Genomic DNA, 144,179 nt, shown 5'->3' with positions numbered 1-144,179 from the left:
GTAAATTTATTTATATAGCACATTTCACACACAGGGTACCATGATTATGCGAGTATCGTGCGTAATGAAGTATAATGCGCACCCCCAAAGTTGACCTAAAAAATCAGGAAAACCATTCTACCAATGTACAATGTGCACCACAAATTTGCTCCTAGCCATTTGCTCAAAATATTAGGAATGAGCTGTATTTCTATTTTGCTAGTTTTTTTATTTTATTGTTTGTACTTGTATTATTTTTCCAAAAATTGTCTGTACAACAATCATTAATAATCTTTGTGCATGTGCTGATGTAGTGGTAATATATATCTCGGAACAGGCCACAGGACACGCTTGTCCTGGTCCCTGTAATGGACGTTTCTGACCTGTCAATCACTCGCACAATGATAGCCAATCAGCTGGTTGCATTGTCTTAACCCCTGGCATGACACACCCCTCCCGCCGTATTATCCCACAGGAAATGCTGGTTGTTATTATCCCACAGGAAATGCTGGTTGTCAGTAGCATACGCTTGGAAAAGTAAATGTTACGAAGAAAATTGTCCTCAGATGGGCTTTGGGAACGTGCAATTCTGATGAAAGATATCCTGCAAGGTTACAAGGGGGCCGGTAAATTCATTTTCCAAAGCCTGAAAGCACAGTTGACGAAGTGTCTACGATGGATTAAGGCTCTCGGAAGAGCGTGCGTACAAAATAGTGTGGACAATAACAAACACAAGGCTGTATGTTTGAAGGTACTGTAAGTGAGTGAGAAGTATCTCCTCTGAGTTTGATTTCATTATTATCAGTGCTTTATACATTACAGGAGAGTAACTTACACTTTGTTAGTGTATCACTGACCTGCTGAATGAAGTGTGTAATGTTTTATGCCTAAGACTCAGGTTACTGATACGTAAATGCGCCATGTCATGCAAGAGAAATGTCTATTTGCCAATTTGTATCACCTCAGACTTTTAAGACAGAGCACTGGGTTTGATTATGAGCCAAGTCAAATGAATACACCCACTCACTTATAAAGACTGCAATATTACTCGGGATATTTCCAACTAAAAAGTATACACCCTGCTTTACATGTGCAGTACGATTCCACTATTTTATCCTGTTGGTTTTTAATATGAAGTTTGTGATGCTTCAAACTTTTTTTGCATTGATTGCCAACATTTCGCTGTAACTCTGACATTGCGTCCTGCTCTGTGCAAAATCTTAATTCTGTGTACATATCCTTGCGTCAAATAGTTGAGACCTCTCTGTAGAAGTCTCTTGGACAAGTCTGACGCATTTGGCAAAAAACATACCCCAATATTATCTGGAATACGCGGCATTCAATCGCCATTTTGTAAACTTGTAAGACATGGCTAACGGGGGCGGAGCTTAACATCGCCATTGGAAAGGTCAATTGTCAGAACAGAATCCCTCAACCAACTAAAATAAATGCTCAACGATGGCATAATATTTTATTAATACAGTTGATAACACATATTATAGTCTTAAATCAACAATTTAACACTGTTTGTCATAAACGTTTTTTTTTTTTTCATTTAATATTTTTGTATAAAACGTTTGTGCAATGTGCAGTTTATCCACTACGTTACACGTCCTTGGCCAAGACTTCAAAAGAAGCATCTGACTCATGTCCAATCTGAAAAATATCCATCATAGCTACCTTTGGTCAAACTCATCATTGATGACTTGGTACAGTTTCGGTGCCTCCTCCATGACAACGTGAACATCCCATCTTGCTCCCATAGTATGTCATCCTGTGCCATCCATGAGGTTTGTGAGGAAGGATTTTTTTTTTTTAATCCTATGAGTCTTGGTTCCCTTTATTCCTCATTATTGTCAGTGCTTTGAGGGGAAGGTCCACCGTGCTAATAACGCAGTCTCTTGCCCCTGTTTGGCTACAATTTGTCTTCATTGCGTCAGGTCGCTATCAAAACGAGTGCTCAAACTACGTAGAAATGAGCGTAATGAGCTCTTTTTAAAAACAAGATCATTTCAATTGTGTGTGCTATCCCTTTTTTTTTTTTTTTAAATGTCCCCATTACGATCATACTATGTAGTTTCAGCTCGTTTCTGATGTTTGGTGCACTAGCGACAAATATGTTTCACTAATGATCGTAAAATGCAAAGCTCCCCCCGAGGAGGTCAGAGTTCAGGCTGGTGGCGCACATTACCATAATTCATATAAAAGTGTAACATAAGACATCGAGGCCGTACGGTGGATCCGTTGGTAAAGCCTTAGCCTCCCTGTTCTGAGGTCCCGGGTTCAATCCTGGACCCAACTGTGTGGAATTTGCATGTTCTCCCCGTGCCTGAGTGGGTTATCTCCGGGAACTACGGTTTCCTTCCACATCCCAAAAACATGCAACATTAATTGGACACTCTAAATTACCCCTAGGTGTGATTGAGAGTGCGACTGTTTGTCTTGATGTGCCCTGCAATTGGCTGGCAACCAGTTCAGGGTGTAACCCGCCTCCTGCCCGTTGACAGCTGGGATAGGCTGCAGCACTCCCTGTGACCCTTGTGAGGATAAGCAGCTAAGAAAATGGATGGAAAAGACATCGACTATCATATCAAAATGTATATCTGTATATTTTTTACCACTCTATATACCTGTATATATACAATGTGATTGTATTTTTATTTTTCATCCATACCTAAATATAATGGACTGTATTGACTTTTTGAAAACATTTTTGGAAAAAAATTGCACATTATTTTCAAGAAATTACGGTAACTCAATGTTTTACATTATTCAAAGCATTTTTACACGAACAAAAACACAGCTTATAAACATTTAAAACATGTTTTTAAAGGATCAATTAAAACACTGTGAGGTGTAAGAAATATCACTTAAAAAGCATGAGAAATAAGAGGACCTTTTTTTTTAATGCTGGATTCATAAACATTTCCACTTGGGGCTGATAGCAATTCTGTTGACAACTTATTACAATTGTGAGCATATCTAAATGGTACTTCAAAATGTTTTCTTTAGATTCTGCGTTCCACAATTTGACCTGTATCTGTACTGGGTTTATATTCTACTAGCATTCTTTCATATATCCCGGACCTACACGGTTTAGTGATTTATAGACCAGTAACAGAACTTTAAAATCTATTCTAAAGCCGACTGGAAGTCAGTATTGGACTTTAGAATTGTGCGGATACGCTCTGACCTCTTAGTTCTGGCCAGAACCTCATTCAATAAACTGTAGCTGTTTGATGTTCTTTTTGGGGAGTCCAGTCAGAACACCATTACAATAGTCAAGTTTACTTCAGATAAAAGCATGGATGAGCTCCTCCTGGTCTGCTTGACACATGAAAGCCTTCACTCTACATATTTTCTTTCGATGGAAAAAGGCATTTTTTAAAAAATTGATTGACGTGACTCGAAATCCATCTTGAATCTATCAGAACACCAATGTTTCCGACTTAGTCTCTGTTTTTGTAAAATAATGAATGTATGTACTAACAGCAATCCCCTTTTCTTTATTGGCAAAAACAATAAGTATCTCAGTTTTGATGTGCTTTAATTGAAGAAAATGTTGGCTCACCGAGTTATTTATCTATTTTAGACAGTGACACAAGACCTCAATTGAAACTGTAGTCATCTTGTCAACCACAGCAAACAGTGTGAGGATTGTTGAAGTTCTTAATGATGATTTTAGAAAGTTGTTGCTGTCTAGCTCTGACTAACTCCTGGTTAAAGTTACAAAGGCTCTTGTCTGTAGAGGTCATAGTAAATTTCAAGATTAATTTTTCTCCACTTGTGTTCTGCTTTCCTACACTTTGATTTAGAAGTCTTGAACATCCTTGTGCACCTTCATGGTGTTTTGGGTCGCATCAAGATTGTCTTAGTTTGAATAGGACCGGCAGCATTCATGACATTTGACATTTATTACTCAGTCACCTGATATTGAAAAGTGTTCGTCTTGCAGCGATAAGTGGAGACAATAGTTGGATTTAGATGAAGAGAAAAAGTGCAAGGTGTTCTAGGTCCAAAAGCGGGGGACTAACACCAGACCCTATTCTTATCTTCTAGTATTTGGTTTTCCCAGGTATATTTTATAGTGGATATAATTACACACACGCACACACACCCACACAAACACGCACACATCGAAAAAAAAAAAAAGATAATGAACAAAGCTGTTAGAGTAAACAAAGGGATTATATATTCCAGACAATATAAATGAAATCCGCTGTTGGTATTTTAAGATTTGAAAACACACCCACAAAAAGAGCACCCAAAATCCTCACCTGACACTTAATTGCTGATCAACGCTTTTAATCATCCACCTACAGTGGGAGAGACAGACAAGAGACAAGGCTCCTTTTTCCTGTTTTGTATTCTGAATGTGTGTATGTGAGTACAGTACAAGTATTTTGTCATGTGCTGCATTCAACACTGCTGGGAAGTAGAAACTATTCAACTTGGAGCCAACAAAGTCTGACCACAAACTGTTCCAGAGGACAGCAGAAAGCAAATTTAAAAAAATAAATAAATGCAATCTGGCTTACGACCATGATGAGCTTTTGTTTTGTTTGTGAATAGAAACTTTCACTGTAATCAGTCCTCAAAATAGTTCTATTCTAATTCCTTTTTTTTTGCACCGTTGGTGATCAGAATTTGGAAAAACAGACAGACAGAAAATGGACATGCTCTAAAATATTAAGAATTTCCCGTATTAAAATAATCCTTAATGTGTTACAGAATATTGTAAGATACCAAAATACTGTATGTACTCTATTGTTACAGAAGTACCCTTTAAAATACTGTAAATGGTTTGTAGATGATTTTGAAAAAAATGCACCACAAGTGCAAGGATGTTGGATAAACCCATACAATATTGATTACTAATTTTGTCTTGTGCGTATATCACAAATGATTTTCCTCACAATTGGGTCAGCACTTGTGTAGAGTCACTTTGGTCTTTCCCTGCTTTGTGTCCTGACTCTCCAAATAACATCTGGCTCATTGAGCTAAGGAACAACAGCAATTCCTGTAACTTAAGTTGAGCAATACTGATTCAGACCTTTCTCTCCATCATCATGAGAGGTTTACCACCTGGCTTTCTCTGCCATAAACTGAAAAAAGGAACCTTGCTTACCTTTTGGAACGCTACTGGAATCTTCTGTCACACCGATGTGTGAACGCTAGCTCCTCTTCTGGCTAACATTGCGCCTTAGAACGAGCAGGGTGTTCTGGTGGCATCTTGGCACATCATAGAAAGTTTTTTCCGAATAGTTGTGAGGTTCGACAGAAAATAAAACACAACATGTGAACAGTGAATTGGAAATAGATGTCATTTCACTGTACAGTAAGTATAGGGATTCCAAGAACGAGTGACCTATAAGTCAGTCTTTTCAAAACTTTATTGCACCAATGCACTCATTTTACACTATAAAATTAGCACAGCACACCACCTAGCAAAAATTGAAAAACTTTGAATACCTGCACTGGAAAAGATGATCTCAACTCTATGGAATCACACATTGGCTTACCGTACTCTGTATGAAATCTAGTCATGTTTCATCGAACACAAATCTGACTCTCTTTCAGTCCACGTATTCCGTTGTTATGTCAACAAGTAGCGTCATAAGTCTTTTGTATGTTCTGTTAATTAAAGAAAGAACCGTTTATTGTCCTCCCTGTCATGTCACCATACATTGCTGGCATATACTTGTGCATTTGTAATTTGAACTGTCACTTTTGTGTTACAGTGGGTGTGGGATTTTTCATTATTCAAGTGGCCATTGCACAAAATAACAAATTAAGGCACACGTCAAATGGAGCACAGGCAACTAATATTTGAGGATATGTTATGTCACCCATGTAGTATTTGGTGAGCACTTGAAGTCCCCACAAGCCAATTTCCTTGCCTTTCTTTTTTATTTCCTACTCTTCACTTTGCTTCTCTGGCTCTGGCTCTGGCCTCTCTTTTATGAAAATTTATGCTGCTGAGGCTGCACAGGACATTTGCCAGGAGAAAGGACACTTTTGCAAGCTGTCCTATAACACGCCACCCACACAGTCCTAAAACCGGGTGTCATCCCCACTCATGAATCAATGGGGTCATTAAATCAAACGGCAGACATCCCATCTGCCCTTTTTCATCACAGCGGTTTGTCTTCATCTTTATTCAGTTAGAGGGCCTTATTGGCCCAGCATACAGCACAACACGTTGATATGCCTGAATGAAAAGTCAGCATGTGACCAAGACAGCATGATCAGGGGGATGCTGTTCACAATGACCACATGCTGCTGAGGGACTTTTTTGTGCTTGTTTATGGACTCACCTGTCATCGTGGGTTGATAGCGCTTATGAATGGAGGGTTAGCTAGCCGCAATTGCTTCTTTATTTTCTTCTAAAATGGTGTAATCCTTTTTCTACCGCTCTGCTTCAACAGTACTGGTGGAAATTTTAATGTCACTTTGGTCAACTCCTATTTCTTTGTCTGAAATGAGAGCTGGTGTGGAACTTTCTTTTTGTGCCAGAAAGAAAAGCATTGTTTTTTTGCCCATGATTATTAGGAAAATTGATTTTTGGAAATCGCTATCGTCCCAAAGCAAACTATATATTAGGGTATCGGTGATTATTTTAAGTCACCCCCAAAATCCCGAGTTAATAAAAAATTGTCTGGGTTGGGCCAAAACTACAATTAAAAAAAAAAAAAACTGCAATGGAAAACAAGTTGAAAGTGTGAAAGAAGAGCAATTCTCTATTATCCTATCATTATTTATCCATTTCATCACCTTACAGATGAAAAACAGAGGGCTCGATTTTTGGCTTGACTCCACCAAAAATGGCAACGAGCCAAAAAGAACTGTTCAAGACATTTCTGGGACAAGTCAGGACCCCTGAAGCCAGATTCAACCTTTTCATTCTTTTACAAATCAGTGCTACTTTGCCAGATGAAAAATTATCAAGATTGCCATGGCCTCCTATTGAATTAGCTTTTAAACTAATTTCTGTCATGAAATGCATGATTTTTAGTATGTTATTGTTGAAAAAACGACAGCCGAAATGGACCCATGCATTTTTTCACTGCAAAACATGATTTTGATGTATACAGCTTTTTGTAACTCCCCCCATAAAAATTCTCTCTAGGGATTTGTTTTTGAGAAGAAGCAGGAAGTTACGAACATGGCAGAACCTCAAGTGGATTTGTTTGTTTCTATTAGTTTCCCCTCCGGGAAGGTAGCTCGCTGTTCGTTCGTGTTAGCCAAAATGCCGGCTTGTTGCAATGGTGGACATTGTTTGAACACTCGGGAGGATGGATTTACCCTTCATAAGTTTGCAAGAGACCCGGTTTGTCGTGAAAAATTGATTGCACGGATGCAATGGACGAGAGCTTCGTGGGTTCCAAATGACAGGTAGGTGTGTATAGTTTGGGGCAGACCACGTAATCAGTCTCTCATAACGTAACAAAAGATCCCTGTACGTATGACAGGTGTGCTAAATGTGTCGATGTGCACGTCGGATGGCGTCAACACGCGACGCAGCTGCCTTCGGGCTCGCGGACGGCAGCGGCTCTGAAGAACGCTGCCAACAATGCTGCACGAAGCCGCGTGCGACGACAACACCGTAGGGTGCCCCAGCTCAACGGTGTTGTTCATCACGGACGGTGGCGGCTATGAACAACGCCGTGAAGCAGCCTGGGTCTGCTTCGTGATAAGCCACCTCCGTCCCGAAAATGAGCCATCCCGGCCGAGGCGCCGTGCATTCACGGCTTCAGTGAAGGCTGTGCATTGGGCTCGTGGACGGCGGCAACTCCAAAGAACACCGCCAACAATGCCGCACTAAGCCGTATGTGACGAAAACGCGGCAAAGCACCCCGGCTCGACGATGTTGTTTATTGTGGACGGTGGGGGCTATGAAGGCCGGCTCGTCTGTGTGATAAGCCACCTTGGTGCCGAAAATGAGCCACCCAGGCCGAGGTGCCGCGGACGCCGTTCATGGCCTCGGAGAAGGCTGCACGTCGGGCTCACGGACGGCAGCGGCTCTGAACAACACTGCCGACAATGCCGCACTCGTGTGACTACAACACCATAAAGTGCCCCGGCTTGACGGAGTTGTTCATCGCGGACGGCGGCTATAGCTCATCTCCGCCATGTAAGTAGATCGGACGGGGATCTGACATATCAACTGAATATGGCTCGAAACAATCGTATAATATTGCCCCGGTAACTTCACTCGGTTTTGTGATGTTCTCTTTTTCGAAAGAAGCTTCTGTCTCAGAAGGGGTGTGTTTGTTTACCATAGTAGGGTCCACCGCGTGTTTCCAATGGCGAATGTCCGGGTGATGTCATGGACAGGGGATGCAGCCAATATGGCGACCACTTGGATGTTGTCGAATGACATTTCCGCAACTTTGAGCATTACGCGCTCTCCGCTCATATTTATTTTTTCGTATAGACATTGAAGTGAGTAATGTTATAGGTATTTTTCATTACCTATTATCTACCAATATCTATTTTAGAATGTTTATAGGGATGACACTTGACCTTTAATAGACATATTGATCATTTTGTATCAGTTTATATATTAGGATAATGTGTTTGATCGTTGACCCTGGTCAAGAGACTTTATCCCCAAACAGATTGCATTTTCCCTCTAATTATTTGGCATAACTTGTTATAAAATCTGTTGAATGTGAATTAGTGAATTTGAGTCTTTTATAAATTAAGGCCTGAAAAATATGCTATCGTGGCGATAAAGAGGATTATGGTACAAACAAGGAACTTACCCTGCACATGCATTTTTATGCTTGTTATTTGGGTCTTGAACATGCCAATTGCAAGGATTTAAGCCTGGACTTGATGCAATTAAACCACTGAACAAACAAAATGAAAAAAAAAAACAGTCTTCTGCTTTTGGTAATGAAGATTAACAATGGCAAACAAAGAAAACACTTCAAATTGGGGTGCCCTAAAATATAAGAACTGTTAGTGACCAAAGTAATTTGTCGATTTAATACTATTATTGACGTGATTGAGTGCTTGGAAAAGCCAGATTTTTTTTTTCGTGTGTCACTGTTCTGTATAAACAGCACAGACACAGAATGGGTTGTGTGGATTTGCACCGGAGATTTTACGAGATAGGAGGATAGTATCAGGCGGAAAAGAGGTGGGGTTTTCTGTATTGCTACAATTAAAGTCGGGTCTTTTGTCATGGTTCTAATGCGCCAAATTAGAGTGAAAAAAAAATGTGTGAATGGCTCCTATGGCCCCATAATTCATGCACAGAGAGATTTAGTTCAAGGGTTCGTTACCATCTCTTCATTATGTTGATTTTATTGGCTGACTATTAATTAATCATCAGTTTGGGAGATAAAAATAGTCATCCTTACTTCTTGATAGACAAACTTCCAAGAATAAACATGGTACCCTATTTGTTTTCACATTGTGGGTACTGTTATGTCAATTATACGATAATTACAGGCTTCATAAAGAGAAAAATACTGTTGATTGGATTAGCTGTCAGGTTGCAGACGTTTGGTCTGCTCTGAAACAAAGACGGCTGTTACTGCGCTCTATCTGTGAATGACAAGAAAATGGCTTCAATCCAGCCGTTCAGACAAGGCAAATAGTCCTTAAAGCTAAATGGAAAACGTTTAATGTGTACCTTCAAGCCAAGATAATTCTTCATATAGACAAGTTCTCAAAAAAAAAAAAAAAAAAGCCATTGCATCTGTGAGGGGTATGAAGTACAGTCAAGATGTTCGCCACAAACAACTTTCATATCACTATAATGTACAATAACTAGGCAATAGTTGGCATAATAAATGAAAAACATCGATGATACATATGTTATGAATATAAAAAAGAAGTACTGAGCTAAAGGGAAAACTATAAAGTCTGGAAAAATATAGGATTATGATATAAGCCAAAAAAGTATTTTATTGACGCTGAAGACAAGGGAGGTTTTACTGACATTTAATGTTTTCAATTTTTAAGAAGACTTGGCCTTAAAACTAAATGTTTGGTTGCAAAACTTTTGCTGTAGACAATACTTATACAGCACTGTGTACATACAGTGTCACATGATGCCCTACTTGGTGCTCATCTACAACAATGCAGTCTTAGTCTATGCTATAATTTGAAAAATATAAATAGTTTTACCGAGAATGTATATGTCAATCATACTTTGTCGGTAAACAATACACTTTATGCCAAGACACCAGTTAAGAACATTGCATTCAAGATTTCTCCACTTGGATTCTTAAAATAAAATAATGACAATTAGCAAAATAATAAGAATGATTGTGACTCTTTACTTTTCTCCAAATTAAATGCACACAGCCATGAAAAGCAGTACAATATTGCAATACTGACTACGAAAGAATACTATGCAGATTCACATCCAATTGATAATGACAAAAACTCAAATTGGAGATTTTCCTTGGGCAAAATGAAAAATATGCATACAGTCTTTGGTGTGCATTAACTTTATTCATTGGCTTCTCGCCCAAAGTCAGCTGGGATTGGCCCTGGCACGATCGGAACCCAAGTGGAGATAGGCAGTAGAGAAACGGGAGGGATGAATGGATATTCATGCTGCGAAGGAAATAATTTTTGATTGCTCTGTTGGAGCGTTGGACTTATTTCTTCCAGTTGCATCTGCTTTGGGCTGCCTCTTTAAGTAGGGTGACGGACAACAGTGCTGAATGTCTACGTTGACGCTTCTCTTCACTCTGAGAAGAAGGAGGCAGCCCCCAATTTTGGTGGGCTGCTAATAGAATAACTGCATCATAAATTGAAAGCGATTGGTGGCCGGTCCTAGTTAAGAGAAAGGCTCCACATGCGGAGCTTTGTAATGAGTGTCTGCTTCCTCATTAGCGCAAGATCCCTGCAGGCCTCCTTTTCTCAATACAGCGGGGTCCGATGCCTGTGAATGACAAATCTATGGTGTTTGGTGGAGTGGAGGCATTCAGGTGAAACTTATTACACTTTTCTTCCCACAGTCGGCTGCATTATTCAGCTTTAGTGCACCCACCCACGGGGACACTCCAATGTCGATTGTGGCTCTGCGAGCAAAGCAGTTAGCAAACTCGTGTTTGAAGAAGCATTCCCAAACTGCTCTATGCTCCGATAATGAGGACCCTCTCACGGCAATCCTGCCTGGCACCGCTCTGAGACAAGAACGGGAGAAGGCCATGTGAAGTGGATGAATGAGTGTGTAATTACGAGTGTGAGGTTGGTCTTCAATTGGCAAAGGAATGACAAGTGTGAAAAGTGTTTTTAGTTCAATACAGAAAGAAACCCAGCGAGTGGGCAGAGTATACTTTTCAACAGGCATGATTAAAGAAATAGAAACGAAATTTGTTGCATTCATAATGTTACAACCTTTTTAAAAAATTTTTAATCTTATTCAAATTGAAAGCACAAAAGGAGCTGAATAAAAATTCATTCATTGTTTTACTATCTTGTTGAGAGTCACGTATGGATGGCAGTTGTCCCTCTGGTTTCACACAGTTTAGTACAATAATAGGAGGTAATTCTTTTCGAGATTACTGTATCTTTTAACTTATCTAGAAAAGGTAAGTATTCATTTAAATACCCCTGGGAAATCCTGGACTGAGGAAAAAAAACAATGAGACCACCCCATCACAATTAGAGCACAGACACCTGGTAATTTATGTATCCCAAAAGAAACGTGTTACTATTGAATTGCTGTTACTAATTTTGGGGAGTATACAGAGTTCATTTATTCAACACTGTCATGGTCTTGCCGGTCCAGCCCTGGCTGTGCGGGTTCCCGCGCGGCTGCTCTGATTGGGAGGGACATACCTGCGCCTCATGCTGGCTGATTGGCCTCGGTGTATATAGGACCTAGGGGACGACTAGTCGGCGCCAGATCGTTGCGGCTCATGCCCCATTCCTGCACTCCCGTACCTCTGATGGTGAACCCGTGCGTACCGACCTCCGGCTGTTCTACGACAGACCCCGTAAGCCTGATTCCTTTGACACTCTTGCCTTCTTTGATCGATCTCCCTCGTACCGACTCCTGCCTGCCCGCGGAACTGCTCTCTACACCCGACGTCCTGACTACCGCTGCTGCACCTGACTGTCTGCCTGATCCCTGACCTTGGAACAATAAACTTTTTTACTGAATTACCTCTGTGTCTCCGGAGTCCTTAATTTGGGACATCCCTCCGTATCGATTTGTCGTGACAAACACAGCTCACGTGAACACACACACACAGGCAGGCTTTTTAACACGTCATCCCTACGCAAGTCTTTCCAGGCAGAACCAATCAATCTACATTTAATCCAGCAGTTACACTTTCATTGACACCCAGCATAGAATCACAGTCTCCAAGAATCCTCATTTCATATGTCAAAAATTAATGAGCATTGTGAATATGAATTTTTCCCCCCTCGTTCCCCTTCCATTTTTTTCAGTGTAACGTCTTTCACATATGTGTCTCAGAGAGGGACGGGTAGAGACCCCGAGCAACTTGTAAGCTTTTTGAAGGCCTCTGTCTTTGCAAAAATATTATTAAAACTAAAAACACAAGATTGTTTCCTGATTTAATTTCCCAAACAAGTGCAAGACTGAACAGAGTTAAAAAGGAGAAAATGTTTGAAATATGTTAACATTGAAGCTGCTTTATTATATTTCGTCTATTTTCCTGCAATTTTTGGACTTCAAACCTGCAACAACAATTTACCAATCCCTTGGCAGAGCAAATATCTGAAAATGATACCAAGATTGTAATGTTTGGCTAAAACACCACTTGTAACATATGGCCAATTGTTCAAATAAACAAAATGGTCTTATGAGGCACAGAAGAAGTAAAATCATGCACTTTGCTTGGCTCTGAGATGGTAATAAAGTCTTCTGCGAAGTATCAAACAATGACATGCTAGACGTATAATGCCTTGATAATGACCGACTCCCACATGGGAATACGCATGGAAAAGCAAAGGCAGTCGTCTAAAAGCTTTGGGTGCTTGTGTTGGATTTGGTGATGAATGGTAAAAAAAAAAAAAAAAAGGTTAGCTCAACAACTTTTAACAAGGTGTGGAGGAAAGTAATAGCACTATTGAAAACCGCACAACATAGTTTATTATTTTTTAAAAACTATTTGGTGACATATGGTATTCTGACTCTCTGCAAGGTTGTAATGGCTGAAACAAAGATGACACATGACATTTTTTAACCTAGGCAAATGATCTTTATTACATTTTAGCCTTTTCTTTCCCAATGTGGAGTTTTGAACGGTGTTCAAACACACACAAACAACTCAGGAGAGGAAAAAAAGACAAGAAAGAAAAATACAATGTGGCCACGGAATAAGCAAAGAAACTGGCACAAGGGCCTTTGAGCAACAACGAAACCCAGACTCTTACTGCATTAAGAATAGTTGCTATTATTATTGAATTAATATTGGTTGACAAGATGACAAAGAAACTAGCTACTGCGTCCCTGGCTAGCGCATCGGTGGTTCGACAAAGTGAAGACAACGATTTCTTGGAATCTTGCATGTTGCGTATTGCAACATCCATAACCTGCATGACTCAATATGAAAACCCGCCATCAGTTTAAGGTGGCTATTGGAATTTGTGAGTGCTGTATTTTCCGGACTGTAATCTCCTACTTTTTTCCCCGGGTGCTGAACCCTGTGGCCTATGTAATGATGCGAGTAAAATATAGCAACTATCATATTAAACGTACAACAAGACCTTGTTGAATGTAATGTTTAAAACATGGCAGTTCTATTAAATGCACTCGGGTTTGAGCATGCCCGGATGCCACCAGGACACATAGCGGAAGACGAAGCTACCTTGAGCATGTCGAAGTAAACGGCTCAACTTTTTTGTGCGCTTGAAGCAAAAATGCAGCATGACACGCATGAACGCAAAATATATATTTTAATTGTAGTAATTTAATGATCTTTTTTAACACGGAAAGAATTTTTTGAAATATTGAAGTATTTGTGGACATTGCATTCCATAGTGACAAGCAATAACGAACAAGGTGCGACAACATTTGTGGCTACATTATAGTTAAAAGCAGTACACAACAAGGGGGGCACGGTGGATCAGCTGGAAAGCGTTGGCCTCACACATCCCAAAAATATGCAACATTAATTGGACACTCTAAATTGCCCCTAGGTGTGATTGTGAGTGCGACTGTTGTCTGTCTCCATGTGCACTGCAATTGGCTGGCAACCAGTTCAGGGTGTACCCTGCCTCCTGCCCGTTGACAGCTGGGATAGGCTCCAGCACTCCCTGCGACCCTTGTGAGGATAAACGGTTAAGAAAATGGATGGATGGAAAATCTTTCACAAAAACTGACCGGATGCAAAGGCCATCCTTACCCGAGGTCTACCAGTGGACCTTAAAAGCGTGGCGCAGTGTGAAGGAATCAACCAACAACAAAAGATTTCGAAGGGCTGGACTGCTACGTAAGGAGAACGGCACAACTTCAGCGGTAACTTGAGATGGAAATGACATTGAGAGAGGCTCGAATTGTGCGCGATGGAAACTTTCTGAGGCTCTTCAACGCCGATACTGAAGACAATGACTGTGGTTTTAGTTAACAGGCAAATGACTCCAAACAATAAGTGTTCTGTTACGTTTGAGCCCTTTTACTGCATTGTTACAGTCACTATTTGGAAACAAGTTATCTTGCTAATTATTTACAAAGTCTTTTTGTGAATGTCTAATTTCACAATCAATGTAGTGTATATATCTGTGGTGTATAATCTGGTGCAGCTAATGTATATAAAAGCCTCTACACAGAGTGGAAGCGGCTTCTCGCCCGGTTCTCTCTATAGTCCGTAAAATATGTCATATTTTAAACAAAATCATTATTATTTTAGTGTTCATGCATTTTGTGCAATTTTTGATTGTCGGTGTGCTGTGACACTTCTTGAACCCTTGTCATCACTGAGGTTGGGGGTGCGGAGGCTACATCATCTGATTTTGGGCATGAGATGAGAAACACCATGGGCAGGTCAGCAGTCACTTACAGGGCACATACTGTATAGACAAAGAACCATTCACACTTGCATTCACACCTATGGGCGATAAAGAGTCTTTAATTCTATTCTTACAAGCATGATTTGGGAGAAAGAACCCACAGAAAACTCATACAAAATCTACACAGAGGAGCCCAAACAGCGACTGAAAATGAGACGAAGATTAACCAGTAGGACTCAGGGGAGGGAAAAAAAAACAGGCATGACACGAAGATTAACCAGTAGGACTCAGGGGAGGGGAAAAAATGACATTGTCCATCGATAGTATTCCTCCTGTCTTTTTCGATTTCATGAGCTCAGTCACTAAATGAATAACTAATGAACATAAAGTGTTTTATTCTCTTTACACGGTTGAAGCATGCATCCGAACTGGGCCACTTGGGATTAAAAAAAAAAATATATATATATATTTTAGCCTCAACATGAGGACACCAGCGTCAGCATATTCCAAAAATGTCATGTAGTTCCACACATGTACCACACACTGGGGGTTAATGTCCTGTGAAATAATATTAGCACACCACAGTCAGGCTTGTCATTACGCTGTATTTTTATAACAGCAAAAACATGATGCAAATGCTCTGCAACTCATTCATTTTACGTTTGAAGCATCAGTAGTACTGACATGTTTGGATAACTTTGTCCATGGCACAAGAGTTACAGTACGAGCCAGACACACCCATTCTTAACTACATGTTGCAGTAGTTTCTCACTCATGTATCCTCGACATACCACATGCTAAACGGTGATGCATCTTTGACTGATGAATCTGAAAGATCGACGACATCAGCCTCAAATACTCCTTTATGGTATGATAAAAATTAGCTCTGGCTCAGAAAATCAGCTCCACTCGTTTCACGCATATAACAAATGAAGCAGTCTGCCCACTGGGAGCCTTTTTGAGCTCAGATGTGGTGCATTTATTTCCCCAATACTGTCCTTGCTTGGTGAGACGCCATCGACATCTGTTCGACCTGATTATTAAACCAGACCTTTTTCATGTGTTCGCAGTTCGTTCCACTCGTGCGGACCTTTTGGAATTGTTTATCAAAAAGTGCGCACGCTGTGAAAGAAGCTATTCATAGGGTGGATGCTCGTGATGGGATGCAGATGGTAGCGTGTCATATTCTTGATGATGTCAGGTAGCAGAGCGGAGGCAGGTGCCGAATAAGAGCTATGCTGAAAGATAGAACAGCCGACAGAACTTTCTTTTGGGTCACATCGGCTGTAGCTAGAACCATCTGGAAAATATGTATTATGTAAGCACAGCATTTTTAAACCATCACAGTACTTGTGTGCTTCTAAATATTGTCAAAGGTTTAGTGTCCTTGTTTATCTCTGACCCCAAGTGACTTTAAAACAAGGTTCCTCTGGTGGTCGCTCAACCAACAGTATTGAAACAACATTCTTTCTCGATACTTACAGTCTCCACTCAGAGAGGTTTTACGTCTGGCAGTATGTTAAGATGCCTCATAAACAAATGCTAAGCTCACATATCTTATGCGTAAACCAACTCAAAGTAATTCAACATGAGAACATAAAGTTATGCATGAAGGTAAATCAAAACTTATTTTGACTTGGCGAGGCAAATGGTGACAATGTATAATCATGTAGGATAAACTTCAAATGCTGGCAGCAACTCAATATTTTGTCAAACAAAACAAATCCCTTCAAGTCTTGATTCAGGAATCATAATAATGTATTGCGGCCCGTAATCATCACTCCAGTGTGGTTACGGACCACAATACAATAATTTGTCAAATATACTTCAAACAGTCCCTTAATTGACCTCAAAGCACATAAGTTGATATAATGACAATGACAAACCAACTCAAAGAAGGAAAGCATTGATTGATGGCACTGCTATTCTGTTTAAGATTTGCCAATCGTTGTTACCACTGAATGCCGCATAATACACAGGAATAGACGTTGATTACGATACATTTACACATAGTGCCATGGAATTTATTTATTTTTCTGCACATCTCACACAAAGTTTTCAAATAATCAAAACCAGTTCTAATATCACTCAGGCAGGTGTTCAAATGTTTGCAGCAGCAATATACAAATCCTCTTTTTCTTTCGGCTTGTCCCGTCAGGGGTCGCCACAGCATGCCATCTTTTTCCATCTAAGTCTATCTTGTGCATCCTCCTCTCTAACACCCACTGTCCTCATGTCCTCCCTCGCAACATCCATCGACCTTTGCTTTGGTCTTCCTCTCGCTCTTTTGCCTGGCAGCTCCATCCTCAGCACCCTTCTACCAACATACTCACTTTCTCCCCTCTGATGTCTAAACCATCCAAGTCTGCTCTCTCTAACCTTGTCTCCAAAACATCCAACTTTGGCTGTCCCTCTAATGAGCTCATTTCTAATCCTACCCAACCTGCTCACTCCGAGCGAGATCCTCAACATTTTCATTTCTGCTACCTCAAGTTCTGCTTCCTGTTGTTTCTTCAGAGCCACCGTCTCTAATCTGTAGATCACGGCTGGCCTCACCATTGTTTTATAAACTTTGCCCTTCATCCGAGCAGAGACTCTTCTGTCATATAGAAAACCAGAAAACCTTCCGCCAACTGTTCCATCTCGCTAGTACGCATTTCTTCACTTCCTTACCCTACTCACCATTGCTCTGCATTGTTGACCCCAAGGATTTGAAGTCATCCACCCTTGCTATCTCTTCTCCCTGGAGCTTTACTCTTCCTCATTCGCCCCTCTCATTCACGCACATATATTCTGTTTTACTTTGGCGAATCTTCATTCCTCTCCTTTCCAGTGCATGGCTCCATCTTTCTAATTGTTCCTCCAGCTGCTCCCCGCTTTCACTGCATATCCAGATATCATCTGCGAACATAATGGTCCAAGGCGATTCCAGTCTAACCTCGTCTATCAGGCTATCCATTACTACCGCAAACAAGAAGGGGCTCAACGCGGATCCCTGATGCAGTCCCACCTCGACGTTGAATTCTTCTGACACCTACGGCACATCTCACCGCTGTTCTCCTGCCTTCATATATGTCCTCTACTATTCTAACATACAGTATTTGTCCGTCACACCAGACTTGCACATGCAGTGCCACAGTTCCTCTCTTGGTACTCTGTCATAGGCTTTCTCTAGGTCTACAAAAACACAATGTAGCTCCTTCTGACCTTCTCTGTACTTTTCTGTGAGCATCCTCAAGGCAAATAATGCATCTGTGGTGCTCTTTCTCAGCAGCAGTAATATACTAATAAAGTATATATAAAAAAAAACCCTACATTGTAATAACAGTTTTTTTTTTAAGTGTACATGCCCTTTTCATGATTTTAAAGTGGGAGAACTTGCAAAATCGCAGGGTGTTCAAATACTTAGTTTCCTCCCTCTCTCTCTTTTCAATTCATAGAGTGGGCCACTGCAGCTGACCCAAAATAGGGCCGGCCTCGCTACTGCTTCGCTTTCCCTGAAAATACTGAATCACAAACATTTTGCAGTTAATAAAATAAAAAATAAAAAAAGAGAAGTCTTACAAGAATGCCTGCCCAAACAAATGGGTTTAACTCCTGTTTTAAAACCTAATACAGACGGGCAACTGCTTAGCTCAAATGGGGAAGTTCCACAATTGACTGCAATGATCTGCTAGCTTCAGTTTTTACTTTCCTTTGAAGTAAAAGGCAGCCAGTCGGACACAAGGATCTAACAGGAAAATATAACGTCAGATCCACCAACTATGGAGAAACCCCATAACTGAGAACGCTGTATGTAAGTGTGCCCGTTTGTAGTATTGGTCTGGCTTTCTGCTTATTGGGATGCCCCCCTCCACTCCAGGCAGTCACTGGTCATTTTAAATGTTAGCCACAACACACAATCTCTGATTGATTAGCGTGTCACTCTGGCAGAAATAAGTAGTCTACCATTTTACAGTAAGACTTAATACCTTAGAAGTAAATGTTATTTGTTATTGTTTTCATTTTTAGGATGAACCATTGCAGATGATTAGGAGTTTTGAAAAAGTTCAATGTAGCAAACACATCATGTCACTAAAGGTAAATGATGTTTTTATGCAAAAAGTTGATCATTTGTGACTCACTATGACAGTTTTCCCCCCTTTTTCTTGTCATTTCATGTTTTCTTCTTACTGTTTGCCTGCTAAAAGTCCCACTTCCAGCACATTTGCATTTAGTGCTAATCACCGGGTTGGTCCAATATGGCCCACAGATGTTCATTTAAAGGGTCATTTCTGTTGATGCATTATGTTCAAGGTGATGACCCAACAGTTATTTATGTTCTTCTGGGAATTCCAGGAAACCGGTGAGCATTTAATAGTGTGGAAAATTTGTAGGTACTCAGAGACTATTCGACAAGCTAGTCTGCCCAAAGGTCTTGCAAGCAGTATCAATACGAGTGAATTTTTTTTTTTTTTTTTTTTTTTTTTTTTTACAAGTGAGCACTCATACACCAAATTAGCAAAATCAGTCATTTTCAATCTAATTCTTGTAGATTTGTCATGAAATCTTTCAGTCAGACAGCCATTAAACTCATTATCAGTCCAGTCTTTTAAGACACCTTGTATTTCCGCCTAGTAAAAGAGCTGCTTTGTGGATTGAAGCGCTACTGTTGCCTTTACCAAGCACAACGAAAACCACAAAATGGAATTCTTTGTTCAGCTGCCATTTGTTTTGGTGCATTTTTTCCTGTATTGGCAAAGGGAAAGTTAAGAAAGTCTTCATATTTGTGTTAACTAATTCTCATTAACTCACACCTAAGGACAACATTGAGGCTTGGAAAAAGCGGCATCATACAGAAATTGATGTTGAGGGAGTGAGGCAGAAAAGAAGTAAAGAGAAAGATTAGAAGTAGACAATGTGCAAGGTTTTGCATTGCTTGAAAGAAACACACATTGTTTACTAATTTTCCACCAATACTTCTATCAGAACTGTCTTGAGGACTCACATGGTTATCTCAGCATGTAGGAGGAATTTGCATATGACCTCCTTCAGCAGTGTCAAAGCTAGAATAACAACCTGTCCAGTCCCAGCTACCGCACATAACCTATATGGCCCAACTAAGGTGGGGTAGGGGTGGGGGGTGGGGGTGTCAAACGTGACTAATCAAACCCTACAGATATAAGAGTTGTGGCAAGCGCTGGTGTCCCATTTCTGTTATTGGAGGAGTTTTTCGAGGAGAGTGGACAGAGTGGTTAACTACACTTTTTACTCGTTTCTGACATCGGGGTGTAATAAAGGCTGTGGCAGCCTGACTGTGGTGTCCGCCATCTGAATTTGCAAGATGGATGCTGCCAGTAGCTGAACGGGACAGGTCAAGGCCTCTAATGGCTCTCTGAGGAACTTAATCAGTAAGTCTCTCAGCTTTAAGGAAAAGCAACATAGTTGCTTGAAGCCAGTTCATACAAGGAAGGCTTGACGTCAGACATGTTTCTTAGACAGCAAGAAGTCAAGATAATGAGCTTAATCAAAAGCTAGATACACACCCGGATGTGGTGAAGTCTTAGATAAAATGTGTCGTTTCTTGATCAAACCACACATTCAAGCTTTGGACGGTTCAAATAGGAAGGCATTTGCTGCAAGTGAACTTTTATGTCCTGGCATTGGGGCAACTCATAAATGTGACAGAATAAATGTATTAGACGATTCGATGTAGCATTTCAAATAAGTGGGTTTCTACGTATCTGGGCGTTAAATTCTACAAGTAGGAACAAGAAAAAAAAAAGCTGTTACCTAGATGAAATAAAAGACAGCAGGGTTTACATTTGTGTTCAAATCATTCTGTTACACGTGGTGGGAAACAGCAAAGCAAGGGAGTAGCCGCATTCGATTAGCATTAGATAAGTGAGGAATATTCTTTGTTAAAAAACAAAATGAAAACCTAGTAAACAAGTCCGCAATATGAACTATAACAATCATATACAGCACTTCAAATAAAAGTCAAGGTTGTTAGCACACATTTTCTGTTGCTACAACAGCAATAGAAATTGATGTGAAGCTACATGAAGAAAAACAAGTGTAACATTGTTTTCCTCCCACCATTTTTATGTCGTCTTTGTTCTCTGTTGTTCTATCCAACGATGCCCTTCAGATGGCCAATTAAACTGATGAGACTAATTGTTCATGCAATAGGTCTTCTACAAAGTATATCTACAACAAACAAACAGGATCATGGGATAAAAACATTAGAAAGCAATCTATGTAAACACAGTGAGAGGTACAGTACATTCAAACTAATGAGATACAGTACAATAAACTCCAGCAAATAAAAGAAGCTGGAGATATACTGTATACAGGCGCCATTAAATTCTCGAGACGCTCATTATCATCATCTATCGACAGTGTATTTGCACTTTGTGCCGCATTGTCTTAATGTTTGTTTTACCATCATTTTGTGCGATGTCAAACACAAAGGTAGTGCCATGACAACCTTGACTGAAAACTCCACATTTATCCGGAGCTTTACGGACATCAAATGCTTTCTTAATTCTGCATGCACCACTCAACAAAGTTTTATGAAACGCTGTAATCGATTTCTTCACAATTCTGCCAGCATGACTGTGTTTACTCGAGGTACCAGTATTTCAAAATGTGTGCTGTGAAAAAGATGATTTTAAATCACAAGTTCTCACAGTACCAGCAATGTGGCCCATGATGAAAAAAAAATGTAAATATAAATCTATATAGTTTATAAGATTACGCATATCTTCCTTAGGGGAAACTCCATTCTGAACAGGCACCAGAACTGTGAGGCAGACATGTGAACCCACGATTTCACTGTGCCAATTTTGACAATAATACATATCAAAATCATCTCCACGTTATATGAGAAAATCAAAAATTTTTTTAACCTTCTGCCGTCCCATAAAAGAACATGAAAACAGTTATTTTAAACACGCACAAGATTAAACATTTGTGCCATTTGCATGTTCTCTCTGTGCATGCGTGGGTTTTCTCCGGGTGCTCTGCTTTCATCCGACATCCCCAAATCATGCATGGTACGGTAATTGGGTGTACCTTGCCTCGAGCCTGAAGATAGCTAGTATAGACTCAAGAATGCCTGGTACCCTAGTGAGGATAAGTGGTACAGAAAATGGATGGATGAATGGAAGGATATTGCATGATTTATTCAAGCATTTGCTAGGACAGCATACATTCACTTTAACTACATCAAATAAAGTTGATTCATCACAGCGTACCATGAAGGGAAGCCGCTCACGCGAACTGCTGCTTGATCTCCACTCTTGCTGTCAGTGAGTGTTAAATCACCTTAAATGACCACTCGCAGGTCAGACAAATCATTTTTTTCCCATCACAATGAGAATCGTCAAATCTCCCTTAAGGGGATCTCAACCTTCTGTGGATCGTGTTTGACCCAGTCAAACATATTGTTCCACACTGTTTTTGCATGCGATGGCATTTGAGGTCCTGAATGGAAATCCAGCTGCCTGGAGAAGCGCTTGTTGTTTTGACAGCATGCTTCTGAAGGTTCACATCCCTTTCTCTGTCTCTAGAACTAATCAGTCCTGACACGGTGTTATGGACTGCCCCAGCTGCAAAAAAAAAAAAAAAAAAAAAAGGTTCAGAGGGCCTTGAGCTTTTTGCTGGTAATGGCGTTCTATAAATCATCAGGTGCGGACACTCTGGGAGATCTGTGAACCTTGGTTGTGCCAGAGTCCTTCTTTGGATTGACTTTGTAGATCCCGGTGCAAGATCAGACTCCTCCACAGAGTGGTAGCCAGTGTTGATGGGCAAGAGAAAAAAGTGTGAGATAACGTAAAGGCCCTATTTCAACAATTTTCTGGGGCTGTAACACTTTTAAGTATCTACAAATATACTCACTCCTAGCAAAACGGCCAAAATGACAGCGAACATTCCATGTGTTGTGTTCAGAGTCGTGGCAAATCATTTACTATTCTTCTGAAATTCTCCTCGACCGGAATACATTGTGGTCAATGTTTTGCGAGACGTGAATGGAAATATCAAAACTTGAAAGGTACTAAGTGGAATCCAGAAGTGCACCTACCTGGAAAGTCTGCCGTTTGCATAGCACAAAGGCAAGCTGACAAAAAACACAAACCATTTTATTCCCATTTGTTTTATATTCATTAAAAAAACATGAATGCACTCTGTAAGACTCAAACTAGATCAACCAGTCAAAATTCAAGACATTTGAGCAGTCGTTGACTACTGTGGGTTTGATGTAGTCTGTATGGGACTGTGGGCTGAGGGCATATTGAAGATTTTCTATTCAAACGCTTAAGATCTGGAACAAAACAATGCACCAACCTCCAAAATGGTGGTGCATGATGTCACGTGAAAATGGTCTCAAAAGCATTGTCCCATATGCATTCTGAGGTAAGTGGGACTGGCCCTTACTATGTTAGTAAATGGTGAGGACAGAAAATAAATGTACAGTGAAGAAAATACGCATTTGAATGCCCTGCTAAATTGCAAGTTCTCTCATTTAGAAATCATGGAGGGGTCTGAAATTTTCATCATAGATGCATCTCCACTGTGAGAGAGATAATCTAAAAAGATAAATCCAGAAATCACAATGTATGATTTTTTAACTATTTATTTGTGTGATACAGCTGCAAATAAATATTTGAACATAAGAGAAAACCAATGTTAATATTTGGTATATTTTGGTACAGTAGCCTTTGTTTTATTTTGTATTTTGGTCTCATCTGACCACAAAACCTTCACCCATGACTCCTCTGTATAATCCAAATAGTCATTGGCAAACTTAAGACCTCGATATGTGCTGGTTTAAGCAGGAGAAACCTCCGTGCCATGCATGATTTCAAACCATGATGTCTTCGTGTATTACCAAAAGTCACCTTGGAAATGGTGGTCCCGGCTCTTTTCAGATCATTGACCAAGTCCTGTCCTGAAGTCCTGGGCTGATTCCTCACCTTTCTAAGGATCATTGAGACCCCATGAGGTGATATCTTGCATGGGGGTCCACTCCGAATGAGACTGACTGTCATGTTTAGCTTCTTCCATTTTCTAATGACTGCTCCAACAATGGACCTTTTTTCACCAAGGTGCTTGGCAATTTCTCCGTAGCCGTTTCCAGGCGTGATGAGTTGTACAATTTTGTCTCTGGTGTCTTTGGGGGGATCTTTGGTCTTGGCCATGTTACAAGTTTGAGTTTTACTGATTGTGTGGGGTGGACAGGTGTCTTTATACAGCTAATGGCCTCACACAGGTGCATCAGGATAATACATGGAGTGGAGGGGGACTTTTAAAGGCGGACTAACAGGTCTTTGAGGGTCAGAATTCTAGCTGATAGACTGGTGTTCAAATACGTATGTGCTGTATCACACAAATAAATTGTTTAAAAAAATCTTACATTTTGATTTCTGGATTTTTCTTTTTAGATTATCTCTCTCACAGTGGACTTATGATGAAAATTTCAGACCCCTTAATGATTTCTAAGTGGGAGAACTTGCAATATAGCAGGGTGTTGAAATACTTATTTTCTTCAATGTAACAATTTCATTCATATGTAAACTTGAATAAAATTGAATGGCTTTTGTCAGGGTTTTGACTCCTTAATTAACCTAAAATGTTTGGAATGTGCCACTACAAGAGGAAAACCCACAGGAACAACATGCAAACTGAGCGCCGATCTGTAACCAAGATTTGATTCCCTCATAACTGCGAGGCAACGTGCTAACCAGTCGGCAACTGTGATGCTCAACATGTACAGCAAGGGATGTTACTTTGGATTTAGAAGACAGATAGCAAATGTACATTGTGAATTTCAGAGCATATTATTAAAAAAACAGAAGAACATTAAAACGGGACATGGCCATGAATAAAATAAAGTTTGAAATCAAAACCTCACCACCTTGTCATGCTGTCATGGGCACGCACTCCACTACTGTGCACACATGGACTTGTGTTTCTGTACATTTTTTTTTAATTCTCCATTTATGAAATTGCGCAATTCGCCATTCTAGATCACCAAAATATAATTTCCGTTCTGGATGTGAATGAACCCCCCACCCCCACCAACAAAAAACAAAACAAAACAAAACAATAAGCAAATACTTCTCTGCATCCCACATAGTCATAGTCATGTCATCTTAAAAGAAGGTATTGACCGCTGGTTCAGATCACTGCATTGATAGTCCATCACAATATCCCAAATACTGTAATATCTACCTGATTACACTGGACAGCTTTGTAAAAGCCCAGAGTTTGAACTTTTGGTTGAACTTTAACTGCTATGTCGCTTCAATAACTCTTTGAAAGCACTGTTAATGTCATTCTTTTTAAAGACAAAATACTTTTTAAGTGTCCACATAGTTCTTTTTTCAAGACATGTGCATCATCACTTCTTTAGATGGTCAAACTTGAAGGATTTCGGTTGAGGGGATCTTGTCAATGAGTATTTAGGCTTGATTTATCAGAATCGCTTTAATTCAAAGCATACTATCGCAAATGTCAACTGGTAACATCTGTTGGAATCAGTAGTGAGCCTCTTAAGGGTGAATATGTTTTAGTCTAAAAAACCCTGAAAAATGAAACCAAACTAATTAGCACCGTGTGTGTTAGCAGTGTAACTAACGCTAGCCTTATGTCACACCAAACAGGATTTCTGCGGACAACAATTTGCTTTGTTGTTCATAAGGAGCCTTTTGGAGTATTTATGAGAAGAAAGTCCATTCACTATTTATGGAAACGCAGTCAGATTTCTTTGGTGCATGTTAAGTGTCACGCCATCAACAATGTGCTTGGGAATTGATTCTTTACATGTCTGGAACTGTTTAGTGAAAGCGCTGATCAGATCATTTAAAAATGTAATCTTTCATTTGGTGCTATGATGACGCTGGCCGGGAATCAATCCGTCCTCGATGTCCGCAAAAAGCCTTCTATTGGCGATCCCTTTGTCACCATAAAAACAAAAACAAAGATCCAAATCATTCATTCCTCATTATTTTTCATTTAACCCTTGAACGACTCCTCCCTTGCATTATTTACGCATCTGGACTCATTCGTCACCTGCCTGTACATTTCTACTGGGAAATGTCAAGCTGAGAGTGAACACACATTTATTTCATACAGAATGAATATGAACCACCACTGGACATCTGAAGCAGCTTCTGTGTATTCTACTACAGGAAGAACATGCAGCGCCGCAAGGTCGTACCTGGATTACACTGTATACCATATGTGGACATGCTCGCTACTCTCTGCAGATGGAAATGTTTAAGTCTTCTTTGATGCTGTCTGATCAAAGCAAAAGAGCTCCGTTACTGTTATTTTTATGACATGTTTTAACAAATTTGCAGTGGAGGCAGACTTAAATGCTGTGTTAAATGTGTTCCGCAGCTTGCAAGACTACCCAATTAATTTTGACGGTGAAGCACAAGAAAGTGAGATTGAAATGTCATGTAAATACACAGAAACTTTGTTCAGGTTGGACAAAACAAACAAATCAAATGCATAACAGCATACATTTATTAGGATGAAAAAAAGCAACATCAAGGAAAGGATCTATTATGAGACTTTTTTTTTTAAAAAAGGACAAAAATGTTACAAATCTCAATAATATATACAAATACAACAACTTTCAAAAATAAATCTATAATTTAGCTCTGTGTAGATTTTTTTTCCTGCAATAATGCACTGCTTGAGATCCCTGAGCTGTGACACAGAGTGGGACAATTGACTCAAGCAATCAGCACTTTGCTGTAAAACACTGTACAATAACAATTCAACATTGTGACTACAGAGTGTGTGAAGCTGGGAAGGAATGTGACTGGAAACACTTTACATTAACGCTTATGAAAAATCACCAAAAAGACATGACAAAGATCAGCTAACCACATTCAAAACCGCTCATAATCTTAACTTCAAATATTTTTAACATCAATGAAGGTATAAACATGTAACCATTTCTTCATTATGCATGTAAAACACAGTGCCAGCTGGTTCTGTTGCTATAGTAACACGACAATACTTTACAATTTAAGGGTTAGGCTCAAAATGGAATGAAATGTATCTCTGGAAAATGGCCAAAATGACGAGAATACAATGGACAACCATTTTCCTCTATTTTAGTTAGCTTATCTCGTTCTGATTAGCTTTCAATGAGCCCCGTTTTTTTTTTTTTTTTTTGGGTTCAGCTTTGAAGTGTGGAAACAAATCACTCTTAGCCACCTGGTATGATGCAGTAGAAAAGTGGTATATTAGTCTTAAAAGTTTGCAACTGATATTTCATGATAAGTGACCCGCAAAGATTATATCACCAATTCTGTAGTGATCATTCACAGAAGGATGCGATTTACGAAAAATCTACAACATTGACAACATTAAGACAAAAATGTAACAAGATGAGGAAAAAAAATGGAGGCAATCCAGCAAATTACTCTCTTTTCCCAGACTATTTTTGTTTATGTAAGAGTTTCTGTTTAAAATACACAATTTGGGTATATATTAGGATTCATTTTATATAAACATCAAATTAGTTTAGTCCAATACAAAGACATGGATGAAAACATTGCTTCAGTCTTTGCATCCTACGATGTTAAAAAAAAAAAAAGGTCATGATTGTTAAGGATAGGGTTTGCATTTGGTTAGAATAACTCCTTCACTTATTTATGTATTAAATAAAAGCATCTGACATGTATGGGAGGTGGTGTCACCCACACTCGCATATCAGTCCTTAAATTGTTTACAACTTCCATGGCAACGTAATTCATTTTTCCATTTATAGCTCCCTACTTGTTCGATGAAGACATAATTTCTGTAGAAGTGTCACATCCACTGCAAAAAAAAGTCTCAATGATTTTATCAGAAGGCATAATAAATATCACACAAGTCCCGAGTTCTTCTCCCTTTTACATTGTCAAGCCGAATCTAGAAATTGTAATTGTCAACAGATCTACTATATTTAACACTTTGAGGCTTCTATTGTGCTGCAACAGCAAATAAATAATTCCCTTTTCAAGTGTAAAACATCCCACCTTCCGTTTTTCTTCATACTATAATGTCACTTCTGAAGTTTAACTTCAACTATTATTTACTGACATTCTGGGTAGCATTTTTTATGAGCATCCTTCCTGTCGGCTTGTACTGAGGGATGACATATTTTAACACGTGATAGAGAACACCATCTCACTTCTTCAAAATCATTCCTAATGTTAAAGGGTGGAACCACATTACTACCTAAACTTCAAGTGCTGTAGTTAGAAAAACATGAGCTACAATTATACCAAACTTATGACAATGCTTCTGTCAAAAGTTAAGGTATACGCGGGAGCCATAACGAGGGTGTTAGGGAACCATCAAGACCTCACTGTTTGCAAACATCCTCCCTGAGTCTCCACCATGTCAGCAAAATGAGCAGGAGTGTCATCCATGTGCCAAGGAGGCCGACAACAGGAGTTTAAGGGCTCGTCGTCTTCAGGCCTTGTTTCTCCATGATGTTCCACAACTTACGCAAGTTGGACTGGGTGATGGTGTCATCTGGTTTGAGGCGCAGTGCTCGGAGGTAATTGGCTTCAGCTTCTTGAAGTTTCCCATTGAGGTGCAGGATAGCTCCCAAGTTCATCAAGGCTGCAGGGTACTAAAAGACGACAGAGGAGATTTTATAATTCAAGTCTGCATGGTTATGTAAGCTTCTGTGTTGCAAAGTCAGACCATATTTAAATTTATTTTCGCCTTCTAAATGAAAGCCTTCGAGCAGTAATATTTTACTTGCAGCGGGATTTGGTCACAGCACCAGTGCAATTACTGTACGTACGACTAACTGCACATGAAAATGTATTTACAAAATAGCACTTTCTACACCCTACCGTATGTCCCGTTTCTGTACACACTTTTCTGGTGTGATGCCACTGGCTTGGTAGATCTAATCTTACTCAGTTCCTTCCGTTCTATATAAATCACTGGAGCTCCATCAGGTAGGACAGTCATTTTCAGATCTCTGCCAAGATGTTACAATGGGTTCAAGTCTGGGCCAGTCAAGGACATTCCCAGATATCCAGCATTGTCCCCAAGGCACTACTTTGTTATCTTGACAGTGTGCTTGGTGTCATTCTTTCTTTGAAAGGTGAACTTTTGACCCGGGCTTAGGTCCACAGTTCCCTGGAATAGCTTTACATCAAAGATATGTCTGTAGAAATGTTTTTGGCGAGGTGACGAGCAGAGCATGGGTTCCTCCCAATAAACCATTGACGAGCAGCGGGAGGCAGCAGTGCAACACTGCCTGATGAAATTCAGATCTTGTGCATGAGCAACTGGTCAAGGAATTATCGGCAAATCAATCATTTCAGTCAACATATTTTTGTCTAAAGTGGGAAAATAACATCAGAAAAAAAAACTGCAGGTGCTCGTTGGGACTTTTCATGCTGTTGTTGAAGTTGTACCAATCTGTGACACACAATTTTGACTCTGAGGTCTACATGTAATTCCCTTGAGTTCATTGCTTGGTTTGTACTCCAACATGCACAGTAAATGATGGAACTAGAATCAAATAAAAATAACACATAAAAGCGCTCAGATTTGCTCTATAAAAAAGCGTTTTTGTTTTAACATTTTTTGTATAGCTAGGAAAATACATGCTTCCTCTTGGAAAGTCGTCTCTTTTGTCAAAATCATGTCATGAAGATAAATCTAAATCTAATAAACCAATATTTTAAACATTCAACAAGTAACATCATAAAATGAGCCATTAAATTGCATGGCTTAGCTGTTGTTGACCTTCAGCTCTCATGCAGTCTTTTCTCATGTGGAGTTGTACAGCTTTGCCCCTTGGAAGCCCAAGCTTAAGGTCAAACGTAGCCAAAAGGCCAATAAATCATTGCTTTTTCTGCATATAAATGGCCACCATGTCTTCGGCAATCTTCATCATATTTGTAACTGACTCCGTTAGCTCCTTTCTTGACATATGAAAAACCATGTGACATTTAATCTGCTCATATAGTCTGTTTTCTTTGCAGGAATTGAACTCACTAGTCCCTTTTTGGGAAAAACAGTTGCCATAAGCTTCGGAAAGTCACTGAGTATGAAATCAGCAACATCACTAAGTTGGCAAGAGTGACTGCTCTTGTAAAGCAGCTCCTCTCTGCAGCCATGTTAGCGCAAACAGTGCTCATCAGTAGCGATGCATTAACTATGAACCCACTTACATGGTTCTTCTTTCGGCTTGTCCCTTTCGGGGTCGCCACAGCGTGTCATCTCAGATGAACGCACATATATGTTTGGCACAATTTTTTACGCCGGATGCCCTTCCTGACGCAACCCTTCTCAGGGAGTGGAGGCCCCAGTAGGATACGAACCCACAACCCCTGGTTTACCAAACCAGTGCTCTAACCACTGAGCCTCTCTTATGAACCCACTTACTTTCTGACAGATACGTTTGAATCAAACAAACTGATGACTTATCCAGCTCTACATGAAACCTTTGATATATGTCACGCTATCAATCAAACATATTTAACAAAACTATAGTTCTATTAGGAGTTGTAAACATCTCTGGTTTTAATGCATCGTTCATGCGTCGGTGGGGAGAGGATGCGGGTCAGCAGTCTCCCTTAGCCGTCTCACCTTACCCCCACTAATCTCTCAAATTTTAATGCCCGATTCCTCCCCAAAGATGATCACAGTTCAGGGACAATGTCTGCCAATTGAGGAGCTAGCAACCATAGTAATAGGATGGAAAGTGAATATTTACATCACACATGGCTTTACCTCCTGAGGTCAGGATCGGCCAGCTGGTGGTGGGCTATTGTCTTCCTTGTTGATCAGGAAGGCGATAGTTGGTCCCTGTTGGTGGTTAAGGGCCCCGGTCTTTTCAGGGTGGTGGTAGGCAGCGATGGGGCGCACTCTGTGGTGAGCTTGAGGGATTGTTGTTCAGTTCTCCTACCCCTTTCTCAGGGGCTGGTTGGGATGCTTTGGGGGAACTAGGGGACAAGCTTGGGTGGCAAGGCATGAGAGATGTCTTCCCCCCCCCCCCCCCCTCCACCATGACCACCACCACAGGGATGGGCGCGCTGGCTTGGCTCCCCTTGCTGACGGAGTGGGTCAAACCTGCCCTACCTTAGTGTGCTGGCACAGCAGGTCTGTACATCAGTTCACGAACATGAATGTGAAATGATGCTTGATCACTAATGAGTTTCCAGAGAAACGCTATAGGATTTAATTACTTGCACTGGGACGACTAAGAATGCCACAGCTTGTATGCAGATGTCAAGACACTTTATCAGACATTGAACGCTGTGTTCATGCTGTTCGAAATGCAACAAATCATGCGATAGTCTACAATATATACTGTATTACTAATACTAATACTGATTGGACCAGCGGGATGTGAGGGGGTGTCCCAACAACGGCACAAGGCAGAAAATAGTATATCCGCTGAAAAGTTACAGAAGTCCGCCCACCATCATTATTTTATCATGATGCTGTCAAAAGTGTTTTTTATTGGTGGTGCCAAGAAAATGATGAATTAAGTAACATGAAGCAGTCTGGAGTGGAAAAATATATCAGTCCATCCATTTTCAATACCACTTTTCCTGGTAAGGGTCATGGGGCGCTGGAGCCTATTCCAGTTGACTTTGGGCAAAAGGCGCACTGTATCCTAAATTGGTCGCCAGTCAGTCGCAGGGCACGGAGAAGCCGTCACACTCATATTCACACCGTTCCTGAGGGGAAACTGAACCCACACTGCCCACACAAAAGTCAGGTGAATGCACTCGGAGAAGAAAAAAATTATTAAACTGAAATCTTTTACAGCATATTAAGTCCTGACTTAAATTTTCTCCTTTCCTACTCAACAGTAAAAACTCAGCCAAAATGCTTCCTCGCTCTACTTCATTCATGCACTTCAGATGTCTCTGATTTATAGCCATACTCCTGCATTTTCCCCTTACCCTGAAGCAGCATATGCGGCACTCTGCAAATGTCCCTCGTCCAAAGCCTTCATTTTTTCCTCATTTCCTGCAGCTCTGCAACCTCTCCGCCATCCAATCCTCCCCCCAAAACTGTCAAATAGCAGCAGAGGCAGAGCCAGATGTGCAGCACATTAGTCTGCTCCATAGAGCAACATGTGCTCATCTAAAGACCAAGTGTGAAATTCACTTGAAGAATCATTTTGATCAAATTGTGCAGGTAGATAGATAATCCTGTGATAAGATAGGAAGGTTCAAAGGGAAGCTAAAGAGCCATGCGAACTAAGCTTCCAAAAATGACTTAACTTGCTTAGCTAGAGAGGATGGGAAGCCTTTGGGAAAAATAATCTATTAAATGGGGATAAATTTTCACTCTGACTATGGAGACATATGCTTTGAATACAAAACATCAGTGCCCTTTGATTAATTCATGAAACGTCTGATCAAGATGCACAGGGTACAGATGATAGGTCGAGATACACTAAAGGTTAATGTGGAGAAGTACACTAATAATTTTGCATTGGCACAGGTGGGGGAGTGCACAACCAGATCCAGCATGTGTGCTGTGGCAAATGAAGTCAGTTAATTTTTTAAATACCAGTAGTGATTAATATACAGTAATGTTGGAAGAAACGTTACAAAAGTAAGCATTAATTGCATTGCATTGCATTAATGGTGTAAAGTAAGACACCGCGCATTTTACCCTTTAACATTGCATTATAATGGATTACTTCTGCTACATTTGCCAAAACCAGATGTCTTTTCTCCAGATGTCCAATTTTGGGACCAACAAAGTTTGTAGGCAGCAATTTTAAAATCTCTTTCAGCATGTATTATCAAGCCTTGTCATTATTATCACAGTTTTTGCGACACTTTCAGACCATTTTTTTGTTGCAATAACATTGTATTTTATCATCAGTAATCCTCCAATGGTTTATTTCTGGTTTGGTCTTCCTTCCACTGCAAACTGAATGTTACTGAACCGTTTCCCTTTTAAAGCTCCCCAAGGGGGGCCATGTTGGATTTATTTTGAAGATGTCCAAGAGATTTTTATCATTTATGCTTGCCATGGCCATGTGGTGCTCCTTTGATGACGGTGATGGACCAACAAACATCCAGCTTTAGAAAAATCCTTCATTTCTAAGAGTCGCTGACAATTAAGGGACATTTGACAGTAATATGGTCGAGATTACTGATAACCCACCGCGTACTAGCTGGAACGGTAATGATCATGATTAGCCCACGGGCTGTACTCACATTTGGTCTCAGGTTTGCTGCTTGTCCATAATACTTCTCAGCTGCTGCATTCAGGCTGGCTTGTCTGAAAAAGGGAAAGCCGAAAGAAGCAGTCATTACTCATCTTTATTACCCAGATACTCAGAGGAGGACTTCAACGTGCCGTGTTTACGGCTGCATGGCGGTCACAAAGAAAATAATGGAGGGGATGACATGAGGGATGAGAAGAGCTAATCCATTTGCTTCAATGTTTCTGATTCAATCTTAGCCTTGATCGCAGCTCAATCGAGTAATACAGTGCAAGAAGCCCATTATTGCTAAATGAATCTTGAGGGCAGGACTCAGAAACATAAGGCTGACCTTATGTATTAATAGTGTAATCTGGAACAGGAGATGATAACATTTCAAACTTTTGAACTTCCTCGTAATCTCCTCATGTCTAATGTTACGTGTCACTGTAACACCATTTACCTTGATTAAAATATGTTAAAGCACAAATCACAAAGCTCAACTCCATGAGTTTCATCGATGGTAACAAGAGCCCTATTTAAAAGACCTTTTTCTTTACTTTTTTTTTTTTTTTTTTTTTTTATAACGTCAAGGACAGCGGGGGGGTCGTAGCTGCTGGTGGAGCCCCTTCTTTCCTGGTGATCAAAGGACACTGGCTTTCATGTTGGCTGTTGTGGTCAATTATAAGCTCAGTGGCTATTTCCAGGTTTAATTCCAGATAAAAGGGCATTAAAAAATTATTAGGTCTCCATTGACAATAAACACGGATGCATGTTTGGTTTTCTTCTGAAAAAAGAAAGTCATGACATGCCTGTGATTATGATGTAGTGAAAGAAGTTAATAAAAAAAAAAACATTTCAACTGAGGTATTGGTATATTTGGCCATTACATGCAAATGTAGTGGAAAACCAAGAAATCTTAGTTTAATTCTGCCAGAAGGTCACTGGTCAGATTGAGTGTAGGTCAGGGCTCCCAAGTTCTCCCACATCAAACACTTTCAAGAATAAATTCCTTTGTACACCAAGGCAAAGTTATGCTGGAACAAAAAAGGGCCTTCACAAAACTGTTCCTGCAAAGATTGAAGCGTACTGTCCAGAAACGAACATGGAAAGTAAAACATTTAAATGAGATGATCCATTAATTTATTTTCCATGATATATTATTATCATTTCATAGTGTATCTAAATGCTAATAACAGAAAGCACAGTATAGATTTAAAATAAGGTTCACTGATGTTGCTTTACCATTACATGGCAACAATATAGCATGATACGGCTTTTTGTTTTACCTCCAAAAGCATGTTAACCCAAGAACAATTCAGATATAGGCATGGAGATATGATGGATTGTTGTAAATGAGTTGATTTTACATTTTTACATCCAACCACAACCATATGTTTGTTTGCCATTATTTCGAGACAGACTTTGGATTAAAAAAATATGATTTCTTGTTCAACCCATAGCTATGTTTGGCACATGTTGACTGGAGAGCTACCAAAACATGACTGAAGGCGCTCCTGCAGCCAAGCTGTAGTGAGCAAAGGAATGCATGACACTGGGGTTGCCAAACATACAAACAAGTACCTTATTGAAACCTGAGGAAAAATATGAGAAGACGAAGAGGCAAATGAACTGCTAAATGACAAATCTTGTTTAGCAGAAAGTTTATCTTTCTTAAAAATCAAAGAACAAATGAAGAGTTTGTTTTCAAAACGAGACATAGGCATTTTTTTCAGATTTATCCATTCGGAGCTGGATAATTTTGGCGCGAGTTTCGTAAATCTGAAAAAAAAAATGCTTATGTCTCGTTTTGAAAACAAACTCTTCAAATGCAGACTGAGCTAATTGACATTTGGACTAAAACCATGGTAGTCTTATCTGTTGAGTGTGCTGTTTTTTTAAAACTCACCATTCACATAAACAGCTATATCATTAGAAGTATACTAAAAACTACGACGGCTGGTTTAAAGATATCGCTGTCATTTTGTTCAGTAATTGAGACCAAGCTATGAAAAAAAAAAGCACACACTGGGACACCTAACATCATGACATGCTCATGATTCTTCAGATATGCTGCGATATGACATGACAGAGAACATATGGCCTGTGGAATAGGACATCATATTAGAGGTGAATGGCTAGGGTATAGTAATTTTTACCTTTTTCTTGGCTATGATTCAATAGCTTACTGTGTAATATCACATAATTTGACACACATTACAGGTAAAGAACTCCCCAGTGGCTTTTGAGCATTACACAGCCTACTGTTCAAAACTGACATGACCAAGTAGTGTCAATGTAGAGGAGGGAAAGGGGAAAAAAAAGCTCATAAGACTTGTTTAAAGGAGTAAGCGTTCAATTATTAGTTTTGTAGAAAAATGATCAGAAGCGCCCAGGAGTGCAATAAAAGACATTTGCACATGTAAGTGTTTAACCTCCTCCTTTTGAGAAGTATCTCTTCCCCTAACAACTGGAGGTCTTTCCACATCTATAACCAACACAAACAAATCTAGAGCAAGAGCTGTGGAAGAGTCAGGCATCAGGCCAAACACCAAAAGGAAAGCCTGAGTGAACATTGCTTGAAACTACACGCTAGTAGTATAGTCTCTTATAGTCTATAGTCCCCCCCCCCCCCCTGTATGTTTACACGTCACTAAATCAAGTAAGACTATTGGGTTGGCCTGATTTAACAGCTTTGACGACACCATAAACCTCTTCAAACTTAAATTCAACCTTTAACCGCCGAGGTAACACACCTAGATAATCAACCTTTTGCAGCAAGTACACAATGAATGGGAGAATCCCGTAATTTCTCGAAAACAATATGCACATTTTTCCCAAAATATTTTCTAAAAGCTAAGAGAGCGCATTATATTTAGGTATGGATGAAAAATAAAAAATACAATCACATTGTATAGTAATATAGAGGTACATAGAGTGGTAAAAAATGTATACATATACATTTTGATATGATATTCAATGTCTTATATTACACATTTATATGTATTATGGTAATGTGCGCCCCCAACCTGAACTCTCAGAGCGCCTTGGGGAGCTTGCATTTTACGATTGTTAGCGTAGTATGCTTGTTGCTACTGCACCAAACATCAGAAATTACTGCCCATGAGTTTGTTTTAACTTAAACTAAGACAAAAAAATGTCGTCTACAACAGCTAGTTGTGCAGCTGCTTTTAAAAGAAATGTGTCATCACTCGTGCCGATGATGCCGCAAACCCGGAAGTAGCATTGCAGTCCAAAACAATGATAGCTCGCCTCAATGGCTTCAGATGGGTATCAAAACAACGTGAGCTCAAACTATGTAATATGAGCGTCACGGGGACAAAAAAAAAACAAAAACAAAACGGGAGCGCACACAGTTGAAATGCTCGCTTTTTTTTTTTTAATGTGCCCATTATGCTCGGCAACAAACTCTTGGGATTAAAAAAAAATGTCACCAATGATGAGTTCCACAGTGATGCACCAAAGGTAGCTACCATGGATCTTTTTCGGGTTGGAGATGAATCATAATGCTTCTTTTGAAGGCTTGGCCAAGGATGTGTAATGTAGTGGATAAACTGCACTATGGACAAACGTTTTATACACAAATATTTAATGCAGTGTTTAATAAACGGTATTAAATAGTTTATATTTTTAAGACTGCAATATATGCTATCAACAGTATTAAAATGCTGTGCCATCAATGAGCATTTATTTTAGCCGGTTGAGGGATTCTGTTCAATTATAGGGACCAGGACAAGTGTTTCCTGTGGCCTGTTCCGAGATTATATTACCGCTACATCAGCACACGCACAATGATTATTATTAATAAATAAATAATAAATAAATTAATACATTGTTGTACGGACAGTTTTTGGAAAAACAATACAAGTACAAACCTAAAAAATATAAATAGATATCATTCCTAATAATCTGAGCATGGGGGTAGCGTCAAATTGGTGGTGCGCATTGTACATTGGTAGAAGGGCTTTCCTGATTTTTTTAGGTCAACTTAGGGGGTGCACATTATACTTCAGGACGCATTATAATCAAGAAATTACGGTAACTAAGGCAATGTGTGGAACAATATAGCTACAACACCAAATTATACTACAAGAATATGACATATATATGTGAAACTTGGGAAACAAAATGGATAGCATTAAGCGATAAAAGTAAAGTCTACAGTGACACCAGATCAGTAGACTTGTTGTAGTTTGCTGCCTCAGTGGGGGTCTATAGGATGTACAAACATTGTCATCCCTTACCTTTCCTATTCTGGGATAATGAGGGTAGTCCAATTTAATGACTAAATCAAGTCATAGCCAGAGCATGAAGTAATCTCAGCATGTAAACGGAAAAGTTTATACCAGAAGAATAATCTTGGAGAGTGGTGTATAGTCAGGAAATTTTGATTTATTTGGACACAAGTAGACATGTGTATTGCAGGTTTTAAAGTGGACATCACAATAGAAAAGGTGGTACAGTATTCAGCAGTGGTACTAGGGTTTATGATATTTCTCCAGCAATGGGTACATGTACTGTTTTGCTACTATATGCAGTGGAGTTGCTTTACTTCCTAATTGTCTTTAGGTATTCAAAAGATGGTAACATCTATCAGGACATAGACAACAACATAGACAATTTGTCTGTCATCCATAATACAAAAACATTTTAGCATTTTGCACGATAAATGACCTTTCATTTATGTTTTTAGCACAAGATTCCTTTTCATGGCTTGTATTCAGAAAAACAACACAGAGCTGGTGGCCTACGAACACTTCATTGTTCAGGCCCCTCAACTGGATGAAGTACATGTACTCATTTGGAAGTGCGAGCCAGCTCCCACAATGTAAGAGTGGCGAGGAAAATGAGAAAGTGCATCGGAAAATATACAGCTGAAAATCTCACTGAGCTCAGCTGGCACTGCGACCACAGAAGAGGACTACACTCAAGTCTATCATATTTGCCATGCAGACATGGCACACATCCATCTTTTACACACAGCCATCCCTTTCAACTTAACGAATGGACTATCCAGTAGAGACGCCACAAATGGAAAGAACGGCCATCCAAAACCTACCTGAGCATGTGAGCAGCACTGAAGACCACATCGAACTCCCCGCTGTCAAAGTGCGCTGCTTTCTGTGCCATCTCTGCCGCTTCCAGCAGTCGTGATTCTTCCAACAAAAACTGACCTGGATGCGCAACAGAGAATACAAGTGCATTGTGAGAAAGTAGAGGAGAACTCTTGAGAGAAATATAACTGACAGAGTGGTAACCAAGGTGGGAAAACATTAACTTGCTGAAAGTCTAGATGCGAACTAGAGAATGATAACTCGGGCTTTGGCAATAGGGAACAAAAAAAAAGATCCCATTTATTATTTTTTTCATATCCTCCTCACTCTTATTATCAGAATCTTTTTAAATGTTTTAAAACTTTTTTTGAACTGGAAGTTTTAAAGAAAGTGTACTAAAAACCAAAGCTTGATATTAGTTCAACATATTACTAACATGAGTAATAAGTCAATTAAAGAACATTTACAAAGATAAAAATAGAAAAATATTAAATCTTAAAAATGCTTTATGTAGGCAAATATAAAAAAATACAGTGAACTACAGTAGTCTTGACTGAGTGTTTTTGCAGGTATGCAGGACCCAAAAAATCAGCAGGACACGCCACTGTGATCAAATGTCTTTTGCAAACAGCAGCACCGCTCTTGGTCAATATTTAAACAGTATGACAGATGACGAGTGATTCCACTTTTTCTGCGTCTGAAGGCCGAACTGATAATGCTACGTAGCATTAGCATATACAATACATACAGTAGGATACTGTACAGACGTGCTGGTTGCCCTGAGTAACAGGCTGTACTAACGCTTGCATGTTTAAAGGGCCACTGTCATGAAATGCATAATTTTTATTATGTTATTAATGAAAAAAACGGCAGCTAACATGGACCCATGCGGTTTTTCACTACAAAACATTATTTTGACATACACAGCTTTTTGTAACTCCCGTCATGAAAATCCTCTCAAGGGATTTCTTTTCGAGAAGAAGCAGGAAGTGACGTACATGGCGGGACTGCCCTCAAGTGGACTTGTTTGTTTCTATTAGTTTTACCTCCGGGAAGGTAGATTGTTGTTCCTTCGTGTTAGCCAAAATGCCAGCTCGTTGCATTGCTGGACATTGCTTGAACGCTTGGGAGGATGGATTTACCCTTCATAAGTTTGCAAGAGACCGGGTTCGTCGTGAAAAATGGATTGCACAGGTGCAATGGACAAGAACTTTGTGGGTTCCAATTGACAGGTAGGTGTGTATCCAGCTACTAAAAAAAATAAAAGTTTGGGGCGGACCACGTCATCCGTCTCTCATAACGTAACAAAAGATCCCCGTACATATGACAGGCGTGCTAAATGTGTTGTGTGTGCATTGGACGCCGTCGGGCTCGCCGGCGAAGGCTGCTGCGTTGCCTCGCGCAGCCTTTGGGCTCGCGGATGGCGGCGGCTCTGAAGAACGGTGCAGACAATGCCGCACTCAGCTGTGTGCGACGACAACGCCGTAAAGCGCCCCGGCTCGACGGTGTTGTTCATCACGTACTGCGGAGGCTATGAACAATGCCCTAAAGCAGCCCGGCTTGCCTCTGTGATAAGCCACCTCAGCGCTGAAAATGAGCCACAATGGCTCATCTCCGCTGCAGAAGTGGATTGGACGAGGAGGCAGTTTGGCTGTGATGGCATATCATTTGAATATGGCTCGAACCAATAGGGTAATATTGCCCCGAAAAGAGATTCCATGTCAGGGCGTGTTCGTCTCCCATAGTAAGGTCCACCGCATGTTCTCATTGACGAATGTCCGGGGTGACGTCACGGACGGGATGCAATCAATATGGTGACCACTTTAATGTCGTAGAATGACACCTCTGGAACTTTGCGGATGGATGACGCAGTCTCCGCTCATATTTATTTTTTCTTATGTACACTGACGTGAATAATGTTATATGTATTTTTCATTATAATATCTATTTTATAATGTTTATAGGGTTGACACTTGACCTTTCAGGTTTTTAATAGAATCATGTGTGTGGTGGTACTTGGAGAAAACAGTACTCTCTGGACAGACCATCGCAGTAACCTGCGGAGCTGCGACTGTCAAGGCTGACTGGCTCTGTGGGCGGACGGGACATATGACCAAGGAAACAGGGTTTTTTCTACAACTTGTAAATGGAAGTGCAGAAGGAAAATGTTGACTTTGATTGGCTGTTCATTAGACAATCCTGCCTTGTTTGATGAAAGAAATACACACACAGCTGATCATCGGGATTGACTGGAACTTGGAACTCATTTTATTGCCTAGCCCCACCTCTAACTATGTTAAACTTCCTTAAGCCCAACTATTCCGATTAATTAACTACAGAATCCAGAAATATACTGCAAGAAGATATATGTCTTTGAACTTAGATAAATCTTATTTGGAGGATTATTTCAAGGGCTATGACTACTGTATACTATCTAAACTTTGGTTTTCCTAAATACTCTACCAGAATGCTAATGCATTCAGTAGATGAAGAATTTATCTTAAAAGTAATGAGAGGTCAATGCTGTAGCTTGTCTTATGGTGACAATTCTATTGAAAAGCTTACAGCTATGTTTTCGTCATTTCACCCACTGCTATTTTTAGTAATTTGGTCTATTTACTATATTTATGTTTTGTATTTAAACATTATTTCTAATATCAATGTTAAATTCAGGAATCAATCAGGGAAAATGAAAATACAGTGGTACCTCTACTTATGAACGTCTCTAGTAACGAAAAATTCAGGTTATGAAATGCTTCCTCGGAAAAATATTCTCTATTTACATAGGAAAATTCAGCATACGAAAGGAAAAAATAGCCACTGGATTCCCAGCCCCCAAATTCCACTGATCGTAAACATCCTGTATCTTAGTTTGTGTGGCATGATACACCTACTCTCCCATTGGGTATCGCTGTAGCATCTTTGTGGAATCCAATTGGCTCAGAGGGATGTCAATCTTTATCCATGATGCTTTTTGTTTCCTTTGGTCATTCAATTGTCATTGACTCACACGCGAGTGCTTTCACACCCTACTGCACAGTGGAAAGTACAACTTTTTTGTGAGTTTTTCATTTGTGTTTTTTGGAGGTTTATTCATCTTTTTTTCACCATGGGTCCCCAAAATCTTTAATGGAATTAAGTTGTGTGCTTTTGTGCATTCATACGTATGTTTTCTCTCAGCAGTCAACCATTGCCTCCTCCTCCATCCCCCATGATGCCTTTTTGCTCGTCACTCAGCCTTCTCTTTGCATAGTCACCCAAAGCCAAAGGCAAATTAACACAATTTTTATTATTCTTTACATTATGTACTTTGAATGCTCATTTTGGGCAGGGGAAATCAGTGGGCTTAGAACGGATTTACATGTAAAAAGCGCTTCTAGTCACGAAGAATCCATGTTTCAAAACAACTTCTGCAACAAATTATCTTCGGAAGTAGAGGTACCACTGTATAACAACATAAATTAATTCATTCAACTTCCATTCCGTTTATTCTCACAAGGGTCACGGATGTTCTGGAGGCTATTCCAATAAAAATCAGAGAGGAGGTGGGGCACACTCTGCATTGGTCACCAGCCAATCGCAGGGCACATTGATACAAATACTCACACTCACATTCACACCTATGGGAAATTTACAGTTTTCAATTAACCTATGCTGCATGTTTTGGGGATGTAGGAGGAAAACCCCTGCAGGCATGGGGAGCACATGCAAGCTCCACACACGGAGGGCTGGAATTTGAACCCTGGTCCTCAGAACTGTGAGGGAGATGTGCTCACCAGTCATACACCGTTCCACAATATAGTTACAATTATTAGTATCTTTTCAATAGACAATCTAAACTGGAAAGACATAAACTGAGAGTAAAATTAAGTGCTGGCTTGTAAAATCCATATGTGTGTGTTACTTCAGGAAATAAAGCTGGGATCAAGATAAGTCCAAATGAAGTTACGTAAACAAATGACTACTTACCATAATGCATGTAACAGTTGCCCTTTGTGGGATCCAGTTGGATAGCCTTCAAGAAGTACCTCTCTGCTTCTGATTTCTGCCCCTGAGACAGATTAACCAGTGTCATTGTTATTGTTTCAGTTGCCTCATGAAACCATTCATTCCAATAAAACCACACTCAACTCAACAGTCAAAATATCTTTGTGTATTTCTAACGTCTCGCCAAACCGCGGCCTCACTTTAACAATAAATCTTCATAAATACTCATGCACTCTTACTACTTCTCCAAGCTCATGTGTCAACAACATACAGTATGTGTGGTCACTCTCGATGCAGCTGACTAAACGGGGCAAAGGCTTATCCATTACACTTTTATCAGTGCAAATAACACATAGATTGTAACCACTGTTCTCTGGTGAGTATGTTAGACGGTACAGTAAGTGGGGCAGAAGAAAGTGGATGCAGAGAAAATTAACAGTTAACGAAGAGACGCTTTCACACATTTCCACTGATTGCCGGGGTGACTATGAATATATTTTGCAGACAACCAGACATTGATCCCCTGTATGTGCTGTTAAAGGTTAATAGTCACTAGGATTGACAAAAATAATTTTCCTTTGCTATGTGGTAATGTTTTGTACTTCTAAACTCCAAACACATTTTTATTTATTTAAAAAAAAAAAAGTTTGGTGCAACTCAAGAAAGAAGTGCCCTTTTTTGGCCCATGACAACATACAAATATTTCTAATATGTTCCAAGTAAAACTATGAACTACTTTTCTTATTGGTACCAAAAATAAACAGCGAGGGACTGATAATCTCTTTAATCCAGTGCGATTGTGAGAATTGTGTGCATGGCGTGTGTATACAGTATGTACTGTAGGTTCAGCCGATACAAAATAAAACCAAAAACAAAAGCAGGACTTAATTATAAACAAAAGACCCTGGTGACTTTGAATTGTCAATCAAAACTAAGAAAGAAGAGCAGCTGGCCAAGAGAAGTGCATGATGGGAGATGAACGCATTCAAATCTCGTTCAGGCATCAGATGACATCTGAGCAAACAAACCACAAACAGCAACCATCTATAAGAGCCTGCTTTAGTCATAATTGGAATGTGTTGGCTTGAAAAGATAATAAGCCCTACATGAATAATGCATTCACAAAGCTTGTATAGACTTCAGATAAAGTTCTTAAAGCATCATACAATCAGCACTCTCGTATTAATACTGGTGCAGTTTTTAGTGAATTGCAGATTGAATTTATTCATTTTCGAATGTAAATATACTAGTGTGGCCAGTTTCCTCTGATGGTGTGGAGACTCAAGACGGGGTTCGGTCTTCTATATTGTCTACATGGTTATGCCTGGGAGTCAAGTCACATTCCAACTGGAAAAGTGTCTTCACTGTTTAGTTTCATTTTTAATTTTCATACACTAAAGATTCTATAATAACCAAGGCAGGGGTGTGTCTGTCTGTATTTGTTAGAACTCAGAACACAACCTTTACTCTCATAAATGGGAGTTGAGAGTGGACAGAAGATATTTCTTGAAACATGGCTTAATATAACTGAACAGATGGCACTAGTAACAAAGACTGTAAAATCATCACGGATGGATCAGACAGATCAAGAAAATATTAGCTTTCATGAATACTATAGATGTAGATTAATGTGAAATTAAACAGGCTGTCTCAAGTTATACAGAGGACTATGCACACTACTTATAATGCCTGGGAATCCAAAGCTAATATGTGTACTCACTGGCAGATATGAATTAGATATACAGGATGTACAGTTTGACCTTTTTTTTTTTTTTACTGGATGATGTATAATGTCCAAAATGACCTGATATTGGCCTCAAATGAACACACATTGTATTTGTTTGTTGTTGCTTGTCAATCTGGGCCTGGTTGATCAAAACTCGGTAATTTTTTAACTCACTGGTTAAGGAGAGGAGGAGGAGGAGAGGAGAACTGTCAAGATAGATTCATGGCTAACAGTTGCCTTCATAATGCCACTTCAACGCATTTGGATTTGACTTTGACATTGGTGATTATTCTACTGAAGAGGTAGAATAATGCTTAATAATAAGGTAATTATTAAGGTTTGGGAGGGCGTCGATTGCTTATCCATGCAAATTACTGCAATACAATCTTCACTGTCCAACAAAAAGAGGACACATACCATGGAGCAGCAAGTTTTGGTCGCTCTCCATTTCCACGCAAGTGTATGTTTTTTTTACAGATAGTTGGGAGATACTGTACTGTACTGTTACATTAGAGCATTGTATTGAGGAAAGTAACGGAAGTGACCGATGCCTCCGTGACAAGAAGAAACTATTTTATTTCATGGCCGACTGACACATCGATAAATGTGACAAATTGAAGATGGCTTCTTCAAGCTCGGTCTCTTTGCCAAGGTAATCAGGTGTAATGATTGAACCCATATTGCTATAAAAGCACCAAGTCAAGATGAACTTGCATATTTGAATAAGAAAGGTTTCCACAGCATCAATATGCAGCCAATAACAAAGGTAAACATTTCCTAGCATCACTAGAAGTAGAATGGTTTCCCTTGGCTTTGATAAAACTCGAACTCTCCCACTGAACTGAAATGAATCTTGCTTTGTACATGTTGTCAGAATTTTTTGTAAACCTGGGAAAATAACAATAAATAAGACATGGCTAGGTGTCACTACCGCCTGGTTGGAGCATCTGCGTCACAGTTCTGAGGACTGCGGTTCAAATCCCGGCATGCTCCGTCAGCAACGGGATAGTCACCTAATGAGGAAAATGCTTTAATGTCTATGAAATCAAAATGCTGGTGCGGTCATTCTGATATTTTCAGAGGTTGAAGTGTGCATACATTAAGGTTTGACTCCATTGTAAGAATATCGAGGAGTTACTGAAACGAGTCTCCAACAGACTACGCCACAACCACCAGAGACTCGAGTCACCATCAGGTTCCCAAGTAGTCTTCAGACTAGTGAGATAGGTGATAGAGCTAGATAGCGGTCTTCGGTATGTGGAGGTGAGGCGTGGAGTGGTCAATGTATTGAAGCTTGTAATCATTAGATTACATTTCTCTGTCCATTCCCGACAAGCAATAAATTTCAATTCAATCCCTGACTGTGCCTCAGCTCCCAGCTCTGCAACCCATGTCTTCCTTTCCTTCAACCCTTAATGACCTTGCCACCAGGCTTAATCTCTCACACTCTCCACTCACCACCTCAACCATCTCAAGTGCATTTGTGGCAATTTTGCCACAGGAGAGTGTGCAAGTGGGCGAAGACAGATGACCAGCATACAGGGCTGGCCAGAAATCTATTAACCCAGAGTGAATAAGTCTCTTAATTACAAAGACTCTTAAATGTTTGGTCAAGAATACATGTGTCACAGTGATCAAACCCAAATCATACAATACCCTTCTATGTTAGCATAAAACAGCCACATGTACTCCAAGCTCCTTCTCCGTCCATCTTCGTCAAAATCTACACACAGCTATCCTTTAATATTTGAACTGTAAACTAAAGTCAATAACAGTCTGAAATGCAATTATCGGCACGGATAACCGAGCACTTTCCCACGGGTTAAACCTAAAAAATAAATAAATAAATAAAATTCTTAACACTCCTATGTTATTCCCAGAGACTGTGCTAGAGAAAACAACTTTGTTTAATATGATTTATGAAGAACGGCTCTTGCACAAAGAGTAATGTATGCCATCTTGACGAGCAACTTTTTTTTATTTGAGATCAAAGTATAATAACTCTGAAGTCTTGCCATCAATTTGGCTGTTGATGGAAAGAATGCGGGTCTCAAATCGTAGTACTGTTCACGAACACCAGCCAGGATTCTATCAATTCGTTCTCAATGAATGTAGGTGTGAATATTTGTTTATATTTTGTGCCCTGTGATTGACAGCCGGTTAGTTTAAGGGGTAATCTGCTGGTGAACAGAGAGAGGTCCTAGCTCACCGGTGCCGTTGAATTTGACACTGGAAGGAAATATATGGATGGATGGAACAACTCCAAGGAATTAAACCCACTATTGAAACTGACTTGATGTGATGTTTGCTAGTCGGTCCCAGAATGAAGAATCAAAATTGCTTAAAGGTTTTTGAAGGAATAAGATTGTCCCTGCAAAGTTTTTCTAAAAACTCAGAACTATAGATAGACGTAAAATTAAAGATGACATTATTTGTACAAGGGAAAAATTAAGTGTCAGAGACAGGAAGTGCTTGGTTCTCAGAAGGAAACCCAGAAGTCATTGCACTGGGGTTTAATACACACCTTTCATTAAAAGGCAGGACTGACAAGAGGGGGAGGGATGAGAGTAAGAAAGCCCGACTTACCTTGCAAAATTTCTTGTTAATATATTCATCTTTGCTATGGCTGTCATATTTCTGTTTGAACTTTACCTGTTTTTCAACAATGACCCAGTCATTAATTTAAAATTGATAATCACATCTCCTCGGACAGAGAAGTGTTCAGAAAACAGCTTCAAACTGACTGAGACAGTGACAAAAAATACTATGTGGAACAAAACAATTCCACTGGAAGTGCTGGGTCATGGAAGAAAATATGGAGTTGGTTTCAACTTTGCAGCTATTACAGCTGCCAATCTTCTGCTAAGAATTTCTACAAGATGTTTGAGTGTGTGGGGGAATCTGTGAGGTCAGAAATAATGAATGTTGGACCTGAGAGGGGGCTTAATGGCTCCCATTCTTTGTTGTGGGTGGCTCATCAAAAAATGTGTTTGATTATCTAACCATAACGATCAATTTAAAGTTGGAAGCATAAAAAGGTTGAAAACCGCTTTGTAAAATGAAGAATTCAGATTCAGATGGAACAAATTGTCCCCAGAAGTGTAGCCATTTACTGCATTTTGTGACTGTCCCTTAGCTGTCTAAACTACCAAAAAAGTTGTAGTCAAAGTTGTAGCAGTGGTACTTGTAGCGATAGTAGTAGCAGTAGTAGAAATAGTAGTAGTAGTAGCTTTAAAATATTGTTCTGGATGTGTCGGTGCAATGACAGTACTGTATTCTCTTCAGCATACGTTATTGTGAAGGAGTGAAATAATTTGGTATCGTTATTTTAGTTCATTACATTGAGTGTTCTCATATGATGTTACATTAATCATAACTATATTGTACCATACAAAATCCTCTGTTTAGGTTAACTCAGAATTGATTAAAAGTTGTAATGCGATGGTAAAATAAATGTAGATGTGACAGATGTGGAGCAATCTAAACTTCCTGTAAGATGAATATCCAGTACAAAAGCTATATCAAACATAACGTTCATCTTTGACTGACACTGACAAAGAGGTATGAATTTAAAAATGCTATATTATAATCATAATCTTTTAAGTTTGGTCTAGAAACTGGAGTGCATTGAATAGAAAGCTGTCTAATAGCCACATTATTACAATTCTACACGACTGAAACCTACAACCGCAATCACTAACATATTGTTTAGTTAACTTCTTTTATTGTGTCAAAATTGAGAATTATCCACTTGTAAAGCCACAATCACATCTTGTATTGGATATTATCATCATTGTGCCAATGGAGTTGTGCTCGATGTACTGCATGATTGTTTTCCATCATTGTCCTATAATTTTCAAATACAGGGGGCAAGAGGGCAGGGAAACTTAGTCTGAAAATGTGGCATTAAATCTGAACAGTGTTTTCTTATCTGAAAAGAAGCTTTCATTTACTCTGTAACTTCCTGTCCCCCACACTATCAATAAGAGGTTGGAGAGCCTACTACAAAGTAAGTGATAAAAAGACTATAAAATGGGGATGAATAGGAGGATATCAATAACTGATGAATACAAAAAGTCAGCGAGACAAATTCAGAGTCACAAATACAGTATATTAATACATTAGACTGGACCAAATGAGATGATATGCAAATATCCACAGTATATTTAATTACTGGATGGGTTGTAGAGGCAGATAGATAATAGTTTGTAATAGCAGATGTAGAACATATTAAAACGCTTTGAAAAGAATTCCACTCTAGGGAAATATTTATCAAGTGAGCTGGAGCAAAAACATCAGCAGAATCCCTTTTGCGTTCAGTTATTCTTGCAAAACACTTCAGTCATGAGTGGCACAGTTTGTCATGATTTCCTTCATCAGTAACATTATCATGATTTTAAATTCCAAACAAAAGAGAGGAGGGAAAAGCCTTACTGTAGTAGCCAGGAGTTTTCCATAGGTGAGGTGTGCAGGAATGTGGTCCGGTTTGGCTCGCAGGGACTCTCGGTACCAGTGTTCGGCTTCAGTCACTTTGTTTAGTCTCATATAGGCCTCTCCTATGAGGGTCAAGGAAGGGATCAGGTCAGGGTTCAAGCAGTCAAAGGTTAAGAAATCACAAATCTGTTGCTTGCGCCACTATAGATTTCCAGGATAGAAAACCAACCTCTGATCCGGAAGATCAGATCGTATACAATTCAAGGCCAGCAAAAATCAAAACATTTATTCAAAATGCTATAGTCATACTTAGATTTTTTTTAAAGACACACCTCAGTGTGTGGTTTGAAGAATGCATCTTAAGCACTATCTCACCCTGCCTCATGTGTCAGACATCATTTGACACCACCAAATCTGACCCTGTGCCTACTCACACCTGAAAAAACAATAACATCTCGACCAAAGCAGTCAGGTGACGCCAGTATTATTGCAAGAAGTTGACAACATTGCATAGTAATTCTTCACAAGGCAGTCCAGAATGCATTCAGGGAATTAGGCTTTGCGTATCCCAGGTGTTAACACTTCACTTGAGCTTTTGACATGGTTTTGCATATGCAGCTGCTTGGCTCTCATCTACTGTCATACAATTGGAATTGAAGGAACACTTTAAAATGCTTGGGATTACGACTAATCCTTGCACTGATAAGAAAGCATGATATCCAACAGGTGATATGCATATAAAACAAACATTCACATACACAAACTTCTTGAAGGAGCAGTAACAGGCTTGTGTGAGGAGTAGTGATTTAGCAAGTTATCTCCTTATTCTGTTTAATCAGAATAAGAATCAGAATTCAGAATCATCTTAATTGGGCAAGTATGTAACAACACAATGAATTTACTTCCTTGAGATAGTTCTGAAAAAAAAAATGTGTTAGCAATATCCTTACTTAGCCTAGTTCCACTGTACTCTGTCATGAGCCAAGAAATCATTGATAACATATCGGAAAAAATAGAAATTTAAAGAATGTGTTAATCCATATGGAAGATGGAAGATGATTCCACACAAGATGCTGATATGTGTGCTTTTCAATTCATTTGGCAGTTGCTAACTACTTCTTAACAGACATTAGAGCCACCCACCTGACGAGAACAGAGAAGTATAAATTGCAAATAAATCGCACATTTTTTTTGTATTATAGTACTAGGGCTTTGCCATTTGGTCACTGTTCCTACTTTATATCTAAAATAATATGTATTAGTACAACTTCATTCATATTGCATTTTCTGTTTTCATTTGACCTTTTGAAACAAAACTTATTGCATGGAAAATTATTCAATCACCATATGGAATGATCATCAGGAAAAATGACTGGATAGATGCAACATGGCATTTTCAACTACATCATATAAATATCAATATAGAAAAACCTGTTTAAAGTTGCAACAAAGTAACATTTAAAAATAATGCTGTATACTAGTGCTTTTACTCTTTCTAACATTCAGCACAGGCCAGCACAATCTTCATTGCACACCAAGATGTGACACTGAATCTGAAGCCCAAACAAGCTATGGAGTGGAAAATTCCTCAGCTTACCACAGAGCATTGGAGTGGGCACAGTGCAGACCATGTGATGAAAGGGTCTGCTCATTGGGGACTAAGAAACAGTATGACAGGAGCACAGGGAATGAAAGTGAAAACAGTTATAAGCAGGTGCGCTAGTTGTGCAATTTCAGCTCTGGTGGGGACACAACCCTAATGCGCTGAAGGGAAAAAAAAGAAAGCTGAAGTCTCTGTTACAAAGCTGCTCCTTCATGGCAAATTGAGCTTTCATCAACATTTTGACATCATCTCAGTAGCTCAGTCAAATTGCATGTCACCAACAAATACATGAACCAGTGGCACTACCAAGTCTGGTTCCCAGACCTCTAGGAGTTGGCCTATAATAGAGAAAGAAGGGGGAGGCTGGAGGAATGAGGAAAAAAAGGGAGGAGAGGGAGCAGCCGAGCCTGCAGCAGCTGCTCTAAGGCTGGAAGCTAACAGGATGGCTTCTTGCTGGAGTGGAAATCATTCAACTTTGTTGAGAACTTTGAAAAGTACCACTTTCAGGCCCATAAACACAATGTCCAACTTTTAGGCTCTAAACACCACCACGATGGGTTGGAAATGAAAAAGATGTACTTAAACTGCACACTTTAAGCTTTCGTTTGAGTTTGTATTTATCGTACATTGAAACCAGGTGAAAGGTGTTGGAATTACAAGTTTGGATACGTCTCCCACTTTTTAAGGGACCAAAAGTAAAGAGAAGAAATTAACAACCATAAATCAAACATTCACTTTTTAATACTTTAATACTTTTAATAGACAATTACTGAGGTCTGGAATGCATCGGAATCACCAGATGCTCAATTTATTTCCTGGTGATGATCAGCCTGGCCTCAAGTACAACAGCCTTGAATTCTTGCTTGTTCATAGGACATTTTCCTTTAGTATTTTCTTCAGTTTGTGAAATCCATCAATCAAATTCAGGTTAGGTGATTAACCATGGCATAACATTACACTTCTTTGCCCTAAAAAACTTTTTATTTGCTTTCACAGCGTGCTTTGGGTCTTGGTCCATCTGCGCAATGAAATGCCATCCAATCCTTTCTTAAGCATGAGCAGATAATATTGCCAAAAACTATTCAGAAATCATCCTGCTGATTTGTGAGCAGTCAAGTAAACTCGTTCAATTAGTTTCTTAATGTAACAGTGAAGTAAATGTGCATCACATCTTACCGGGACTAATGTTATCTACCAAAAAAAACCCTTAAAAAAGCATTTTTATATTTTATACACCTGTGGAATGGTTTAAAACCAACAAAAGCCAAAGAAAACACAAACTACAAAGAAGCTTGGTGGTGAGAAAGATCAACCAATCCTGAGATACTCCGTCTCGTTTCTTGAATATTTGACAGTTCTTGCCCGCATAGAGCAGGAATGGACAAGTAATGGAGCTTAAGGCTCATTACGTCACCATTATAGCATGTTGAAAGGTAATGTCAAAGCACCGTGTGATTTGAGATTGCTGGCTGGTTGCCAAAAAATCTGTTGAATATTGGTGAAAGGGACCAATGGTCACCGCCCCAGGTCGCTGATGTTATAGAACCGGCAAAGAGTCAGTGCTTGTCAAGCATCAGATTTGTTTTTATGGTGGTTGCTAAACTAAGATATCATGAGTTACACTAAAGGCTCACGTGATAGGCTAATGTCTGGAATCATGTAATGATTGATGCCAAACTCGTGTTTGCGGCTTTCAAAGCCTATTTTTCCAAACCCTGTGCTCAAAGTCTGAATTGTAACCCCCCCGATTCAGCGTTAGTAGTTGTTCCACTGTAATAAATATGTTCAAACAAATGTACTTGAAGAGTTATAACGGCCTGAAATCCTCCCATATATAACCTATTAGCCTTGGTTCAGCTGAACACAATTTCCTTTGCAGTAAAAAAAAACAACAGCTGCGATTCTTTCAGCGCTGAAACAAAAAGCAGTTCTTACCCATCATGTTGTAGAGGCTCTGCGGTGCAAATTGCCTTGGCATCTTCTGTATTGCTTGTTTAAAGATGGAGAGGGCCTCCTGTGAATGAAACGCATAGAAGAAAAGAAGGTGTGGGATGTTTGCCTCAGACTGGAGCTCGGGTCGCCTGCAGTCAATACAAAGCGTGGAATTGGGGGGATGCTTGGAGGCTGGTTGATACAGAGCTGAGGAGGAAGGAAGGGTCTGTCCACAGTGTCACGGCTATTAAGTCAACCAGAATGTGGTTTCACATCCTATGAAGGGGAGCAACGATTCACCTTAGAGTTCCCTGCAAATTAAATGGTCAAAGGATCTGGAGCCAATTTACTGCTGAAGCTAAGGCTGTGGTCAAGAGGTCAGATTTCAGCCGACTCTCGGTCTCTAGAGTAAAACGGAATCTGTAGAGACTCCTGCTTTATTCCCAACTTAACCAGCAGGACCACTGCTTATCTCCAGTGGTAATGAGCAGAATTGGAATCACGTCAACATGAGTCTTTAGTTGTTTGAAAACAAATGGACTGCTTCAAAACAGCCTCATGTGTATCTGCTCAAAATGTACCCTTTGACAGAAGGAATTATAGAACATATGTACAGAACACATTTCCCCAAGGGTTACTTTAGCTGTTGCCGATATTTGATTTCTCCATGTGCATGCAAAGACAAAGTCTTCTTTTTGCTTTTCTTTAAGAATAGGAAAAAAGTATGAGCGTATGTTGGTGCCTAATAATTATAGCAAATTGAATGTTTTATATATTATGCATGTTGATGAGGGTTGGCTCCATTACCAGAGTTAAATGCTATTCATGAGCTGGGGGACAGCACTGCTGGTGGATAATTAAAGTTTGCACTGAACAGCACTACTGAATCAATCCAAGACAGAAGTATGCTTCATATTATTGGAGTGAACATTTTACCTGCCATGCACATATACGTTTTTAAGGTGTTAAGAACAATACAAAGAAAGATCTTTAGAGTTGTTTTGAAGCATTGTTATTAGTGCGATTTTATCTTCAGCAGAATTATGAAAACATTTGTAGTTTAAAAAGAAGGTCATTGCCCTAGGAAAAAAATCAATACATTTGGAGGACACTGCCGTTAACCACAACTAAAATAATAAAACATTATTAAAGGAATAAATACCTCTTTGACAGAACTGAGCATTATTCTTTTGTTTAATTCAGCTGAATATTGGCTCATGGTGCACGTGTACCTAATGATGTGGCTGTCTGTGTAACTGTGGAAAACAGAATAAAAATGTCACCTCTTGTTGCCCCTGCTCATGAAGCTGCTTCCCCAAATTGTACAGGCAGCTGGTGACCGAGCTCTTGTGGGCATGGGGGTCCTTCAGGTTCTCGTCTGGGATGTCGGCACAAGTTAGAAAGGTACGCCTGGACTCCTCCAAGCGACCCTGATTCATCAGGATGATGCCTGTGTTCAAGTAGGCCGCTATTTGAGAAAAAAAGACAATATTAGATAAACTGAATGGTGTAAATAAGTTTGAAGTGGAGCTACTTGGTGGTATTTTCTTTCTACTACGTCTACTTTTTATGAAACTCCCACTGTGCAATGTTTCGCCATTGAGTTAAAACCATATTCAAATATATATTCATGAATTCCAACAGCAAAAGACACTCTTAGGACCTCACGTAGAGTTTAGATTCTCTCTCAAGGAACACAGTCTTTGCATTAAATTCTATGCAGCGGGTGAAATAAGTATTTAATGTCACCATTTTTCCTCACTAAATATACTTCCAAAGGTGCTATCTACCTGAAAATTTCACCAGATGCAGAGAGTAACAAAAGTAATGCAACAATACAAAGAACACAGAACAGATAAGCTAAGAAATCAACGTGCATAAAAATGTAAAAAGACACAGGGAAAATATATTGAACAGATGAGGAGAGGTGCAAAAAGGTGTGGAAAGCACAACACCTAAAATCTATCAAAAATTCAACAGCAGCCTCTTGTCGGTGCAAATGAATATCAGATGGTGAAGTCCTACTGACGGCCTACAAAAAGGTTTCATTGCCAACCTTTTCAATGTTTTTACCAAAAAATATGTGCTTATGAATGAAAGTCTGAAAACTTTGAACTAGTTTCCCACATCTGAAAAATGACTAATTTCGGGGGCGGAGCCTCGTACGTCATTACAGGTGGACCTGCTATTGTGCTAGTGGTAGTGTCTGGTAACGGCATCAGTTTACCACATGAAATTATATTTACAGTGAAGAAAATAAGTATTTGAACACCCTGCTATATTGCAAGTACTCCCACTTAGAAATCATGGAGGGGTCTGAAATTTTCTAAAAAGAAAAATCCAGAAATCACAATGTATGATTTTTTAATGATTTATTTGTGTGATGCAGCTGCAAATGAGTATGTGAACAGCAAAGGTGGAGGCCGTCTCCGCTTTTCCCCGACCTCGCTCGGCTCGGGGCCTCCGGGAGTTCCTGGGGATGGTGACTTTCTACCACCGGTTCATCCGCCGGGCGGCCCACATCATGCGCCCACTCTATGAGGCTCTTAAAGGCAAGTCCCCCAACCGGGACGTTGAATGGACGGCCGAGAGGATGGAAGCCTTCGAGGCTACGAAGGCCGTGCTGAGTCGTGCCGCTATGCTGGCCCACCCGACCCACGGGGCCCCTGTCGCTCTCACTACCGACGGATTGGACTACGCTGTTGGAGCCGTATTCGAACAGTGGGTCGGCGGCGCCTGGCAACCGCTTGCCTTTTTCAGCCGTCAGCTGGTCCCCAGGGAGCACAAATACAGCACGTTCGATAGAGAGCTCCTCGGCCTCTGGCTGGCGATCCGCCACTTCCGCTCCCTATTGGAAGGCCGTGAGTTCACGGCATATGTGGACCATAAACCCCTCACTTTCGCCATGTCCAAGGTGGCCGAGCCGTGGTCCGCCGGTCAGCAACGCCAACTGTCGTTCATCTCGGAGTACACTACGGACATCCAACACATCGCCGGCAAATCCAATGTGGTCGCGGACTGCCTCTCCAGGGCAATCGTCGGCACTGTGCATCTGGGTCTCGATTACTCCCGCATGAGCGCAGACCAGGCCTCGGACCACGGGGTGCAGGCCCTCAAGACTTCTGACACGGGTTTGCGCCTGGAGGAAGTCGCGGTTGGTGACTCGGGCGTCAGGTTGCTGTGCGACCTCTCGGCTGACCAGCCTCGGCCGCTGGTCCCTGCAAACTGGGGGCGAGCTGTTTTCGAGGCGGTCCACAACCTCTCCCACCCCGGAAGGAAACCGTCCGTGAGGCTGGTGGCCCAGAAGTTCGTGTGGCGCGGTCTTAAGAAAGATGTGCAGGCCTGGGTCGACTCGTGCGTGGCCTGTCAGCGAACTAAGGTGCATTGCCACACAAAAGCCCCCTTGGAGCCCTTCGCTGTCCCCGAGAAGAGGTTTGACCACGTCAACGTTGACTTGGTAGGTCCACTTCCTCCCTCGCACGGTTTCACCTACTTGCTCACCATGGTAGACAGGACGACCCGCTGGCCCGAAGCAGTTCCCCTCTCCTCGACAACGTCGTCAGACGTGGCCCGGGCGTTCATTGGCACGTGGGTTGCGCGCTTCGGGACCCCGTGCGACCTTTCCTCCGATCGTGGCCCTCAGTTTACTTCTGAACTCTGGAACGCAGTCGCTGAGAGTTTGGGGGTCAAGCTGCACCGCACTACCGCCTATCACCCCCAGGCGAACGGTCTCTGCGAGTGGTTCCACCGCTCCATGAAAGCAGCCCTGCGTGCCGGCTTGACGGACGGCAACTGGTTGGATATGCTCCTGTGGGTCATGCTCGGCCTCAGGTGCGCCCCCAAGGAGGACCTGTTGTCCTCATCCGCCGAACTCGTCTACGGCCAGCTACTGCGGGTCCACGGCGAATTCATCCCGGATGCCACAGCGCCCTGGTCCGCAGCCAGGCAACGGTCCTCCCTGCTGGAGGCCGCAAAAGGGTTTGCGCCGGTTCCCACGTCGCAACATGGCATCCCAGCTGCCCGGCTGCCCCGTCACCTGCGCTCTGCGGATTTTGTGTTTGTGACCTCTCCGCCCACATACAACGGGCCGTTCAGGGTCCTGGAGCACGGGGATAAGAGCCTGGACGTTGGCGGCAGACCCGATACTGTTTCCGTGGACAGGGTCAAACCCGCGCACCTGGACATTGCCTAGCCTTTGGGGTTGGCCCTCCCCCCGCGCCGGGGTCGTCCCCCTTTGCCCTGTGCCCTTGCGCCTGGCGGGGTGCCCTTGACCCCGCCTGGGCCCTTGTCCCGTGACTCAATGGACAGTACGGCCCCGCCCCCCTCGGCCCCTACAGTGCACACCCGCCGGGGTCGGGTCGTCATCTCTCCACGGCACAAGGATTTTGACTATGGGTGAATTCTGGGGGGGACCTCGAGTTGGGGTGCGGGGTTCCGCACGGACTGTTTTTGTTGTTGCGCTTCCGGAGTAAAGGTTAACAGAGTTCCCGCCGTTATGCGAGTAGTGTTTTGATGTCGAACAAAAAAGCAAGTTCTGTTCCTGTGTCCGACACTCCGCCTCCGACTCCTTTTCTCCGGCGCTACAATGGTACTGGTAACTTCAAATTGTTGAAAAAACGATGGACAAATGCACAAAAAAAATTTCACAAGAATCTGCTATCTCCCAGGATGATGAAAATGAAACAAGGGCGGATATTATACCAGAACCATGATCAAAAACATACGAACAAGGAAACTCTCGATGGTTTCAAAGGAAAAAAAAAAAACAAGGCTGCCAGAAACGTTCAGCCAATCTCCAGACTTGAATACAACCAAAAATGTAAGGAAAGAACTGAAACTCAAGGTTAAGCACATGGAACCTCCAATATTTGAAGCCTGTTTATGCCAAAATCATAACAGAGCAATGCATTCAACTAGTTTTTCCAGGAAACTACAGGAGACTTACTTCTTTGAATCTATCATTGCAAAGACATTTTTTGTGTAAAGTATTAAATAAATACCAATTGGTGTCTTCAAAAATTTTTTCCGTCTCAATCCATATTTTTACGCTGAATTTAATTCCCGAGTGTATTTGTTCCACTTTCTTTATACGTATGGATTACCGGGTTATTCCCAACATGTGGTGACAATTTTAGATCAATAGCACCTTTGGAAGTATATTTAGTGAAAAATCCCAGGCCCCGCTGTCTGGTGTTTGCATCTTCTCCCTGTGCTGTGTGGGTTTTCTCCGGGCACTCCGATTTCCTCCCTCATCCCAAAAACATGCATTGATTGGAGACTCTAAATTGCATTAGGTGTACCCAGCCTCCTGACTGAAGACAGGATGGGATAGGCTCCAACATTCCCACGACCTTTGTGAGGATAGGCGGCTCAGAAAAATGGATGGATTCAAAGGGTTCATCTATTTATGCCATACAACAAATGAATGGTCTTTTATTTGATATTATTGCAATGGTTTGTCATAGTGCAATCATGAAAGAGCCAATTTGTCTTGCAGTATTATCCGCACATTTTTCAGCCACTTCTTCTCCCCCACTGTGGCAAAAAAATTTTCTATACATTTATATATATATATATATATATTATTTTTTTTTCTATAAAGACATTGGCAGTCAAATATTTACAGTACTACGTCAGAAGACATGGAAAAACTATATAAATATCACTATATAAAAATAAAGTAGCTTTTAGATTCAGATATAGTGTGCATGACGGTGACGCGGCATAAATGTTTTTCTCGGAACTGATCGATAACATCATTGAAGGGCTCGGCAGATCATGATCAAAAATGATCAGTCAATCAGGAAAAAATGGTAATTATTCTCCGATCAGCTCAAAGTCTATTTGAGTCTCCTTATATCTGGGATAAAAAGAAGTAAAACAGGATTTCAGAAAAAAAAAAACATCCTCCTGACAATGAAAAATGGTTCCGGTGGTGTTATAGTCTTGGACTGCTATTCTATTTCACGACCTGGACAACTTTGCGTCACTGATGGAACCATGAAATGTGTTCTTTAACAGAAAATCCTGAAGGAAATTTTCAGCTATCAGTTTGTGACCTCAACCATGCAGCGCACTTGGGTTTTGCAGCAAGCTAACAATCCAAAAACCCACCATCAAGTCATTTGCTGAATGGCTTGAAAAAAATGAAGGTTTTGGAGTGGCCTAGACAAAGTCCAAACTCGAATCCAAAATACAGTTGCATGACCTTATGTAGGCCATTCATGCTTGAAAACCCTCTAGTGCTGATGAATTTAAACAATTGTCCAATGAAGAGTGGGGGATAATATCTTAAAAGAGAGAAATTGTCAATTAAAGAAAATGCTTCATTTCAGTTGCTAGGGATGGCCCAACAAGTCATTAGGTTTGGGGGGCGGGCATTCCTTTTTCACACAGGGCCAGGTAACTGTGAATGCTTTTTCCCCCGAATAAATTAAATCACCATTAAAAATCAGCATTTGAAGTTCACTTGAATTATACTACATTTGTCTAATATATACATTTGTTTAATGGTCTTAAACATAGAAGTGGGAAAACTACACAAAAATGTAATAATTTGAGAAGGGTGCCAATACTTTTTTGCAGCACCGTGTGTATGTAATATCTGTCATCAATATGCAGTTCAAGAGTAATAAGTCTCGGTTGACTAGACTTCCATATAGTCAATCTGCAGAGGCATGGGGATAATAATAATTGGATTTGGGACATCAACCCTGGATTTGTTACAATGTAACGAATGCATCTTTAATGCAAATACTCATTTTTATTGATATTTTTCCAGGGAATTTTAACATTTTGTACAATGTTGATTGTTGTATCAAGTAAATGAAGAAGGCTTGTGATACGAATTAACTGTGCTTCCACAGCAAATGAGTCAGAAATAGAAACATTTTTGCACTACCACCAGTCTTATTTGGCAGTGAATAATGGAATTAGCTAGAAAAGACAAAAACAGTCTCTTCTTGCCTTCAATATGTCTGCCACTCAGGCTAATTGATTGTGTCTGTTATCAGCTAACAGATGAGATAATTGCATACAGAATTGAAATGTTCCAGTCCAATTGGGATCATGATTAGATCTTTAATTACATCAGGACAGAAAGAACAGACTTTCCGTTTATCCGTCATTGACCGATGGCTCGAACAATGGGAGCTAATTTATTCTGGTAAAACTGGGAGTCATTTGTAATCATCACAAAGGGAGGCTCCTGAACACCTTTTGGGAAATCAAATTTCATCCAAAGCAGTCAAATTGTGGAGAAAACAAATCCAAAACAAGTCAAGCACAGCAAAGTACTTCCTTACAGAATTAATCGTAGATGACATCATGTGTTTGCTTGTTCAATTCAACACACCAGCTGTAGGCCTGCTGCCCTTTGCCTCCTATGCCTCTTGCCTCACATAACCACAGCCTGTGTTCACTGTTGCCTGGACACACTGCAGCCACAACCACAAGAGCTGGAGATTGTCAATACCGGGAGAAGCTGTACTTACAGGCCAGAGTTGGCCGGCTCCCAATTGCCAGTTTATAATAGTGAAGCGCCTCTGAGAACTTGTTGCTCTCCTGAAGCAGCAAACCACTGCAACGGCAAAAAAAAACAATTAATTGCAAAATAAATAAAATGCACTTTTTTTAAAGGACTAAAACCCTGTTACAACAGAATGACAATACAAGCAGTGAAAGACAAAAACAGAATATGTGGGTCTTCGGGAGTGTTTTTGATTTAGAATCTAGCATGGTACACATTGGTCAAAGCTGAAACCTCCAAGTGAGAATGAGCACTGCCTCTGTGTTTGCGATTACTGTCTAAATTGGGTATGGGCATTTGAGAAACGTTCCTTGATCAATTTGGGGAAACCAACAATGTATAAACTGATTATATCGATTTATTTGTAAATATTTTATAACAGAGGATAATCTCTCTGTGAATATTCAAAATTCTAGCTTCTGTGTTACACTGTCTGGACTAGATGATGCTGCCTTGAAGAGTCATCAATGCATAGCAAATTTTGTCTTACTATAGCTGATGTCATATTGTTCTTTTTCAGACTCCCAACAAACTGCACAGCACTACACTGACAATCCATTCCTCTATCAAAACCTTAAATTCTGTTCATCTGCTGTTGTTGGTTAGCAGATTATTTTCTTGTATATGGAGAATGATGAGAAATGTTATGAACAGACGGACTATCATTTGAATTCCAATGCAAGGGGAATGAGTTACATTACTGCTGCAATAAACATTTTCAGAGGTTCATAGGTAAACACACAAGTCTACAGTAACTTTTTTTTCAATTATAGGCTGTGAATGTTCTGTAATTCCCCCAGTCTTCGAGCACACCACTTACTGTGTAACTGTCAAATAAAGAGCACCACAGGGAATATTCTGAGGCAGGAGGACATCTCCGATGGGAAAAGAGCGATGGATCGTGTAGGGGGGGAGCGCCTCCATTTGATCGAGCAAACACACACACTCAATTGATGAAGAGATTTTCCCAAGAGAATTTAACTGGTAGTTCATACACAAAGGAATTCACTGAAATGTACTATACACTTTAGTGTGATTAGTAGGAATACATCTTTTCTCTGCATATTATGCAGCAAGTCCACCATATTTGGAGAGACAAAATTAGCATTTTTTTGGGGGGGGGGTGTCATTGCAGCAGTGACACTCATTGTTTGACAATGAAGACAGTAGTAGTAGTAGCAGTAGTAGTAGTAGTATTTCTTTCGGCTTGTCTCGTTAGGGGTCGCCACAGTGTGTTATCTCAGATGAACGCTACAATGATGACAGTAATGAGTGTAATTCATTGCTTCCAAATAATAATAATAATAAATTGAGAAAACATACTATAAAACACAATCACACATTAAAATAAATAAATATAATAGAGATCGTGAATCAAAAGAGACACAATAAATCCACACTCACAGGTTATACAGCATGTCAGCCATGTTGCTGCGGTAAAAGAGAGCATTTCTGTACGCCTGCTCTGCCTCCTCCATCTTCCCTTGGCTCTTCAGGACGTTTCCCAGGTTGCCCCACGCTGACAGATCCCAAAAGAGAATGTTAATAGGGACGTGTGTAGCAACATTCATGATTGACAACTTTCAAACCTCTTTATGAATAGATGCTGCAGGAAAGACAAAATAAATATTGTTCCTTTTGTTATCCACAGCCACTCGAAGCTGTGGCGTCAAGTGTTTTTAGGCTGCTAAAAGGATGTTGTTCTTCTGCAGCTGCTATACAGGGATGAGGGATGACACACTGAGAGGGTTTTGTGCCAGAAACCACCACTCGTTGCTGAGAGGGTATGCTTGAAAAGGGGACCACTACTGAGCCTTTTAACTACTAAACTACTAAATTAGCAGTGAATGTTGGAGTGCCATAAACTCTTGTATAAAAAAAAAAATGTATGAGAGCTTTGGTTGTTCAGGTTGCTTAGTTTAAACAATAGTTACCAATACTATTGGCAGGTTATTTTGTTTAAAAAAAAAAAAAAAAAACTACAACCAGCATTCAGTACTGATTACTAATTTCCAATATCCCCATAGAATAATTAGTAGAAACACTTGCAAGCTTGTCTGAGTCATTCGTGCCTCTATTTACGGGGTTGTTTAAACAAAGATGATGAAGCTCTATTGGTGTAACTTTGAATATCACAGTTCAGACACTCAAAAGATTTTCTAGCTCGGATTAACATGAATGCGCCTTCTGCTTTGTTCAGTTGATGGTTGGCCAAAATAAACAGCCTGTCATGCCTCAGCTCCGGTGCAATATGTGAAAGGGAAATTAGCTAACACAATGTATCCTCCTATTGCCTCATGAGTCGCAGTCCCGCTTCCCTTTTAAGTGGCGGAGAGAGCAACGATGTGGACAGAAATTTGTGCCTGCTGGCCTCAAAATAAGGGATGTTGAATATGCCTGTTGAAGACGCCATTTACAAACCAGTGCCACAGCAGTGATGCCCTTCCATGTGAGAGAACATTTGAAAACAAACAAACAGAATGCTGAGTACAAAAAGAACACTCAGCTGTATTTCTTTGAACCTGAGTTATGAAAAATGAGGTAGACCTTGAGAACATGAGGTATTTACACTAGTTTCAAAATGCTGCCAGGCCACTGAGTTCAAATTATAACAACCTCCATATTCTGTGTTGAGGCTTATTGATGAGGAAAGGACATTTGAAGCAGCTTTACTTTGAATTATTAAGAGCAGCAGCAAACAAAGAGACACTGTGCATGTCATTAAATAAATACATAAAAAATGAGCAACCTTAAACATTTTTTAACATGCACACATTCTTTGAGTATTGACTGTTTGATCTCTCCATTTGATTACATGTTTTCATCAAGGTCCCACCACTGGATACATTACACTAATTTTATAGTGGCCCAAAAAATGTCCCATATGATTGTTCTTTTCTGGTCTTTCCCATTTCACACCTAAACAAGGAGATTGCACAGTTGCTAGTGGCTGACCAATATGAACCCGGAGAACAAAGTAAAATAGGACAGGCAATTTCTACACGTTTCTCATTTTAAACAGCTACTGAAGGTTTTTGAGTATTCACTAGAAGATGTGAAGCATCAGTTTCTTTCCTTGCCACCCCAACACTTTCACCTTGATCCTTTCCTTTTCATTTAAAAGTATTTGACAGCTGTGTCAACTCCTGCCACATATCTGAGTTCCAATTTAAGTGTGCACACTACAAGCAAGAGTAATTTCAATTGGTTTGTTTGTAAACCTGACATTTAAAGTTCCAATATTAATTACCTGAAGGTGTGAAGGTGCATCCATGGAATTGTTTATCTCCAGAACATGTTATCATCAAAGATGTTTTGGATTTGAGAAGGAGGATCCTTTATGTGGATTCAATTTGGCATGAGCTCATTCATTAAAGCAACTCACCTTTAGCAGGATTGACAGAAATCCCTGACTTGTAGAGCATCTCTTCATTCCGCCAGTCCCGATTCCTCAAAACAGTTTTAAGACCAAAAAGGAAAATCACAGCTGCACTGCAGTAAACCAACAAGGTCCTTGAAGACCTCTTTCTCAGTCGGACATACAGAGACCTCAAACCCACAGCTACCAGCAGGCAAAATCCCATGCTGGGGATGTAGAGTACTCTTTCTGCTATTACAAAGCCTACGTAGAAAAAGAGGTTTGTGGCGGGGAGGAAAGGGATAGCCAAAAGCCCAAGGGAGAACAGCACAACATTTTCTGTGGTGGGCAGCGAAGTCCTGCTCTCATAGAGCTTTTTGGTGCCATTCTGTAAACTATTACTGTAAGTCTTCTTGCAAGAGTTGTTCCCGTGTCCATGTTCATTATTCGGGTAACTGTGCCCATTGCTGTTCCCATTCTTCCCATTAGTAAACACATGAGCTTTACCATTACTGTCCTTGCCTTTAGGTCTTGGCTGCTTCCAAACACTGAACCAAAACAGCAACAGCAATCCCAAATAGAAGATGAGCGTGTAAGCGTTCCTCCAATCAGCTAGGCTCCTGATCAAAGGTAGGGTGTCCATCGACCAATCAAAGCTGAGTGTGTTGGGGCAGAGGAGAAGCCAAAAGTTGATGGCGGGCAGGTAGAAAAAGGTCAGTGTCCTGGTGAGGAGGGAGGGGGAGTCAGCTGCTGGGTTGTCAGAGTTCGAGAAGCTTGGGGGCTTGTTACCCATCCAGTATAAGCGGCCGGCCAACAGGGTCGCCCCCCAGACTGCCAGCAGAAATACATTCAGCAGCAGCTGGACATTATTTCTCTGAAAGAGAGATGACAAAAGCTCAAATACAAAGCAGAGGAGCTCACGGACATAATATGCTGCAAATTTAACAAACTATGTGGTTTTCTGCTTATTATGTTTTTTCTTTGTTTGCTTTTGGACTCTCTAATCACTTTGAAGACTGTGGTTTGGCAGATTAAAAAATAGGGATGTTTGGCCTTTCATCACTTGAACAATGAAATCTACATGTGAAAATGTGTAATTTTGTCGAGTGAGTTAGAGTATATGAATTTAATGGATACGTTTGAATTTTGCTGGTTCTGGAACAAAACCAGTTGTGATCCATCATTTCCTTACCCCTTGTTCCTCAACACAAGGTGATGACAACCTGGTTAAATAAACCAAGCAACACTTGCACTCAATTCATTCTGGCAATTTTCAATGAATGACCTTTCATTTTTTGGATGATTAAAAATTATGTGCAATATAACCCATCCATTTGGAATTTCAGATTTAAACGTGAGACTTTTTGAGGAATACAGAAAACAGCTGGAAAGACAGAGGACTACGAAATTGTATACTTGGATTTTTTTGTGTAACTTTCCTCATTTTAAAGTTGTACTAAATGCAGCACAGATGCATGTACAGTCTCAGATTACCCTTTGAACCTGATGCAAGAGTCCAGACTCCCGTTGGATAGATACATGCCTCATAAACCTTAAAAAAATCTCAACTTTGGCAGACATGACTTTCATCTAATATCCAAGATCACATAATACGTCAAACAACAAAAGCACATATCTCATTGGTGAATCTTTGCTATCTCCTGATCATTACTGCCAATGGAAGGAGGCGGAAACCAAATGAAGTCCACAGGAAATTAAACTAGGGACAGGGGAGGAAAATGTATGAATATCTAGTCTACTGTTGAACTGCTGTACTTTCATACAGTTTCAGATGTCTCAGGTGAAAAAAAAAACAACAAAAAACTGAAATACAAAGACATTTATTGAATAAACAAAATAGCTCTGCTGGTTCTTCAACATGGCTATATTAAATAGAGTAGATCCAGTCCATTGTCTGGTTAATAATGGCAGTCAATATTCATAAGTGATAAATCCAGATCCTGATGGAATTTCCCACTATCAAGGGATATTGTGGTAACAAATTTCAATATTGAAGGCCATAAAATACATTTCTCTGTAACTTGAGTCACTGTCAAAGACACAGCATAGGAAACCAAATTGAAACACACTTTTCCTCTACAGTATATGAATACTAGAACACCATAAGCAATGGCTTAAACTCCTCAAAGTTTGATGGAGAAAAAAAAAAGAGGGAGTATGACCACTTTTGTGCTCAAGCAGGAGCCCCGAAAAAACTATAGAAGTGGTCGGTGGGGTTAAAAGCTGAGCAGACTTTACTGGAGAGACTTGCTGGCTATTATTACACCCCAATCATTGCTTCAGACAGATCCAGAAAGATTTACAAGGCTCTTTTTGAAGCTCATGACACTTCTGTGGCCCGGGCAAAGAGTTTTACATCCTTATATGATGTAAAACTTGCACACTGTGGCTAGAGGTGGAACGTTTACAAGTCCCCACCTTCTATTGTGACCACTGAATTTAAAAAATATTTTATCAATCAGGACATAATACATCACTTAATGGAAATGAAGCTAAAACAGGCTTGTTTATTTGTAGGAGATGCTTAAAGGGGAAAATTCTCGCCCCAAATAATATTACGAGTGCAAACTCTTTACTTTTACACAAGTATTTATGTTAAGAGGAAATGGTACTTTTATTCCGTTATAATAATCTGCATGTTGCTCCCTACTTTTATTTCTTAATAATTATGTGCTATTTTCAGGCTTTTGTTTTTTGACTTCGGGAACCATTGCAACAATCAACCATGATTATCACAGTGATGTTTTTCTCAAGTTCACTATGAAAGCAAAAATAAGAAAGTCTTTTTTTTTTGGGCTTCACAAGGGAAAGAGAGTTGTGACAGCAGTTGTCTACTCCTGTTGGCATTGAAAACTATGAAATACAGCTTTAACATATGTGTACTTATGTCACTGCTCATGTTTGGGTACTTTTTCCACCATTACTGCAATCTATAAATTGTACAACTCAACTGATTTGAAGAAGCGTGTGTAGACTTTTTATATCCACTGCAGTCTTGGTAGTGTTTTTTTTTTTTATCTGCCTGCAAAGCCTACAGTATTGAGCTGATTAACAAGTAGAAACAATATCGTATACGACCATTTCTTGGACCAATTTGCCTTAGTTAGTTATTTTACAAAGATTTCATTTCACAATGATTTGATTTCTTATGTCTCAGAATAATTCATATTGTTCAGGAATAACTGAATTTGCACATTCACATTTTATTTAGTAGTTGTATATTTCTTTAACATTCATACTCTGATTTAAAAACTAATTCAGAAGTTACTCATTAGTTACTCGGGACTTGAATAGTTTATTCACTGTGTGCTCTCTCACTTTTACTCAAGTAATTGTTTTCAGGATTACTTTTTATTTTTACTTGTCATATTATTCAAATGTACCTGTACTTTTACCTTGACTACAATATTTGGCGAGTCTACCTTCCTCTGGAGTTGAAGTCCAAAATGGCCTAATTCCAGAAGCCCGTCGTCAGTCAGCCTGAGCCAAGCTTTTTTCAATACATACCCTCATTACATTGAATGTTTGGGGAAATAAAATCAATCTCAAAGTTCTTTTCTCAAAGTGCACACAATTTAATTAATTAGAGTGACGCAGGGTAATCCATCACATGACAGCCATCCTACAGAAACCAGATCCTCAGACAGTCTTACACTTCAGACAGAACACCACGAGACGACATGGTATGTCTGACCTGTCCCATCCTCTTCATCATCACTGAGATCAATTGCCATCATGCGTCTTTGTCACAATAATAGACTTGTAGCAGAAGGGAAAATGAGCTCAGGGTGTTGCTGACACTCAACTCACAATTCCCCGAGACCACTCAATTGACTAAATCTTTCCAAGTATTTGATGGATGACTCTGCACCTCACGTGTCATTGCTCCTTTACTGCTGGATCAAGTAACCAGCTTGTGGTCCGAGAACCACAAAGCCTCAGTCAATCTATCAATGTTCATTTTCCTCTTATCTATTGTAGCTTGTCACATCAGACAGCAAAGTCATGTAGGTGTAAAATCCTGATTCCATGAAGTCAAGACAAGATAAGAAGAGCCCAAAGGTTTCACATCTGTACTATGTGTTGCAAATTAGCACCATCTGGCTCAGATTTATAAAAAGCGATACCCGAGAACTGGATCCAAGTAAATTTTTGGCTCCTTTTACAGTCAAAGCTTAAGTGTAACATGTACGCTCACAGACCGCAATATTAGATAATCCTAAATTTTAATGGGATCCAGAACAAGTCCTGTATAAAAAACGAATGCCTTTCCAAAAGTGTTGAGCAGGAGCACCTTTACAAGTAGCACATTACTGATGTAACTACATTTCTCAGTAGTCACTATTCCCTACATCAATGAGCTTTTCAGTAGCGAAGCTACGTTTCCCTGGAAGTTTTAAACGATGGATGTCTTCTGAGGATGCCTCTCAGTGTCCCCAGGAGGGGACAGTGATGTACATCTTGTGGGTTCCCATGACTCATACCTTAACAATAAAATGACCTTTTGAATCTTTACAGAACCGACAGTCCCCTCCAAAAGTATTGGAACATTTGTTTTTGTTGGACACTGAAGACATTTGAGTGTCAGATGAAAAGATATGAGACAAAACTTCACAATTCCTGCTTTTATTTCATGCTATTTACATCTAGATGTCTTAAACAACTCAGGACAGAGCACTTTTTGTTCGAAGCCACCCACTTTTCAGGTGAGCAAAACTATTGGAACAAACATGATGACATTCATTTAAAGTGAATAACATATGATTGTGTCTATGTGCCCTGCGATTGGCTGGCAACCAGTTCAGGGTGTACTGCTCGAAGACAAATGGGATAGGCTCCAGCACGCCCACAATCCTCGTGAGGATAACTTACTCAGAAAATGGATGGATGGATTTGGTGGTATAACCTTTCCTTGCATCGAGCCTGCGAACCACTGACTTCAACAGACGTATTCTTCAATTGAAATGTTTCACTGCAGATGTTTTCAGTTCTTGCTTGTTTCTCGGGATTTCTCCCTTCAGTTTCCTCTTCAGGCAGTAAAATGCATGCTCTATTTGTTTAAGGTTCAGGGATTGACTCTGGGTAGGCAAAGACCTTCCCCTTTTCCCTCCAAATGAAGTCGCTTGCTGTGTTGGCACTGTGTTTTGGGTCATTGCCTCTGTATCTTTGTAGAGGACACAGCAGAGGCCACTGCGTGGTAAACACCTCATAATTTTTGTGCTCAGAGTTACAGTACCGAATCAATTCTATAAACACAGGAAGATATTTTCACCATGACTTGCTTCGCATTCAAATTCGGATTCCAACTTATCTGACTGAAACATTATGAATAATAAATCACCAATTGTCGCACTTTATTATGTAGTTAAGATAAACTGCACAGTGGTTGTAGTTGCAGTTGGATGGGCAACCTTATAAAGTCCTTCAATCTTAGTTTGTTCAAAATCATCAAGAGTGTGACTTTTGGAGCACATGGTGGGAGTGATGACATGGTCAAACAACACAAAGGACCTGGCTGACATTGCTTTTGATCAAAGCTTTTAACCTGTTTTAACCCATCAAGAATCCCACAAATCAGCTATGTGGGAGGCCGAAAGGCGGAGGTCAAAAACTGAACAAAGATCTCAGTCTCAGATAGCAAAAGGAAATTTTTAATTGCTATAGGATAAATTATATTCGTTAGATCATAAAGGTATAAATGCATAATGTTGATACCACTATTGTCACACGAGCAAGACTGGTAGAAATAGATAAAAAAAATCTAATATGACTATTATTTTAACATTTAAGTATCATATACCTATTGAATTCAATCAATGAAATCAAATATTTGGGAAGCATAATGGACTCAAGACACAGAATTACTGTTCAGGATCTTGCAAAAACATGTCAGCTCATACTGCGGGACAGATTTTTATTAACCATAATGATTGCAGCAACACAGTATCAAGCTCTTTTGAAACATTCCCTCAAGATCCCCACTTGGCTTTCTTGGCCTAACTTCAACTCAACCTCTTCAAACATTCTTCTATATGATTGACCAATCACATTACAAGCACTTCTTATTCTCAAGATAGCCCTGGTTTAGAGGCCCATAAGGGTTTTATTCTCCTTAGGCTACAATCACAGAACATTTATTTTTCCATCAAATTTAATCAGGGAAGCCTAAGAAAACCTGTGAATTCACCGCGTGAATTTTGAAACGTTGTTTTGAAATTCAAACTGACACTATACAATGAAACTGGCTGCAATGGAACGCCAAAGCTAATAATTAAAGGGTGCACACTGTACAGGCCAACTAACTTGCTGTACGATTGAGTAGGTACCATTTCACTTAAGTTCAATGGGAAGATGGAAGAGTCCATTTCAAACTGCCCACTGAAAATAACAAAGCGACACAATAGTCTTTTAATATCAACGCTCAACCATTTGAGAAAAACTATTTTCTTACGACAATCACAAATCATCTATCCATCCATTTTCCGACCCGGCTATTTTCACTTGGGTCGCGGGCATGTTGGAGCCTATCCTAGCTATCTTTGGGAGAGACACAGGCTATACACACTGAACCAATCAGGGGGCGCCAAGTCCATCCTGTGAGGCCACTTCATTATTTTGTTTGTTTTTATCTGGCCTACTGCATTTGATCATCAAGAGTCCTTTAACGTGTTCAATACATTTTTTTTTCTACAATGAATGAAATAAAGATTACTTGTAGAAGTACATTCCAAAAGCATATACTGGTAGTCTATTAAAAAAATGGTTAATTAACTATAAATGATTACCTATACGTAAAACTAAACAATGATAATCAAAAACTTTCAAATATCTCACTACTGAAATTCACAAACACACAGGCTACACAAAAACAAATGAGTTTTGCTTTAGTCAAATGTACTCTGTTTAAGTACAATTTGGGTAGACACCAACTTGCTCACAAACACCTACACAAAAAGAACCACAGTCAAATAATGTCCTGAACTTGCATTACAGAATCAAATATGGGTTAAATTGAATCTTTTTATTCGACCGGTACTGAATTGTATGTAGTCTGGCACGTCATTTAATGCCAAAATATCTGGAAAATTACAGTTATAGAAAATGGATAAAATTTTGCACACACGCACATGCGCACGCACGCGCGCGCACACACACACACACACACACACACACACACACACACACACACACACACAAAACAATTCAAAAAAGCCACTTTATGTAAACTGTCATTATTATTTAAAAATATGAGCACTCAAGAGTATTGAACAAAAAAGAACACAATGACTACAAAAAAATATATAGCTACTCTTAGCACGCTTAACGTTTTAATAAGCTGTTATGGAGTTCAAACCCACAGTATATTGTCTTTAAAAATAAGCAGACTGTTTGCAATTTCTGTTCTCATATTTATTTGTCCTGTGAGAGCAAGTAAGACAAGGCAGCTGCAAATCAGTTGCGATATGATGCTGATGTAACGGAGTGTTTCTTAGAAGTGGGTTATCTTTATAGCTACACTCTGACTGACTTCCATGATAAATTGAGGACTTTATAGAACCAAAAGCAAACAGAACGCATCAACACTGTGCCCTATGAGGGTAATTAATGGACACGTTTTGTGTTTATGCTTCCGAAAGGTATTGTTGCCACGTACCAAACTCCATTCTGCTCTTTCCGTGCATGGTTTCACATCATTACTAAGATTTTGGGGATGAGGTCAGCTGTACTGCAGGTTTTAGCGGGCATCTAAGTTCCCTCAGAACCTCCACGAAGCAGTGCAACAAGGTCAGGCAGACAGATTATAGGGGGATGTCATGTTGCATAGATAAAATGAAAGTTGTTTCGTTTTATGGTTGATCACTGTATCTCAGTAACACCACATTTGACATTTGTTTTTGATTAAGATGACCAACAACATGTACGAGCTTAATCAAGAAACCATTATAAGATCATAAAATTTGTCAGAGGCCCATTGAAGTACTATAATTTTTGGCTTTCAGTCTGATGGTAAATCAATGGCTGCCCAAAAAATACAAACATAAAGCTCATTGACGACACAAAAATAGTCTGGAAGATCAAAGAAGAGATGATACGCGTTTCAAATTGTGGGAGAGGAGCTCTGTGAGAACCGACACATTTCCATGCCACCTTGGCCATACACCAAGGCATGATAACTTCTGCACCGGTTTGGCCGCAGAGTACCATGCAATCTGCGGATTTGAAGAAGAACTCCCAGATGTGCTGGCACCATGATTTGTTATGTCTCATCTTGGTGTTACTCCTTTTTTAGCAAGTGAGGCTCCCTTTTGGCTCTGCTCATGGAATACAAACCAGATACTGTATGTATTCTTTACATACCAATTGCTACAGGAGAACAATAACATGTTTTACACATCAAAAACTACTGTGCTGTGAAGTGCTTGCAGGACAGCTGTACAGTATTTGATCAAGTTTCATTGTGATTTACCGACGCCTTTGTGTGCATATATGGAATTTTGTTTCTAAATACAGAAAATATGTTTGAAGATGAAGGCTAAAAACATATGCAAAGACTTATAACACGATACTGCTGAATTATAGAGATATAGCTTAGGTGTCTTTTAACCATTTGAAGTTTCCTGATTATGTGGGTGTTTGTTTTTAAATAGATTCTTTTTGACCTCAAGAGTTAGGATCATATGCATATTTACGTATATTGAATAAAAAGGGATGAACAACACCGTCGAGCCAGGGAGCTTTACTGCATTTTCGTCGCACGAGGCTGAGCGAGGCAGAGCCGAGCTGTGCCACTTTAGGGGGTTGTTCATAGCCACCCCAGTACGCGATGAACGATACCGTCGAGCCGGGGCACTTTACTGTGTTGTCGGCTGCATTGTTCAGAGCCGCCAACATCTGCAAGCCCGACGCGCAGCCTTCGCCGAAGCCGCGGTGCCTCAGCCGGTGTGGCTCATTTTTGGCGCCGTGGTGGCTCATAATGGAGCCGAGCTACTTCAGGGGGTTGTTCAAAGACGCCACAGTACGAGATGAACAACACCGTCGAGCCAGGGCGCTTTACTGAGCTCAGGTGGTTGAGTGGGGCATTCTCGGCTGGGTTCTTCAGAGCCGCCGCCGTCCGCGAGCCATAAGCGCAGCCTTCGCTGGTGAAGTGACGCAGCAGTGCGACGCCGTCCGACGCGCACATCGACATATTTCGTACACGGATATTTTATTACGTTATGAGAGACCGATTACGTGGTCGGCCCCAAACTATTTTTTTTTAGTAGCTGTATACACATCTACCTGTCATTTGGAAGCCACAAAGCTCTCATCCTCTGCACCCGTGCAATCCATTTTTCACGACGAACCGGGTCTCTTGCAAACTTATGAAGGGTAAATCCATTCTCCCGAGTGTTCAAGCAATGTCTAGCAATGTAACGAGTCAGCATTTTGGCTAACACGAAGGAACAACGAGCTACCTTCCCGGAGGTAAAACTAATGGAAACAAACGAGTCCACTTGGGGGTGCTTCTGTCCTTTATGTCACTTCCTGCTTCTTCTCGAAAGCAAATCCCTTGTGAGGATTTTCATGGCGGGAGTTACAAAAGCTGTATATGTCAAAATCATGTTTTGTGGTGAAAAAACGCATGGGCCCATATTGGCTGCCGTTTTTTCATTAATGACATACTAAAAATCAACCATTTCATGACAGTAGCTCTTTAAAGAAACCGAGATTCACTCTTAGTTGTTGCTACTGTGTTAGCACTGAGGCAACCTGTTTTTGTGATCACGTGGCATCTGCATGCCATCTGGGACGTGCTGGATAGAGGTGCGAGAGTGGAGCATGGAATGGACTGCTTGTAAAGTAAAATGGGTAAAATCTGAGCACAAGAATACAGTTTACAAGAGTACAGTTTGTTCGTCAACCACCAAACATGACCCTGGCAACAACCTGAGTTTCATTCCAAAAGGGATTTGTTCAGTAGGGTGGAGCACAGCAAATAACTGCATGTACTTGTAGGCATATGCCATTGTATTTCATGTCCTTGCGTATCATTGCATTTAAATCTTATTTCGCTGCTGATAGGCCTTTGACAATTCTCAGACAAAACAGTTAGTGCCTTTCTTACAGGAGACATCGGTTTTGGAGACAGATGTCTGCTTCTGCATGGTGTTAGTTGCATACAAGACGACCTTGGGGCTGTATAAAACATATCTTCACAAGATCAAAGGTTGATCTGTTGCTCTCTCTCTCTCTCTCTCTCACACACACACACACCACACACACACACACACACACACACACACACACAACACACACACACACACACACACACACACACACACACACAGCTTCAGCAAGGCGAATACACAGAAAATTCATTCCCCTTCAAAATTCACTCCCTATTGTGGAGGAGGATTCTTTCCACTACTTATGTGTAGACGAGCCCTGTGTGGTTTTGTTTTACCGCCGCGATAATCAGTCCAATGTGCACAATAAAGACATGAGCACTGGGTGAAGGCCAGCAATCGTGTACACACATTCAAATTAATGTTTGCTGGCAAAAAGTCGAGCTGAGCAACTAAGAGCAAAATGGAACAAAGGACTATGATAAAGACATTATATGGAAGGGTTATTATATTTCTGTCTTGGAAATGTCGATAAAACAGACTATGCTAATTTATAATGCAAGTAGCTGGGGGGGAAATGTTTATGAATGTAAGCTCTTCTATCATTTGAAAGTAGGAAGTAAGGTGGAAACGTCTAATGGTTCTACAGCCTAGATTTGAGCCACCAAATATCACCATGACTTCACTCATAAATCCGTTCACATTTTTCATGACTCAATGGACTAGAAAACTATCCTCTAGATAGCCAATTGGGTCAGTTATTATGCTTCTGTGATTTTCAGAAATTTGCTTTGTTCTCAAAATTTGATTATTAGGACAGAGTTTGAGTGACTGGAACATTTTTGGGACACATTTGTTTCATATCTAATATGGGAAGATTTAAAAAAAAAAAAAATCACAAATGAAGATTTGAGCCGATGAGCTTGTGGCCATCTGACAATGCATTAGTGTATATACTAACCACCAGATGTAGACTTCACCTTTACATATCCATAAGAAGGTGTAGATCATAATGAGACATAGACAATCATAACACCCTATGGAGATCGTGCGCCTATGTCATCATGTGATTTTTATTTACAGTGCCATATCGCCAGGCAAACAAAGCATTGTTGAAAGTTAATTCCGCTGAGACAAAACAAATATATGTCCGATATCACGACACCCAGTTTTGTCCGAAACTGTTAAACATTTGGAAGGTGATAATAAACAACGGTACGTGGAAAAAATTAGAGACACCTGGCATAGAGGATCCATTTTTAATTCCGAACTCGATGTATTCGCTGGGTTGTCTTGTTATATTGTACACAAAATGGACGAGGTGTATTTCAAAGCATTCAATCTTTAATTCCATGTAGTAGAACATGTACCAGCAAACCGCTCTTGAGTTACTTCCGCATCTCCCCTTGCTCCACTTGCTGCCAAGTATATATTAAATCTTTGCTTGAAACGCTTCCAGTTATCTGCAAGATTACCAGTCAGCTGCATGGCGCTACGTGGACTTAGCTTATCCATGATCGTACGTGAGATAAATTCCACAGCTTTTTGTTGTTGGTTAATTTCCAATTCGGGCATGGGATCCTTTTCTGCTTGTCCAATATAATCTGTAGCTGTCCTCTACTACTAAAGAGTGAATGCTTTGAAATACGCCTTGTCTATTTTTTATAGACTATAACAAGACAATACATGGTGTCAGAAGTGGCCGTGGAAAGCTTTGGATGGAATGTTTGTCATGGGGGAGACAAGAAAGAGAGACAGAAAAAGCGCCTCCGATAGCGTGAGTGAGACATATTAGCAAAAGAACACATAAAAAAATGAGTTCACTGTGGTGTGTGATGGCTACAAGTTACGGAAAAGTAAAGCACGGGACAGTGACAGATTGGACCCCGTGCCAAAATTGGAAATTAACCAACAACAGAAAGTTGTGGAGTTCCAGTAACTTACCCCACATACGATCATGGATAAGCTACAGTGAGGAAAATAAGTATTTGAACACCCTCCTGTATTGCAAGTTCTCCCACTTAGAAATCATGGAGGGGTCTGAAATTTTCATCATAGGTGCATGTCCACTGTGAGAGAGATAATTTAAAAAGAAAAATACTGTGAAGCATGGGGGTGGTAGCATCATGGTTTAGGGGTGTTTTTCTGCACATGGGGCAGGACGACTACACTGTATTAAGGAGAGGATGACCGCGGACATCTATTGTGAGATTTTGGGGAACAACCTCTTTCCCTCAGTCAGAGCATTGAAAATGGGTCGTGGCTAGGTCTTTCAACATGACAATGACCCAAAGCACACAGCCAGGAAAACCAAAGAGTGGCTCCGTAACAAGTATATCAAGGTTCTGGCGTGGCCGAGCAAGTCTCCAGACCTAAACCCAATAGAAAATCTTTGGAGGGAGCTGAAACTCCATGTTTCTCAGCGACAGCCCGGAAACCTGTCTGATCTAGAGAAGATCTGTGTGGAGGACGGGGCCAAAAGCCCTCCTGCAGTGTGTGCAAACCTGGTGAACAACTACAGGAAACGTTTTACTTCTGTAATTGCAAACAAAGGCTACTGTACCAAATATTAACATTGGTTTTCTCAGGTGTTCAAATACTTATTTGCAGCTGTATCACACAAATAAATTGTTAAAAAAAATCATACATTGTGATTTCTGGATTTTTCTTTTCAGATTATCTCTCTTACAGTGGACATGCACGTAAGATGAAAATTTCAGACCCCTCCCTGATTTGTAACTGGGAGAACTTGCAATATAGCAGGGTGTTCAAATACATATTTTCTTCACTGTAAGTCCACCTCGTGCCATCTTGCAGATAACTAAGTGTTTTAAGCAAAGATTTAATATATACTTGGCAGCAAGTGGAGCAGGGGGACATGCCAAAGTAACCTGAGAGCGGTTTGTTGATACATGTTCTACAACGTGGAAGTAAAGATTGAATGCTTCAAAATATGTCTTGTCTATTTGTTACACAATATAGCAAGACAATGCATTCACCAATAAGAAATTTGACTGCTAATTCGCTTCCCTGTCTTGGACAACTGGACATACACATGTATCTGGTGAATACGTCGTCGAGATTTACACAGAAGAGTTTGAAAGTGTATAAAAGTCTATACGCATACAAATACTTCATTGCTAATGTTTCGTTGCAGAGGCTTGATACAGGCCCAATTAAAATATGTAATCTCTCTTGATCTGCTCTCAATCAGGAATAAATCCCACATAGTCATGAACCCACCCAGATTTTTTCAATACAAATAGCAAAGTATGATTGGAAAAATAATTAGGACAGGGAGTCGTCTCCTCTGTAAATGTCTCTGTGATAGACAGTTCATTATTTTTTTCAAATATGCTTTTTTCTCAAATGAGTCAACTTGGCATTATAAATACTTCTTAATAATTTGAGATTGAGAAGAATAATTCCTACCTGAAACGAAATGATCGCTACACAGGCGTGTGTATTTCGTTGGGCTCCATCCATCCTGTTTAATTGCCGAAATCCATCGACCATTTCTGGTCTTTTCAGCTGGTATTCTATAGAAAGATATCTTTGGAGAACTGTCTCGTCTACTGTGACAACCAACAACACAACAGGTCTTGTGGATTGTGAAAAATCAGCTTTGGTTCAGCGATTCGTGCATTGCCGAGCAGCTTTGTTTGACCGGCAATATAGTGTCGTAAACAAACAGTTATGTCACGCGGACGATCTCTATTGGGTACAGTGAAACCAACTCTGAAAGAGGCGATGAAGGAATAGATGAATCACAACCAGTTTAGCTTCATCCATGACCAAAACGGCAAAGTTGCTTCAACAGAGCAAGATGGAAGAGGAAATCCTAGACAATGCTCACATTTACCAGCAATAAAATTGCTGGCTCCAGTAAGAAACTTGTTTTGGATATAATACCAATAACGCCCATTCGTGTCCTGATGAGACGTAGTGGTACCATCCACTCTCCAGATGAGGTGGATGTCCCAAGACACAACGTACCACAGCCCTTGCCTGTAGCATCTCCTCTTCAGAATATGTTTACAATTTCAACAATCAGCAGCATGCAAAAACAGGTCAAATACAAATATTTAAATCCTGGAGTAAGTCAACAGAAAGAAGAACACGGTTTGGGAAAACAACATAACATCTGGATTTGCACCCTGAGCAAAGTTCATACCATTGAGCCACAAAAATTTCATTGGCAGCAAAAAGGTTTGTGGCAGCCTTGTTATTTCTTGAGCACATAAAGTAGCTGCTTCCCTTTATTCCTCTATACTTTACTGCGAGAATCAACAATGCAGATAAGACCACTGCTGGGAACTGAAGAGCCCCTTTCCAGACCCATTCACAATGGGAATTTCTGCTGTGCTGCTCAAGCGCCGCAGCGCAGCACCAACTTAATAAGGTAGCTGGACTGCTCAGCTGCTGAAGCCTTAACAGAGCTGGATGACATACAGTAATGCAGTCAATACAATATTAGGAGAACCAATTATTCATTTCACTTCCCGTGATTTAGAAGGGACAACTTAATATTCAGAATCATTATAATTTAATCAGCTTGTCAAACCCAAGAAATGTTCATGGAAATTTATAGAATATGAGCGCTTGCTTGTTTCTATTGTGTTCCCTGACATCTGTGGAGAATTAAACAATTGTCAAAATTTCACAGAAGTACTGTAAATCAGTCTCAATAAAAATATTCATCCAAAGAATTTAATTCAACATATTGCTAAATGGATCCAGTGTCTTCCGACGGACAATGTTCGTCAATAACGTGAAATAAAATGAACAAATGAACCAAAACTTAATTGAGATGTATTCAGAAAGAGCACAGTGGGTGTAGTCTTACACTCTTACAAACTGGTAGTTTTAAGTATATTACTGTCAAGGCTAGATGGTTCACAATGTAAAACAAATGTAAGGGGCACGACAGAAAAGATGACACGCATTACCCACAGTCTCGGCTGCCCCGCCGAGTCCGTCTGCGTAGACAAGACATCTAAGGCAAACCTTGTCTGTTGTTGTTTTCAGTGACATCCTTCTATGTGGGACAATGGATGGAGCACTAGCGAAATGCACAGGTAATGAAAAGCTACTGAAACCCCGAATGAACTCATCAGAATCTTCACTGGACTTGAATATTGAATATTTTAAGAACTTTCCATGAATGCCACTAGCGGTACGATCACAGTAGCACTACTAGTGACTATTTCTCCAAATGTGAATGTCTGATGTCAAGTTCATCAAATGAAGCGCATGAGATGTACACTCACACAACACAAATGCCACGTTACAAATACTACAATGTTCTCAAAACCAAATACACTTCATTCGTTAGAGGAACTAGAGAGGATTTGTGTGTGTGAGAATGAAAGGCTTGAAAATTGTCTCTATCTGAAATCCAATTCATATTTTATCCCAATGGTTTTAAAACAAAATAATCCTGAAATGGAAAAATAACTTTCAGAGGTGGTCTATCTTCCCTGCCGGCCCCTGAGGTGGAAAATGGGAGGGAACCAACCTCTTGGGGGCTGCCCACAAAGGCGGGAGCTCCTTTGTTGAGCGCTAGCTCTCAGTCGATCAACTTGCCAAAAACCTGCTGGGCTAGGACAACCCACCTCGTACCACGAAGTGACGAGGAGACATCAAACACCACACGTCAGGTCCAAATATCTTGTGAATAGTGACTGAAGGGTTCTGGGCACCTTGCCAGGGAAGTTTTTGTTCTCCTGCTCTTTTTTTTCCCCCTTCTTCTTTACCTGCCAAACCTACCTGTCCCCCAGTGCGGACCGGCCTGGCCAAACATTTGTGAGATCGACTCACCTGCCTAAATTGTGATCCATGTACGTAAGTCCATGTGGTCTACTAAAAGTACAAGTTAGTCCATATTTGGGTTTAAATTCATGAGAATAGGAACCCTCATCTCTATGTATTATCAATGCACACTTACTCCAGACCTTTTCCAATGTTTGTCTGTCCTTAGTGTTTTCTTTCTTCCATTGTTCCCCTGGTAGATTCCCTTGTTACATCTCATTAAATTTTCTATAAACATTGTACCAAATTCATTCCATTGTTTTAACCTCCATACATGCTTCACAATAAATAGGGGCAACTTAAGCAGAGTGATCCAAATATTGCAAATTGACCAAACGCTGAGTGAGGGCCTACAAACAAAAAGACAAGATATGTATTGAGATGTTTGGAAAGGTTGTCAGTCATCTAGGTCATTAAGTACTGTAGTCTGCAAAGGGGTAATTGAGCCAACTGGTCTTGTTGTTTGTTAAATACATTCTACCTTTAACAATGGGGGATCACGCCCTATGGGATGTCACACCTGAAAAATTTAGAACTGAAGAAGCTTCTTGGGACAAAGCTGAAACATCCTGAACAAACAAGGAGTCCAGTTGCCCTGATTCAACCTTTGCAGATAAGAGTTAAGAAAGAGTTGACATTTAAGTATGTCTCAATTATATTAAAAGTAAATACGGTAAGTGCTTTACTGTTTATGTGGAAGTCAATTCTTCCTTGTAGAAGATCTAAGGTCTAATGGAAAAACAAAAACAAGACAAGCAGTGGATTAGTGAAGATGGACAATGGCGATGTGGGATGTTCCATTCTGTGATTGAGGTCTTACATAACCCAATGTTATTGATTCTGGAAAAAGAGACCACAGCTGCAACATTGGGAATTATTTCAATTTTTTAAATTTATTTTTAAAAAATATTTCACTCTTTAATTTTCTATTTTTACCTTCTCTTTGAATTGGCTAAGTTTAGTGCATTGGCAAGCATGTCACTTTCCACTGAAGAGGTTGCTTGCTACAGAGCTATGACATCCACAGGTCCAAAAAGGCGTTTTATACACTGCCAGTGGAAATAATTCAGAATGAACTCATTGGGAAGGGGCTCACTTCCATATCCATTCAGTACAAGCAAAGCCCACTTTTGTTTTTTTATTTATGAGTTTCCATTATGCATCCCATCTTGCTCTCACAAACAGAAGCAGTGGAGTGTATCTCCACGTAGCAAGCAGGTGGCTGAGGGCAGGGGTTGCTTGCTGAACCCAATCTATCACACTGGTACAAGCCAGTAGAGCATGAAAGAGCATCTGTGAACCCTCAGGTAAGAATACTGCATCATGCCTCTGTGGCCTCTTTTTCCCTTTACCTCATCCAAAACGTCATAACTTTATGTAGGGATTTCAGTTTGTGGAAATGTAACTTTTTGTAACTACGGTATTTTTTTCCCATTTGCTTCTACTGTTTCTTTAATTTAAAAAGAGCAAAGATCTTTAACACCTATTTATTACACATTTGTTACACATATAATTAATTCCTGATGCTTATTTTTTCTTAAAGTATACAATGTATAGTTTTCATCAGGAGTCATACTTGTGAATCCAAAATGAGTAAATAAAGTGCCTTGAAAAAGTAATGGTCTCCTGAACTTAATAATTGGTTGGGCCAGGTTCAGCAGCAACAACTGAAATCAAGCATTTTCTGTAAATGGCATCTTGTCTTTCACATCTATTCCAAGCATGCACAGCCTTTTTAAGGTCATGCCACCACCAAGCTTGGATTATTGGTATGATGTTCATTTTCTGAAATGCTGTGCTACATTTACACCACATGTATGGAGACACATACTTTCTAAAAAGCTCAACTTTCAAACAAGTGAATTAGAAGAAGGTAGTAGAATTATTTGAATGCCCTGTTATTGCTTGGACCACTAAATCATGATTCAGTTTTTCCATTGTGTATATAGGCTCGATAGTAAATGGTAAATGTTTATTATGTTCATATAAAATGAAAAACTATTAATTGATACTTGCTCACGATATTTTGCCCTGGATTGTGATTTTTTTTTTTTTTTTTTTTTTACAAACAATCTGCAGTCAAACTATTACCACCATAAAATCTTCAAGCAGTTCATAAATATACACACCATCTTAACTTTAACAGAAGTGTAAATCAATGGAAATGAGAAATAAAAAAAATAAAATTTACTATAGTTTTAATCAATGAATTCTGTTTTAACTAAATGACAATTTACAAAGTTAAGCAATCGCAGAGCAGCTCAAAAATGTTTTTTTTTTACAATGTTTTTACATTATATTACATATTATTTTATTACATTACATTGTTATTGTTTAAGTGTGTTAACCACTTTTTTTAGTAAAACCACTTTTAATAGTAAATACATTTGAAATATGTGAAATTGGTTATATTGTGTAAGTTTTTCTCATAGTCCTCACAGTCTAGGTAACCTCTGTCTGCTACCAATCAGACACAACACACACGCCTCAAGCATTGACCTTGTACTAACAACCAAAGTGTGAACAGAAAATGGGAGGTGTGAAGAGATAAAGCATGTCAGCTTGACATTCACTGAAGGAAACCTGGGTGTGGGCCCAGATTTAGAAATTATATTGTGGAGTCTGGGTTAGGAGACACACAAAAGTGTCCTCAGACCAACATTTCTACTTTCTCTGATGATAAATAAGAGATGTATTATTAGATTTTTCTACTGATACAACAATACCAACATCCTTGTTCTTCCTCCAGGTTAAACTATGAAAACATCAGATTTCATATAAATTTTCTGAGTAAATAAAAAGCATTTTTGTGGAATCCCAGCACTTATGTGGATGCGGTTTTCTGCCTCTTGTCTTTTTTACACCATACAAGTGCAAAACCTTACATTGTATAATCTAAAACTAAGCTATTGCTGTAACATTTGGCAATATCTTTGAATCTCAGGTTTAGTATGTCACTTTGTGAGCTTTAGCTAGAATACACAAAATTTAAAAACATATTTCTCTTTCATTCAATAGGTACCAGCTAAAATTTACATGATGTGATTGGGGAAAGTCTACAAAAAACAAGGTATATAGGTGTTCTTCTTGTAGAGAAATATACAAAAATACAATAGCAGCCTATTAACAGTCAGTTTAGCAAATGTAAACCCATTTGAATTTGAGGCAGATATACGTTAGCTTGGCTGTTCTTCAGTCTATAGAGTTCTTCAGACTGAATCTACAGAACCACCCCTGGTAGCAAGTAGTGCACTGCAGTTTGCATAAATTCCTTCGAGCAGTGACTAAATGATTACTTGCACACACGTGTCAGTTTCTCCAAGAGAGGGTGTTATTTTCCTTGCATTTGCTGAATGTTTGCTCAGAGAGAACCATGGTTCTACTGCAGACCGCCTCCATATAAAAAGTAGATTGACAACACTTGTTGTGAATTGTTACTATATAAAACAATAATTAATAATCTCAGCACCCTTGTCCAGGGTGATCTAAAAAAAAAAAAATCATGTATCTGATAATTGCTTTCAATTCAACTGGGAAGGAGACAAGAGTGTGGGATGTACACAGCTCCGTTCCAACATATAGTGTAAGCATTCTTTTTCATGTCGGAACCCTCTCGGTGGAAAAAACTTTGAAAAAAGCTTTGACAAGGAGTGTGGAAGAGGCTACCAAATGATGCTCCTCAACTATTTACGTTACTGAAGCTACAAAGGGCGATGAAAGATTTGCAGCTCATATGAACCACTACTCTAATTCAACGGGAGAGACAATCAGATAAACGGACCCCTTCTACCATTCGCAGAGTTAAATGTGAAACTACTTCAGCTGAGTGAGAATCGGTGTAATAAAAGGCAGTGCCAACTGACTGCGGTCTGTCCGTCACGCATCTAGCCAGACGCTCCAGTCTGACTGGAGAAAAATTTCAGTCCACTGAGGATCCAAAAAAAGGTTCCGTGGTGAATGTTATTGCAGATCATAAATGTTACAACGAACCTTTCCCATTGATGCATTTGCTTAGGGAAGTTAGTGGCCTACATGTGAGCAGACGGGCAGAAAAAAAGCCACTTTAGAGATGATGACAGCACTCTGTTTGGACGTCTTTTTATATAATCTGTGATGTAGTGAAATAACATGTTCTCATCATGACAAATGTCAGTGCAACACTAAACTGTAAGAAATCACTCTCACAATTGACTTAGAGCGCTCTCTCTTACAGAATGAGAAGCAGTCGTTTTCAAGTGTGACAAGCCACACAATTCCTTTTTTGTCTCAAAGCAAAGTTACCCACTGTGAGCTTTAACCTCAGTTTTCCTCTAATATTACACACGACACTCTCTTTGGTTGAAGTTGCAATTGAGTGCACAAAATTTAGACTGGATGACATGCAGACCTAAGCTGAAAACAGTCGCAGCAACACATTGCCTGAGGTTGTCAACATAGAGTACCACCAGTCATTGCTTTAAGTGGAAACACTCCCAACTTCAACCCAATCCCTCAGTCTAACTTGGAAGTCAATATCATTGCAATAACAGCATGGTGAAATTGAGAACATGAATCCGTTTCCGGGGACCTTGTCAAACGTTTGAACAACAATGGCAAATTTATTAAAAAATAAAAAAATAAAAAGGCCCTGACCTCATCCAGAAATGAAACAGCAGGCATTCTTTTTTCCAAGAAAGGTTGAACTAACAAATATTATTTCAATCTTGCCTTGCCGCCTTGGAGTGCAATAGAGTTCGTGCACGTGACGTTACCATTTTCGCAGCGCCATATAGCCGGTCAAACAGAGCTGCTGGACATTTTGGGAGACATTGAAATGGAGGAGAATATCTACATTGCTCGGGGACCTGTTGCGATGTTGGTTTTCACAACAGACGAGACAGATATTCAAAGATATTCAATATTCTTGTCATGATCCTGCCGCTCCAGCCCGGGCTGTGCGGGTGCCTGCGCGCTCGCGGTAATTGGGAGGCACACACCTGCGCCTCATGCGGGCTGATTATCCCATGTATATATAGGACCCCGACGACGACTGGTGCTCCGCCAGATCGTTGAGGTTCATGTTCCGTTCCAGCACTCTCGTATCCCTGATCGTCAACACGTGTGTACCGGCCTTCGCCTGTTCTCCGACCGACTCCGTAAGCCTGACTCCTTTGACACTTCTGCCTGCCTTGATCGTTCTCCCGTGCACCGACTCCTGCCTGCCCGCTCACCTGTTCTCTTTGCCCGATGTCCCAACTACCGCTGCTGCACCTAACTGCCTGCCCGATCCCCGACCTTCTAATAATAAACGTTTTTCCTCGAACTACCTTGCATCTGATGAATCCTGTATTTGGGTCCTACCTCCGTTCCGATGGGTCGTGACAATTCTATAGCATACTAGCTGAAAATTTCCAGAAAAGATCGATGGATTTCGACAATTAAATGTGATGAATGGTGCCCAACCCAACACACACCTGTGTACCGATCACTGCATTTCAGGTAGGAATTATTTTTAATCTCACATTACCAAGAAGTACTTATAATGCCAAATTGACTCATTTGAGAACAATGTGTAGTCAAAAAAAGAAAATTAAACCATCAGTTGCAGAGAGGTTTACGTGTGGCAGCGATACGCTTCCGTGTACGGAGGAGCTGACTTCCTGTTCTATTTTTTTTCTTTTCCAATCATAGTTAATGAATGTGAGTTTGTGTAAAACCAGGGGTCATTTATTTAAATATTGGTATTTGTATTGAATACCATCTGAAAAGACCAAAAAAGATGATAACATGATCGATGGTGCCCAACCAAATACACACGCCTGTGTGGCGATCACTTCATTACAGGTAGGAATTCTTCTTCTCAATCTCAATTTACCAAGAAGTATTTATAATGCCAAGTTGACTCATTTGAGAACAATGCGTATTTAAAAAAGGAAAATAAACCATCTGTTGCAGAGAGGTTTTAACGGAGGTTAACGTGTGGCAGTGATACTCTTCTGTGTATGGACGAGACGACTCCATGTCCTAAATTTTTTTCCCAGTCAAAGTTAATGAATGCGAGTTTGTGTAAAACCAGGGGTCACTTATTTAAATATTGGTATTTGTATTGAAAACATTTGAGTGGGTCCATTACTATGTGGGATTAATTCCTGATTGAGAACAGATCCAGTAACGAAGTATTTGTATGCGTACAGACTTCTCTATGCTGTCAAACTCTTCTGAGTAAATCGCGACGACTTACTTACCCGATACATGTGTATATCCAGTTGTTCAATGCAAGTGGAAGCAGGTTAACAGTCCACTTTCTTATCGGTGGAAACATCTTCGGCATTAAATATGGGTCCTCAATGCCTTTGTGTTTTTTCACGTTCCTTTCATTAATTATCACCTTCTAAATGCTTAACGGTATCAGACAAAACTCTGGATGTCGTGCTAGAAAACATATTTTTGTATCGTCTCAATGGAATTAAAGTGCAACAATGCTTTGTTTGACCGGCAATATGGGCAGTCACGTGATATCATGAAGTAGATGCACGAACTCTCTGGAAACTACACCTTCCAGAGGATACACAAAGTCAGATAACGCTGCAGACATAAGACTTCAGCACTGAGCTTCATTTCCACACAATAAAGACCACTGAAAGAAATAATATTTTCCAGGTAAATCTCTCCTTGGTGAAAAACATGCTGTGTTCTTTGCGTATGCATCCGATATATGAACATTTATATTGGCTGCTCAAGAACTAGTTATGCAGACGTCTCACTGCATTTTTCTAGGGTGTGCAGAGAAGCATGGTGTTCCTGAATACCAAACAGACAACGGTAAATACTTGTGACAGGTGCTGCAGGGATAATGGTGGCGTGATGTTCAGGTGCTTCAAAATAGATGAACAAATTGAAAAGCCCACTCCTTCTTTTTCAATAGCCCATCATTTTAGCAATCACAGTTTTTAAATCATGTTTTTTTTCTAGAAGTAAAAAATAAATGTTTATATAAAATGCACAGACATGCCCAAGGGATTTCACATGAATCACCGCATTAAGTTTAATGCTGCCGTTAGTCATCTTAACACAGTACAGTGTCAGAGTTGGTGGGTAATCAGGGCATGGAAATCGTGCCCTTTAACAGACTGCAAGTTAATCTTAGTCATGTCCCAAGAAAAACAAAAAGATTTGACTAAGCACAGTCAAACCCATTGGACCAAAATTAGTAATCGATCATTATGTTGCCAATACAAAATATTACTTTAATCCTACGACTTTGGAGGTGCCCAGTCAACTAGCATCTGCAAGGCAACTGTTTTGATATATCAAAAAGTCCCAACCATTGTACTGTATTAAGTACTTGGTCAGTGGACCATTACAATATTAATCTGTGATGCTACTGTACTGTATTGCAAGAGAAAACGATATGATGAATCACAATAATGATGTTTTGCCCCAAGTCTACTTGATACCTGTAGGGATGTATAATTATTTTTTTATATAATACATGAACATGAAATCAGACATTGTGAGTAAGCCATGTACGTTGCAATGAAGAATATTGTTTACCTTGTACAGAAGCATGACAACCTGTCGGAGTTTGAGCCTATGCAAAATGCAGACGTCATAGAGAGCCGATAAGGCCAGCACAGTCACTCCTAGCTCCTTCCACAGCATGCTACATCCAGCACAGCCCAGACTTCCAAGGAACCAAGCCACAAGCCGCAGTGTTCCAGTGTTGCCCCGCAGCTTACAGTAATGCATGTAACACAGCAGGGACAGCAAAAAGAACATGGCAGCTCCTTCATCGGCTCGGCCCACAACACCCGCCACTGCCTCTGTGTGGATGGGGTGAGAGGCGAATAGCAGGCCGGCCAGGAGGGTCCATAAGCCTCCTCCAAGCAGCAGGTGAGCAAGCCGTGTAAAAAGGCCAGTCACTGCCCCGTGGAATACGACATTGACCAGGTGGTAACCCCAAGGATCCAGCCCACCAGCAGCATGATTGAGACGGAAGGAGAGGGTGCAGAGGGGGCGGTAAGACTTATGGCTGCCACTGTGTGTGAGCAAGGTGCCCCAGAAGTCGTCATAGAAGATATTTGTCCAGGGTGTTTCTGAAAGCAGGTCCTGATTGGTCTTGATTGCACGGCTGCAGAGAGACAGAAAGAAAAAAAAAAGGTTTAAAACCAACTTTGAGTTAAAATAAGTGATGCGGTTTACGCTGTAGACTGGTAGATTACATTTACGTTAAATGGAGTACTGAACCTTGACCTATATGTCAGTTCTTGTCAAACTGCTTCACTGCAAGGCAACTTTCCTGCCCTGACATGTTCAATTTATGTATTCCTGAAAACTGTGTTAAATGGATCTTTCTGTGGATTCTCTAAGAATGCACTGGACAATAAAGATAATCAAATGAACTTTTTCTATCTGTCGAGGGAGCCAAGGTTGAGCCTTAACTTCTAGAGAGCTTTGCCACCACAGCCACAGCACTTAACAGCTGTGCACTTTGGGATTTGGCAAGAGTGCCACACCCATGACCACAAACAAATACAGGCACACAGTAGGGGAATGCCACAATGGCAGAAATTAGTTTTATAGAAAAGATGATGTGGTGATGGTCAACAGTTATTTTCCTGCCAAATGCAGAGGATTGCATGTTTAAAAAGCAGCAATGGTGGCATTATAGAATGATATACAGTACACAGTTGAAGGCAATTCTAAACAAAAGGGTAAACCCAAACATGTACTTTGAGCTTCTGTCAGCAGGCAAGGATGCTAAAAAGGGAGCCACTTTGACTTTTGTACTCTTTGGGATGGGCCTCTATGACCTGTCTGAACACTAGTACATCAGCCACAAGCTGTGTGAGTGTCAGTAAGCTGAAAGGGGGGTGGGATAGGACTGTCAGCTAGGGTCATGGGAGGGGAACGGGGAGGGACATTAATCCCAGCAGGAGGTATTGCATGTTTAGTCCATCATTCCTGACAAACAGTGCTGTGTGTGACAGTTGACCTATACATCACTCGGCCATGGGAGCTCAGATGATTTGAAGGCACTAGCATGAGCATCCTCAAGGGGATGGAAGTCAACTGGAGCCTCACAGAGGTGTTAGAACTAGGTGAGACGGATGGGACATGGCAAGTGAGAACAAGCCAAGAGAACCCGATCAAGGTTGTAACATGGATCAGAGGCGCTCAAATTAACAAAGTCAATTAGCTTGAAGACAGCTGGGTGCAAAAAGAAAACTCCTTATGGAAAAGATGCAACAAGATGCAAATTAACGCTATTTTTCAAGGAAATTTTGAAGAGGAACAAAAGAGGGTTGTAGACAGTTTATGCGTTGACAAGAGGAAAATAAACTTCTCTATTACTATGCTGACAAATTTGACTCAAAATGCTTTAATTATAAGGCGGTGCACCAAAAGACAACAAAAATTTGTTCCCAATTCAATCATTATGTGGATGGTTAGTATTACATTTCTGGCGTAAAGCTTTATCTTAAAGTTATTTTTCACATTAAAGTTACTTTTAATTAATATGCATAAATATTGTGCATAATAATTATAAAAATCATGTGAATGAACTCACATGTACAAAAGAGTGCCAGTTCCTCTTCCACCCATGGAATCTTAAACACAAAAGTTTATTTTGGAAACCTACAAATCTGCTGCTGAAGAAGATTTCTGTTAAGTTTGATGTAATTCTGGAGGAATTGCAATACTATCCACCCAAGCATACATATAGCTAACTGGGTAGAAACAGCTACTTGACGATGGATCAAAAGGAAATTAATACTACCATGCCTCAAGACATTGTGAATTACTCAGTGGAGATGTAATGGAAATGCCTTGAATGTCCACACGTAAACTTGTCTACTGATGGAGGCTTCAGTCGTCCACAAGAAGACTTAAAAGGACACTACTCCACAATAGGACTAATATATACCCGTATATTTTCTTTAGCCTATTTGTCAAGAAAAGTATTCATTTCGGTACAAGATGCTCACATAAGAGGCAATAAGGCTCAGTTACATCTTATAGCCTTTTTAGAGTCAAATGTGTTCTTTTTTCCATTGCGCACCATGGAGAATCCAGTGACTTATGTATTGCCACAAAACCTCAATGCATTTTCTGGCATCAAAGCAAAGACAAAAGTCCATGCCAGTCTGTCCAAACCCAACTGTGTTTATAGCTTTGGCTTCATGAGTTGTCTTGCATGAGGCACACTTCTTAGATTGGCTCTTTAACGACTGAGACTTTATCTCATTGGCAGGCACCTGTGTAACAGAAATAGAACATCAGAGCTTAGAACAGAAAATAGTTGGAACCTCATAACCAACACCGTAACATCTCTGAAGGATGGCATAGAATTGAAACACTTTGCAATGTAATGCAAATCACAAAACAACTGTGAGTTAGCGTGACTTGCTTGCCAGGCCATGCTCTTCTACCCTTAAAGCCCAGCTGGGAAGAGCGATTGAGTTTCAGCTACCGGCTCGGCTCATTTCTCAGTTGAACCGGAGGCAGGGAGGACCTCTATGTGCACTGAAAACCTTTTTCCAGCCAGGAGCACATTCCTTGCCCAACCGAGCGCCTGTTCACAGACTCCCATAGGAACAAGATCTCTGACAAGACAAGATCCAAAGAAAGAACATATATCTTCCATCTTCATAATGTGGTCATCCAAACCTGTCTTTCCCTTATTGCATCCGGCCTTCAACCCTGCACAAATCATCTAAATCTAAATCTTGCGGCTCATTCTGTCAGAGACTGATACTATAACAAGTTTATATCAAAGGATAAGGCATTTTTTTAAAAGCAGTAATGCATAAAGATTTATATGAATAGAACTTGTTCTTTGCTGTCATACGTGGATATTATATACCCAGAAGGCTTCTCCCTCATTTTTGAGGATTCAAACTGAAGAAACATTTGAATGAAATGTGAAACAAGAAAAAAGTGCAGTTGGCCTTTGAGGGCTGGATGACTGCGAATGTGCAAGTTATACTTAGGTACTGTCAGATGCAGACAAACATCCAATATGAGCCACCTATTTTGAGAAAACCACACTATGAACTATTGCTATCACATGCACCTTCTGTGGCTGAAAACATCATGCAAATGCAGTGCACAATAATTGAGATTGCTGTGGTTAACCTTAAAATGTTTCAAACATTTCCTCATTATTTTTAGACAATGTCTACGCGACGTGACCAAAAATAGAGGCCGAAAAGGGAAGCATGCAGTCTGTTGTAATGATCCTGAGGTTTGACACTCTTCTTCCGATATCCACAAAACTACACAAGCTCAAGAACATTTAAGACATTCCTACAAAAAACAGACTATTTATTTTTCCTCAAAACATTTGTATAATACCGGATTTATTTAGCATTTGCAGAAATGAGGCTGCAACCAAGCAAACTTGTAGACTTCAAAAAGATGGCAATTTTGCAGCATAAAACTATCATGACCATAGCCAAACCATGATGTGTGTTTTTAATCTACTCTGTTTAATGACAAGCATAACAGATATTCTATCCTATTTTCTAAACAACGTGTCTCGATTAGGCTCACATATAACTTGGAGCCTATTCCATCTGATTTTGGACGAGGTAGACCATAGTCCAGACAACACCATACACTGGTCGCCAGTGAATCGTTTTGCCCAAGTACCCAAACATCCATTAACACTCACATAAACACAAATGGGCAAGTTAGACTTTTAAGTTAACTGATCATGAGGGGTCTTCACTCTCATGCCCCGTGGCTGCTTCCTGTTTTTCCGCCCTCATCATTCTCTTGTCGGGTGCCCCTACCCGACCGCCTTTCCAACAAACAAGGGACATTTTCCCATCCTCGGGCTCGGCTGGGATTGGCCGCATCATGGGCCCTGGAGGTTGTGGGGTGCTTCCAGTTTTTCGTGGACTATTGGTGGGAGGGAGTGATGGACGGGGGTGGTTGGGTGAGGGGTAAGGGGAGGCATTGTGTCGCGGGGGGGGCGCGGCGGACCACCCTGAGTCCCGGTTTCCATCCTCGTTTGATTGGGTGAGGTCATTTGCCTCTCTGTTGCAGACACAGCAATTATAGGACCTTTTTTTTTTTTTTTTTTGTATCCACAATGGGGCGAATTCACTTGCATGTGTCCAAAGCCACACACCCCCGGGATTCTTTTATTGGGTAGGGGACTACTCACTTATTGCAACAAATAACTCATGTATACATGAAGAGTTTATGTATCACCCTGCTTACATTCCCATCATATAGACTTCTATAATTCATTCTCATCACATTCCAGTTGCATAGCCCGGTTCACGATCCTTGTCTTGTATGCTTCTTCTCTTGTCCTATCTTGTTTCTCTCACCCCTCTAAAAATTCTGTTCTGTTTGACTGATCCACTCTGATCCTCAATAAAATTTCAAATTAAGAAGAATTTACAGAGGAAGCTCAAAAACTCCACTGTGACACAGTAAAATTGTTCCGGTATAACGGGGACGCAGATTCACTATTCTGCTTAATCTAACAGCCGAACAGGACACACATACACACACACACAAAAAAAGCTAACCAAGCAAGTTTGTTTGGGGGGCTGGGGAAAAATACTGGAGTATGCAGGAGAAAACTCTTGAAAAGCACAGAGAATAAATGTACTCTACACAGGAGGCCCTAATGTTTCGACTGTGAGAAAGACATGCTAACCACTAGTACACCATGCTGCCTGATAATAGATTAGTTGATTGTGTTGTATTAATAGTGAGTAAACAGGGTTTGAAATAGTTGAGACAAAACTAATGGGCTGAAACTAGTCAAGGCACTTCTGATTTGTTCTGAACTGAGGAAAGGTTTAAACGTTTGCATACATAGACAAATATAAAATGTGAATGTGTTAAAAGAGCGAATTATCGGAGTTTGGGGTGAGGATAAGCGGCTTGGAAAATGGATGGATGGCGGTCCTGAGTCTGCCAACGGTGCATGTGTCATCACAGCTTTAACATTTGAAAGACGGTGAGCACAGTGGTATTTTTAGATGACCACCGTGTCAGCTCATTCATTTAAGTCTTTCCGGAAAGCTCTTTTGTCTAATGTTTCTTCCCATGTGCACGCAAAAAGGCCATTGATGTTAATGGTCTGTTTCAATTTGCCAATTACATCTTCATTCGTAAATCTGTAATTATTGTGTGTTGTTCTCACATGTTGGAATATTTTCACGGCGTGATAGGAACAGTGGAATAGTATATATAAAAAAAAAACATTTATCATTGTTAATCTGGTAGGTGACAAATTAAAAGCTCCCCCCCAAAAAACAGATGGAACAATCACTGAGACAAATTAAGCTTTATAGGGGAGGAAATAGACAGATCCAAAACAATGGTTGCCAAACAAAACAAAATCTAATCATCAACATTGATATTATCAGACAAGATCAACAAAAGAGAATAAAAAACACAAGGGTTCTGTTCCAAATTAGTTTTGGTTCATGTTCAAAACATAATTTCTGTGTTGATTACATAGTAATTGATAACTTCAGTGTTAGAATCTCAAGAATGTTTGGAATAACAAAGTTATAACAAGGAGGAAATAAAAAAAAAAATCAGATGGCAGAGGTCAATTAAAGACACAAGGAGCAGTTATGAGCTAGCTCAGTGTCACCAAATAATATCCTGACTGAAAACACACAAATATCCACACTGTACACATCAACAATAAGAGAATATTAAAAAAAAAAGTACTGGTAACCACAGATCTGTTTCCTGTTGTTAACTACTATTAATAATCAATTTTTTTTAAATTAAGCTTTTTTATGTATGCAAATACGCAAAATGTTAACAAAAATAAAACAGGACCAAAATTCCATCCCAGGAATGAAAATAATTCCATTTCAGAAGCAAAACATCCCATCCCATTAATCATATTCATGCTTTAAAAAGTGAAAGCTTACACTTGTTGATTTGATTCTTCATATGGGGTGGATCTATTCTGATGAGATGTCACCCTGAAATTCTAAAATAATCCTGAACAATTTGTCAGATTACTGTTAACAGAAAATTTGTAACATCTTTTTAAAATAACAAGATTGCAATCTACGATATATGAAGGCAAAATAACATTGCCATGGATTCAGCATGTTTAATAAATAAAAATTGGACAATTTCAAAGTGGCCCATACATCCCTCAAGTTTACTGTATGCAGCTCACAGACATAGAAGTTGTGGCACCTCTGATATAGAACTCGTAGATACAAGATTTACGTATTTTTGAAACTACACTTTGATCATGGGGTGTTGTTTTACAACTCTGCCCAATTCGTCCAGATACTTAAAATGTGAACATCTGAAAGAACCATCCCCTCAGGGAGGATATTTGCCATGCTCTACTGGCACAATCACACAATGAAACACTCACGCACATTTCATGGCACAGTAGACAGAAAAACATGAGGCTAGAGAGACACAGAGTCTGGGGCTGCTGCCTAGCAGCCCTCATCAGGCACTGGTATCATAAAAGAAGGGCACGGCATGAATGCTGATCATCAGCCTAAAAGCTACCCAGCAAACACCAACCAACCAGTCTGGCAGAGCGGGATTTAATCCTGGCAGCCCAACATTGCATCCCATAGTGCAGTGTTGCCTGGGACACATGAAATGATTGATTTGCTAACATCCAGCTGAGGCCTTAAATCCACTGTACTGTTTGAAAAAGAAACGTCAGAAATTAGAAAATGAAATAGACTTGTAATGCTTGACTCCACTTTTCGTCAAAAAAAATAAACAGTTCCTAAAATTAGGTCTGGAAAATGTGTGTTCGCGAGTATACTTTAAAATTCACTTGACGTCTCACTTTTATTTCAAATTTTCTGTTATAAAATAAAGATTACAGTCATGACTGTCCAGAGTTTAATCTTTCTAAAGAAGTATTTTACAATTTTTAGGGGCATCAAAAAGCTGAAAGAAAGTTTGTTTGAGCTTACAGATGGTTCTAAGTGTAGGTCCCAATTACAGGGACAATTTGTGAAGAGTGGAGGAGGGTGATGTACACTATACTCTGATTACTGCTTCCAATAAATCAGTCAGCAGACCATACATGGAAAAAAAAAAAAACCATTCTGTTTGGTTCTTATGCAAGCATACAGTTTTTGTGGCACTCCTGCAGGCCATTCTCACAAACACCGTCTTTTAAGTATATTATTGAACAACACTTTCACTTAATAAAAAGTAAAGAGCAGTAAAAAAAAAAAAAAGCGGTGTTTGTTTATTCAAACAGGGAAAGAAACAAAAGTAAACTGGATAAAACATTTAACTTTCAGGTCGAAAAAGACTGCTATTTGTGATGTCAACAACAAAAATGCAGAGAGCACTGAGACAGCCTCGCAAGTGGTTGACCTATAAGTTCATTGAAGATCTATTTGGAAAGATACTTTGATGATTAGTTGAAAAATTAAGCTCAGGGTATAAAGTTGATGTCCAAATAAAACCTGCCCATGGTGTTAATGGTGGAAGTACGACTGTATGTGAGATGGCATCATTTCTGCCAATGTCAAACAACCCAGTCATACATGGTTTATTTCTAAAAAATAATGTTTTCTAATCTCGGTAAAGTTTAAAAGTAAAAGCAATGCAAGGAAAAACATTTCAAGCATTGGCTGAACTTTCTAGCTATCACCCTCCTTGGTTGGGACATTTGTTTTGAGTTCACATGTTCAGGGTATACATATGATCTGTCTTTCAAAGTGTGATACCGTATGTGTGGTGCAGATGTGTTGGATCACACACGAACGAGGCGTCAGAAAGGTATGGTGAATCCAACCACCATCAAAATCATTCTATTCTGGTGCGGTACTTTGGGATATGTCTTTTTGTGTGTGTGTGTGTGTGTGTGTTTCTGAACAATGACAAGCCCAAATGAACACAAATGAAATCCACAAAGGTGGTTTTTAAGTGTAAGGAGTAGAAATCAAAGGTGTTTGAGTCAAAATGCAAGGAGTACAAGTACAAAACAGGCTGAACAATAAACGCTCCGGTATAGTATGCCGCTTTCATTCTTCACAGTTGGTATCGTCCATCTGTATGAATCCAATCAAAGTGGAGCATACACCATCCATTTAGATGAACTCTAAATAGTATACGATACCTCCTACATATGAGACTTTAGGATCAATGCAGGATTCTCTGAAAACAGACAAAAATACCCTCCGAAACCTAGAATCACACTTTTTATCAGATGTGCATTGTAAAGTGTGTGTGTGTGTGTGTGTGTGTATATATAAATAATGTTACTAACTAAAGAGATAATAAAACATGACCTCCTGGGCAGAGGTAAGAAAATCTAATTTCTCAGTGTAATTTAGTTATTTTTAACATTCAGATAGAAAAAGGAACCAAATGGGATTTATTAAATAAAGCTCACGGCCCAACAAGAAGAGCCTTTTTATTCACAGTGTGTTCAACCTTTTTGTGTAGCCTCAACCTGACCCATGTCTAATGCTTTGGTAGTCATCCAGGCTCTGTTAGAAGCGCCACTCAACAATCAGTGCTCTCACAACAGGAGGGCTTTGTGTTTTAGTCTAACCTTTTCTGTGCACAGTACTAAATTTGTTTGGTTTGTTCCTCCTCACGTATTTAGAACGCTTTCATGGAAAGGGACATAAGTGTAGAAGAAGGATGCACTGCAATGTGTGCAAGGACTCTTTCTGCTTTGCCCATCACCGTGGTGTTAATGTATTCTAGTTTGACCCAACAAGGGGTTCAACAAGCAACCCCCACAAGATTGAGGGGACCAGCAGGGTGGGATGGAATGTCCTTACAAAGAGACTACAAATAAGTGAATGCATTGCTTGCTTTGGCCTTTTTGTCATCATTATTCCCAAAGCTTTTACCATAAGGGAGTCAAGCCACGACTGAAGGATGATCTTAAATCATGGCACATCAGCACAGAAGCCAGTCTCTCACTGATGTTTACTGCATGGGTGCTTTAAGTGCCCAAAGAACCTATAAGAATGACATTGGCGCTTAAAAAAAAAAAAAAGCGACATCTTTACTGCATGCACCATCTTATACAGTAAGTTCAGTATGTGAAACAGCTGTCTCATTTTATGGCCTGATCCTCTTTAATTTAAAGATGAAGAAGCTGTCTAAAACCAGCTCCCTGAACTCCTAGCAGCTTATGATTTCTGGCTAATACCTAAAAGCCATGTGCAATCAGACAAAAGACGAGCAACAGCCGATGGGTTAAAGACTGCCCTAAACAACAACTGACAATGCTAAAGGATATGCTCTTGGAAAGCACATTCCTCAGTCGCCCCTTCATTAGCTGTATTAAGAGCAGATCTGTTTTAGTTTGTCTCTTGCCACCACAAGGTTTCCAGCAGAACACAGCGTGAAAGCTTATTTAGTGAAATTGGACACGCATGTATATACAAAGAAGCATCGCATTAATGAATGGCAGCATTCAAGGATGCAGCTCTGAGTGATCTCATTAGATACTATCACAACAGGCCAGTGCTCTTGTGTCACTCTAAAGCCTGCCTCACTTCTTTAAATATCCCCATTTGGGCTCCACTTCCAGCCCTTAATTGAAGGCACATGGAGCCTGCCTGCATATGAGTGTGTGTAGTGTTGCTGATGGAGCTTTGGTCTTCCTCCAGGGCCTTCTATGACAGACTGGACTCATGCACCACAGAGCTGATATTCCTGCCTCATTAACTCCTACTTGCTCTGAGATAGACTGGACTGATTTGAACTGAAATCAGGTTAAGGCACAATGATAATGTGTTTATATTCCAAAGAGGTATGACAGATTCAGTGGGAGGGATTTCTAATAGGCAACCAGTGGAATAAGATTGTACCAATACGAAGCACAAAAATAAAACAGTTGCAAAAGTGAACAGAACTGTTTACATTAAAATGAGACCATTTCCGTTATCTGTAACAGAGAGGATGCTTAAAACCTGTCTTCCCACAGCACAAGAATAAACATGAGATCCACAAGGAACCAAAACAGCTTTTTCATGTTTCAAATGGGTTTCATTCCCCATGAGGGTGCTAATTAGCATTTTTGCAGAGGCCCATTTATGTATGTTTAAACTTACAACAGCCAAATTACAGGATTGTTTCTAAACCGAGTGATTTTTCAACATTCATTATAAATTGTTAAATTCAGTCAATGACTAGTCATGGCTAATTGAAGTTGGAAATAGTACAAAAGATGCAAGATGAACAGATGGACTGCCCCATTTGTGTTAATGTTAAGCAATGCTCGTTCAAGTCTCCATTGAAATAAAAAAATACAATACTGCTTATCATTTCTCACTTGATAATGCAGTATTAAGAATATCTGACTTTCAACAATAAATCACTGTCTAGTGTTATTGATAGAATAATTTTATATTTTGACGAATGGTTGTATTTACTATCAGTGCCGTGGGAAAATCATATGTCAAAGGGAAATGTTATTGATATATTTTCTACCTACTATATTTATGGTGTTGCAGTATAAGATTGGTTAGCACAACTGCTTCACAGTTCTGAGGACCAGGATTTAAATCCTGGCCTCGCCTGTGAAGAGTTTGCAAGTCCTCCACGTGCCTGCGTGGGTTTTCTCCGGGCACTCAGGTTTCCTCCCACATCCCAAAATCACGCATGGTAGGTTGATTCATGAATATTTTTGGAATGTGGGAGGAAACTGGAGAACCCAGGAAAAAAAAAAAAAAAACATGCAGACATGACAGAGAACATTCTAATTCCACAAATGCAAGGTGAGATTTGAACCTGGGACCTCAGAAGTGTGAGACAGATATGCCAGCCAGTCACCCACCATTCCAATATTATAAAATGATCTTTAAACTATTTAAGTCTTATCTAGGTCCAACAACTTCTCCAATTTGGCAGTATGGCATTTGGAAGATGCCACAAGGAACTAAAATGCAGTGGCTGGCTGATTGGATGGCTGGAAAGAAAAATCTAATCTTACAAGTTCAAACAAGGTTTTACTTTCAATCAACTGACACTATGCGAGGAGTCATGCGTTTGTAATTTTATAAAGAATGTTAAACTGGTAACAAATTGCATTTTGGAGAATGGGAGCATCATTTTGAAGCTGGACTAGAATTCTAATAGTGATTTAAATATAATTTTGAAGAACATTGTTAGCAAAAATATGATTCCAGCAAAATCTGGTTAAATATTTTGCAAGGCACACATGTTAGTTAGCACAATAAAAGACTGCAGGTCTTTAACCTAAAAAGCACATGTACTTTGTTAAAATTTTATATGACAGGGAATGTGGGGAAATGGATGTATAAAACAGAAACATAACTATACGGAACAATTTTTTTCAAAGCATCTATTAAAAGCAATGCAAGATGAGAGTTTTTATTTTCTCCCATACTATATTTTTGGTTGGAACTAAGAACATTAAAGGACAATGTGGTGCAGATGATGACTTTGAGACATTTATCCACTGAATGGAATACTTAACCAGAGAATGTCAAAAATAAGTTGTGCGGTAGATCAAACATTTCTGAGTAAGTGTAGTCCAGTCAACATAAGAATTTCATCACACTTAGGTCATTAAACGCCAACAAAATATTCCTCAAGTGTCAGGGGGATGACGTCATTACAGAAGTTTTAGATATATCTTAAGCAGAAGATTCACGAATTAAGTCAATTTTAAATATGATGAAAGAATAAAAGAAAATGCCTTTGCATGAGTGTCTAACATCGAAAGGTGTGTGGAGTTTGCATGTTCTCCCCATACCTGCATGGGTTTTCTCCGGCAATTCAGTTTCCTCACACATCCCACAAACATGCATTTATTGGACACTCTAAATTACCCTGACTTGTGATTGTGAGTGTGACTGTTGTTTGTCTTCATGTGCCCTGCAATTGACCCCTCCGTGGATATTGCGCAATCCGCGTCACTGACCAATCAGAGGCCAGAGATTTGCATAGACCAAACCCCGTTTTTGCTCCCGCCATTTTCTCTGACAACATTAAATGGTCCAGTATAGGTTTGGTTAGCGTTTTATCACGTATTTGGGTTATTTAACAAAAAATATGGTTAAGAGGTGTAGTCACGGACTTTGTAACAGTAACGACAGGTATCCTGAAAGGCTAGTTGGTGGAGTTCGATTCATACCCTTTCCAAAACCGAAGACCCAGTACAAAAAATGCCTTCGATGGGTCAAACTTTGTGGAAGACCGCATCATCAACTAAATCCATCTAATATCAACCGGAACACGTTTGCACGAAGGTATGCCCTATATTTGATTTTCACTACATGTCTCGTATAAATGAATTCGAAGTTCTTCGCTAGCATAACACTGCTGCGTGTGATCGATTGACACACTTATTCTTTGTTAAGCGATATTTAGCGATGATCGGACTGCACAAACGTGTCGCTTTCTTGCTGGCTCGCGGTCGAAGCTTAACCAGACTGTGTTTGCATGAAGATATGCCCTAAATTTGATTTTAAATACACGTCTCGTATAAATGAATGAGACGTTCTTCGCTAGCATAACACTGCTGCGTGTGATCGATTGACACACTTATTCTTTGTTGAGCTATATTTAGCGATGATCGGACTGCACAAACGTGTCGCTTTCTTGCTGGCTCGCAGCCGAAGCTTAACCAGACTGTGTTTGCACAAAGATATGCCCTAAATTAGATTTTAAATACACGTCTCGTATAATGAATGAGACGTTCTTCGCTAGCATAACCTTGCTACGTGTGAATGATTGAATGAAATCAGAAGCATGGCGTCTCTCTCAGTTAAGAATGTATTGTATTTAGAATCTATAATATATCGTTGATTTGAATGAAATCAGAAGCATGGAGTCGGTCTCAGTTCAGAATGTATTGTATTGTATTTGCCATTTTTACTGTTTGTCTTACGTCAGCGCACGTGGCGTGACGTCACTTCAGGAGGCGTGGTTAAGTGCCCTGTACAGAGGGGTCAATTGGCGGACAACTAATTTAGGGTGTACCCTGTACCCTGCCCGTTGACAGCTGGGATAGCATCCAGCACTGTCACAACCCTTGTGAGGATAAGCAGCTAAGAAAATGGATGGATTAAATTTATATGGCCAACCCATTATACATATAAAAATAAAATGAGAAATCATCTGTTCATCAAGACTTCAATTAATTTCCCCAATTCTTGCCAGTGTCAGATTATATGTGGTGTGCCAAAAACAGAGGGAATCGGTACCGAGGCACGAGGCCCCTGGATAGAAGGATAAAAGCCCAAGCATAGCTTGGGTTAAGTGAAAGGGCCTAGACAAAAGGCTGAGAAGAAGAGTGCTTTATGAGGCAGTTGCATGGAGAATGGGCAGAGCCTAGGCCAGAGCCCAAGCATCGAGGCCCAGGTCCCAGTTAGCAACTAGAGCACGACCATGTGTGGTCCATTATCACACCAAGCAAGTCCACAGCACCACGCCTCCCTCAATTGGAAGACGGATGCACCCTTGCAGATTGCTCCGAAATCTAGAAAGAAAGGCTTATGCAACAAAAGCAAATGCTCTGAAGGGAGAGTGCCAGTGAAAAGGTCGTGCACAGCGTGTCTGCGTGGCTCTCCTCGTGTTCACAGAAGGACAATGGGAATGACAGGTGCTGGAGGAAGACAAGAGGGTTAAGCCTGGAGGTGGATGGCACACAAGTGAGAACGGATGGACAAGCCTAGAAATAGCCAGCAAAGCCCTACCTTAAATTTCAGATAGTATTAGTTATCGATGGAATATGACGCTTGGACGCTTGACACAACCACATTCAAAGTGCTTTAACAAGCGTGACGATATTTCCAGAGCTGTAGCATGAGCAGAACCACTTGTCCCAACAAAAGAATAAAGTAGTGACGCATCCTTCCATTTGTCGTTTGTCTTCATCTGATATGACTGAGAACGCTGCAGCACACTGGAGCAGGAAACAGATGGAGCTATGTCCTTCATCAGATCAAAAGCAAAGTGGGGTGGGGGTGGAGGATGGTTAGTTCAGCCCCTCTTCGGACACTTCTCCAAACACAACCTATGTCACAGCCTCAGCTGCACACTGAGCTGTTTCCAGGGCAGCTGTCAAAAGGGGGCAGGGAGTGCATCATCTCAAGAAACCTTTCTTTAAGGAATTGAGGTCACCAGAGAAGAGCAGCTGACCTCTACAATGCTCATGGATCAGAGAGCAAGAGAGAACGGAAGGAAGAAGAGAGAACTTGGGTCATCTCTGTCATGTATTTAGTGACGGTTGACTCTCACAGACGGATTTTTATTTAACACAGAACAATCGGTGTGGATAAGTCGCAGGGTGATTTTCTTGATGGCATTAATCGGACAATCCATGTACAATCCCTGACCTGCTTGTACAGCAGGTTATATCACACAACTGTCACTATGCATCCATCAACAAAGAGCATGTATAGCAACACATAGATATACAAATCTTGACCCACCATCAGCAGCTTCTTTAGCTCTGGGATGGATGCCAGCAAACAGCCCAGATCTGGAAGACAAGCTATGCATTTAGCATGTTTCTCTGCAAAAAAAAAAAAAAAAAAAAAAAAAAAAAGCATAGACCAGGTATACACATTTTCTAAGACAAGGCTGAAAAATATTACATAGATTTGTGTTACTGCGTGTCTGAGTACCATCTGAAAAAAGGACGATGAGAAAAATGACTGGCCAACAGTGAATGGTCAGCTGAACCACACATTCACATGTTAGTAACGAGATCAACAATTAACCAGATGGGTGATCCAGTAGAATTCAGACAGCAGGGACACTCAGTATTGCTCTCGAAACTTGTTAAAACCTTTTACACACAAGAGCCATGATAAATCATTTGTATCCAACAATTCACTTCATCACATCACGGAATATAGTGTTTCAAAATGTGTCCCCTACATGGAAATACAATTTTTTTTGTTTAGGTTATTATAAAACAACATTTCCATTTTCAAATAAATAAATAAACCAGGTGTTTTCTAATCTTAAAAAAATAGTAAAAAAAAAAAAAAAAACTGTAAACACAGCATAGCTGTAGAAAAATACACTTATATTGGCAATTCTTGCCTCAAGTAATAAATTTTTTGAAATGCTGATGAGGAAAAAAACAAAAACAATCCTCTTACTTAGCTTCATAACCAGTTTTAATTTAAACACCCTGTAAAGTGATTTGTTTCTAAATACATAAAAAAATGTTTGAAATTAGTTGCTGAAAATGTGTAAAGACAACAATTTAGTACAGAATTTTTTTAGACTAGACTTCAACTATTTTTCACTGTTTCAATTTTTCGGACTTTTTGGATACCCACTTGGGCTTTCTAGCATGAATCGGCGCTCCCCAACTACATAAGTACTGACCACAGTCATTTCATTAGTGACAATCCCCCACAATTCCAAGTTACTTAGTAATAATAAATTTGGCCATTTTTACAACAACAACATGCAGTTAGCTCGCTAGCTCACCGACCAGTGTCGTAACTCAATAGCCCACTAGCTCACTAATCTGCTAGCCTGCAGAGCGGTGTCGGCATTGTCCAATAAATCATCAGCTTGCTCAGTTTCATGTCGTGTGTGGGTCCAAATAACAGGGACACTTCAGGGTACGTTAACTGCATGTTAAACACAGCGCCAGGTTATTTAGCCAGTGGTTCACACTACAGACATTTGGAGCACATACTCTGACTATGCATGTATTTGAAGGACACGTGAACTTTAGCAGGGCGTGTTCAGCCCATTCAGCGGACCACAGCGCTGCAAGCTAGAGGACGTGTAAATTTTTCATAATTTTAGAGCCTTATTCATGACTTGGCAATTTTTTTACTCATTCAAATTTGCTTGGTGACAACACTTAGAGTGTCTTTACCCGTCCGTTCGTGGTTCCTGTTATAGACCAGCGCAAAGACAATCGTGCAATGGGGGCAGTTTAAAGAGACAAATCGTGCGATAGTCTACAAAATATATTACCAATACAGACTGCCGGAGAAAAAATCCTTGTGTGTTTTTACACACTTGGCCAATGAAGCGGATTCTGACTCTGATAGTGTTTGTGATTAGCACAAGACAAACACATTATATCAATTAATTATTGTCAGTGTTTTAATCACAGTAGTTCATTAAATATCTTGCTCAGTTGGATTTGGAATTAGAACGAGAATTTGAAAGCTCTATTTAGGCAACATTAACAACATTTATGGATGATCAATAAAGTATGTTTTTCCCTTTAGTATAATAATTGAAATGTTTCTCTTTACGATAACTTACACCCATCAAGAATAACCATTACCACAATCAGGCCAATTAGGATTGTTAACAGTATGTGAAAACAGCCTGTGTGTTGTATATTTGTTATCATTTCATAAGGTTTTGGAAATCATTTTTGGACCACATAATCAAGCCAAGAGCACACATTGGAGAAAAGTCAAATATGGTAGAACACATTAAATCCCAGCTGTATTCAATCCACTATGCTAAAACAAACTGCACTGGCAGATAAAGATTTAAAAAAAAATGTCACTTGGGAGGTAAAACTCGCCCTCCAAACATTTATCTTGAGTCAAAGATTTATTTATATACAATATGAGCTGCTGAATGTAAATGACCAGAAAGCCCTTCACATCGTTATTTTTTCACTCTGCATCACCTCCAGCTACATTTCAAGCGTAACCCTTCGGCATTTGCAAAGTATTAATAAATCAAGAAAAAAATCACCTACGGTGCTGCTTCTAGATGTTTCCTACACACTGGGGAGTGATTTGTTATTACAGGTGGCCCTTTACAAGCACACTCTTTCTCAGGTATCTCAAATAAAATACTCAAATTCTCTGTCAGTTTCTTTGTAGAAAACATAAAATCGCAAAACTGTAGCTTTGACTGCAAACAATAGTCCAATTTTTGGAAGCAATGGACTGAAGATATGAGGCTCATGGGCACACGTTGTAAATACACAGAAGCAGATTAGTCTATTTGGTCCGTAATCCCTTTACAGACACGACGAGATTTATGGGTCATCATGAAGGGGTGGGTGGCTGTTTTGCGTCTACCACAGCAGTGTGGCAGTGGATGCTAGGATGCTTCAAGCAATCAAACCGGGCCTCCGTCAAGTTTATGACCACCCACCCACACATGCCCTTCAGAAACAATCCATTGCGCCATGACCTATAAACCACAAACACCACTGTTTACAAATCTTATTCTACCAGGAATTGGCAGCAACACTAAATCAAATGTGGAATGGAGGTGGGTGAGGGGTTATTATTCAAGGAGCTTACTGCATCACAACAATATGTGGATTAAGATCCAGCTATGAAAAAAGCGGACAGTCCGATGTGGCTTTACTATCACAGCAGAAAGAATTGCTTGCTGATGAAGTTTTTTTTTTTTTTTAATTGAACCGATAAGCTTTATTTTATCCAAAACGCACATTGGTATGCCAAAATGTGAATGCCTTGTTAATCATACAATAAGTACTTCAACCGAAACCTAGGGTAAAGATATTCTTTAGTTTTTATTAAATTCAGAGGCGGAATTATCTTCATCATTATGTGTGACATCACTTACGATGTATATCACAAAGACTTTAGTGTACCTCTTATGATCTCTGTTCAGCGAGCATCTAAGCCTCAACTGAATGGAGCAGGCTCCAGATTCTAGTCTGGGTGGAAATTATGCACTCCAAAAGTTGCTTGCCAACCCACAATAAACTACAAAAGAAGAAGACTTCAACTTGATTTAATGGAGTGTCCAGCACTGGAGAATATTCGAGTGGCAAACCAGGCAGATACTGCATGACCTAATGCGGCTAACTGAACCCACCTTACTGCAACTCTTGTTTCTTATCAAAAGTTGAGTGTTGATTAATTTACATATTACAGGGGTCCATTCTAACATACAGACTTGAGTGACAGTTAATTAGAAAATTATGTGACAAATTTGCAACGGTGTTGAGATGTTTTTGTGATTACAATTTCTATGATTGATAAACATTACAATTAAACTTTACAAAAGGGATATGCTACCTCACATCATCAATACTTGTTGATGCTTTCAATTATACAAAAAAAGAATAATTGATCTTGAACTGTATCTAGCCCAATAGACATTGAATAAAACAAATACCGTACCATCTCAACAGTATGCATATCGAGGCATACTATTTGTAGAAAGGGTTAAAATACAAATGTTGAAATAAAGTACATGAATGTCAGAAAAATGTTATGGTACATAAATTGTGCTTGTTTTACAGGATTTTTAGCTGGATCATGAAGGTGTTACATTGAACAGTATTTAAACAGATTGTACTTGCCTGCAAAGGCCAGTTGAACATGGATATACTCGCATACAATTGCGCTCATCGCTTGACACAAAGCTGATTAGGCAGGAGACTTTCGGTTGCCCTGGAGCTGTTTCTATTAAACAGTCATCATTTTCCTGGAGGAATTTGCTATAAACACTTTCACATTGGAAAGCCATTTGAACTTAAATTCTAAGAACCATTATCCAACATTTTGGATTTCAGCTTGACGGACTCGAGCATGAAATTCATGACTGAAAATAGATTATCTCATCAAGGAGTAAATATTCAGTAAACATTCATTGGTTTCCTGTATGATAAACAGGTGGGTCTAAGCATGTATTTAAGATGAACCACTCGTGGTGTTGCATTAGTCACTGCAGGAACATTCTTTTTAGGACATAGGTGTTGTCCTTTCGTGAATGTTGATGTATGTTCTTTGCTTGTTGTCTGAGGATTACTTTTCACACTTTACCTCTAAAGCCAAATTCAAATCCTTTGGCTCTGTCGAATGTCAATTGAGCTTACAAAAAGCTGTTGAGAAAGTTGAAATCTTTAAATTTGTGTTGTGTTTACAGTGTCATTAATTGCTGCAAACCATGTACTCTCATCACTTTGGACTATGTTTCTAACTTGAAAACCTGTATTTTTTGACAGTGTAATGTGAATGGGCAGCACAGTGGAGCAGCTGGAAAAGCATTGGCCTCACAGTTCTGAGGTCCCAGGTGCAATCCCAGACCTGCCTGTGTGGAGTTTGCATGTTCTCCCCGTGCTTGCGTGGGTTTTCTCCAGGTAGTCTGATTTCCTCCCACATCCCCAAAACATGCAACATTAATTGGACACTCTAAATTCCCCCAATGTGTGATTGTGAGTGTGGCCTCTATCTGTGTGTGTCCCCACGATTGGCTGGCAACCAGTTCAGGCTGTACCCCGTCTCCTGCCCGTTGACAGCTCGGATAGGCTGAATGGAAATGAGAATGTAGCAACCCAGAGAAATGAAAAAGACACGCAGCAGGGACCATGGCAAGACAAAAAAGCATTATGTTCTGTTTTTTTTCAAGGATAGAAATCCCCTGAGTCAACTCAATTTACAAAGCCGGCGATAACATCAGAAAAAATAAAATAGTGTAGTGAAATAAATCACATGCATATATTGTTTTTAATGCTATAGTGATGAATGAAATGTGAAATTGCATAGGTTCTTTTAGTCCTTTATTAAAGCATTAAATAATACGAAGTCAGGCAGAAATGGAGAAATAACTTGATTGCTCATGCAAACAAAGTATGTGGAGCGCAGTTAAGACAGGAGTCAAGTATATGCAGAGATAAGTATGCATATAATTATTTATCAAAGCTGAGACAAATTGTGATGGCTGATTACGCTTCTTAAAATAAAGTGAAGGTGAAATCTGGCAAGTACAGTGGTGCCAGCACAGCACAATTAAAACAGCGCAAGTAAAAAGAGAGGTGACGGGGAGAACTTTTCTGCTTGTGAAAATATACTTGAAATGCCAGAACAAAAAGGAAAAAAAAACAACTGGGATATATCATCTAGTTAGCATTATATGATTTGGAGCTTTGAAAAATCAAAGGGCAGAATTGAAGCCAGTGACAAAACTCCTTTCAACTCTGGGTCATTTCAGTACAATGTGACAGCGATCGTGGCCTCGAATGAGTAAACGCAATACATCCAAATCGTCACACACTCAAAGCAACCTAAATCAAACAAAACATGATGTTTAACCAGTTGTTGCTTCCCCCAAAATGAACAGACTGATAGACTTCTTTGCATTAGTTTTGTAATACGTTTCTTTGCCTCTCAATTCCATTACCATCACACACACATTTACACCTACGGACAATTTGGTATTCAATTAAACTAAGGAGGATGTTAGAGAAAACCAGAGTAACCTGGGGGTATCATGCATTGAGTAAAATGTATTTTTTTATAAATGGAATTAGTTTTGAATGTTGGAAATTTTGTTCAGTGTAATCTATTACTAAAAATAGACTTTAAGTCCGCTTTATGATTAAGTGGAAAAATCAGCATGGCAACAACAAAAGGTAAAAATATAAAAAGTATATAGTTTATAAATGGAACGCCCCTGTCATTTTGTTTTCTCCGGGGAAGCTCAATGTCCTACCAGCATCGTAGTTCTCAACTCGTTTCTTTATTTGCTCTTTTAAAGTGGTACACTCGCCTGACTTTGGTGCGGGGAGCGTAGGTTAAACTTCCACTCTGTGATAGTGTGAATGTGAGTGTGAATAGTTGTCCATGTTTATATATGCACTGCCGCTGACTGGCACCCAGTTCAGGGTATAGTCCACCGCTCCCCCATCCCTCTAGCACCCTACGGCCCTAACCAGAAATAGCATAGTTGAGAATGGATGGATATTCTAAAAATATTTAATGATAACAAGGAGCATTGTGTAAAAAATACAAACTGAAAAAAACAAATTCTGCTCCATATACAACTCACCCTCTTCCAATTAGTAGTTTTGAACCGAAGAAGAGGATGGGCGTTCACCTACATACTGTATACTGTAAGATGGCTATGAGACATTTGTCGCACACACTCAAATTTATATTGAGATCTCCTGTTATGGAAATCCATCATTATCAATCTGTCTTTGGAGAGCTGCGTATGTGTTTTAAAATTCAGTGTGAGGCAAATAAGGGTTGGGGGGGTTCGTCTTCAGCATAGCACCAATTCAAACCTTTATTCACAGATGCAGTGAATTATAACCATCCAGTGTGATTAATGACAAGACAACACTGACTGCAGAGTACATTAAAAATAGGAGACCTAGGGAGAGGTCATGTAAAACACAGCTGTGTGACGCTGTGTGTTTCATCATAGAAACCGGCCTGCATGTCAGATCCCTGATAGCAAGCAAAGTTCAGAGAAGGTTGGACCTTCTCCGAGAAAAATTTACAGGGTTGTTTGAAATAGAGTAAGCCGCTGAATTAAGAATGAAGGAAAGATTTATTTTAACCTCTTTTAGAAAGAGACATAAAAAGTTACTTTCATTTTTGGGAAGTATAACAGAAACACTTACTTTGAGCTCCGATATATGGCCCAGAGGTAAAGTCATACATTTTTTTTTTCTACTGTGACTTATTTTACTGGCCACTTTTGTAGCATTGCTGGAATAATCAGTATGGTTGCTAAAACAGTTGAGTAACACGGATAAGTCAAGCACAAAAATAAGTTGACAAAAAAAAAAATCTCTTTCTTAAGCTCCATCAGAACCAAGAACATTTTCTGCAGATGCATGTACTAACTTGCGATTGTGGCAGTCACGGTGGCCAGTGACTTAGAAAGCAACTCAAAAAGATAGGGAATGTCTAAATTTTGGGATCATTCATCATCAAGTTATATACTTGTACCGTTGAAAAGTTCAAGTCAAGAAAGGAGCTACAATGCTTGCTAATAGTGTCACACTGCGACACACCACCTCTCTGCCAAAGTGCTGAGAGTGCCAATTTCAAAATAAAACATTGAACATCAATCCTGTTTTAATGAAAACTTAACCTATTTTTGACCCCTGGTGACTTGTAGGTACAAGTGAAGCCCTTTTCATATACAGCACTGCCTGCATTTGAAATGTAAAATGACGATCAGGGTTAGGGTTAGGGTTACCCCTAACCCTTAACCGTGGAAGCCAAAACCGTGATCAAGATTACACTCTTATGAAAATTAACCAAAATCTAAAAAAAAACAAAAGAAAATACCACAGGATTAGAAAGAAAAATTGAAGAGTGATAAGAAATGGAATAAAATATGCTACAAATTAAATTAATAATTAATTACATGTTTAAATAAATGAGTAGTACATATCCAAATAGATTAAAAATAAAACTACTAAAAGTCAAAAGTCTCTGCGGTCTTGATGGCCACTGATAGGCTGTTTAAAATGCATGGGCAATAACGTCTATAAACAGCCACAAGGTAAATTTTTGTTTTAAAATTTGAATTCCGATCATCTTTATTTTTCCAAGTACTGTATGTCAAAAACACACAATCAATTTCACTCTGGTAGTTGGAGCCGCTCTAGTATGACAACAGTCAGCCAATTGATAGAATACTTTTGAGACAAAGACATTGTGAGAATAGTCACTAAGCAATAAAAGGTTGCTACTAATCTGGCAATGTTCTTTTTTTCATGATCTTCTTGCAATTAGAGCAGTTTGAATCCCTAACAGAGCAACAGTCCCATGCAGTGACCATTGTCCAAAGGGTGTCGAGACCTCAAGAAATGTATGCAGTTTCAAGTGAAACGTGGTGCCATAGTCTGGGACAATGTCGATTGTGCAAATGGTGCAGACTGCTCACTTGATTGTGCATTTAGTCCAGATGCTACTCGGGCATATGAGTGGCCAATATTGGTCAACAACAGATTCCTAAATTGTGCAGCTAGGTGAGAGTACTAAAGTAAGTAGATTAATGTATAATTAGTTTTTGGTTTTGTCTAATTTAACATCCATCCATTTATCTTCTTCCGGTGACCTGGGGTCGGCTCATGGTGCAGCAGGCTAAGCAGGGAATCCCAGACGTCTATCTCCCAAGCCACTTCGTATACAGTACATCCTCCGGGGAACGGGGGCCGGCGGTGGGGGGTCGGATACAATACAATACCGCTGAAGTTCCAAGTGTTAATGAAAAACAAGCAAAAGAAGTTTTATTCCTAAAATGTATTAATATTAATGAATTACTACTACTACTAACCATTTTTCTCATGCTTTTTAGAATATATCCACTTTTTGATCATATTACTTGCACTGTATGCGGTTTTAATTGTCTTTTTTTAACATTTTGTTTGTCATTTCTAATGTTTTTATCCCATTTTAAATATTTTATCTCTTTGTTTTCAAATGCCTTTAAGCATGTAAAGCACGCTGAGTTACCTCATGTATGAAATGTGCTTTATAAATAAATTAGCTTTTTTGCTTTACTTGAATAATTATTTAAACAAAATGTACTGTACACAAGAGTACTTTTTGTTACCAAAACAAATGCTTTAAAAATGCTCATAAAGACTGAATGCAAATGTATGTTTGAATTAGTTGTTTTTTTACAAATCAACATGAATCACAAGAAAAGCATTGTGATTAGATAACATTTCACCTCCTTTAATTTAAACGTTAACTACAACTGAATTGTACTTGGAAAGTGATTTCTTTCACGATCACTCAAGGTAGCCTATTTAGTACAAGCAGTACCAGACCTACCCTTTGAGAATCACTGCTCCAGACTATCCTCGATCATTTTGGGCTCTGATTTAAAGGCTTGAAGGAAGTAGAACCCAGAAGGAGCTTATTCGTTTTTAATGATGTGCTAAGTGTGTTATTACTTTTTCAAATCCTCCCCACCCTTCTGAGGGACAAAATAAATGTCTCTGAATCCCAAATAGTACTTCTCTATGGGTTTGATGACTTGAAAAGTGCAACTGACCTTCCCCCATTTCTTGGCTAAGAGAAGCCGAGTTAGAAGGCACCACTGCCAAACATTGCACTGCACGGTGGGATTAGGTTCATGTAAACAGATTAATGAAATCCTCAACCATGCTTCAGAGTCCCCATCTAAAAAGGCTACTGTGCAGCAGGGCCACTCCATTAGTATCCTGTAGTTGTATTATTCATGTTGAAGGAACAAATTATTTAGGTTTGCCACGAGCATATCGGAGTATTTGGCACAGCTAGTGGACACGTGTTGCTTTAAAAAAAAACATTTATGCAATCAAGACATCAAATCGAAATTGGTTGATACCTATAATGTCTTGGTAAAATGTGGAAAGAATCCACCATGATCGTGTGATGTTTCCAGTCTGTTGTTGAGAGTACCACGTAGTGAATCAAGAGCCATTGCTCGAATCTGTTTCACATTTTATGGTCTCTTAATTTTATTATAAACAGAGGTGGGTAAACAACGATTATACTCAAGTAAGAGTACTATCACTTTAGAATAATATGACGCTAGTAAAAGTAAAACATAGTCTATAAATTTTTAGTTGAGTAAGATTAGAAAACAAGAAAAAAAAATACATATAGAAGAAGTAAAAAAGCTACTGTAGAGTAGGAAAAAAAGATACGGAAGTTCAGAGTAACTGGTGAGTAACTTCTGATTTTAAACAAAAACACAAGCATTTCCCATCCATCCATTTATCCATCTCAATAACATGTATGCTGTTCAGGGTTACCGAATGCTGGAGTCCATACTAGCTGACTACAGGCAAAAGGCGGACAACACCCAGAACTGGTCACTCGTCTGTTGTGGGGGACAACCATTTATATTTACAAGCTAGTGAGTGAGAACCAAACCTACACTGGCTGCACTGAAGCCACTACACAATCAGTGACCACAGCATTCATTAACCAAGCTGCTTATCCTCATGAGGGTCACGGGACTGCTGGAGCTTAACCCAGCTATCTTTGGGCAGGAGGTGGGGTACATCCTGTACTGGTTCCCAGCCAATCCCAGGGCATATAGCAACTAACAAGCATTCACACTCACAATCACACATAAGGGGAGTTTAGAGTTACCAATAAATTGAGGTTTTTTTTGGGATGTGGAAGGAAACTGGAGTGCCTGGAGAAAACCTATTCAGGCACAGGGAGAACATGAAAACTTTACACAGGCGGAGCTGGTATTTTAACCCAGGCCCTCAGAACTGTGAGGCCAACTGTGCCGCCGCAGAGCATTTATATCAAATCAAATAAAAAATAATAATACATACTCATGTTGGAGTCGCACACAATGTAGAAGTCGAAGATGAAATCTAAAAATATATTGCGTAAGCAGTAATTGATAAATAAAAGCAGCGATCGGCATGTCAATCATCGTAACAAAGTAAAAGCATCAGTTCTTCAGAACATAAATACTCGGGCCAAAGTAAAACATATGGTGCATTCAAACTACTCTGACAAGTACAACTTACACAAAATGTTACTTGAGTAAATGTAGTGGAGTGAATGTAGCACATTCTTACACACCTCTGTTTATAACACGAGTTTTCAAACTGCGGGACAGGGCTACCAGGAACATTTTTCATTATTAAATTACACCCAGCAGATTGAGCTAATTTTACGACAGAGCAAACAAGCCCACACCGCCCACTCAAATGGCATTAAATGAAATGATGAGATGTTAAATTTTAGCAGAAGGAAAGTTTAGATTGTTGTTTATTTGATTAAGCTTGCTAAACTCGCTAGTGTAATTTTTCAACTGTAAAAGTGACCACTCCATTATTGATTATTGCAAGCTAAGCCTATACATATTTATATAAAAACTGTGTGTGTGTCTGCGCGTGTGTAGGAGGGAGGGCCGGTGTCTGCGTGTGTGTGTGAGGGGGGGGGCTGAAAATAATTTCATCTTCAAAATGGGGCCACTACAAAAAAATTGGGGGATCCGCTGGGTTATAACATCTCCAGTGTGATGCAGTGAAGGGAGCAAAAAGACATGGTGGCGGCATATGATATATCCTACAGCTATGTGATTTAGTATTGATGGGATCATCACTCCTCTCTCTCCTGCATAAGGCCTCCTTAGGGCTGTACTTGTCATTTCATTTCATCATACCACTAGGAGAGTTAACCAATCATTTACCAGCTGCTTGCTGGTGAGGTCATTTTGCAGTCCTTGGTGGTTGTCCTTTCTGACTTGGGCAACCATGATCCATGAGTTATTTAAGAAGCTGAGATATCGACTAATCATGTGAATGCAACTGCCTGACAGTTCAAAATTCAAATTATTTTAGTACCTGTTCTTTTCACATTAGCTTTGTGTTTATGCTATATAGCCAACAAAGGAATTATACTGTTCAACAAAATTAACATATTACAAAAGAAGGCAACTATTTGGCACATATAGAACAAAGATTTGTTATGGCCATGTGTGACTCTCTTAGTCACTAAAAATGGGACCTTAAAAAGGAGAGTTCACCACCCAAACTGCTGGTATTATACGTTTAGGGCTATTATTAAAAAAATGCTTGTGAAAAAATATAGCAAGAAATAGTGTGAAGGGTTAGGCATGAACGACCTACAATATAAGTGATCCTGCAAAACCCTGCAGTCACACAGGAAATGTACAACAAAATAAATAATTTCAATTTGAACAAAACATCCATCCATCCATTTTCTCTGCCGCTTATCCTCACGAGGGTCGCGGGGAGTGTTGAAGCCTATCCCAGCTGTCAACGGGCAGGAGGGGGGGTACAGCCTGAACTGGTTGCCAGCCAATCACAGGGCACATAGAGACAAACAGCTGCACTCACCATCACACATGGGGGCAATTCAGAGAGTCCAATTAATGTTGCAAGTTTTTGGGATGTGGGGGGAAACCGGAGGACCCGGAGAAAACCCACGCAAGCACGGGTAGAACACGCAAACTCCACACAGGCGGGGATGGCATTGAACCCGGGTCCTCAGAACTGTGAGGCCAACGCTTTACCAGCTGTGCCACCGTGCCTTGAACAAAACATTTGAATGAAATACAAACAAATAAAAACATAGTGCTTTTTTTTAAGTAGAGATATGTACAAGTGCATTCTTCAGACATGCAACAAAAATCCAAATCCTTTATACAACAAAAACACTAGGCCTGGCATCTACTAAACAAACAAACGTGAGTCTTGATCAAACATGCAAGCCTTACAATTGAAATACAGTTCCAACCCAGACTAATGCTGCTCATGAAAATGCAAGCAGTTTATACAGTAAATCTTGTCACCGTGTCCACAGTGCATCAATGTTTTCTTGTTCCATTTAGTCGACCAATGCTTCTCAGGAATTGTGGTGCCAATGGATGATGTTTACAGCTTGTGCTAGACTGCCATTTTCTGCTAATTACCTTCAATGTATATTAATATTTATCAGTCCCAGGCCCCAACGTGTCTTCAAATTATTATGTTAGTTTTCATTAATGGTATTTACTTTATTTAGTGTTTATTATTTTGGCAAAGATGAAAATGTTCCTCGTGGTTGTTGGAGTGCAAAAAATGTTTTTAGTGTTCCAAAATCACACAGCTATACTATTCAGACACAACAGAAAAAAAATGGGTGTGATGCGATATTTTGTTTATGTGAATTTTTAAGCATATCTGATGACGCGCTCATTCTCAGTATGACCCAGAAAATGAGAGGCCGAGAGGACACGCCACCATAATTTGTTGTTTAATCTTAGTTAGGTCGCTGACAAGAATCATAGTTATAAATTCAAAATCACTGGATGATCATAATTCCAGAATGTGCTGATGATTACAGCGCTAAATTATTTTAGATAATGATTTTTTTTTGTGTGTGTGTTGTAGGCCTTTGACAGGCTGGGAACCAGTTCAGGTTGTACCCTGCCTCCTGCCACATGGAGAGCTGGGATATGTTCCACCATAAGAGCCTCAGAAAATGGATGGATGGTGTTGTAGGCAAAGTATTTTGGTGAAAGTAACAATCAGTGTCTCACCCAGCAGCCGCTGATGCCTCCATCACCTTGTGCTGTAGCAGTTTGGTAATCTTCCTGGGGTCCACACAAATGAACACTACAAATAATATATTGGATAGACAATAGATACATGCTACAGAGTCGAACATAAATAAATTTAACAGAAAAGGCACTAATTAATAATTTGATAAGATATGAAATCAAATAGAGTTAAAACAAATGTATTTTAATCCTCAAGCATCACCTTTCATGAAAAGAGTAGTGGATATAATGAAACCAAACAGTCAAACATGTAGCCTGGGGGCGATATCAGGCCTGCCACATCATTTAATAACACCGGAAAAAGCAAAACATCAGGGTCAACTTCCATGAGTTTCTAGAATCTGTCGTCATAATGTCGAAGAAATAATATTGAAATATTATTATATTATAATTTTTTTCCCAAAGCCCTTTTCACAGTAATGTAATACAATACCTCAAGAAACTATTCTGATTTGAAAATTAGTTATCTATCATTTTGTTTATATACACACACAATCATCAGGCAATGAAACATTTATATGTTTTCATGGTCATACGCTTCCTTCAGAGGGAAGCCATACCAACAATGTGGTCCACGACAAAAAATGAGTTTGACACACCTGATACATTTTATTTTCTTTTGTTTTAACATTCTTGAGAATGCAATCCTCTGTGAAAAAAATACACCATAAATTGGGACACACCAATGACAGTAAAAAGGTTTACAAAGGAAATTTACCAGAACAGACTACTACTGACCATTAAATCCCAAGGTTATGTCGTACACTGTGTTCCAGGCAACTGTAAACAAATATATGTTATGGTCACAAGTCTACTATAAGTGCCGACACAGCCACTCTGTTAATAATACAACCTTGTGTATGACACCCAGCACTCTTTCATGCACTAACCCAAACCCTAATATGTTGTATAAGTAGGAAGCATAAGAAACCACCAAGCATTGAATTTCTGTTATCGCATAGATGGAAAGAGAAGATGCTGGTGCAGAACCTTGCGAGGTGCAGGACTCAAGTGGGGATCCTTAACTGGTTTAGATCAGAGGCTGCTGGATAGCTACTGAAAGTTAATTGTCAGTTACATAGAAAGAACCACCGATGAGATAATGTTGTTATGGTAATTAAAGCTCCAGACATGCAAACACCAAGGACATGAAAAAGGTGACCAAAAAATAAACCAAACAAACAAAAAAACAGTGCTGGCTATCTAGGCAGGATGATCAACCTGGCTGGCTTATCTAGAGTTACTATGCCCGGGAATCCCAAAAGAAGACATTGTGTGAGGTCATGTGACTTTTCTTTTCTCATTTGATTGGTGAATTAGACTTAAACGTCACTAGTGCTTAAATTAGATTGCTGCAAATAGCGCCAAAAGTGGAACATAAAGTCTCACGCATGAAATAATTTATAAGAAAAAATTGATAATAGTAGCAAGCCATATTTAGATCACTGTAACTGAGTCAAAGTACTATTACCAATAGCTGCCAGCATTCAAGGCAGACAAAACAGATGTTTGTGAGTGTATTTATCATGTTTGTGTTGTGTTTATATGTGTGAAATTAAATTGTCAGAAACACAATACAACTGCCTTGTCGCATTTTGCTGGTTTGAACAAAGGAGACGTTAGTCTAAATTCACACGCAACACAACCAATGACGACAGTGATGGTGAAACACCCCTCTACCCGTGAAAAAAAAAAAAAAAAAAAAATCAGCGTATCTGTACGAATCACAAAACTTCCAATTTTTCAGTTCAAAATGGCAAATATACCTGAAAGGTGGGGAGAATGTCTGTTTTAATAATAGAGGGGAATCCCCCCTCCCCCCACAACATCCTTCTGTTGAAAGAGGAACATTATGTGCTGTTGTTAATTTGTCCATCAGTCTACAGATCCTAACCAAAGTGAATACAGAGGTGTGAGATTGTCCAGGGCTGTTAAAGCGCTAATACAAGGTAATAGAGTCAGATTTACAGGTATAATAGCTATATTTACAATTAAATTAGCAGAAAGATATTAAAAATGGTGGGGAAAAAAAGTCCATCATCTTTATTTTTACTCACATAATATTTGGAGAACATAATTTACGGCTGTTTAGAGAAAGACAAAAGCGTAGTGCTACTATGCTCGTAGTAGCCGTTGCAATATATTATTTAAATTGTTAATGATTAAATTATATGAGGGAAAAGATATTTTTTTAAATTAGGCTCATTATATTAAGATCATTTTTATAATACTCCTAAAATATTTACAATGGATCAAACCAAAGAATAAAAACTATTGAAATTCAAAACCTACTTTTAATTTCAATTTTGGATTTTTTTTTTCATAGACTCATCTCCATCAATACATCCTCCTCTCATTTTAGCTCAAATTTAAAACATTTTACTGTCTTTCCTTACTTTACTTAGAGATGAAGTTTCTCTTAGAACAAAAATCTCTATGTCTTCATTTTGTTCTTTGAGTTTCAAAACTCTAAGTAGAGATTGTGAGAAAAGAAAGTTCTCCTTGATCAGTCCTATTTCGGATGAATGTCTTGAACATTTTTAATGGGAAAATTAGTCCGCCACAAACTGCTTTAGTTGGCACAGTGATTGCAAGCTGGGGTAACATTTTCGCTGGTACAGCCTTAATCAAATCCTTTTTGGTCATAAAGCTGAGAAGCCGGCCGAGACTTTTGCATTCGTTCCCCAACATTTGTGAGATATACAGTCCGATGAGATTAAAGTTTTGTCTCACAAAGTTGAAGAGCCTCGGCTAGCTAGCTGGGTGAACATCAACATGATCCTGTGCACTCTCATGACAAGAGAAGTAAAGAAGTAAAATGATAACTAGTTTTGTGCAATCATTACTTGTTTGTTTTGGACAAAATATGACATATTATTTTGTTGAAGAAATAAAGCAATAAATCTGCAATGAGCAGCTGCTGGTCAATGTTAGCCCCCATCAAGAATGAATAATGAGAGCTGAAAGATGTTCCATTTAGGAGATGATGCAATAATAATGCTAGGGGAGATCTATTTTTTCCAACCAAATGGAACTCTATCTCGAGGGAGTCCAAACAGAAGGTACCTGTGGGCCTTGCCTGCATCAATTGGCATTCAGCAGAATCTGGACCAACCAGTGAAGTTTTAATGCTTTCTGAACATCACATCAGGTTGGTGGCGTTGGTGGAGACTTTTAGCAGCAGGAGTTCACAGTCAGGACAGGTAGAGCTGAATTAATACCCACTAGGACACATGAACAATTGTAAATCAAAATTCTCGCACCCTTATACTTTGGTCCAACCATACTCCTAATCAGTTTGTTACAAACATGCCTTCCTGTGAACCCTACGATTAGACTTTTTTTTTTGTGTGTGGGGGCGGCGTTAAGATCCTCATTATTCTGTCAGAGCCCTTCTTTGTAGATGCTCAGACTTGAGAGACTGGTAGACAATCACTTTCTTGTTACCCGTCTCTTGTCAAATCAAAAATAAACTTGTGCAAATTGTGTGTATCCATCTCAGTAGCCGGGAGGGAGTGCTCACTTGGAAGAATAGCTGGAGGGGAAATTGACATGCGGAGGTCAGTGATGAAGAGAAACACCACGGCCGGAGACACTTGGGGTCAGTGTTTTGCCAAAATAAACCAGTGAAAGCAGCCCTGTAAACCATCAAGAATCCATCAATCTGCCTCCACTGTGATTTTATTCCCAATGACAGTGCGCAAGCAAGAGAGTGAGTGAGAAAGTTGGCCCCATCTCTGAAATACAATACAACAGGAGTGGATTTACCATCTGGAGGGATTTTACACGCATCTTCCTCATGAGAACTTGACAAGGTATGCCCAAAATTCCTCTTTAGCAGATCTGATAAAGTACTGGAATCTAAATAATCTGCTACAGTACATGATATATAAGATCTTAAGAGTTAGGTCCTTAGTGTACTTAAAGTAAAAGCAATAATTTTAACAAAACATCCTATATGACAGTACTGTAGTAAGTTTAAAGCATGTAAAGTTCTTTTTTTCATTTATTTTTTTATTAGTGGAAAACCCTGCGATTGGCTTGGAACCAGTTCAGGATGTATCCCGCCTCCTGCCCGGAGATAGCTGGGACAGACTCCAGCACTCCCCGTGACCCTTGTGAAGATAAGCAGCTCAGATAATGGATGGATGGATGGATGGATGGATGGATGGATGGATGGATGGATGGATGGATGGATGGGTGGATGGATGGATGGATGGATGGATGGATGGATGGATGGAAAAAGCCCTGAGTAGAGGTGTGGCTTGGATTCATCTCACACACTAAACAAAGTCATTTTATCATGTCCCAGAGGGTGGCTTACTTCATTCAGCATGTTAGCTGCGCACACATTTTTATGCACAATACAAAAAGCCACTAAGTTCACTGGTTTCAATTAATTACAGGAAATATTTGCCCATAAACAGTAAATCACAAAATATCCTGCATCTGTGATTGTCAACACAATTCAGATGTCCATTTACTCAGTTGTCAGTGCCAATAAATAGATAAAAAAGTAATGTACTGAACATTCCACTCTAGTTCTGCTCTAGTTGGAATAATGTAATCATTTTCATCAAAACCATGGAAAAATCAAAAGGGATCAATGTCCAAATAAAGCAGCAATCAACAGCCCAAAATTAGAGGAAAAGGCAGAGTGGGAAAGCATTACACATAGGACAGAACTTATGATATAAATAGGGTTATTTTGGAAAACTACAGGAAGCCATTGTCAAGCTTTAAATGCGAATATCAAAGCAATTGCAAGCCACAACTTTTAATTGCATTTAACCAAATAAATTCAAGCTTCCAAAACCTGGATGTCTTATTTCCAAATGGCAACCCACCCTTAGTATTATCAAGAGTCCTTTCCCCTGTTGGATTGAAAATTGCATCATCTTTACAGTGATAAATAAAGGAATGCCACCCAAACTAGTAAACTGGATCGGGACACACATGCAATGTGTAGGAAACAATGAATCTTTTGTTAAGTCACTCAATAGTGACTCTTCTGCTCTTCTTCTCTGGCCAGTTCAAAATGCTAACCAGAGCACGTACTTCTTTAACAGGTTGAATAAATTGGTTCTGACAAATTTAGTCCACAAAGCTGAAGCATTTGTGCTCTGTTCAAACAGAGAACATTGAGGTCTTGCTTCCATCCAACAACCATTGTTTGATTTGATCCTTCTTGGAGTTCAGGCGGGACAGTAGGACCACACAATCCTTACCCCTTACAATGGACAAAGGCATACTGTAGCTACTGAACTGGCCAACTTGTGTTATAACCTTAATGAAACAAGTCCCCGCTCTTTGTTTGAGTAGAAGGCCACCGTGAAGTACTGGATCATTAAAGTAATCCTTAATGAAAAGGCAAATTCTAGCATCATATTTAAATTTGGGGAGTAGGCAAGAAAGTTTGGGGTTTTGACAGTTCCCTTTGGGATCTTTGCTTACACTGTGTGCCCCTCTTATCCATAGTCTTGTTAATCCTATTAATATGAAGAGCGCCAAAAGCCTGAGAGTGCCCGCCCGCATCTTTAAGAGCCATCGGCCTGCATTAGCGTTTGAAACACAAACCCAAGTCTAGACCTTCTAAGTACTTAGACCCAGGAGTCAAATCAGGATGGCAGAACAACCTATAGCCAGTATTTACCAATCACTTCTCCCTTGGGGAATGGACAGATCTGACTCAACAGATGGGCCACATTATTGGATATAAATCCCCATAATCTCATTTTGTTGGTCAAAGAGCACATTAGAGCCGTCATTTTCACACACCGTATTCCTTGGCAGCGTGAAAGCTGTTCTCGCTTTATTGAGTAGTCATGTTGAATGTACGCTCTGCTATACTGACCATGTGAAGGATTTACTTGTTGGACGATCCAGTACACCATTGCTTTTTATTCCCATTTAAGGTGCTTGTTATCACTGTGTGCAATTTCGTCTGTGTGCACAACTTTACATGAGGGCTACAACTACCACATGATGTATTAGGAGAGATAATCTGTTGGAGTTTAATTAAAACACATGGCAAAGAGACTCAAGAATACTTAAAAGAGGACTAGGGATGACATGTTGCATCATGCAGTCAAGTTGATCTGTTACACTTTAATCCACAGAAAGGCAAGCTCAAAATAGTTCTACACAGGGCCTGTTTCTCTTCCTCCTGCACACCAGTCAAATGATTACAAAGCATCTGATGTATGCAGTTTTCTCTGGCTTGGATTCAGCACAGTGAGGGATTTGAAGACACAACACGCTTGGTGGCTGCCCATGAGCAACATTCAGTGACACAGGAGGTCGTGAGCCACCAATTTGGCACATCACAAATAATCACTTGAAGTACTTAAGAACATACATATTTATTTTCATGCCTCTGTCTGTCGGATTTGATTAAGGCTGTACCAGCGAAAATGTTACCCCAGTCTGCCGTTTGCCCTTGTAATCAAGGGAAGCTTGTTATGGTATCCTCACCTTCATGCTGTGTGATTAAGTCTACATCATGTTGTGTCTGTATCATGTTTCTCATGAGTCTAGACACCATCTGGACATGTAGGGAACCAGCATCCACTGGTATCAGGTGAGTATGATGCCTTGTAAAAATTGTTAGGGTTACTGAGATTACAAGGTGTTACTGAAAGTTGCACCATGAACCTCCTACTGTTCCCTCCCAAAACATGTTTGGGATGTGACCGAGGTGACTTGAACAGCATCTGACAGAGGTCACATAACATGTCTGGAGTTGGGATTTTCTCTGTGATTTTATTCTTGATATCGTCTTTTCTGTCAAATTATACTTGCCGTTTCTTACAATAATGGTCCATTGAACTGTATTTGTAACTTAAATCCAAAATAACAATAATGTCTTCCCATCATGGAGTGTTTTGATCACTTTCAATTTACAAAAGATATTTCATCCATATTTTAGACAGTTTTGTTGGCATTTTTAAAAACCAGTATCTTCTTAATTACGTTTGGTACAATTATGTGTGTTGTAGCCAATCGTGCATTGCAGATTGTACAAATCAGACTTAGTTCAGGTTACCTGCCAAAGCCTTGTTTTGGATGAGAATATTTTTTGGAAAATGAGCCGCGACCATAATCCCTTAACTGCGATGAAGTTTTGGCCAAGTAGATTATTTTAAACAAAAAATATCCTGCAGCACGTTCACAACACAATGGACCTTTCTGACATGTCAATCACTCGTACAATAAAAGCCAATCAGATAGCCGCATTGTCTTAACCCTTGGTTTGTCCCGCCCCTCCCGCAGCCATGTCCCACAAACAAAATCATTTGTCGGTAGCGTGCGTTTTGAAAAGTTAATGTTACAAAGAAAATGGTTCTCAGATGTGCTTGGGGAACGTGCAACTCTGACGAAAGATATCCGGGTAGGTTACAAGGGGCCGGGTTGATTCATTTTCCAAAGCCTAAAACACAGTTGGCAAAGTGTCTCCATGGATTAAAGCTTGCGGAAGACCTCACGTACAACTCAGTGTGAAAAATATCAACAAACACAAGGCTGTATGTTTGAAGGCAAGTGTGGGAGAAGTATCTTCTCTGAGTTTGATTGAATTATTATCAGTGCTTTATACATTGCAGAAGAACAACTTTCCCTTTGTTAGTGTATCACTGACCTGCTGAATGAAGTGTGTAATGTTTTATGCCAAAGAGTTGGGTTAGTGATACGTAAATGCGCGATGTCATGCAAGAGAAATGTCCATTTGCCTATTTGTATCACATGGGACTTTTAAGACATAGTTCCATTACGAGCCAAGTGAAATGAATACACCCACTCACTTATATTGACTACAATGATACTACTTGTGATCCTTCCAAGTAAAAAGTACTCACCCTGCTTTACATGCGCAGTACGATTCCACTATTTTATCCTGTTGGATTTCAATATGAAGTTTGTGAGGTGTCAAACATTTTTGCCAACGTTTCGCTGTAACTCTGACATTGTGTCCTGCTCTGCCCCAAATCTTAATTCAGTGTACATATCCTTGCATTGAATTGTAGAGACCTCTCTGTAGAATTCTCTTGGACAAGACCGATGCATTTGGCAAAAAACATACTCCAATATTATCTGGAATACGCGATAGAGGACCCAGTTCAAACCTTATTATGTTCAGTCGCCATTTTGGAAGATTGTGGGGCATGGCAACTGTAGCTAAGGGGGACGGAGCTGAAGATCACCAGTCGGAAAGGTCCATTGTGGGATGTCTGCCACACATGTTAGTGAATTGTGATTGGAGTCCTATTTAGACACCGGCACACAACGTAACCAGATGCAGTGTTCATTTTTTTTCAGTAGCTAATATCTAACCCTTTTGCACACTTTTCTTGGTAACAATAAAATAACTAGAAATACAATTAAACTTAAGTATGTCAAATACGACATACTGTGAAGCATTTTTGTTTCTTCACTGCCCTGTTCGCAGTTGGGTCCATTCCCTGTTCCTGCAAATTGTGGCGGTTACCATACATACAATCAGCTGCAAATGCATAGAGGGAAGTAGACTTTACGCCGGGGTAGAGCGCTAGCCTCACAGTTCTGAGGACTGGGGTTCAAATCCCTCCCCCCACTGTGTGGAGTTTGTATGTTCTCCCTGTAGCTGTGTGGGTTTTCTTCAGACACTGCAGCTTCGTCCCACATCCCAAAAACATGCATTAATCGTAGTCTCTCAATTGCCCGTGGGTGTGATTGTGAGTACAAATGGTTGCTTGTTTCTATGTGTCCTGCGATCAGCTGGCAACCAGTTCAAGGTCTACCCCACCTCCTGCCTGAGGATAGCTGGGATAGGCTGCAGGACTCTCGCGACCCTTGTGAAGATAAGCGGCCCAGAAAATGGATGGAAATGGATGAATGAATGCTTATTGGCTTTAATGTCATAAATCACCCGGCCGATCAATGACGTTATTGATCGTCGCCATCATGCTCAATATATCTGAATCCAAAAGATAGTTTATTTTTTTTAGTAGTGTATTTCTCAGGTTCCGAATACCAAAGCAAACCTGAAACCCTGTTGAACGCGTAGCTGAGTCAAGCCGAGCAATGCCAAACGTATACAGGGTAGACAGCATTGCTCCCAGCAGCAAAGGAAAAAGGAAAGTTGTGCGAACCACAGTGGATTCAACAAACGAGATAATCACCAAGTACGAAAATAGTGAGCATGTTTGTTATGGCTCTTGCTCACGCATGGCTAAGTTGACTATTTTGACTATCCAAAAGAATAAAAAAAAATAATAAGGGGCAGCCATTGTTGCCAAAGGACAAGCATTACAATGCAAAGGCCACAGACATTCGAAGAAATGGAGAAGCTACTGAAGAATTATCCAGTAAAGTCATAGTTTGTGACTTTGGCGTACCCTTTCGAGTCCCTCCGATGCTGTCACACTGCGACCAAAACGGCACGGTAAATGATAAACATTTAAGTTGCTTTAAATTCATGCATTTTTAACTGTTTAAATACACAGCGTACATGTTTTTACATAACTAAGAATTAAAATGCGAATGTACTATTTCGGAGGTTGGGAACTGATCAAACTCATTATTTCCTATAGGGGAAAAAATGTTTCGGAGGTTGAACAAATCAGACTTTGAACACTTCACAAGAACAAATTATGTTCGAAGTCCGAGGTTCCACTGTATATACGTATGTGATTGTGTGTGTGTGTGTTTGTGTGTGTAATAATACAATATCGCAGTTATTTTTTTTGTGAAAGTTATTTAAAAAAACGTGTCGGCAGCATCGGACAGACAACACATAATGACTACAAGACAAATTTGCTCTTATGATAGCACTATGTCAGACTAGTGCAATAAAACCTTGCAGAGTATTCAGATACTATAGCATCCTATTTTTAACCATCATTGGGCTTTATCTTGTCAACTCAAATGTAAAATTGGATCCACTCGTTACCGTGGTGATGACAACGAGAGTGATTCGCGCCGACTTTAATTATAAGACAAAAATGGGGGAAAATGTGTGTTGGTAAAGGAACACCACAAAAAGTCCCAACATTTTTTTTTAAACATGGCACGGTAGATCAAAAGTAATAGATGTGAACTTGATGAAAGCGAGGGAGGAAAAGCATTGTATCTTGTCAGTGCTTTCCTGACCGAATCATGAACTCACTCCATGTAAAATTCTAAATCCTAAATAGAATCAAAGAGCGCCATTGGATCCTGTGGCCAACACTCAAACATATGAAAGTACTTTATTCATTTAAGTCATTTAAGATCTTTTCTGCCTAACTAGCTTACCTTTTATTTGCGGGGAGGATGAAAGCTGCCATTTTTTACCCTTCTAATAGATTTGTTGGAAAATGGAGCTCAGGAAAATGGAGCTGCAATCTATTTGTGGTCATAGTCTGAGTGAATCTTTCCAGGCTGACTAAGGGAAAGATGGTCACACCAGCAGTATCAATGTATCATAGATTCATCTTTTTCTGAGATAGTTAAACCACACAAAATTGCTTACCACTTTTGCAATTATGAGGCAAAGTTAAAGGAAATCTGTGGGGTCAATCAGAATAAAAAATATAATGAAGGATTTCAGGGAGTTGTCATCTGATACTTGTGCATAATCAGTAAGGCCTCATGTAAGGGTTCATAAATAGGTATTCCTGTGTTCTGTTCTGTAAATGAAAATTTAGTTCCATAAATACAGAGGTGGGTACAGTTACTGTTACTTTACAATAATGGGAGTCAAATAAAATTTTTAAAAAATTACAGGCTCTACGGTAGTGATAAACCCTACCGCCACCTTATTCAGCCACTCTAATCTACACAGCAGGCGGTAATCACTGACAGACAAGGGACGAGGAGATACACCACAGGGGAGAAACAAAGAGACTCATCATGGAAATTGATTTAAAGATTGCGAAAGATCAGAAAATGACCGATAAAGGAAGAAAACATTTAGAACAAATAGTGCCTGAAAAGGAACAGCCACTGCCATTTTTATTTATACTTCTCCATATACTGTAGGTGTAAAGGCATTATGAAAGAAAGATTTTGAACAAAGAAAACCTCAAAAATCATTCAGCTGAGATTTGTTCATTTGAAATATATAAAACTGTTTGAGATGTCACTGACAACAAATGGAGAAATCATATGTTTTTCTTCTGAGGTTCAGCGCTTTATTTGAACACATACTTTTCTCTTTTTATTGAATTGCTCTGATTCAGAAATGCAGCCTTACCTTTGCCTTTTAAATGAGAAGTGATTACACAGCTGTGCTCATACTATATGTTAGATTACTAGGGCAGAATTTGCAAGATGTGTATAATTCTTTTTTATCCTCTAACATCATTATATCAGTGGAGGAAAAAAATCTATAGCATTGTTTATTAGTAAAGTTTTTAGGAAAACGTTACAAAAGAAATTGCTGTCGTAGCAAGCCTAAACACACGTACAGGTAAAGAGAAAGAGCGAGTGCAGTGAATAACACAAACATATATTACAAACAGTATAAAACAGAGTAACAACTGTACAGATATATACAATATAGTGGGACCACTAAGCAAATATTGTGATATACTGGACGGTTACTGTATCTGTATTCCATGATGATAATTTTCAGGGACTCATTTTTCCAGGGATAGGACTCATTGCTTCCATAACGTGCATCTCGGGACTTGCCTATTTTCCAGTGTACAGTGATCTGTGTATCTATAAAGAATTTATCATGTAGACTTTCAATCACAAATGGATGAGAACTGCAAAGTGTCTGTGATATCTGAGACTTGTGATGTTTCCATCCTGGCAAGAAAAATAATTAACGTATTTTCCGTACTACAGAGCGCACCTGATCATAAGACGACCCCATTCTATGCATCTTTTTTATTCCATATATTCATTAGTGGCAGCAGACTAAATGCCACAGATATATACTGTACATACCACTATGTTGTGAAATTAGATATTCCTACAGACAGACTTGTAAATGTTTATTTCCATACCTTGGTTCCAAACAGTGACTGTAAGACGGCAGTAAAACAGCTCAAGCATAACAGAAAAGTCAGTTTTTATCAATTCTCCTCCTTTTTGCGGAGACCATTAAAGTCGTCATCTTCAGTATGGGAGTTGAAGAGCCCGAGAAAGTCTACGTCACACACCATTTCAGTCTCCCTGTCACTCTCAATATCATTTTCACCTTATCTGTTATTTGGGAATTCATTCTGTCCAAAACAAGCAATGCTTTTTTTTCCCGATGAAAAAAATCCTCCCGGACGGCTACTCTAATTGATGGCTTTTCCTTCCACTCTGGAAGTATATTCTTCTTCTTCTTCTACACATTCAAAGAAGCGGCATCCTCTATTTCAACACACGGGAGGCATCTGCACATGCCCAAAACAGGCATTTTAGGGGAACGGTCATGTTTTAACCGAGTTTTTTTTCATTTATTTATTTTTTATGTTTAACCTTGTAGACACTAGCAAATAAATAAATAAATATTTATCTACACCGTTACATGGGACGCAGAGTTTACATTACCGGGAAAAAGTACCGGCTTATAGTCTGGGAAATAGGGAAAATAAAGTATGGTTGTTTGCGTCCTCTTCATTCACTTTTTAGTCCTTCTGTTAAAGGTACAGAATGAAAGAAAAACACACAGGACCATATGTAGGCAGATCCTGGAAGATAGAGCTTGAGGCCTGAAGACTGTGAGGGTATTCAGATAGATGCATGGCAAGACATGGAACTGTGAGGGAGGAAGAAAGAGAGAGAGAGAGAGAAGAGAGAGAGAGAGAGAGAGAGAGAGAAGGTGAAAAGAGATGCAGGGAAGACAGTAATTACAGAGGGGAGAGAGAAAGAGAGAGAGAGAAATCCAGCCCGGGAAAAACGAGGAGATGGTCAGACTGCTAGGTTGCCGCCCTTGGGCCCTCAACAGAACCACAACCCTAACCAGCCCATCCTTCAATATAGAGTTACAGACCACTTCCATGACATGAGGGGCCAAGGAAGGGGCAACAACGGGTGCAGTTGCGTGTTGTGGGGATTCGTCTATTCTAAAAGGTGCACTGTGGACTGGAAGGCCTGTATCCACAAATAAAATTGAAAAAAATGTGATGCTTAGTTGGATCACTCAGTTCATTGTGGAAAAAAATAGTAGCAGTTACCAAAATTGACTGTAAATCAATAACTACCTGGACAAATAAACAGTGTAGCAGTCACCATCTAAAGTTTGCCACCACCAAGTGCAAGAACCTCTCATCAATGGAGCTTCTGGTTCATCCCAACCTCACTAATAAACCCAAAGCACTCAGGCCCTGCCTTACAACTGTCCAACCACCATGTGTGACCAGCACTCCCACGCCTGCAACCTTCACAACATCCTCTTTCAGTTAAACCTCACCACATCACATGAGAAAAATGAGGACGATGCAGTTCAACACATCTATCATCAGTGCTTGACAGGGAACTGTAAGAAAATGAGAATGTGTGGCCTGAGGCTCTGGGTATAAAATTTTCAGCAACTCAAACTGAAATCACACATTCACCTTAGTAAATCTGTGGAACAATTGACATGTGCAATCTTGCTGATGGTGAGCTATTACACTGCAGCTTTTCAGGAATTTGCAGCATCATTTTGAAAAATAGGAGGAAGAGGCCGTACAGGACTTAGAGCAATGTCTTAAAATGACAGATGTTACACCACATGTTATGAAATATGGGCAAAATTGTATATCCCAAAACGCATAACTTAACACGTATTTTAGCTCTTTTTTTGTCCATTTATTAAGCACACATTTAATCAAGAAAAAAAATTAAAGATTGATCTAAGTGGCACATTGGACCAACTGGTTAGAGCGTTGGCCTCACATTTTTGAGGACTTGAGGGGTTCAAATCCCGGTCCCGCCTGTGTAGAGTTTGAGTAGAGTTTGGATGTTCTCCCCGTGCCTTCGTGGTTTTTCTCCGGGCACTTCGGTTTCGTTCCACATCCCAAAAACATGCAATAAGTGAAACACTCGAAATTTCCCCTAGGTGTGATTGCGACTGTTGTCTGTCTCCATCTGCCCTGCAATTGACCCCTCCGTACAGGGCACTTAACCACGCCTCCTGAAATGATGTCACGCCACGTGCGCTGACGTCAGACAAACAATTGGGAAAAATATCGGCGCAGCAAGAAAGGAATAGAGCGAAACTGTCTGATTTACCGGCTGATTTCTCAGTCGCATTCTTAGCTAACAGTGAAATATCGTTGAAAAGCAGACAGCAGGGTTCAAGTATTTCAGCGAGGGGTATTTCAATGGTATTTACATGCATATCGACGGAGAAACCATTGATATTAGCACGAGATCTTTCCGGAGTCAGAGGAAGACCGAGAAGCCACATAATATAATATATTATAACCCAAAGACGAACTCGTCATTGACAGTTTCCTATTTTCGTGTTGCATATCACACTTGTGCAGAATCTGTATATGTATCTGTATAGCCGTTTGTGAACCACTGTATGAAGGAAAAGAAGGAGAGGCTTGATTTACGAGTTGTTTCTCTCATTTTCTTTGTGTAATGTCACGCGCTACCCTCAATAATTATTCTTGAATTGACCCCTCCGTACAGGGCACTTAACCACGCCTCCTGAAGTGACGTCACGCCACGTGCGCTGACGTAAGACAAACAGTAAAAATGGCAAATACAATACAATACATTCTGAACTGAGACCGACTCCATGCTTCTGATTTCATTCAAATCAACGATATATTATAGATTCTAAATACAATACATTCTTAACTGAGAGAGACGCCATGCTTCTGATTTCATTCAATCATTCACACGTAGCAAGGTTATGCACGCGAAGAACGTCTCATTCATTATACGAGACGTGTATTTAAAATCTAATTTAGGGCATATCTTTGTGCAAACACAGTCTGGTTAAGCTTCGGCTGCGAGCCAGCAAGAAAGCGACACGTTTGTGCAGTCCGATCATCGCTAAATATAGCTCAACAAAGAATAAGTGTGTCAATCGATCACACGCAGCAGTGTTATGCTAGCGAAGAACGTCTCATTCATTATACGAGACGTGTATTTAAAATCAAATTTAGGGCATATCTTCATGCAAACACAGTCTGGTTAAGCTTCGACCGCGAGCCAGCAAGAAAGCGACACGTTTGTGCAGTCCGATCATCGCTAAATATCGCTTAACAAAGAATAAGTGTGTCAATCGATCACACGCAGCAGTGTTATGCTAGCGAAGAACTTCGAATTCATTTATACGAGACATGTAGTGAAAATCAAATATAGGGCATACCTTCGTGCAAACATATCTGTTCCGGTTGATATTAGATGGATTTAGTTGATGATGCGGTCTTCCACAAAGTTTGATTCATCGAAGGCATTTTTCGTACTGGGTCTTCGGTTTTGGAAAGGGTACGAATCGAACTCCACCAACTAGCCTTTCAGGATACCTGTCGTTACTGTTACAAAGTCCGTGACTACAACTCTTATCCATATTTTTTGTTAAATAACCCAAATACGCGATAAAACGCTAACAAAACCTATACTGGACCATGCAATGTTGTCTGAGAAAATGGCGGGAGCAAAAACGGGTTTTGGTTTATGCAGATCTCTGGCCTCTGATTGGTCAGTGACACGGCAATATCCACGGAGGGGTCAATTAATGCCGAACCTACGCAAGTCCCGACCTAGTACGACAATCACTACTTTAGTGTCCTCAAACATCCTTCCTTCAGTCTTGGTGTCTCGGTGCATGTCGAAGGCTTTGAGGACTGCTGGTCCGGTGTAGCCTAGCTCACCGCCGAACAGAGACACGTTTGTGCAGTCAGATCATCGCAAAATATCACTCAACACAGATCAAGTGTGACAATCATTCACATGTAGCTATATTATGGAAGCGACGAACTGCTAATTCATTTATATGAGACATGTATTGAAAATCAAATATAGGGGATACCTTCGTCCAAACACAGTCCGGTTGACCGTAGCCGGCAACAAAGCGACACGTTTGTGCAGTCAGATCATCGCAAAATATCGGTCAACACAGATCAAGTGTGTCAATCATTCACACGTAGCTATATTATGCAAGCGAAGAACTGCTAATTCATTTATATGAGACATGTATTGCAAATCAAATATAGGACTTACCTTCGTGCAAACATATCTGTTCCAGTTGATGGATTCAGTTGATCATGCGGTCTTCCTCAAAGTTTTATCCATCAAAGACATTTTTCGTACTCGGTCTTCTGTTCCGGTTGATTTTAGATGGATTCAGTTGATGATACGGTCTTACACAAAGTTTGATCCGTCAAAGACATTTTTCGTACTGGGTCTTTGGTTTTGGAAAGGGTACGAATTGAACTCCACCAACTAGCCTTTCAGGATACCTGTCGTCACTATTATAAAGTCTGTGACTCCACCTCTTAACCATATCTATTGTTAAAGAACCCAAATACGTGATAAAACGCCAACAGAAGCTATACTGGACCATCCAGCCAGCGTTGTCTGAGATTTGAGTCCGAGATTATGGAGATCTCTGGCCTCTGATTGGTCAGTGACGCGGATTGCGCAACATCCACGAAGGGGTCAATTGGCTGACAACCAGTTCAAGGTTTACACCGCCACCTGCATGGTGACAGTTGGGATAGGCTCCACCACTCCCGCGACCCTTGTGAGGATAAGCGGCTCAGAAAATGAATGGATGGATGTTGAAATATGATGATCTAAGTTGAAAAAAAAACTCTGTGTAGTTAAACCAGTTTTCAAGGAACGCAATTGTTTTCTGCACTCCTTATATAGACTAGGGTCACTGGCATGCTGGACCCTATCCCAGCTTTCCTTGAGCAAGAGGTGGGGCTCACCCTCAACTGGTCAACAGCTAATCCCAGGTCACATTGAAACAACCCGCCATTCTTACTCAGATTCACACCGATAATGCAATTTAGTCTTCAACCACCCTACCACACGTTTTTGTACCCAGAGAAAACCCACGCAGGCACTGGGCCAACATGCAATTTCCACACAGGCGAGGCCGGGATTTGAACCAGAACTAGTAGGCAGATATTCTAAGAAGTCAACACTGTACCACCATTATAAAGCTATACTTTATTAAAATAATGACAACAACAAACGACTTCGAGGAACACTCAAGTATGCCTACCATTTAGCCTGTTAAAATGCTAATGAACTTTCAGAGTGTGAAATTTGGGAAACAATTTTTGTCAAAATGTTTTGATGTGTCTCAGTTTAAACGTAGGGACCAGTGCACAATGTAAAACGAGGTGGTAGGTAAGAGACAGATAAGAGACGAAGGAGAAATAACAGCTGAACAAGAATGTCGAGTCATGTGGTTATACGAGTAAAGCAAAGCATGAATAGTTATATCACACATTTCAAGCAAGGTATCCCAAAGTGCTTTACATGATTAAAGTTAAAGTTCACCCGACCTCCCCCCCCCAAAAAAAACACCTTATAAACAATTAAGATTTAAAAAATAAATAAAAACAAAACAGTCTACAGTGCAAAAAATATTTAAAAGTGAAATAACCAGGACTTAATAACATTGTATATTTGTTGATGGTATTTACACCAGTGAGGCAGAATGACATACAGAACAAATTAATGGTCTTCTATTAGATGGCTGTACGTATATAGAGCAATTAATGTATCTACTTGATGTGTCATTGTTGTGCGTCAGTGTGCTATGAGGTTTTTCAATTGTAAAGTACGTGCCTTGGCTTGAAAAAGGTTTGGAATTCACTCCTCTGGTCAGATCGTGTATTTAACAGAACTGCAGCATGTTTACGCACAACCACAAGCGTCAAAACTAGCTTACTATACTATGTAACATTATGTTGCTCGCTTGCAAGCCGTATCATATGAAAAGTACATGAACGTGCATCAAGCTACTTTCACACGAACATCCTCCCTTGTCCTGACCACCGAAGACCATCAACACACTTTTTTTTGCTCATTTTCTTTTCATAATGGAGAGCTAGAGCCTATCCCAGCTGGCTTCAGGCAGAAGGCAGGATACAACCTGAACTGGTTGCCAGCCAATCGCAGGCCACACGTGTCAAAAGACAAGCGACAAGGCTAAAAATAAACTAGCTTTTAGATGCAAATATACTCTGCACGATGGCGACGGGGAGTAAATGTCTTTTGCAGAGGCAACCAATTATGCCATTGATCGAATCAGCGTATTGTGACATTAAAGTCGATCAACCGATTAGCATAAAATGGTAAATATCTGCCGATTCCAAAAGTTCTGTGATCACTGTGACAAATGATCCAAATGCCATTCCACTGAGTGCTGCTCTATTGGTGATATCTATTTTCCACAACCTTTTTATGCCGTACAAATTCATCTTGTGTGCAACCTCAAAGGCGAACACGTCATCATTCACACAAGCAAAGTTGACAGCTCGCTTTGCATTACTAAATGATATCACACTTCTCCTCACACAAAAACACTATTAACCAGTTATATCAGTGTGTGGGCCTGGGAATGTTTTACTTTGACAAATTAGATAAGTACGGCTCAGCCGCCTCTCCTTGCTGCTTTCTCACCACCAGCGGAACTTGAGGGGACAGGAGACTCCTGCTAATTACGAGCCAGAGTGCAAGACAGACTTTTCAAAACAGATAGCACTGGATGACGGATAGCCTGCAAAGAATAACCTGTCAAACATAAGAACACATCAAATAAAATACTGAAAAATTCTTGGCTGGGTTTGCACGGTTTGTGTCAGAAGCCAGGACGAGGTTGGATCACAGCTCAGGTGGCTGTAAATAACATCTTTCCGCAGAAAAATCAGGGCTCGGCATGCTGTCATACACTGAAACTTGGAAGACTGTTGGATCTCTCCGGCAGTCCCCTTTCACCTCTCTGCTACCACTCTTTAACTGCTTTTTGGACATTCAACATCTGTCTTGAACAGGAGCGCTAGAATGCAAGTACTGTACAGCAAATACACTGCAAGGAAAAGAAAAACTACACAAGCAGAATAATTTGCCCTGGGAGTTGTTTTTTTCTTCTTGTAGGAAGTGTTCTATATACAGAGTAGTTAGCAGAGTTGTAAAGGAATCATTTCAGTAGTTTATGTGGAGGGTGGTAATGTGTTTGTTTCACTGAATGATATCCTCTGGCTGTATTGGAATAGTGGTGGAACATATGTCAAAAATACATACAGTATCATTCATGTAAAGATGTAACCTTCCTGAGTTCAAGCCAATATAAAAAATGAACAACCATTAAAATACACGTCCCAACGATTTTCCACTGTATTTATGTATTGGCATGGCTGGGCCGAAAAATTACATTTTTCATTCTTTTTTTTTTTTTATTTGATTGTGTAATGGAGTTCCAGCTCTTACATTTAATTGTATACATTTGTATCGTTTCATAATACCCCAGCAGACTTTTTGTAAAAACACCACACAAAACCAGAATGGCTGCCAATCAATCATTGGGCACATATAGGCAGCCAACCATAAACACTCATTCATTGACGACTATGAGCAATGTAGTCTCTTTACCGAGGTCTAACAAGGAGGTTCTTGGAATGCGTGAGCCCGACCATCCAGATAAAGTCCACACAAGCACAGGGTGTACACCCTTTGCAAAGGCCACACAGTAACGTGAGAGCTGACATTCTGACTCAGAACCTCCGCAAACCACATGCACCACTAAAAAAAGTTCCACTATACAATATGTACAAAACAGTATTTCAACAGGAATGTGCTCACTTTTATGTCTACGGTATATTTGATTAGACTAATGAGACACCATTATATTAGTAATGACTTTGTGCAACCTACTAAAAAGCTGGGTTTGCAAAGCAAAGTAGAGAAGCCACTGACCTATATCACACTGTGCATGAGAAATAAATGAGCCTGAGGCAGCGACATCCACTCAGCCATCAAATATCAAATGGTGGTGCTTTTTCCTCTCCAAAATGATGGTTCCCAGTGAAGAGTGACATGGCAGTCTATTTTAAGTTGATGGGTATGGGGTGCAGGGGGAGAATCATAACACTTAAAAGTTCCAGCAGGCTACACATTGGAACAGTTCTGGGACTTGTTTTGTTCTGTGGAGTGATTTGTTCTCCAGAGATCAATTATTTCCATGCTGTGAGGAAATTTCAAGACTAGTTTACTTTCCGGAGAATGTAATACACAACACATAAGCATCGTGCACATTACAGACCTCTGCTCAAATTGAAACTAACGGGAGCTCATGCTTACGAACTTTAACGAGGTTCAAGAGCACTTCTGTGAAGTTACTGTGTACAGCCATATATAGGTTTCAGTAATTAAATGTCCAAGTTGTAATGTTTAGTCTTGATGAATCATATCAGTCGTCGTGAAACTGCAGTGTATTTAGTTTAGTGTGAGTGGCACGTGCCTGTCATCGTAGCAGAAATCTGCTCCCAGAGTGTTGACATACAGGACCAGAGCCACGGCGCTGCACAGCAGTTCTGCAAACATCTCTCACGCTGGTGACGTGGGTCCAACAATAGAAGTCGAAAAGAAGAATCAAAGATTTCCAAACGTGTGTTCCCTCGCAGTCGGAGTCTTTGTCAGGATGTCTTCGCGAAAACAAGCCCGGTTCGCCCCATCCTCGCTTCAAGTGCACAAAGTGGACACTCCACGGGTCGCGGCGCGTCTAACCCATGTTGGCTGAGGAGGCGGGGAGCTCTTTATCTAGCTGGAGCTTCGCCGAGGAGAGGAGGAAAAAAAAAAAAACATACAGCAGCAACGTTTCGTCAACGTGTGACGACGCAACGGTTTCACACGCCTTCCCTTCTACAAGAGGATCCGCACTCTGATGCTGCGCGACCGCGGCTGAGTAGCCGCTGACCACAACTAAGCTGGCGGTAATGAAAGCAGAAACTTCTGCGTGCGCTTTCAAAATAAAGGGAAACAGTCAGAACCGTCCACCAATGAACAGTCGTAAAATCCAATGTATTAGACTACAGTGCGCATCTCACTACTTGTATTATATCATTCACGTTGACAGGTATGACTTTTCAAAAGTCTACACAGGAACTGTCCGCAGGCGTACAAATGTTTGATTTCTACTATGTTTTGTTTTCATGTATTTTTTTTACATTTTTGCTATTATATTAGGATATTTTCTCTTGTGAAGCAACTATTTAGTTTTTGATCGGTACAACCATTTACGTTTCCGTTTTTTGCTTGCGTAAATGATGCCGTTTGCAGCACAAAAGCATGTGGCGTGTTAAGCTATAGCGCATGCGCAATATTCTGTTCATTTGTCCCACCTCACTTTTGGCCCCACAGTTCTCTTTCTGATTCAAGTACGGTTAAATTTAATTAGTCCTATTCGATGTTGGTCGTCGTTCTTCATTTGCGTTTAGCCGACACAAGTGACTGTGTCACATTAGTGTTTAATTTATGAACACGTTAGTCCATTTTTTATTATACATCAGTATTTGATGAATGTTTATTATTGCAGTATTTGAATCTCTTGAAATTAATTAATACGTGATAATTTACCAAAACATTTTTGTTACCTTTTCCTTTTTAACGATTTTCTGAATCATACTGGAGACGAAACAGTCTGAGACAGGGGTACCTGAAGGTGAAATGTTAATTTGTAGTAATAATGTCTTGCTCTTTACAGTTTAAAAAAATAAATGGGATGGAGGTGGAGTGACTTTGTGTTAAATTTCGTGAGTGATTAAGATTAAGAGGATTCTTCACTCTTTAGAACCTGTCCAATTCTTCATCGCCCAAGGTAGTAAAACAGGGCAACCTTAATGGAACGAGGATTCTTTTTAAAGCATTAAAACAACTGGAAAGTGAATAGTTGAAGTTGCGCTTTAACCCTGGAAAATATTAGAGCCCGCGATTTGGTGGTGATCATTTTAGGGCGTACCCTGCCTCTCGCCCAAATGCATCTGGGATAATCTGCAGCAAACGCTCTTCAATCAATCGAGGATAAGCAGTGTAGACAATCAATGAATAACTGTACCAGTTAACAAAAAAAAAATCATGTTTGGGTTTTTTTTTTTTGCATTATGAGCTTTATGATGATTCACAGAGATTGTTCATATATTGTTTATTCAACAAATACAGTTACCATATATTTATCATATATTATATTTTCAACCTACAAATAACAGTATTGATGATCCGATATTTAAACGATCAGTTTCAAGATTATCTAAAAAAGCCAGTTTTATTGTTAATTTGTAAACTGTAACTTCATTCCATATTCTATAATGTTGACATTTTATTCCACGGAGAGGTTTTCAAATAGAATATTTGTGTGCCTAAAGTAAAACGCCAACAAGGAGAAAGGACAAAGAAGTAAAGTGGAGAAATTTTAGTACGCTCAACACTGAAGGCAAATATTGGTTGGCATTCAAATGGTGCTGATTATTGATTCAAGTTTGTTTCAGTACAGGCTTCCTTGCACAATTCTGGTGTTATTTAGTTAGTTAGTTCGATTGTTAATTACTCAATTTCATAGTGGAGTCTAAAAGTGAGGGGGACACGGTGGTGCGACTTGTGGTGAGACCATTAAACCTCACAGTTCTGAGGACTGGAGTTCAAATCCCGGACCCGCCTGTGTGGACTTTACATGTCCTCCCCGTGTCTGCACGTGTTTTCACTGGGTATTCCAGTTTCCTCCCATATTCCAAAAACATGCATTCATTGAACACTAAATTACCCCTGAAGTGTGATTGTGTGTGTGACTCTTGTCTGTCCCTATATGTGCCCTGTGATTGGCTGGCAACCGGTTTAGGGTGTACCCTGCCTCCTGCCCGGTGACAGCTGGGATAGACTCCAGCAATCCTGTGACCATTGTGAGGATAAGCGGCTCTGAAAATGGATTGATGAATGGTCTCTAAGTGACTGGTATTTCTATAAAATGTAATTTATTATCTGTTTGTTTTTGTGTGGAACTATGGTAACCAAACTTTACGATGATGTCTCAGAGCCACACAAGGGAAAAATCCACCAGCGTGTAAAATTTATGTGTGTTGGTAAATGAGAGAGAGAGAAAAAAGGGCACACGGATTTAGTTTGCATGCAAGAGGAAGACCTCCCTGAATGTCTTTGGACCATGAATGGTTTGAAGGAATTACAGGGACACTGTATTGGCAGAACGATAATTGCTGGGTCGGGATAACGTCTGAGGAGGAAAATCACATCCTTGTGGAAAAGATGAAGCCCAAACGTGAGAGCGGTAAAACAGAAAAGTAGTGCAAAAAGCTAGCTTTGGCTTTGTACGGAGCCAAGAAACTTTATATGTGGGATTTCAGGAAGAGTCAAGGGAGTATGAAACAAGAAGACTGATAATATAACTGGCTTCTGAATTTTTATGCATTATTCTTCCTAGTAAAAATATAAACGTATCACTTTTGTTTTTGGACCCATTGTTTGTGGGCTGGACTTTTCAACATATTTAAAAAGGCCTTTTCCCTCAACTACTGTTCACAAATCTGTCTAAATCCCTGTCAGTGAGCATTTCTTGTTTATCAAGGTAGTCCATCCTACCTCACAAACGTGGCATATAAAGATGCTGATTAGACACCATGATTATTGTACAGGTGTGGCTTAGGCTGGCCACAATAAAAGGCAACTCTAAAATGTGCAGTTTTAACACACAGCACAATCCCACAGATGTCTTACCCTAACCCTCACAACCGCAGACCATGTGCAACCACACCAGCCCAAGACCTCCACATTCAGCATGTTCATTCACCTCCAAGATTATCTGAGGCCAGCCACCCGGATAGCTGCTGATGTAATCGATTTGCTTAACCAAAGAATTTCCGGACAAACTTGCTTGCATGCAAACAAACTTGAGCTTGTTGTAAATTTGTAAACTGTATTAACAAACTTGAGCTTGTTTGCATGCTCATTGTCCTCATCGGGGTCTCGACCTGACTGCAGTTTGTCATTGTAACTGACTCAGTGGGCGAATGTGCACATTCTGACATGTTGGGGAGGTGTTCCCCATCATGGATACATTTCAGTTTTCACTGTGTAGGGCAGATGGCAGACACTCTGTGTGACATTATGTGGGTAAGCCATTTGCTGATCTCAACGTTGTGAATGGAGTGGGCCATCATGGTGGTATGTTTATGATATGGGCAGGCGTATGTTATGGCCAACGAACACTGGTGCACTTTATTGATGGCATTTTGAATGCACAGAGGTACCGTGACGAGGCCCATTGTTCTGTTGTTCACCCATGACCATCATGTTGCAGCATGGCCCGTATGAAAACTAATAAAAGTTTGAATGTGAATGCTTGTTCATCTCTGCCCTGCAACTGGTTGGTGATCAATCCGATACAAGTACAAGTGAGGACAAGTGATATTGAAAAATAGATGGATAGATGGAATAGGTGTCTTTTAAGAGGGCAGAAAAAAGTATTTCTTTCTTTGTTTTTTTTACAGTGCTAGCTGTCTGTTGTCCTAGAGTTTTATTGCTCTGTCATAAAATATTTCAATCATCAGGGAGACAATGGACTGTGATTTGCAGATGCGTTCTTAGATTTCCTGAGGCCTTTTAACCAACACCCAGAAAAAAAGACTCTTCTAAGTGAGCCCTTGCACATTAATGCTTTTTAGTTTGTGTTTAAAAGCAGACTAGAGGCCTTTAGGGAACACATGATGGCACAAGACCTTAACTCAGAATATTAATCTTTCACTTTCCTCAGGCTTTTACTATTAGAAGCAAATTACCTTTTAACTCAGAGCTAATATCAAAGTACTAAAACTATAATAGTCTGATCAGGGTGGGTAAATGAAACATGCATCTGTCAAATAAGTACCATGTGTGCAATTTATTTTATTTCGTACGAGGGTAAGCCAGTCCATTCATGTGGCAGTTCCATTAACTGTTAATGGTACTGGAGGATTCACTTACATCGTATTTCTTTTTACATTAGTTCGGGTTACTTCAAATCAAAATGGCGATAACTACAAATCAACACAAACATACAGACAAATGCATCACTTATTTCCGTTGTTCATAGATGTGAGGAAAACAGTTCCAATTTAGAAAACCAATTAAACTGAGCAGACTGAATAGTAAACGCAGTGTTTTATCAAAGCACACAGTTAAAGCTTACTATTCCTTTTGGGGTATAATTGCCTAAATAACAGACACACAATATGATTTCAAACTGAGCTGTGTTACTTATTAACCATCTTGCATCTACTGTAAGGTTGTAGTTCCACAACATGGATCAGTCGTCTTTCGTTTTTCTCCCCCTTTGCGTCCCAGTTCTTATATGCGTCATGGCAGCGCAAGCAGAAAAAAAAATCCTTACATAGAATCACATTTCCTCAGATCTGACTTAGGCCTCAATCATATGTGGATTTCTGCTAATGTGGTGGAAGCTGACAGATCAGATATAGCCAGTAATGTGAGCTGTCATTGAATTGTGCCGTTCAATAATGTACTCACATATCCAAACAATGCTCCCATCATAAGTCAAAACTCCAGTAGATGCTTGGAAATGCATTATCCAATAATTGAATAAAATAATGTGGGGGTATTCTATCATTACTGCTATCTGTCCAGTAGTGGTTCTAGACCAATTTTACTGGGGGTCCCAGTGCGGAATGGAGGTTCTGTGAGAGCGGTACAGTTTTAAAAATCCACTCACACAGCGTGCAGCACTCATGTAGCATTCATGCATGCACACACAAACACACATACATGCGCATAAATTTACACAAGTGCAAATCACTATTTTAATATTTACAGTGCATACTATACCGCCGGGAGAAATTGACTCAGACTTCCAAGCATACCTAGAGACATGTATATACAGTAATTATGTATCAACCGTCATGTTAGAGGTTTTTGTTTTCCCTCATAATAGTTGCCCATGTTTTACCTACCTGTCTTTTGTTGCATTGTAAGTGTCAATTCTGCTCTGTGTATTGAATCGTTTTTTTTCCATTCTTCAGCAAGTTTGTAGTTAGCAAGAGCTGCTGATGCTGTCTTACTACAGTTTTGAATAGTAACTGTTTGGGGAGGTCTTGGCACAGTTTAAGGGACGGCAGTAGCCACCTTACCCACCTAGAACTTCCACTGTATGTCTTTATCATTCTGTTGTTCTCACTCTTATATGGTTATATACTGTAGTTATTTATGTTTTTAATGTGTGTGTATGCAGGTCGTTTCAGATGTTCAATGGATGTAGTTGCCTTAACTTACATCAATATGGAATTTACAGTACTTCCCATAGCTGTCACAATGTTCTTGAAAACTAGCTGAGGCTGAATCAACAGCACCTTTTCTCGTTGTTGCCAAATTCTCCACTGCATTTCGCCTCAATTGCTTCAAGACACTGGTAATCCAACCCTGTCCACACTATCATCAAAATTCTTCATAATCATTTTGTCGATTATAATACTTATTGCTAATGGAGTCCAAACAAGTTGGACTGACTACATCTGAATTGGAAATCAGACCAGCAGAGCAAATGCAAGCCGCAGTTGTGGATGAACATCTTAATGTTTGACAAACCTATCTTGTAAATTTATAAGACACATTATGTAACTTCAATAAATGCAAAGGAAAACTCTTGATTCTTAGAATGAAATAAATAGCAGCTGCATAACTCAGACAGGGTAAGCATGGTGTGAATATTAAACCAGAATGATGACCATGACTGAAACCTCAGAAGTACCAATATGAGTGAGGTTTTGGATAGTGTTTGTTATGTATGACATTCTGACAGCTAATCTGCCAAAAAATACAAACCGCAACCGTACCAATGCTGCTTTTTCTTGAAATAAATGAAACTGAGTTTGCAATGTGCCAGGTGAAATTGCAGCACAGCATGCAACCCATGGCTAATTTTGATATCTCCATCCATAAACCACACAGTAATGGCCTTAGTTTATAATGTATGGAAAAAGAAAGCACTGAGATCCAGGAAGCTTTTATAGGCCTCAATAATAAAACAGAAAAGTGCATAGACAAACTGGTAGTGAGTTGATATGACTGTTGTCCTACTTTCTACATAAAGGATAACATGTTGAACCTATTTATAGAACTGCAGGCATTGAGTGTGATGGAAAAACAAAATAACCTAAAAATAACTTGACATTCGATAAAGAAATCAGCAAAATGTTTTCACTGATTTTTCAATGGCCGATGTGTATAATTGCAAACATGAAATGCACTTTTCGGGAAGACCAGAAAGTAAGGCATAACAGTAATCATTCCAATTAGTGATAAAAGCATGAATTAGTATCTCTATGTTGGTTCAAGAGAGGCAGGGGCCGACTATGGCTACAGTCTTTGATCGATAAAAAACAATTTCTGTAAAATTTTTAAAAGGTGGGATGGATGTGAGCTCAGTCAGAAATAACCCGCAGTTACTAGTTTTGTTCACGTTAAGCAGGAGGAAGTTCTTTCCCATCCAGCATTTGATGTCAGTTAAAAAGGAGCATTCATGAACTAGTGTCGTCAGTAGACTCAGAGACGTACAGTTGTGTGTCGTCAGCATAACTGATATGCTATCCTGATGATGCTGACAAGAAGGAGCATATCTAAATTGAACAATAAAGGACCTAAACCTGAACCCTGAGGCACACCAGATATTACTTCATAGACTTTCAAAAAGCACCTATCTAGACAAAGCACAAAACTTCTCTCAAGGCGGTAGGATGAAAATCACTTGCGTACAGTACCAGAGAAGCCAACCAGATGTTTTTCCATCCATTTTCTGTACATCTTATCCTCACTAGAGTCAGGGGCTTGCTGGAGCCTATTGAAGCTGTTTTGGGGCAAGAGGCAGTTGAAAACCCAAAACTAGTCGCCAGCCAATCACAGGGCATATAAAAACACACAATCACTCGTGCTCACAGTCACAACTGGGCAATTTAGAGTCTTCCATTAATGTACCAAGCCTGTTTTGGTAATCTGGGAAGAAACCTGAGTTAATGAAGAAAACCCACACTGGTATGTGGAGAATAGTGAAACTCCACACAGGCAAGGACAAGATTTGAACCCTGGTCTTCAGAACTGTGCTAGCCGTTTTAGTTTTAACACTGTTTTACCCTAGTGTGGAGTTTGCATGTCCTCCCCTTGCCTGTGTTGGTTTTCTCTGAGCATTCCGGTTTCCTCCTACATGCCCAAAACATGTATTAATTGGAGACTCTAAATTGCCCGTAGGTGGGATTGTGAGTGTGATTGTTGACAGTCTCCATGTGCCCTGCAATTGGGTGGCAACCAGTTCAGGGCAATGCTCGCCTCCTGCCAGTTAACAGCTGGGATAGGCTCCAGCACTCTCGCGGCCCTTGTGAGGATAAACAGCTCAGAAAATGGATGGTTGGATGGCAAGATTGATACAGGTTGGTAGTTACTGAGATTGGTAAAATCCAAATTGCCCTATTTCAGAAACAGGCTTACCATTGCTGCTTTAAATCCAGCAAGGAATGCACCCATCTGAAGAGAGCAATTTATTATGCTCAAAAGGTCGTCACAAAACATTTTGTTAAATGTTTTGAAAAATGGGATTGGGATGGGATGGGATGGGATTGAAGATGTTGTTGGCCTCCCCATGAAGAAAGCTTTGTCAAGTGTTTCACCAACTGGTTGGACAAAACTATAGATTTTTTCCTCATGTAAAGAAAAATACTCAGATGATTTCCAACCATGCTGCATTTAGATACAAGATTGCATGTGATAGTGTAAATCTTACAGCTGGATGTGGTAGCAAATTCATTACAAAGGGCATTTGTTGGTGTTCAGAGAAAACTGTCACAATCAGAAGTAAAAATTCAGTTGATGGTCAAAAATGCAATTTTAGCATTAATCTTATTATTGATTTTTTTTGCATAATATTTATTCCTCAAACTTAGATCATTGTTACAGTTTTTTTGTTGTTCAGGCAATATGCTGCAGTTTGCAATAATTTTGTTTTCCCTCCATTTTATGTTCTTTGACCCTGCACCCTCTAATTAATTTCTCTATTTGAGCCGTTTCTCAATGGTGGAATTACTTGGGTTTTTACTGGGGCAACCAGGTCCAAGCTTGTTTGAAGTTTGCAATTAAAATTGTCGACCGGAGAACTACAGAGGCCAGGTACCATGGGAGGAGGATGTTTGCTTAAAACATGAAGGAATTTTGGAGCCACTTCAAAGGTCGTCAGAGTTCCTATGGAGGGCAACCTGCTCAATAAAACTGGTGATATTAAAAAAAACACGCTCTGGTGATCAGAGACAATCAAGTCAACAATATGGGGCACATACATGGTCAACAAAGGAAAACAAGAACATATTACATCAATGCTAAAATCACAGGAACTGGCTTCCCATGTGTTTCAGGATCAATTTTAAGGTTCTCTTATTGGTTTTACTGTAAATATCTTAATGGTCTTGAAGATTCTCTCAGGACTCATTTTACTGTACGAACCCTTACAAGCACTGAAAGCCTCCAACACTATCATTTTAACCATTCCAAAAGTCCGGACAGGCATAAACAGTCAGGCATCGTTTCAATTTAATGCCCCCCATTTGTGGAACAGCCTGCTGGAGATCCTCAGAGCTGCAAAGAATGTTCTTGTTTTAAAAAAAAAAAAAAAAGTCCCAAGCACTATTTATTGTAGGTTTTATTTTTCCTTCCTGTTTGTTATTTTTTTGTTTTTGTCCTGTTTGGTTGTCAGGAAGAGGATCTTTATTGTTTTTATACTGTAACAGTTTTATGGTCTCTCAGTTGATTTTCTTAGCTTCCGCTGTGATTTCTTAGTGTTATAACTGAACGTCATTGAGAATCAG

General features: G+C 39.8%; 1 protein-coding gene across 1 annotated transcript; it reads right to left on the bottom strand.

Moving 5' to 3' along the window:
* Positions 1-26,461: 26,461 nt before the first annotated feature.
* On the bottom strand, positions 26,462-135,547 carry tmtc2b (transmembrane O-mannosyltransferase targeting cadherins 2b). Its single transcript, XM_061823242.1, has 12 exons — positions 134,801-135,547; positions 86,239-86,815; positions 62,795-63,641; positions 60,814-60,928; positions 59,375-59,460; positions 53,165-53,349; positions 51,885-51,963; positions 48,347-48,468; positions 42,169-42,250; positions 38,205-38,319; positions 33,138-33,201; positions 26,462-28,555 (listed from the first exon to the last, which is right to left on the bottom strand). Exons 1-12 carry the CDS (start codon positions 134,881-134,883, stop codon positions 28,376-28,378), a joined length of 2,535 nt encoding a protein of 844 aa, XP_061679226.1. The 5' UTR covers positions 134,884-135,547; the 3' UTR covers positions 26,462-28,375.
* Positions 135,548-144,179: the final 8,632 nt, after the last annotated feature.

Source organism: Syngnathoides biaculeatus, chromosome 6 (genome assembly GCF_019802595.1).
Source record: "Syngnathoides biaculeatus isolate LvHL_M chromosome 6, ASM1980259v1, whole genome shotgun sequence".
NCBI lineage: Eukaryota > Metazoa > Chordata > Actinopteri > Syngnathiformes > Syngnathidae > Syngnathoides > Syngnathoides biaculeatus.
Note: the sequence above shows the minus strand (reverse complement) of the source record. Positions and strands in the feature narration are given on the sequence as shown.

Bases quoted from the DNA above. Each gene is read 5' to 3' on its own strand.
- tmtc2b (XM_061823242.1), bottom strand. From the start codon at position 134,883: ATGTTTGCAGAACTGCTGTGCAGCGCCGTGGCTCTGGTCCTGTATGTC. The intron at 48,469-51,884 runs GTAAGAACTGCT...TGACCCTCATAG, and splicing joins GAGCCTCTACAACATGATGG to GAGAGGCCTATATGAGACTA. The intron at 33,202-38,204 runs GTAGGTTTTGGA...TCCCTTTTTCAG, and splicing joins AGTGCTGCTCACATGCTCAG to ACAAGCCAGCCTGAATGCAG.